The following is a 121896-nucleotide window of genomic DNA, read 5'->3' on the forward strand; positions in this document are numbered from 1 at the left end:
TCATTGCACCTGCACCAGGACCTGCATCTTGGGTGAACACTATTAATTACAACCACCAACCGGACACGGGCAAGACTAGACTTGTTACTTGTTCATAAATCTATGTTTTGTGCTCACTGCTGGTGCCACTACGCCACCACAGCCTCAACCTTAGGGCAGTGAAGCTGCAAAGTAAAAACTGAAATCGCCTCTGCGTAAAGATCACGAACTGCTCACACACACACACACACACACACACACAGTGGGAGAGAGAGTGAGCAAGAGCGGTGGCACGACAGCACACAGACAGGAAATGTCCCAGATATCACGATCTCGGATGCTTGAGGGCGAGCCGCACGCAGAAGAAGGTGCGGCCTGTAATAGTGGACGACAGAAAACAACAACGAAGTGTACCGCCCGTACGGTACTTGCGAGTGTCTTAGCCAGAGTCTTTCAGCATCAGATAACGCAGCAGCCGGCCACGGGTTTCGCTTTGCTCGAGGGTGTAGTTAATTATTTTTATGCTTCCGAAGAACCGTTAATGTTGCGCGGGAGTGCAAAAACGAAGCGAATGGCGAATGGCGGTCGTTAGTCAGGTGCTGCTTCGCTCCAGTGCCATATGATAGTCATCGGGCTGGTTTTTATTAGTTTACAAAAACCAACGGGTAGCATACAAAAAAGAAGAAGAAATACATAAAAAAGGACGTAACGAGAAACGCTGCTCCGACATGCCCAAAGGCTTTATTGCCGTGGCAGTTTGACGGTGGTAGTAAGTCCAGCTGCATCTTTTTTTTTTGTTTATTAAATTGATAAAACTCGTTTGAAAAGATTGTCTTCGCATTTCGCACAATTTTAATCATCTAAGTACTGTCAAGGTCGGTAACGTTCATACAATTGCATACTATTGCACTGAATAAAAGTGATTCTTCTCGTTTGGCATGCAATTCCCGCAACAACCATCATCGCCACTCGTAAAGTTGTGGCGATAAAAACTTTGCTGACAGCGCCTGGTAGCTGGAAGAAACATTTACAAATTGTTATTTTATTATTGCTAGCTGACTGATCCTCCAATCCGGCTTCACCGGCTGACAAAACAACTTTCACCGAATCGGCCACACGCTTGTCGCCATGCCTGCCAGCTAAAGGGCACAATGACAGGAAAACTCCATTACCTTTGCTAGGAATCGAATCGATAAAAGTCTGCGATTCATCAAACGGGAGTTTTTTGTTTTGTTTTGTTCTGCAGCTTGTTCTGCTCTGCATGGTGTGTATGTGTGCACGGGTGTATATGCTCTCCAGCCCCAAACAACCACGGCTATCGAGCCCGAATCGGTCGAGACAAATGGTTCACTAGTCCCATGTTCTATCAATCATCTGCAGAGTGCCGGCGAGCAGGGCGACTGACCGGGTCTCTCCTGCATAGTGTGCTGTATGTGTCGCTATATGTGTGTGTATGCGTGGTTGTGTCCCCGTCTAATACGGCGCAACATCTGCATCAACAACCGGGAACACCGGTGGGGGACAGAGTGCGAAAGCTTACACTCTTAAAGCCAGCCCACTCGATGAACCCCTCACACAGGCGGGTTTTCCCAGTTGGGGGCCGACGCCGAGGCAATCCGACTCAATCCACCCGGTGACGATCAATGCTCCCGGATCCCGGAGCAGTAAACATGCAGCACAGAGCAGCAGCACCGTGTGCCTTTTCGTTTGTAATTTAGTACTATTCATTCCACGATTTTCGCTCTTCATCTAAGCACCTACAGCATAAGTGTTTTGTCGTTCGACATACGAGCCGCCTGCCGGCATAGCACACTGCCGGACCGTATCAATAGCAGTGCCGGTGCACTAAAGCCACCGGACGCTAACGGACGCATACGGGTGGCACGATATTCATGAGCGTTTAGGCCTCCCCACACAGAGCACACGGCATCTGGCAATCGGGGTATGCTCGACCGAGGCAGCAAAAAAAAACACGAGCGAAAGAAAGAAACAAACATCCTCCGATCCGGACAACTGGGCCTGCGAAGCAAACGCAGCAAGGGAAGCAGCAGCAGCAGCACCGAATGACACTACTCGTTGTTGTCCGCGATCTGGTGTTTTCGCCCGGTGTGCCGTGAAAATCGCTTTCTGCCGTCCGGACGCTACGACGGCCTGATAAATTGCATATACAAACCATATTTCACATCGATCCCGTACTTTGCTTTTGCCTCCGAAACGGCCCTCTACTGATGCTGCTGGTGGTGGTGGTGGTGGTGGTACTGGTGCGTTTCCCATACGCTAACCACATCAATAAGCCGAGCGTATGTGCTTTCGGAGACATATTTCTCTAGCCGTGGGTTTTCGTGCGCATTGCTCTACTGTCCTGGTTTGGCAACATGCTTTATTGGAATGCGCACGCACAAGCATACACACAGGCTGGAGTGATGTAGTGGTTAGCGTTAGTAAGGGCGCTGAAGTACTCACTCGATCGCCGAGCGTGTGTGTGCGCGCGCAATTCAATGCAAACGATTCTTATCGGAGTGTGATTTCTTGTGCCAACAACCAGCAGGAGAGCGGTAAGAGTTGTTTATTCTTTTCCCTTCTCTTTATGTTTTGTTGTGGTTTGGTGTGCCTTTACCGTTAATACGCTACCATGATGGTGGAAACATAATTCATAGTTCTGCAGCTAATGAATATTGAACTGGGGCGTGGGGGGTAGGATTGATTCGGTCCCATCCATCATTGGCATGGAATTCGATCAGTAAGGCCACAAAAACCAACACGGGAATGGTGATGGAAACTACAGAACAATTGTTGGGGTTTATGTGCAAAATTTTACAATCCTGACATGCTTCAAACAATGGTCAATTTCAAACAAATAGCTGTTTACCACATTCTTGCTGGCGCAGCTTCGCCCCTTTGGCTCCATTTTGCCTCGTCTGTAAACGTCCTTAATCCTCAGTGTTTGCACTCAAGGTCAAATTTTTGGCATTTTTTGGTTGCCTTTATGAAAAAGCGCAACTTGAATCAAAAAAGTGTGCACAAATCAATAGATAGAAGTTGTTTTAGATAGAAACTTTAAACCTTTTGATGGAAATCAAATCCAACAGTCATTCCTAACATTCATCTTTGCAAGCCATTTCCTGCTTGCAGATATCTTATCCTGGGTATTCTCAGCAAACTTAAGATTACGAGCAGATGTTATTTTGAATTATTTGTTATTGTTTGGTTCAAATCTAAAGTTCTTGGAAGTTCTTAATAGTGGTTAGAGATTCAGATTAATTTTAAAGGAGAATCAATAGCAATCGATGTCTTGCGAGAGAATAGTGTCGATGCTGGTGTTCAGTCGGCAGGTGAAGCATTATGAACGGGTGATTGGATTAGAATTGAGCAATTCATTGACATCTTTACGAATCTCTAGTATATCTGTCGATGAAGCTGTCCTCAACGATGCAATTTATTTGCAATTCAACACCCTATTTGAAATGGGACATCTAATAGACACAAACCATCCAACCTATACTTCAATGACGATCCAACGACGCCCATTGAATCAGCTCTGCTCTTAGCTGTCAGCCAACTACTGAACATCCAACCAACTTCCAGCCTTTAATTGTTAATGTTCGATGCTAATTTTTCTCAAAAATAAACAACTACCTTTGTTGAACGACACGCAGTTCTTATAAAGAGCAGGATGTGTTTCTGTTCCTGCCCGGACCATCCCCCATTGATAAGAACGCACAGGTTAGTTTATGCGCAGAATAAGTAGCTCACGTTTGCAGCAGTAGCAAAACATGTTTTGAACCCCCCCTTTTGCACTAAAACACCTGAAACCAAAGTAACATCTAAATCATCCATCTGCATCCACCTGAAACTAACAACTTTGCGGTCAAATGATGAATTGAGCAAATTTTTCGTCCATCCCGGCTAAAACCGCAAAACGGTACGGCCAACGAATAAACACATAAGTTGGGCGGATGCTGTCTCCGCCCTACCTGTCCTTTTTTTGCTTGTACCAGTACATGGTTTCCGCTCGTCGGACCTTCTAATTCGGTCGCTTTTTCTTGTACCCCGCTACGGCCGGCTACTGTCAATCAAACGGGGGATTGAAGAAATCGGGCTGGATAATTTATTGTTTTTCCTTGCCTCGTGTGAAGACATTTCCCTTCATTGATGTAGTCAGCTCACCTTTTGCGGGTGCCGGCTGGCTGGGATGTAGGGAGGCTGGGATGGAACGGAATGGGGAACCATTGCCGTCTCGTTTCTTCGGACTTGTGGATCGTAAGGTAGGCTGCTGGTAAGGATGGGCAACGCTAACGTAACCTTTATCGAAATGATGTTAATCAATTATGTGTTTCAACATACCTTACTGTTTGGTTATACACTGTAAACAAGTGTCACCGTACAGATTGGATTGTCAAACTGATGCTTTCTTTTCTGCATTAAGATTAGTGTTATTAGTTTAGCATTTTTACCTTACAAATCAATGTAACAATATGCAAATTATGATAAAGTTTCTTATAAATTAAAAACTCCGCTGCTTGCATTCAATCTTGAACTTTGTCCGTCTATTCTTTCACATAATCATATTTTTGCCTCCGCACGATTAGGCAACCCAAGCGTACTTTGAAGCAAGCAGCTTCAAGTTCCACGCTTCCATACAATCCTGTCCTCTTTCGAGCTCGTCGTAACGTCTTGTCGATACAGTGGAGGACAAAGTGTTAACTCCCGAATGCTTCAGAATAGGACGCCTTAGACCACCCGATATTTGAGCGTATAAATCTTACCCTTTCGACGCCCCTAAATGGTGGGATTTGCAGCAAAAAGCTACCATAAACGTAAATCAATATAAAACACTGTCGCACCCTCGGTCGGTCGGTCGGGGTCGGTCTAGGGGTGCAACGCTCTCGGTACGGTGACCGCACTTGCTAGGAACAATGTTTGGATAGCTTAAAATGTGTTTTTACTTGCACGATGTACCAAACTGTCGGAGTACAGCAGAAACTACGCCAGGACAGGGAAGTTTGAACAGGGAAGTTGCGAGGCGGTCGGTTTACAAAGTATGGTTTCCGGTGTGTGTGTGTGTGTGTGTGTGTGTGTGTGTGTGTGTGTGTGTGTGTGTGTGTGTGTGTGTGTGTGTGTGTGTGTGTGTGTGTGTGTGTGTGTGTGTGTGTGTGTGTGTGTGTGTGTGTGTGTGTGTGTATAAGTTGCCTCTGGAAGGCGTGGAACAAATTGATGAGATTTTTTGTCGCTGCAATTTTGCTTTCCTCAAGTGTGCACGTAACGTACGGCCAAGTACCATCGTAATCGGACACCAAAATATTGAGCCAAATATGGTAGGAAGGGGTAGTGGAGAGGTGATAGTTGTAGGGGTAGGGGAAGAATTCAAACAACAACAACAACAACAACAGAAATGGCACAAACAGAAACACATACATTCTTACGGCAATGGGTTTGAAGTTGCCGGTTAAGGTGTGATGTACAGTGTAGGGTACAGCACGTTCAAAGAATTCACTAAGAGTTTGTATAGTTTCCGGAACGACTGTTTCGGTGCGACAGTCGGCTTCGTTGGGTAGTGTTGGTTACGAAGGAAAAGGAAATGTGTGTGTTTCAGTGCATTCAATTTGGAAAACAGACCAAATCAATAGTGAAATCCATGTTTGAAAGTTTAGAACATTTATAGCTTTAATTTTTAACAAAAATAAACATATCCAAGAAAGTCTCTTAGGACATTCAATAATAATGTTATTTTATGTATTATTCAGTAAGAATTTGGAGTTGGAATACATATTGGAAACGGAAATTTTTTACCTAAAAATGGTACTTTTTACACTTCATTGTGAAGTGTTCATTCCATTAGTACTCTTAAGTACAATTTCCCATAAACATATTGATGAACCGCATTAGCCATTGCCATATAACACTCAAATCACAACATAGGGAAGCGTGGTAGAGGAAACAAAGAGCTTTCACTACGCTGAGAAAACATTGATTCCGCTACAACAGCTAATCCGTACTGAGAAATGTAGAGAACATGTTTACCATGTAGGGTCGCCAACCCTGCTTGTTTACTCCACAACAGCTTTTCACACCCAACACCCTATGGTTTCCATCATCCCCTTCTCCAGCGGACATGTGATGGTGCCTTTCAGTTCACGTAAATCGAACAAAAGCTCGCTTTCTGGAAATCGAACTATAGCAGAGCAGATTATGGGTATCGTTGGTTCAATAATTTTGGCTACATTTTGTTGTTTGCCAACCGATACCCGAACGCCCGGTACCACATACGTCAACCGTTTTGTTTAGCTTGGATTTACTCACCAAAGCGCTACAATGAATTATAATAGATGATCAAAATTAAGCAGTAAACACTTAAAGGATGCTCTGAACAATAGTGTGCACAGGAGCATCAAAGTATTAAAATAAACGCTTGGTTTGGTAGTTTTAGCTTGGGAGAAACTTTACCTCTGTCATGCCGGGGCGCTACACATTCTGCCTGACGCCAATGACACGCTTTAAGCACGATAGTTTCGATAGAAGAACGCAGCATAAGGATGTGGTTTTCTTCGCACGTTTGAGTGCACTACACAATCTGGCAGAACACCGGAACTATGCCATGCTGCAAGTTTGCGATTTTGTTTCACGTCTATTGCGTACGTGTTGAAGGGTCGAAAACTTTTCCTTCCCTCATTGCCCACCCCAAGTGTCTGGTTTATCGTGTTGTCCTTGTAGCATAGAGGGCTTCAAACTTTCTATCAAAAATCTTAATAGTTTCGTTGCTACTTAGTACTACATCAAATGCTCGAGTTTTAGAGTTTGTTTTACCATTTTGCTAAATACTTCCTGCATTCTGAGTTGATGTAAGATAACTTTTATAACGTTAAGCTGAAATATCCCTAAAAGGCTAAGGAAGGAAAAATAAAACAACACATACTGAAACACGACACTGTTACCTCACTGCCATCAATTCGGCATTAAATTTTAATACTCAAGGTAAATCGACATTTGTATGATTTCGAATTGAAGCGTGTGTAATGCCAATGCTAAAGTCAACTTCTCTTGGAATATCTATTTTTTTCCAACAGCAATCAGCCTGCAGAGACTATCATTAACGTAACGTAATAGAATGTAAAGAAATTGTCTGGCACAAAAGCGTCCGCATGAAAATGCATTCAACCGTGTCAGTGCTTCGTTCCTTTTTAGGGTAGACTCTCGTAAATAACTTCGTCCACATTGAAAGTATACGGTGCATTCAGGCGGCTAACAAACTACCGGTAAACTAAGTAAGAACTTTACGGCCGTTCCCTGACGAGCAGAGAGCTTCAATCAATTTTAATGATGCGCTCCTAGCGTGCAGCTTTATCTCGTACATTGCAGTTTGAAGCCCCGACGCCGAACCAATGAAAAGGCGGGCAACTTGACCTGTTTGCTCCTATGCGAAATGCACACGTCAGCAAAGTATGCCCCACTATAAATGTCAGTTTATTCAAAGTAAGATGATTCTCGAGTGTTGTACTGTAGCGATTTGAATGGAAAATTTAACAAAAACGTATACCTTCAGTTTGAAGAAGTACTTCTTTAATACTCCTTAATGTACGAATCACACAGCTTAGGAGTAGCATACCTTTTCAAGTAAAGAAATGACCGGATTGAATGCTGTAAGCTTGTGGTCCGAGAGAAAAACATTAGTTTTTTTACAGTAGTTTATGCAATTGTTGAGAAATACGTCATACGTTGAGGAATGTATGAGCATAAAAAAACCAGACCACATCTCTAACCAATTACTATTAAAATGCGAATGTGCTGATGACGGCACAAATACAAAAGCGGCCAATAGGACGAATGTTTATTTAATTTTCCAATATATGCCCAGCTGTGTGAAAACCTGCTTTGACAATGACAACATATCTATGAAAAAGTTTGCAAAAATTATAACGACGCAAGAGCAAAAAGACTAGTCAATCATGCTGTTCACTTGCATTGTATTTGTTTTTGAAATAAAACAACCAATTCGTTATGAAACGTGGCGAACGTTCGTTTGGTTTATCTTCTCTCGTATCTCTTTCGATAATCTCTCGTCCTATTAATTCGTCAGAGACATTACTATATTATTGAGGCTTGCTACAATAAAAAATATTCTTTTGTTTGTTTTGATCCAAATACATCCCGACCTAATGTTCTTCCGGGATGGATAGGATTAGCTCGCGGACCAGATTTCGCCGACACCGGGCACAACTGTATACTCCTCTGCTGCGCTATTCACCGCACAATAGTCTAAATAAAACAGCTTCTTCGCCTGCAACGTTATTCTCTTCAGTATATTTTGACACTTATTTTTAGGTGAGAAAAAAAAACACAATTTGACAATACAAATCGTGTTAGTATGTAACTCTTACTTCAATTACAGCGCCCCGTACAATGCCACCGCAACGTACAACCATACCAAATCCCAAACAACTCAATTGCGGTAACACGTGTGCTGAAGAGCGGATGGAGGGAGAGGGGTGAAAAGGACACACACTCTCCCACCCGTTTTGTCAAACACAAAATAGCAAACCCAATAAGATTATCGACAAATAAACGGGCACGATTTCCCCTGCCTGGGCCACCGTTTTATCAGGCCGTACTGGGCGCGGGGATTGTTTCAATTTGTTTGATAATCTTTTCACATTTCCCATCTGCATATAGATAACGTGTCGAGGACAAGCGCCCCAATCCCCAAAACAACAACACTCGCCCCTCAAAGGTCGCCCGGTCGCCAGAAATCAGGAGTTTGATTGGCGTGAAAATCAATTTTCACACCGTTCGAGGGGTGCTGGAGGATTTCCAATTCATGTCCCGTTCGCGGAACAAGCGCCGTTATGAGCTTTGCTGCACAGGGTGCTGTTGTGCCGTATGTCGTACCATGTTTAGATTGTTGCTTTGTAAGTGGAGGTTGCAAAATTTTGCACAAAAAAAAGAAGTAAACCCATTTGTTGCTAGAATGTATTGTCACTCAATGTGTGACAGATAGGACCGAAACTAGGTGCCGCCCGGTGTTGCTTCATCCAATGGCTTTTGTGGACCTTCACATAAATGTCGTCGACACCGAATCTTACCGTAACATACATGCTAACTGCAGCATCAGTGGTCTTTAAAGTGGTGAGTGCTTTCCGCGAGTTGGTTTGTTTGTAACTCTTTAATCGCACCTACCAGAGCACCCATCCCAGACGTCGCGTGAGCATTAGAGATAACAACGTACCCTGCAATAGCTCTCTGCTGACTCTCAGCAGACTCCATGCCGTTCCGTGCGCTCAAAGTAAAGCTGCACTCGTGGGCCAGTTTTATCGCACTTGCAACTAGTTTCCCCGTCAAATTGGTAGCGTTGCGTCGGCGCATGCCTGACTCGGAACTTTTGGGTAACAGGAAACCCAACATTTCCGATGCTCCCCGCCCGAGCCCGAAGGCTCACGAGCGACGCCGCCAGACGAGCTCCGCTAACGAACGCAAGCCTCGACCGTTCCGATCCGATGATGCTGTGTCTCGCCCGTCAGTCTTCGGGCGTTCGTGCTTCCTGCATGGTAGCTCCAGTCTGTGAGTGTGTTTCTCTGACTACCGTTAGACTACCAGCGCCAAATTTCACTCCTTGCTCCGGCCATTCTTCCCTGCCCACTCACCGCCAGGATCTGCAAGAGGTGGGGCAGAGAAGAGGGAGCAAGAAAGCGCAGGGCTTCCATCTTGTTGTGATTTTTCCCTGTGCTTCCTGTGAGTTTCAAGGTTTGGTAGTGGTGCTGCGGGCGTTTTCTGGATTCTGGACATCTGTGCAACTGTCACCCTTCACAGTTGCAATTGCTCGGTAGAACTCGGTGTATAGGTTTGTGTGTCTGTGTGTGTGGTTTTGGAATTCAGCTGCAAGTAAACTCCATTTGTCAAAACTGCAAGCTCAGTGTGGAAACGTCAGATGGAAATGACAACATGCGTGCGTGAGAGTGTCAGCGCTTTGACACACCTTCAGAGCATGCTGCGTGTGTGCGTGCAGACTGAATGGAAAGCGAACGTATTGGATTAGAAGGAAATAGTTAAAAAATGAGTGGAAAATTGTGATACGCTTTGCGGGAGAACAACACAGCAAGGGTTTGGCAAAGCATTCAAATTGTATTGATTTGTGCAAACCTTAAAACGAAACATCGGTGAATTACTGCGAGAGAAGTGTTTTCCATGTGTGAGCGAAGGTGTGTGTGTGTGTGAGAGAATTGCGAGTGAAAATGGCAATGGTTTCGTGAGAAAAGGAAAAAATGTTATCTTTGTTATAGAGAGTGAGAGAGAGAGAGAGAGAGAGAAAGAGAGCCATAGGGAAGCGAGCGACAGAGAGTAGACTTTCCTTGTGGAGCAGCGACTGGGTGTCTCTCTCCCGCTAGTGCTACTAACCTATTTCTCTTTCACTTCCCCATCTGCTCACCGGGCCCAGACCCGTACCTAACCCAACACGAGAGGGCGCTTTACGTACGCTGCCTTCACACACACAGCACAGCAGGATAAAGTGTGACATTTCATGACGGCACGACACACAGAAACGGAATACGTGCGGGATGCTGGATGGATTTTTCTTCCCCCGAGGAGTTTATCATTCCGGTCGAAAGGCATAGCAGAAGCAACCCGTTTGCATGCCTCTGCGCCCGCTGGGAGAGTGTGGTGCGGTAGTGAAAACATCGGGCTCGGGAAGGGAAAATGTGAAAAGGGAAAAGGGAGTTAAAAAAAAAATTGCTCCACCGCCCAACCCTCTGACCAGCTCTCAGTGTTGTATATGTAGACAAAGCTGTTTACAATGTTTTCAATGAGATCATCCCGATTGGATGGATGGCAAATGAAGTGGAAAAGCTGACAACAAATGGTTGCAATAGAAAGCAAAAACATGATAATTGTGCACGGGTTAAATGATGCAATGTGTTCGTACTGCCTGTTTTAATCGCTGCTTGGCAAGTGACATGACGTGTGTTGTCTTTGGATGTGTGTTGGATGTGATGAGTATTGTTTGGGAGGAGTATATAGCGTATATGGTTCAAGAAATGTTGTGCAGTGTGATTTAAAGCGTATGATGCTCTTGGATGATGGAGCTTTCGGTGAATGAGTTCGCATAAAACACTGTGCCAGATTGTGCCAGATGATTCTTCCCATCGTCTGATTCCTAATCTTTTCCCCTCTTTCCAACCGGATATGGATAAGAGAGTTTTAATGTGATTGTACTATATTTTCATCAGCTTTGTAGTGTAGTGTTTACCATGATGGGTCACATTTTTTATCTAATCCTAATTTTAAGTGCAGATGTAACGTTGATGTGGTACTGAAAAGTAGTCCAGTGACAGTGATGTGTGACACGATTACGATTGAAGCTCAATGTTGAATGCTCAAAGCAGTGTGTAGTAAAACAAAAAGAAACGCAAATAAGTGTAGTTATGTTTTATGATAATTACTTCCGGTTGCATTGATGCATCAGCTCAGAAGTAAGTTGAAGTAATGTGGTTTTGCATGTTCATGTTAAAGTATAATTTGAATGACTGTTTTATTCGATTTTACTCAACCACATTCATTAGATCTATATCTATGATCACAATTGAACAAAAAACCTAAACAAAATACCTGAAAGCATGGAGAAAGATTGCACTCGTATGTTTTTGAAAGCTCAAGTAACGCGACGTAGCTGCCCAAAGTTAAACAGATTATTAAGACACTCGAGATGATTCGAGCAAACTCATAACCATTCTGTATCGTACCATACGCAACTGGAAATGTGTTCCCACTTCCTTCCACTCACTTGCTAATCGATCAATGTTGAAACCCATCGGAAAAATGACACCCGATTTGTATCACCGTACCCCGCGCCTCGACGCAACCGCCTCCCACCTGCCCGAAAATGGCTTAATCTCTGTGCCGTGTTGCCTTCACCGTTAACAGTAACACCGTCACAACCTACGCACCCGACCATGAAACGTTTCCTCGCCCAGCTCCCTTCCCCCAACCACAAAACCATTACATCAAACCATTCCTAATCTCCCTAGATCGTTCGGGGAAGGTGAGGAGAACCAATAGCGAGGGAACCGAAAGGCGAGGATGAGGAACCGAGGGCACGCAAACGCACCATCAAGCGCACACCTTCCAGTTCGATACCTGAGCATAATGAGCGTGCCAGACTGGGCGAACGCAGGTGAGCGTGTAGCGGGACGGAAAAACCATGAAATGTTAATTCCATCAATTCGTGGAAAGCCCACACCGGCTGCTCATTATGCTTCATTTACAACCGCGATCGATGGGGCACGGGGAGAGTGTTTTGATGACGGTAAGACCCGCGGTCGTGACGATTTTCCGATGCTCAGTTTTGTGACTTTTGAAAACGTTTGACAGCGAGCGATCTGTGAAAAGCCGGGGAGGGTTGGGGGGAGGGGGTAATGTTTGGGGTTTTAGGAGGGGTGGAGTCAGAGGGGATGGACGCTGTTTTCGAAGCTGATACTAAGGCGATTGAAGGTTTATCGGTAGATCAAGGGCACTCGATGTGTGGTTGAATGTTCGGTTGTGTGAAAAAAGAAAAATGGCAATTTGAATTACACCGCAAGTGTGTGTGTGTGTGTGTGTGTGTGTGTGTGTGTGTGTGTGTGTGTGGGGATATCTTTTGCATTACAAATTTATCATCAATCTACTCTATAAATCCCAACAACTTGCATATGGGGATTTGCTAAACTGGTACAATTACTCAAATTTCCCGTCGTAATGCGATATTTACCAACAACCATATGTCGCCAACCACTCCAAATACGATATACGCCACCCTCCCGTTTGCCTACACACATGGCAGAGATTACGCGAAATAAATTCTACTTATCTTCCTAAAGCGACAGATTTATGCGCACGGATGTACCATAAGTTGCCTCCGACGGGGGGACCATTTTTAACTTTTAATCTGCTTAGCTGGCTAACCGTCTTGCATTATATGGCCCCATAATGCCACCTTACGACTTTCGAGGATGTTTACTTCCTTATAATGTTCCTTTTTTTCTCTAATCCAAAGCAGTTTAAATAAACTAAAAAAACATGCAAAATACGCTCTGCGCTCAGTAGTATCATTGTAGCCTTTGTCTACCGTTCATGTTTAGCGCGTGCTTTTAGCCAGTGTTACACAAATGAAAACCACAAGAGAAATTGGGTGTGGGTTGAGAAATGAATTCAAATACCACGCTCCCCTGATGCTTGGCAACGTGACCCGCCGTGTGCGTACCGAAACCACATTTACACCCACAAAACTCAATTTACCTGCTCCGATGAAGATAGAAATGGCTGATAGATGTTATTTTGTATTTTGTTTTTCCTTTCCCTCGGCATTCCCTGTTAAATTTAACGATAATATGGATGTCTTTCTCACTGCTTAATGCACGACGCAAAGCTCACGCTATCGCACACACACACTTATTTGGTGTGCAAATCGATGTTAGGTGTATTTATGCTTTAGAATGGACGCTATCTTCTTATCATAACGCAGGAATCGTTCGTTGTCTGTCGTTCGTTGGTGGGAAAATCGTTGTTGATTGGGAGTTAAATTACACTTTCCAAAGCGTGGGATGTTGGGTGGGATTACTTTTAACTGATATTACGCCATTTCGCAGCACGGTGTGGATTTGTTTTACGTTTTTCTAAGATTCTCCGCAGTTGAAATGGATGAAATGGTTGGAAGTGTGCCTTCAGGCAGTGTTTTACAACGTTTTACATTAAAAAAAATTGTTTTTGCTCTTACTTTATACTAGCTTGGGTCCTTTTTTGTTATTCTATCCAAGCATAAAACGATTAGAATTTTTTAATCAAATTCCAAATGTCACACATTCCTAGCTAGCGAGCCGACTGTCGTATTATTTTCCATTGCATATCCACCGCGTTCAGCTACTTCAGCTTCTGCGAACCGATTTGAGAACGACAAAATTAATCCCTTTGTCGAAATTCTTCAAAGCTTAACGAATCAGCGTGATAATCCTGTTTTTTTTTGTAGGGACAATGAGTACACCAAAACAAAACAAAAAGGGTCAAAATCCATCACAATCCCTTTTGCAAGGGTGCACTGTGTTTGCGTCCGTTCGGTCCAGTCGAGAAGACTTCAAAGTCGGTCCGTGGACTGTCGCCTGTTTGTCCTGCTAGCTTCAATATGGCGCCTAACGCAACAGCACCGTAACCCATTTGACAGGCCTGTTTGCGGGCAACGCTTTTGGAAGGGAATCCGTCGTGTATTTGGTGTAAATATTGTACCAAAACCGAGTGCACTGAAACAGTGAAACGCACTTGGTACTTAAAGGACCTTGTTCTCAATGTTTAAAGGGGCCATTATGTGCGTTGTGAACTATTTCCGTTCGGGCTACCTTCCTGCGCGGGATAAACGATACGCTCATTTCAAAACCAAACACGAACCAATCCTTTCCTTTTCGAGTTCCGGTTCGTAGACACAGCCCATGCAGCAACTAGACATAGCCAGGTCGTTTGTGTGTGTGTTTGTGTGTTTGTGTGGACCCGGGACAAATTGATTCCCTCATTTGTTGCCACACATTCGGTCAGCATGATGATGCTCGTGATGATGTTCATGCATGGGCAAAGGGACAATACTTTAAATCCCGCTCTAAGGTTGTACATTCCGCATAAGGACAGGATCTCTCTCACACACACACACACACTTCCTTTCTCCCATTACCCTCAAGCAACGTACAAGTGGACCTGATCCTGTGACAACAAAATCCAAGACCCTTTCCAGTTGATGGAAAACCCTCGAGAGACAGCGAACAAGCGGATGGAACTGCTGACGTGGGGGGAAACGGGTCCACTGTCGGAAAACAGTCACTACCCTGGATCAGTGAAATACCCTCGGGGAGGGGTGCGAAACATTGCACACACACACACCGAGTTACAACGGTTGCCCGGAAAGCAGAGAGAGGGAGAGGATTTTTTGTTATTTGAAATTTTTGCATACTACATACCCGGCGTACACGGGACCCGGGAATCCCGGACAGCAGCACACGCGGGGCGTGATCTGAGTGTCGAGGGATTTCCTTACGAGGGAGCGTTTTCTTCTTCCGCGAGCGAATGGGGGGGGGGGAAAGGAAGAGAACAACTGAAACCGGCCAAGTGGAGTGCTTCATTCTAGTCACCGTCCCAAGTGAATGGAGGATCACTTCACATTTCTGTGCAAAAGTCCCGGGGGAAGGATTAAACTGACGTTCGCGCGTGTCCCTCCCCTGCGGCTATCAGTGCTCGTGTGCGGGAAAAGGGAATCTGCACATCCACAAACACGCTTAGAAAAGCAGCTATAAAAAGCGCTTAGGAAATCAGCGTCCTTCTCCTTCTTCTTTATCGGCCCAGAACCTTATGGTGCCGTCGGGATCATGCTCCGTCCGGGATGAGTTGCCAACTTCGTGCCGGGCAGTGGCGGTGGGCAAAAAGCATAATCACGTGAACCCTATTATGGCCATCATTCAATTTCGCTCGGCAAAAGTACCCTAACACACTCGGCTCGCGTCCATCGCCACGCTTAGTTCGTCCGTTAGAATGGGTTGAATGTTTTGCCACTTTTTCCACGTTCGAATAAAGCTGCAGCCATCGTTCAGCTCGGTTCAGTGTTGTTTTGCTTCTTTTTTTTTCGTGGCGGCCCAGAGCCCAGAATGCCCAGACCGAATTTAATACTTTCGTTGTATTATTAGCTAGCTCGGAGTGGGTCTTTTTTTCTAAAGATAATTTATTTGCTTGTTGGCCAAATCCAATTTAATGAAGAAAAATTCGTTTCAAAATAAATTAGTTAATCCTGCAAAAGCAAATCCAGTTCAAATCCAGGTAGCATTTGTTTGTTCATCGTTAAACCTCTCGTCCATACAAAGGGTTGAAGCGGACCAAACTGATTAATATAGGTTGAAAATTTGCACAATGGTGCATATTAAGACATTAATTAGAAGTGTTTTGACCTTTTTACCCTAATTATCGTTATCGAAGCAATATTGCTTTTACATCCAAAGACTGTTTATATTTTTGTTTCCATACTGTTTATTACATTAGTTCGCTTGAAATCATTCGTTGTTTGTTCCTTTATTGAAGCAAACACCCAATCCATACTCAGAATAGTACTACATAGCTATAAAGTATCCTCGTTAGATGAGCAAACTCGGTTCGTAAATTCCTTACCAGTAGATCGTCACAATAACGCACTGCCCATAAGTCGTACGTTCTACTAGTTCTTCTCCTACGCCAAAGACACCAAAGGCAACAATCGATGGTAAATGTAGCCAGTAGTGTGCACTGCATTTATCCCTGACCGACCATTTCCACAATCGGCAGCCATCGACAAGAGCCAAGAGCCCGGTGCCGTTATGTGTCTCTTTGAGTAATTGGATTATCCTGTTTATGATGCGATTCTTATCCGAAATCAGAGCAATTGCTGTTGTTTCTGCAAATGAGCTGGAGGGTGCGGGCCAGTTCGAGCCTACGGTCCGGTACACGGTCCAGGCAGCACACTGCAATGGCAGTGTCAGGGAAGCCAAACTTCTTCACTACGATTGACTGATGTACTGATAGTGGTGGCGAATGTCATTTATGTTGCCGTTCAGGGTCGGCGATGGTACCGCACTTGGTTGGTAGTAGAAGTATTAGCTTAGCTCCCGGACACTGGATTTCTTCTGCGAGTGTAGTCACTTCGAGCGACTGGCTAAAGTGATGAGAAAGCAGCATTTGTTGTGATACGTCTTATTGGTGGGCTCTGTCTGGAGGGCAAATTTATCGTCCCTACCCAAAGATCGATGCTTCGATGTAAAAGGAAATTTGTTTAGAGCGTGACACGTCAGGCAATCAGGCTTATATGCTCTGGTAGGCTTGTACAGTAATATGCTCATGATATGGTTAGATTTGGTAAAGATAGCTGTCTAGCCGACTAAATGACTTATAAGATAATGTTGAAGTAGGAATTAATTAATATTTGAGAAACCATTCACTCCAAACCATTCATTCCCTTCTCTATTCCCATTCAAGAAAGCTTGTTTTTCTGTTTTGCTGTTGTCTTTAAAATCGTTTCGTCCTGTTGATAAATTGTGTTTCTACAAACAAAACCAATCTTAACAACGTACAAAATGGAACTTGTTTTGTGCATCGCTATATGTATGTTATATGGATTTTGGCACGAGCCCACAGTATCCCAGTCAGATACAACATTGTATCTGTAATGGTTCCGCCTCCATTAACAGGTAATCTTCTACCTGCCAGCGGGTGGGTCGTGTAGGTAGCTGTCACTTTTCCTTTTATCCTTCTTTGTCCTCGGTACACAGCAGCGACGGTGATGATGAAAACCCTCGAAGCTGTGCAATTGCTTGCCCTTTTCTGGTCCATCAGAATCGTGTGCCCCTCCTTGCAATGGTCTCGTCTCGTCGGCTTCCCACACGGAACCTTTTGTAACGTTATCGATAATGTCTTCCTTACAGCTGCTTTTATACGCAACCCCTAACACGGTTAGCAACTGGCACCGGATTCAGCTGCTGCTCACGGATAGATGATGGATGTTTTTTACCGACTTGTGCCGCTTCCCCTTCACACACCTAACAACGCAAACCTCGTGTCGTGCAACGAACAAAGCAGCACAGACGGTACACCGCTCCCGAGCGTAGCGTGCCATGTGTTCGGAAGCCTTTCGGATGGTCGCCTTTTCTGCTTGACAACATGGAAATGATCAGTAGTCCTGACAGCGAACTATGGATAATACTTCCGTACGTCAGCTTTTGCTCGCTCGCTGCAGGGTTTGCTGTACATCGACGCTACGCTGCTTCGCACTTTCAGCATGCCCGAAGTGCCGGCACTTTTCACGGTGGAAGTGCCAAACACTTGCAATCAATTATGCATCATGCGATCGCTCGCTGGCTTCGGGGTATGGTGTGGCGATGTTTGAAAGCAGAGAGGAATGTTTAGGCAAGCATGTTTGGACAGCGACACTGCTGTGCCCTTTTGCACATGTAGCCCATGCCACACAGGCCAGACTGAGCGTCCGGGCGCCTTTGCGTCATTTACTCTCGGGAAATGGTGAAGGCGTTGCTGCTTGATTGAATCAGAATATGTACACGATGGCTATGTCTCCAATGTAAGTCGCTTGGGACAAGGGAAAGTTTCGTCTTTAAACTCACAGTTTCATTCAAAGATTATTGGTCATAGTTCAAACAATTCTTGGAAAAAGATCTTAGCACTGTTTTGGAATTAAAATTACATCAATTTTATTCATTTACGAACGAAACGTTTGTTTTGTTACATTTTCTTGTAAATTAATTATCTCACCGTTTATGCTGCGTGTTTCCTCGGTTCCAAAATCTCAGAAGCAATCTAATCCTTTTAGAAACCCCACACTCACCTCATTCGAAGAAGGAATCGAAGCAATGCTTTTATCTTCAAAATAAATTAAAGGTCCCAGCTCTCAGCGCCACTCTCAGCTACTTCAAAAGCAATAAGAAACGTATCGAACGCTTCACCGCGTTTCACAATCGGTGCCCGTCCCGCATTCAACCGCCAGCGTTAAATCAATCGCTTGCCGCTTTCCCAAAAGAATGTTCACTAATCCCATCTGCGGATGACACAGACGATCGAAATATGGTCGCCGTACAATGCATTGGGTATGTGTGTTATTAAACAGTTGGCACGAACGAAGAAACGAGAAGCGCAAAGAAGGAGAGGAAAAAACCATAACAAAAAAAAAAGGTTCTACCAACATAAAAAGGATACTTATCCGCTTGTTTTCCTCCGTTGGTTTTTTTCTTCTAGTGAAATATTTTAGCCCCACATATGTGCGTACACGGATGCCCTGGGGCCGTACAAAGGCCGCACATGTACAGGGGATGCTTTTGAAAATCAATGAAAAATGTTCATCTTCGATTTATACGGTCGTTCTAATTCCTTTCCCGAATCCCGCACATTTCCTATCGTATGGATGAGAGAGTTTTTTTTCTTTCTTTTCTGTAATGTAATTGTATTTTCGCTTGCCTGATGTGGTACACGTGTGCTGCCTCAGGAAAAGTCCATCTTACGCAGCAAACGTAGAGAACGACCTGTCGTTTAGCAATGCTGCAGAAAATATGAACATTTTGAACCGTTAAAATTACTGCTAGCAAATCCCATCGCTTTCCTGGTTGGGCACTCAACCTCGAAGGGCAAATAAAAGCTTGTTTCTTTAGATAATATTGATCTTCAAAAAAAACCTCGTTTATTCGCTATTCACCTGCGCAAAATTCTACGCACCTTTCGCAACAAGATTAACAGCGCAAACATAATTGTAACTTCGGCAATAGGCGCTACGCCTGAAGACGACAAGTGTAAACATGGCCAGACGTCGGGTTTGCGCAATGGTTCCGAAAATAAAGAAGGATTAGTAACTGAATTTGCTCAGGTAAAAGCTTTTCCACGTTAATCTCAGCCAGCTAGCGGGCGAAGGTTCGGCGGTGGAACAAAACAGGCCGAAACAGATTGTACTAAATTAATTTTGCATCCGTAGAAACCGTAAACAACACAGGCGCGATAAATAAACACACGGTCAATGGAATTTGGGAGGGGGCTTCGATCAGTAAACCAGGAGGGGGGAGGCTTTGCGTTTCGCGCACTAACCATAACGTGTTCGGAATGGTTGAACACTTTTAAATTCATTTCAAACACATTTCCATTCCTGGTATTTGGAGGCAATGGAGGCATTTGCAATGAGGATTTACATTTACCAGTAATACACACACAAAAAAAACCCTCAATAAAGCTTAGTGCGGCGTTGATGGTTTCGTTCTAAAGCAAAGCGTTAGGCGTAGCGTGTCTTTTTTTTGACGTTTTAAGGTGACGGTAACCTCACAGCGCCAACGTAACTTCAAAGAGTTTTGCGTTCGGTGGCTTCCGATTTCGTAGAATGAAAAATTCGGCTCCACTCGCAAGCCATTAACTCTTCCTCCGTTGGGCGAGCGAAGAGTTTGTAAGTGGATTTTCGATCGTTTCGGAGAAGTTGGTATACCAACTGTATGTACTTTGCATAACGTACCGTACTTTAGCTTTGTTTAAATATGTTTACTACCTCCATCACTTTAATTCAAGTCGCGAAGGGAATGGGGTTTCGGCTGCATTCCATTAAGCATTTTATTGCAATCATCAATTCCACTGGAGTGAAAGTATCGCATATCAAAATCTCAGTATTACATCATTCTGCATGAGAACGCTTTTTATGTTATTTTTTGCGTCGGGCGCATTCAGTTTGCTGGCACATTTTTCCACACAGCACCCGTGTGCCAATTATTCATTGCCATCGGGATCCTGGTGGGTGGCGAGTAATTCCTGCCAACCCTTAATGATTATTATTCATTTCACTTAACCCGGACAGCATCATGGCACTGTAATACCAATCAATTCATTACATCGTTGTTCGCCTTTATTTGGAACAGAAATTTGCACAGTACGGTGCAATTGCATTACGGTGAGAAGGTATCGTACAAATACAGGTAAAAGGAATTGTTCTGCCTTGGGTCGTGGGGTTCAACTGCATCACCACCAACTGTGAGCATGAAAGCACGTGAGAATGCGTAGCGGGCCACCATGGTACATCATGCATCAAACATTCCCAGATCCATCGAGCAAAACAAAAAATTTACGGAACGCCATGGAAGCGATGCCATCGCTCGGAAAGCTTCCAGATAATTGATAAATAACGAATCAGAAATCATACCCAGCAAAATGGATTGCTTTTTTTCGTACTTGTACCACACGAAATTTTAAATTCCATTAATTCCAATCAATTCCATACCTTTCCTGTAAATGGAACAAAACTTCCTCGCGATTCCTGGGGCGGGGCTGCACGGTTCATGCAAAAGGCATACCTCATAAACCCTATTTTTGACTCGGTTCCAAAACACTCAATTCCAACGGCCGCTGGAAGCGCATGGTGCTGTCAGGACCACCAACCAGCCCAACCGCTCTAGGTCACCGAAACGACCGAAAACTAAACCCACTGACGAGTCACACAGCCAGCTGCATACGAGCGACTCGTACGTTCGTCGTTCGTCGGTGGTTTGGCCGGTCCTGGGAGTTGCCTGCGGTTGCCCGAACCACCGTCCGTTCCGTTCTTGCAGAGCCTTCTGTTTGCAGTTTGTGTGTTGTGGCACACACTAACCAATACCACTGACCTCCTGCAAATGAGCTGCCTGAGCGTGCTGAGGTGGCCCAACAGCGGAGATTTATGAATAGTAAAAACGCACTCGTTATTTCGTTGTAATTAATATCGTACCCCCTTCCTGTGCGGGCTCGTTGCGAACGTCTGTAGCGTGCATGCTAATGGAGGCTAAAGGCGGCACATGTTGTAGAGGTTTGCTGAAGTGATTTTTCTAGTTTAATTTGTTTACCCTGGCTGGAATGGAATCCAGTGACATGGTTGTGCTAATAGGTTGAAGCATGTGTGCTTTTGGTTTGCTGTTTGTTGATTAGTTGTATAAATTAGCCGTTTTTTGCTTTTTTTTTACCAAGCACGTTGAATGGGAAATTAATTTTGGAAAAAGGAAAAATGGCTTACAGACAGTAAAGAATGAAGAGCGCTACCAGTAGTAACTATGAGCAATTGAACATTTTTGCAAGGTTGACTGTTAGCTAAACCATGTTTCTCTTATTTTATTTTGTATTATAACGATTACTTCCTTCCTTTTAAATAAAGGGAATATGTTACACTCCTAATTAAAATTTACGTTTCTACCTCCGGTTGTAAAAAAAACTTTATTTCAAACAAAATTATCACAAAAGGTAGTGATTTTTTCAATTGAAAAATAAAAATAAATAAGAGCAAGTATTCATATAAAAAAAATCTTGTTGCCGTTTGGAACATAATTTCCTATTTTTATCCTAATTATGAATGAATCTTTTGCTATGGCGATGTAATCCGTGAAAATCAAGTTAAAATGAATAAAAGAAAAACAAATTTAATAGATTCCCATAGGCCTTTTGGGCTGATATTCAGCATTTTAATAGAAAGCTAAAACACATCCAAAAATAAACCATTTATTAACTTTCTCCTTTTCATATTCTTTTTAACAGTGTAAGTCGGGAAAATTGTTATTATTTTCATCCTTCCTATTTCCTTTGCTTTGGTACCAATATGGGAATTTAGCAAGAAAATGCTACAATGTAACGCTTGTTTTGTTTTATCTCTTGCTCCATTTCATTTCAGGATCGCCGGACCACGGTCGAAACGTCAACCGTGAATGTTTCTACCAGCTACGGCGAACGCACGAACAACAGTAGACGGCAATCAAATCCCAATTATGTACAAAATGAAGCAGCACCACGCTACGGTACAGCAGGCACAAAAAACCAGCAAGCACCACCAGCCCGGAAGCGAAAGTTCAACGAAAGTCATCGATGCCCAGATAGCGATCGTGGCGACAGTGGTACAGTAGAGGCGCAACCTTGGCCGATGTAGTAAACCCTCCTCCCAAAGGGGATGCCGTGGTTGGCAGTGTGTCGTCGTCCACCATGGACGCAGCACCATTAAGTATGGCTGTTTATGACGGTCGGGACTGATAAATGATACACACGGTGGTGGACACGGCGTAGTGTGTTGTGCAGTGTTCCGTTTCTCGACCGCCCGTGCGCTTACCAATCGGAGGACGTTTGCACATCGGAACCAGTTCGGCCTCGCGGGACCTGTTTGGAAAGTGTTGCCCCGGGTGTGCTGGTGTATTGTTGTCCGTTGCGAGACAAAGAGCGGTCGGGCGCATCTTATCGGTCGTTTGCTGTTGACAAAATGTTTCCCACTGTGAGCGAAGAAAAACGACCGAGGAAGATTATTGCCTGGCGATTTGTAGCAATTTCTTTCGCTGCGCTGCCGTGTGCCGAGATGTTGTGGCGGAAATAAAAGGCGAGCAAGTGTGGATGTGTGGTTATGTTTATGCCGGATAAGCTCACAGTGCAGCCAGCATTGTGTAGCGTGTGTGTGTGTGTGTGTAGGGTGAGATCATCCGATTCGTTTCTTCCGCTGCAAACGGTCGAACGGCGTGAACATTCATAACTCTCACAGTGCTAATGAGACAGTGTGTGATGGTATCGCTTGTGACAATCGTTTTCCACCAATGGCAACGGGAAAACGGGAATGGAGCTCCGCAGCTAATGAAGCACCGGGAAGCGAACCAGACACCAACACTATTCCGGTGGCTAACAAACAAACAAGCAAACACGTTGCACCCGTCATCTAATGAACCAGAACCCGGTTTTGCGACAGTGTTCACTTCGGGGCGATCGGAATGCGCCTAGGGTCGAATGAAATCATCAAAGGTTCGACGTGTCCGGGCAGTCGACCAATGGCCGGGCCAGTGGTTGGCCCTATTTCGTTTGCAATTAGTTCTAGTGCACCAATAACGACGAGTCAATAAATTGCAGCGGAATTGCTTCGGATTGACGGTGTGGGGCCACATTAAAAGCAGAAAAATGCTCTCAACCAGGAAGCGTACGGCTGCTTCACCACCGTCCGCAGCAGCATCATCATCATCATCATTACCGAGTCTGGCTAGGTGTGTAGCGATAGTGCGCGCGAGGAAAAAGTGTTTTTCGATGAGCAAACAGTGAATAGAAACGATCAAGGAATCTCGGCCGTGGTGCAGGAAACGATTCAAGTGCGCACAGCATCGTCATAAAATGTTGTTTTTAATAGTGCGCGCATTTGATGGTGCTTAGTGTAGATAGGGAGCGAGTGAGTGATAGAGAGAGAGAGAGAGTGAAGAAAAAAAACGATAAAAAGTGAAAAAAACGACCATCGCTGCTAGTTTTCTCAAGAAACTTCCTCCAAGTACAGCGACCAAGCTGCTTTCTTCCTAAGTGATGCCATTAGCGATCGCGTAGAAAAATCGTTTTAGCGGCACAGTGTGTGTGTGTGTTTGTGTGTCCAGAAGTACTGCACCATTTAAGCTAGTGTTTTGAAGTGTGCAGCAAACGCGCAAAAACCGACCACCACCCTTCCAGGCGAATACGGTTCGCTCTCGCAATGTGCATCCGCTTCGAGCACGAGTCACGTAGATCGAGTAATTCTAAAGCATTAGCTGAAGTGCAAACGCTTCCCCGGCTGCAAGTGCGGCGAATAATTTACCCCACAAACAAACATCTCATGTTAATGGGCAGTTGAATGAATGGTTTAACAGCTGGCGTTGGAGTAACATAAAGCGTGAAAGTAGCAAAACAAAACAAAAACACACTCATACGTAAGCAAGAAGCTCGCCAATCCATTAACCGTACGCGGAAACACACGCCCAAAGCATACACGCCCCGCTCGAAGAGTTGACCGTCCGATTGTAAATAGTGGAGAGGGTAGATACAGCACGTAGAAAACAAACGCGTTTCGTCAATAGTCTAGCCGGACTAGTAGCCTAACTGCAGCTGGTCGTAACTTGCAACTGTGTCTGGGCTGGGTGTCGTTTTCAAAGCCCGAAGCGGATAGCGAGCGGAAACATGATGTTCGTGAAATTCCAGTACTTTTGCATCGTTTATTTTTTGCTGGTGCGCTTCCTGAACGGTGCCACGATGGATCTGTACAAAAATTCGCGCCTCGGCAACCGGATCGTGCAGACGCGGTACGGCCGTCTGCAAGGGCTGGTGCTGCCGCTGGACGGATACAAATTTCTCAAACCCATCGAAGCGTTCCTCGGCGTCCCGTACGCCACACCGCCAACTAAAATGAACAGGTAGGTGGGGGGTGCGTTTCTCCGCTCGAGTTATTGTCATACTGTTTTACTTACTTTATTGCAATTACCAGGCGCCTCCATTAGCGCGTTTATCCTTCGTTTGGACACTTTGTTGTGGGGAATGTTTTGTTTTCAATATTGTGATCAATATCATAGAAAAAAGATACACTCTTCTTTATTACATCATTCAAGGTGATAGTTAAGGAAGTGAATCAATTTTATAGATGAATATTAAGCGATTTTCAAAAAATACTGGGCGTCTCCATTTCTTATCCCTTTTGCTATGGCCTATTTGAACCATGTCATTTTCAATGCCTAGACATTAAAATATATTTACGAAAATAATAAAAAATTACTCACACCAAATGATATATCAAACGTGCATACTTAATGTACTAAAAAATGGGACAAAACAAACACCCAAAAAGATGCAAAATCGTTCACCATACAGGGTTTCCCACGATTTATTGGTTGGTTCCCACGATTTATTGGTGCGTTCCCACGATTTTTTGGTCATTTCCCATAATTTTTTGGTAGCAACCCACGATTTATTGGTCGGTTCCCAAATATTATTGGTCGGTTCCCAAATATTATTGGTCGTTTCCCAAATATTATTGGTCGGTATTATATTATATTATATTTGGGAACCGACCAATAATATTTGGGAAACGACCAATAATATTTGGGAACCGACCAATAATATTTGGGAACCGACCAATAAATCGTGGGTTGCTACCAAAAAATTATGGGAAATGACCAAAAAATCGTGGGAACGCACCAATAAATCGTGGGAACCAACCAATAAATCGTGGGAAACCCTGTAAAACGTCACGCTGATAGGTGAATCCTTTTATTGTTAATCAAAAACTTTTCGGTCACTGCTGTACGCTTACTCTCCCATCGTTCCATGCTTAATAGGAGCAATCTTTCATGGCACTGTCACTTTTATTTTCGAAACTGTTATTAAATTTTACTAAGCCTCTTTTTTGGTCGTGCTGCACAGGAACTGCTTGGCATAAACCAGAAACGAATGTTTTCATTTTGACATAGATTGAAAAGGGTTTCGCTACTGCAGGGTGGGAAGTTGCTATTTTGCTGTTTTTGTTGTTGTTGTTGTTGTTGGATTTTCTATCCACTCGCATCCCTCCGGGCAGCAGGGAGTCTTTTTTTGTTAGCTGTTTTGCATTTATGCTGCTGAAGGTTCTTGAACAAAAAGTGATAAATGATGTAATTTATCAATTAACACCATTCACGGTCCGTTTTTTTTTTGACACTGTCGTACGAAAACTTGGTAGCAAGTAACATAGACCAGCAGAAGCAAAATTGAAAGGGAAAAAGAAAGTTTGAACCGCTTCTTTTTTTCTCATCACTCTCAAATTTTAATGTCAATGTAGCACTCACTACCGAGAGACGATTTAATGTTGCACCAAACAGAGAATTTTTTAAATCAAATTTCATCCCACTGGACCGTGGCTACTAAACTATAAAATTGAGAGTCATTTAATGCAACTTCTACTCCAGCATAAGTTTTTACTCCACTTCAGTGTTGGTGCATTTACATTGGAGTATCCTCGTATTATTTAGATTAACATTAATTACGACACCGACCGTAGTTTTGTCAAATTTTGTTCCTCTAATGCCGTCAATCAAAAAGCATCGTAAATTAAAACTTGCTCTGCTTTCTATTTCTGATTTGTAAGTAATACGGATTCATCATAAAGTTGATTTTGGGCGAAATAACAGTCTCTTTTACACGAATACACAGTATTGTTCTGATAATTTGTCCCAGAGTGTTATACGGTGTGCTTTGTTCATTACATGAAATCAATTGTCAATAGCCTGGCTGAAATAAATCAATCATCTCGCCAAATAATGTAATACTGAATTATACATCGATTGTATATATGACACTGAATAAAGTGTACCGTAAACAAGAATCAGAAATACTTGAACATTTGTATCGAAAATTTGTGTCGTACTCGCAGACAAACCCTGCAAACAACCAGGTTGACATAATTCAGCAAAGGAATGACGTTAAAGTACTTGTAACACTGGAAGAAATCCTACACGAACTTTTACTCCCCAAAGTTCCAATGCTGCAGCTGTCAAGCTTGTTACAACAGTGATATTGTGCAAAAGTTTAATTCAATCAATGCACCACTCGGCAAACGTTATCCCGAGCAAAACTATAATCATATACCACCGTGCAGTGGCATCCTTGCGGTGCGGTTTGTTTGCAGCATGTCTTTTGCGGTAAAAGCTCGAACGCACAACTTTGTTACTGAGAAGCGTTTGTAGAGCGTACAACAAAAAAACATATATATACCGGTAGCTTGATGTTCTGCGAAACATATCGCCCGAAGCAAGACATCGGTTTGATACGTGAAAAGCCATGACATTACACACGCCAAAAAACCCCCGGGAGAAAATCTATTTATAAACTTCTCCTCTCAAAGGGCACAATGGAATGGGTACGATCGTGTAGTGAGGGAAGGCAAGCAAAATGTATCTAACACCGTTCATATTGTGTTCAGGGGATGGAAACGCACTGGATTTTTTGTTTCGAGCAAGTTCCTAGAACTTTTACCAACAGATGGTTACAATTCGATTGGACCTAGGATTCACATCCGCCGGTGCGAGTGAATCGAAAAGTTGTTGATACGTTTTAAATTATGACTTGGAAAAAGTTTAAAAGTATGCCTGACTGAACACAAGCGAGAAAAAAACACACACACACAAACTACCACATACCTGTGGTTGTGGAAGGATCTTCGGAATTAATCTAGTAGTAAGGGACTTTTACGATATTAGCCAGTTGTTTTATATGGAGTTTGATACTTGCCGGCTGAAATCATGCCAATACTACATACAAAACAATACACAAAACTAACCTCAAATTAGCTTTTAGATTTTAGGCTGAAAATGTGTAAACAAAAGCCGATTCGTCGCAGACTCGATCAGGTTAGCTAATGAAGGATTGATTTGTTACTGAACTATACATATTGTAGGCCCGATTATTAAACACAAACGGAAAAGACACAAGACAAGTGCGTCAAGACAAACGGAAAATAGGTATGCATTTTGAAACCGTTCTTGAGACAGACTAGTTTCGTTAAATTTTTTATTTCGTTAAAGCTGTGTCAAAGCCTTGGTCAATGTGTCAAAATGTTAAAAATCAAAATAAAAAACGTAACCAAGTTTGTTTAAGACACGATCGTTTATCAAACTAACAATTCTTGTTTAAAACATCGAAATGAGTTTCTCCCACTTCGTAAGTGACGATAGCAGAAATTTTCTTTGACATTCTGGTGGAAATCGAACCCTCCTCGTCTTTGTTATTCCTAAAAGTGTATGCAGTATTAGATGTGATAATTACATGTGCCTATGCTGTTGGTTGTTGAAGCAGTCACTCACTGAAGAAGTTGCTGGAATCCTTTGCTGTTGAACGCAAACCGGGTGCATGAGCCCTTCATCTTTTGACTACCATCGAAGAACAACAGAGGAAGGAAATAACAGCAGCTTCTTAACCCAAAACAGCAGCACGCTGCCAGTATCTCCAGCTTATCGCCATTTGTATGGATATGGCAGTACACATATGTTTGTTTAAAATGGTAAAATTTGATTATCCTCTGAAATAAAATACTTATATTTTGTCGTGAAAGCAACAGCAACAACTCTGCTGTTGTGTTGTGTTGGTCAAACAATCTGAGATTGGCGCCTTTCCGTGACAAAAAGCTGGCGGAAAGCAGTTTGACAGTTTTGGATTTCCGTTTGTGTTTCATAATACATATCTTGGCAGTGTGCTTGTGAGTTTGTGTTTCGTCAAATATTATGTTTCGAGCACACAATACAAACGGCTGTCATATTACAAATCTTCCGATTTTGACATCTTGTCTTTACAATTTGTGTTTAATAATCGGGTCTTGTGTCAAGAAAGGTTACAAATTATTTTAATCGATATTTTAAGTTTAAAAATAGCTCTATAACTCATTTTAAACGGAAAAATGAAAAACAATATTTTTAATCGCATCTTTGTTTGTTCATATTTGCTGAAATCTAGTATGGCAGAGCGTGACAGTCAAATGGATACAACCCGGATGCTGAATACTGTTCCATTGACAGGCTGGAATGTTCAGCCTACTGGCTTAAAATATAGCATAGGCCAGTATTATAAAAACAATAAAGGCAAAAACATCTGTATCTTAAAAAGTGAAACGTAAAATAACATTTGCCAAACCTTTATATAACCTAAAAATATTGGACTGATGAAATAAGACTGTTAACAGGACTAGTCGAACAGTCGAGTATCCTCAAAGCGTTCGTTTTTATCCTCATCATTACATTCCGTGGCACTTTGCCATACCGTAATTTATTGTCAATCACGAATGGCCTTGCAACAGTCAAATACACTCTTGCGACCTGATTCGGCGTACGAACAAAAAACCACTAGAAAACCAAAACCATAACCCGGAGAAATCGATGAAATAGCACATAAACTAGTTTGATTGACGATTCCATAGCCGCTTTTCCTATTTGTTCCAAATAGTACAACAAAAAAACCCAAAAAAGAAAAGGCGTACAGCGCTTGGCAAACGTTTGACTCGGTGGTGCGGCGAGGCACATGAAATAAAAATGTGCCATGTAAAGCAGCTGGCCTAGAGTTGCAGAACGGTGGCACCGAGCACGGCTACACCGTTGCCGATTTGCATACGCGTTTTTCACTCACCTTTTTACATTTTCCACGCCTAGGCTAAGCCACTACTTCTTCTTCTCGTACCCCTTTTTGCTGGTGCTACTAATGCGAATCAATCGTAGCAACGTTCGTAGCATTGATAAAGCTAATGGAGCACGTTTCGGTTTTATTTGTCACACGCACGAACATTGGCAGCGTGGCACATTGCGCCGTACCGTTAGGCCGCGTGAGTGTGTGTTTGAGTGTGTTTTTGAGTGTGTATGTTGATTTTCCTATGAATTTCGAACGCTTCCCTTATCGGTCACGTTTCTCTCACCTGGTCTTTTCTCTCATTTTGCAAACATGGTAATAGCGCAGTGTGGTAAATCTGTGCCATGGATGACACTTTCAATTTGTTTATTTCTCTTTTTTTGCAAGCGAACAGGCAGTATAATGCTGCGCTGTCAACGTTTTTCTCGTGCATAGCATTACCGTGGAGCAAATGTGCCGATTGGCACTTACTGGCGGTGGTTGCGTTTTGTTCCATTGGACTAATTTGGGTTTGTGTGATGGTTTTATGCCAACCAGGTCCACATATTGCTTACTGCAAAAAGTCATGTAGCATATCTGGTTGAAACTATGGTTGAAATAATACTAAACATACAAGATTTGAAGTCTTATTGTAGAAACAGTTTTTATCGGATTTTGGTAGAAAAAACAGACTTAAAACACATATTAGATTTATATTATTCGTCCAATAGTTTTCATTTTGCTTCTAAAATCTTTATTAAAAAGACAGCCAAGATTTAATTCAGTTTTTGGTGTGGCAAACAGTTTTAATTTATTAAAATCAAGCAAACACCATTGTTTACTAAATCACGGGCGAAATTTAAAGATTTTTCCAACCCCAATAAACTTGTGAGTATACGCTCATTCGTTGTTGCTCGTGTATTGTTTTTTTTTTTTTATTAAATTATGCTGTTTTGCAAAAAAGATAAAACCAGATTTCAAAAAAATGTAATAATACAGCTTTTAGATGTTTTATTTAATTGCGTCAGACATGCCGCTGTTATCAACATTTCATCTCTTATTGCACCATATCCCGTATTGCACACAAGAAGAGACAATCGGGATGAGTTTGAAAACAGTGTTTAAACACTGTTATGGGCTAATTCAAGTGAGCCTATAAGTTCATCGAGCATTTCCTGAACAAAATGAAATTGCGCAGCCATAATGTTGACGTGTAAAACGATTTCTTGCGCACACTCTCGTATCGTATTTTTGGTCGAATCAGACGAAAGTATCTGAAACTTAAGAAATGCTCGTTTGACCATAAACAGCGTGTTGTTATTGTTGGTTTGCCAAAGAAAACAAAACCAAAGAAAAAAAAACCACTACAACAGCACACACGCTTACAGACACACATTTACGTCATGCATGGTGGGGCATAGCACGTCGTAAGAACGGGCCTTGTAACAATTTTCCAGTACGAGCATATTTTCCACTCGACCGACTCTCGCTGCTGCTGCTGCTGCTGCTGGCCTCCAATAATGATTTCCCCAAACTGTTCCGCCACCGGGCGGATCGCTACGCGTGACCTCGCTCACAGTTGCGAGACACCATTGGCGGTATTGCTGTTTCGTGGAAAAATCAGACGCCTTACTTTCGCCAGCAATGCCTCTTGTGCTTTGTGCTTTTTTGTTGTTTTTTTTTTTGTTTTGCTCTTTTGCTTTCATCGGGCATCATTCTTCTTGTTATTCAATTTGGCACGGTTCGTTTCGTTTTCGGGGTGTTGTTTTTTTTTTAGCTTTTTTGTGCGTCCAAAAGAGAGGCCACCCGACGGCCACACTAAAATCGTTTTGCTCTTGCTGGGCTGTAAGCGTGTAGCAAAAATAGCTAACATACCATCACACTATTACCATGCAGCTATAAACCGTGGCCGACAATTGCAAAACGGGTGGGCCGTTTGGAAATGTTTTTGTTTTTTTTTCACACGCTCGCCGAGCACGTGAACCTTAGGCAATAAAAGTTTGCGAGCCTTACTGCAGCGTTTGTTGTTGTTAAAAGTTTGTTTCGCCTGACTTGTGCTGCATTCGTGTGTGTGTGTGTGTGAGATGTAATTTTTATCAATTTTCCATGTAATTGGAGAAAAAATTGTACAGTAACGATGTGTTTGGCTTTGCTGTAGTGATGCCATTTTTGGTAGAATCAGTTGATCAGATAATTTGATGTCAGTTTTATTTGTATCTGCCGGGAATTCGTTTTGTTTTTACGGCGAACAAAAACAATTGAGGAGATAAACAGCTATTTTCCCCAGAATTTCCAGAACATCCTGCTCTAAGAACATCAACATCGATGATTGCCAGCGTTATGCTTGTTTGGTACTATTATCCTATTACTCACCGGCTAATACAGCTACGTGCCAAGCTGCCTCATCCAAAAGCTTACACAAAAAGCTTACCGTGTTGTACTATTTTTGCTTTTCGTTAGAAAACTCAATCCAAGCAACACGAACAATCTCACGTTTGGACAGAATTACCATTGACAAGGGCAATTCACTGTGTGCAGTACGTACAAAATGTACAAAAATATTGATTATACACAGCAAACTCGGTCGAATGAAAGCTAAAACGAAAGCGATGGAACTTGAAGAAATAGCGTCGATACCGTTCTTCACTCCGCTGGATTGTACGGTTCGTTCTTAGTCGCGGTCAACGCGGTTCTGCAGAGTCGCCCTACTGAAACGCCCGTCTATTCCATCGACCGTGGAGCTCCCTTAATAGCGCTGGCGCCAATGGCTATCGGCAATCGCACGAACGAAAGTGGCCCACAGTAAGCCCTAAGTTTCTCTAAATATATACACAAACACATACATGCACAAACGCCAGCGTCTAAATGGACAATCGTCGAGACCCAAACAAAGGGAGGCGGAAAGCACGAGAAAGCTAAAGGCTTTTAGTCCGCAAAGCTTACTGCTCAGTCTTACCCGCGTTGGTTGGTATGTACTGGAACCAAAAAAAAAAGAAATGGTAGGGTAAATGTGGCAGGCATAATGGACAGACACGGAGTGGCATTTTGACGCGACGAAAAGGCATTTAGCAAAGTAATGGTGCGGGCCCTACAGCCAGCAGGCATCGTGTTCCACTTCGGCACAAATTGTATCGCATGGTGTCAGTTTGGCTGACGGTCGTTTGGCTTTTGTCGGGCTCATCGAAGTAATTTTTCATTCCGGGTTTACGTCCGTGCAATTTGGCCCCATCAATAGAGCTGCACACAAAACCGGACTACCGCGCGTGAGGATGAGCATGATTTCACACCCCAAGGTCAGCTCGAGCAGCATGTTGGGCGTTGATGCTGAGCTGTGCGTACGAGTGGTATTATTGGGCCATTAATTTTGTGCAGGCGAAAACGTGGCTGGGGTGAAATGCACACTTACTGTGTGTTACAAATAATTTATCAGCAATCATTAATATTTCATAACCATAAAAATAGAAAGCTGCCGATGGAGGCGCCTGGTGTTTTTGGAGTGTTTGTGTTCGCTTCATAATTTCAGGGGCCAGACTTTTACTTCTTGTTGGAGCTGTTCCCCCAAACCAATCGCAACCGCTTATAGACTCTTTGGTATTGCATTGTTTTTAGTCTCGTCGCTGTGCTATTTTAAAGGCGAGAAATTTTGTGAATTTTTCATGAAGCTTTCACTCAACGTGTACATCTTGCGTACAAAGCGTGAATCATTGTGAGTGCCGCTGAATGCAAACGGCACTAATAAAGTCAACAAAACGCCAACAGCTTGACATCGGCGGTGTCTGTTTTAACAATTCTAAATCAATGTTTGTTTGACTTTCATGTATTTTTAACGTTTCGCAAACTGAGGGTGCTGTGCGCCGCTCAAAGCTAATTGGACGTGATAGACAGACGCATCGCGTCTTATTTACATTCAAATCAATCACAACACGTTGTGCCAATTACACCTGCGTATTGGGTGGTATTTTTATTGTTTCCCTAAAAACAATAGTAGTAAAAAAGGAACATTTGAATAAAAAAAAACCGTACTTTGTACATCCAAGAATACAACGCCTTTTGATGACTCTAGCCTGTGTAACGTGCAATATTCCTTGGAAGTTTATGAATTCAAAATCATTGCAATACCTTATCTACTACCATCAAATATTCCTGCGTGAAAGCAAACAATTTGCATTCGCAAGAAGAAAAAAAAATTGTACCACTTATTTGTTTGTATTTGGTATTTGTTCGTAGTCTGTCTCAATAGTTCATGAAAGCATTCCGGAAAAATTGATCGCCAGTTATTGGTACGGATTTTTTTCTCCTGAGTTCTCAGCCCGCATTTAACAACACTTTTGCACGCCACCGTACGGTAGCCTAGTGCTGTACTAAATCCCATACAATGCCCTTGCATTATTGCAAACATTTCACGATCAAACAACACGCTCAAGATAAAGTTTGCTAACTCAATTTGCTTATTCCCTTTTCGCTACTTGCTCTCACACTTGATCTCGCACAGGTATGTGTCGAACTCAACAACAACAATAACGGCAACGCGATTGAAAAGCCAAAAAGTGCAGCGAAAGGCAAACGGTGGAAAACAGTATGCGCCCTCTGTGTGGCCTTCCTCCGGCATCAACCTCATCCTACGGTCACCTTCGCCATCTGGCGTTGGCAAACTTTCCGCCAATCTGCAGCGAAGCTACGTGACGCGTTCGCCGGCGGTAATCGAAAACTTGACGCATCGAAAGTTTTTTTTTCTCCTCCGTTTCTCGTCAGTTGCTCCCTGATGCGTCAATCCTATTCACCGTTCCGCTTTGCAATCGATTCGAGCTGGGCTTTTCAGTGCAGGCAGGCAGGCTAGGGCTAGGGCTAGGATGAGCGTTGCGAATTTTTCCAATGAAGTTACTCCACTCGGCTGATGTCTGCCGGCTGACAGTCTTCCTTTTTTTTTGTTGTCCTTGGTACATTGAACAAAACTTTGCGCTTAGGAACAGTTTATGAAAGTTGTGTTCTGTATGGATGGGTTTTGTTCGTGCTGTGAGCTGGCAGACAAAATTTAGTTTTTTCTTCGCATTCTCCATCGCAGGGAATTCTTTTTTTTTCCTTTTTTTACCAAAAGTGTGTAAGCTAATTACCGTTTGGTATCAGTTTTGTCCACAGTGATAGCATTACCTTAACCGAACGACGCCACTATTGACTAGAAGTAGAATATAGCTTTTTTCTAAAAAAAAGTCTTTTCAAAGTCTATCAAACTTTTTCCCGGCTGCCATGGCTGCCAGCAGCAATGGCCTTTGCGGGTGGCTATTGTTTGATTTGATTTTAATGATAATGGAATCGAAACATAAACAATAAAGCAACAGCGCAGCCAAGGCAGAAGTTAAATAGCTGTTGGTGCTGCTAAGTTTTCAACGCGAGGAAGATACATTTCATTGTTCGGAAGGTCTACATAATTGATGTTTTAGCATCATTCACTAGAACAGAAATGAATTGGATCAAACAAGTACGTACGGAGTCATTGTTTTTTTTAAGTTTTGTTTATCTTTTGGTGCGTATTGCAGGAAAGTATAAATCAAGCATTAATTGCCAATTAAATCAGCAAACTTCTCTTGTTAATCAAAGAAAACAAACGGCTCGATTGAAGTCCAAGATCACTTTTTCATCATCCAAGAGTTGTATTTAGTTTGGCTTCGTTATTACGTTTTACAACTATTTATTAACGAAATAAAGTGCTGATAGAGATGCTATTGCTTAGAGCATCACTTCCAATTTCTGCTTATTATAATTACACTCAAGATCCGTGCGTATCCACTCGAGTGGAGGATATAGATATCGTATTAAAAAAAAAAACAGTGTTTCCTATGTCTTCATTTACATCGACATCAAGGAATTGTCCCATTGGAGGGTAAAACCCAACCAACATGCTAATCACTCTCCCAATAGAGAGATATATTGATCCATTTTGCCAACGTTCGAACCTTATCTATCTGTGGCTGTGCCTTACCTTACCTTAGCAGCACACTTCAGCAAAACGAACAACTATTTCAACGATCTCGGTTGACGTCCTCTCCTCGCAAGTGGACTACCCTACGGCTGCTCCAAACGTAGCGAGAGGAACTGGCTACTTCAACACTTTCGGCTGCCGGTACCGAAAGCTGCAACTGTCTCGCAGTGTGGCTCGAAACATAATTAACGTCATGTTTGCACATAAATTAGGACTACTGTGAGCGTGTTTGTAAACATGGCACATAGCTCTGCCACACTCACAGTGTGGCAACGGGCGACCGTGTCTTCCCGCCCTTCCCAATTCCAATTGGGGACCCCCATCCCTTTCTCGCTTTTATGATGAGGTTTTGGGCCTGTTTGTGTGTGTGGCAGTGGGACTGTGGACTGTGTAAAATAAATTACCATCGGAATCGAACTTCTCAGCATTGTCGATAAATCTCAAAGCGCTGTACCGGCGTTGTTGTAGTGCTGCTTGCGAGAAAGCACAGCAATCGTTCCCGTGTTTTGAGCCACACGCCGCCATGGCAGGGCACTCTCACACCCCCCGTACACCGGCCCGAAAAAGCATAACTAATGTGGAACGGGCGGGAAGTGGCCCCCCAGCGCAGCCCAGGAATGTAAGCACGAGAGTCGTAACGAGCGTACGCCCAAATGATTTCATTCGGAGATACTGTAGAATTAGCAATTATACAGTCAATCCCAGGTTCGGTCGGTTCTGCCGAGAGCACGGCTGGGTGCTTGAGAGCTTGAATCCAGCACTGAAATGCCACACACATATACGGACCGAAACTATAACGATTGCACGAACCGCAAACAGAACCGTTGCCAACTTCTAATGTCTACTACCTCAATATAATGGAATCGGTATGTAAATGCCCTTTCGCGCTTTTGCTACTATCGCTTCGAACGGTCGGGTGCCGTTCCGACGCACCAGCTCTTTCGTCCCCGCCGGGCTTCAAGTGAGAGCGGGTGGGCCTGCAACCGGAGGGAAGAGGAGAATGTCGAAAATTATCGCCCCTGTTAAGCTGTGTGACACGCAATCCGCTCGCCGTGAACCGGCACACCGAGTACGAGAAAAGGTCGTGGTCGTTTTCGATTTATCGGGGTAGACGCCGCCAACCACCGCGCCGTCACAAATGTACGATTGCGACGTGATACCATCTTTGCCAGCCTACACATACGCGGCCCCCGTATGGTACGTCTGAGCTGGTGCACGCGCGCGCGCGGGTTTTGGGCGAGCCCATTCTCACGTATTAAGCTTAATACGGTCTTCGGCATTACTGCCAGCGGGTGATACGGCCGATACGTGATACGAGCGGCCCCGTTGGGCGATGTGCGTTCCCTTTCGGTGATATAAATTAAAGTTTAATAATCGCATCAGAAAACGGGGATGGTCGGCATCTCTGGTCGCTGTAATGTAGTTGAGTACCAGCGAGCGTTGTTTTACACTGTGTCTGTGTCGCTGCGTTGTATGTTTCAGGGAAAAGCAATGCGACCACACTTCCAACAGGATCAACGCTCTGTGGGGGATTTCAATTTCCTCGCATGAATTGTTAACTATTTTAATCAATGGTATACTATTTCAGCTTGTAATGTAAAGTTCTTTCTGGTAGGTTTGCATCACTTGGCTACAACTTTCTCTGTAAAGAGCGTACAGAGTAAGAGTACAGAGTAAGAGTGTACAGAGCGGTAACTCTTTTCAAATAACTCTCAAACTCTATTCAGGGACCCGTGGTACAGTCATCAACTCGAACGACTCAATAACATGCCCAGTCATGGGTTCAAGCCTAGAATGGACCGTGCCCCCATAGCAAGGATTGACTATCCGGCTGCGTGGTAATGAATTTGGTCTCGAAAGCCTGTATAGGCCGGCATGTCCGCGTAGGACGTTTACGCCAAATAGAAGAAGAACTCTATTCAAACTGTTCAAAGTCTGAACGCATTTTGTGTGATGGCTTGCGTGTGCCGTGTCACAGAATTCTTTGCAAACGCAATTACTGTGCGTACAAACATACTGTCAAATTGTGACGCAACCGTGAAGCCGAGAATCGAGGCAATGTGATGCGATTTGACGCAAAAGCTCAATGTACCATTAGTGATGCAATTTGTAGATTTACAGTTATTTGAAGTATGTCAAGATAAACAAATGTTTTCATAACAGCAACACTCTGTTATCTTCCCTGTAACTGTAATTTTCCCAAAGAAAATTATACTTTTTCTACAAAAAACTATTTGTTTTACCATTATACACAGGAGCACGACGAAAATAAAGACTAATCTGCTTGGTGTGGATATGACTTCTAGAGTTGTGCTATTGTATATCTGTAGTGCTGCATGCGGTGGTGGTGGTTAAAACAAAAAAATGCTGAATTTAAACCGAATTTTGAAGCTATTTCGATATGAATAGCGATGAACACTTTCACAATATCGAATATCGGCATAATATATTAGTTTGAAATGTATCATTTACAGATTTTGACAGCGTTTGTTTTGCCGTTGTTGGTATGTTAAAAAACGTTGCAGGTGATCAAAAACATCCTAAAACTATATCCATCATGATATTTGCAGCAAAAATACTTTCAACAACTGTTCTATATAAATTAAAAAAGAATAACTCTGTGTCTTCTAATACATCGTAAGGATAGTAATTCAGCAGATTTCAACCAATGTTGGTACTATCATCACAATTTTTGTACTAAAAGTGCTGTAAATAAAGCTGAAAACTCTTCAACATGACCTTAATGGATACGGTGCTTCCCTATTCGAGATCCAGCTCATGCCATACACCAATCCGGCACAGTATTGATCTTCCATAAGCGCCGCTTAAAACCATTTGCTCAGTTTTTCCCCGCACTAAGCAAACGAGACCCGTTTTAGAAAGGTTTGGCAGAAAATTTGTACACCACACACACACACACTATCACAAAAAAGAGCTCCCGGATTAGGCACCACTCGAGAAGAAGTTTGCGTTACTACCCCGTTTCCGATTGGCACGATGAAGTCAATCCGGCCGTTGTTCGGTTGCATGGTGACTTAATCCTTGGTCTTATCGATTTTGAACATCCGCTCAGATTGGCCAACCTGCAGCTCACTGCTGGAATGAAAGGTAGAAACATGCACAGCACAAAACTCTTTACCTTTTACCATATAAAAGCATAGCATACACGCGAAAAAAAAACCAACTACGAACTCATTTCAATTAGCACGTGTACGTAACACACAGAAGAAGAAAAAACAAACACCATCTGGAACACCGTGCAGCATTGCAAGAAGGGCATTTACGTTTGCCCATTCACATCGCTACCTGACCGAGAGTTTCAAGAGAAAGATTCAACCCGTCAGCAACTTTTCATGGCAAACGAAGGGGGAAAACCCCAAACCAGAACACACAGACAAACACACACACATACTCCGGGAGAAAAGTGGTTTTTGTAGGTTTCTGTAAATATCATATCTTTAGGATTAGCTGTCCCCAGGAATATGGCTTGAGTTTGCTAGTGTGTGTGTGTGTTTGTCCGTCAGCACATTATCTCCTTCTTTCTTTCTATTTAGCTTCAGTGGTGTAGGTAGTTTTCTGTAGCGATTAATAACACACGTCAGCGACAAACGTGTGTGCGAGATGCGGCCGGGCGGCCATATTACCTGCCCCGGAACCGGTGAGCAGCTGAGATTAAACATAATTTGTGAGTGCTAGTGCCTAGTCCAGGAAGCGAAAGGATGCCATATTTTCATCCCAAAACGCACCGCTCCTACCCAACCTACTCGTCCCCCTCCCCCCTATAAAGTCAGATTGTCCCCCTGGTAGGAAAGTGTTGGTAGAAAAACGTTCACTGCCGAACGATGCTCCTGTCGCACTCGATGTTTCCTCTCCACAATTTGGTTGCCGCTCCATAATCGGTGCCACTTTTCGGTGGTTTTGGGGGGGGGGGGTTGCCTAGGTTCGTTCGCCGTGTCCCGGAACTCATCTAAAAATATTGTACCCAGGTGCAACATTTACCATGATGTACGAGCTTCCTACGAACGGGCGGGGGACTCTGTGTGACATTTGTTTTCAGCACCATAATCCAACGTAAAGGATCAAATGTATTTGCCAGGCGTCGCCAGGCGCACACCTTTTTCACGTACCGCCGAGCCGAGCGGGGCCGAGCACATTCATTTGTCACTTCTTGCAAAACTCGCTTTCCCGTGTTTACCGCCCTATGCCACCTTAGGCCTAGTTGTACGGGAAACCCCTTAACAGTCCTCTCTCTCTCTCTCTCTCTCTCTCTCTCTCTCTCTCTCTCTCTCTCTCTCTCTCTCGCACACATACACGCACACGTACACGGGTAGAGCATTTTGTTTAAACTTTAACATAACAAGCGCTTGTAATGCTTATCCAGCCAGCTGCGTATTTCATTAGCATCAGTTATCCGGGCCAGGCGGGCACGAGAAAGGTTGTGAATAGCTAACAAGCCATCCACCGTGCAAACGATGGTGCCTAGTTTCTAGACTAGTTAACTCTTTCCTGTTCGGCTGCTCGGTGGGAGGTGGCGCTGAACGAAGCGGTGAGGTGCAAATGGGATAACAAACAGCCAGCCTTCCACTACAGCGGAGCACTATAATGATTAGCTTCATCATCAGCGGCAGCAGCAGGTGTGCGTGGTGTGAAATTGTTTGAAAATTCATACAAACGCTACAAATTGTGCTTCATGCGAGATTGAATTTCCACTCCTCTAGCCCAAAAGACGTACCTTTCTGCACCGTTTGCAGCTCTTTAGCGGTTGAAAGATGGCTCTTCTACTGACCCTATCGATCATGTGCTTTAGCGGAAAGACGTGCAACAACAGCAAAAAAACGCTTTTACCACATACGCTACACGTACAAAACCCAGGAAACCATTAATGTAACATAAACGACAAAAAAACACGCTCCCCCAATGTTAAACAGCACAGTCATCAATGAGTACACAGCCCGATCAGCACCACGGTGGCGGACCTTCATTAGCGCACCATGACGTGCTCAAGCCGGTTGCGGTGTACCGTCACTGCTCGAGCTCATTACGGTGCTGCTCCCTGTGCCTGTTTCGGTGGGCTCCCAGCACGGTCGGTCGGGCTTATCAAAGATTCATCGACCCACACACACACACACACACACACACACACACACCACGCTTCATCAAACCGCGCGATGTGGTGAAGCGCTCGCACCAAACCATCATTAAGCTAACATGCTCGCTGCACCGACAGCGCCTGGCACAGCGCCCGTGACGGTTACAGCACTAGACACACGGGCAAGACACGCCAGCTGAATGGCGTGAAAGATCAAACCCGCTGGGGTCAGATGGTGGTACCAAAATCCGAACCCCTACCAAAGCACCAGTCACCAGTCGCACTCGAAGGTGTATCGTTTGCGCGTGTAATCTGCGCTCAAATAATAGGTGCCAATAGTGATAGTGACGGTAGGAATTCCCCGCACCTCCCTGCGCTAATCATACACATCAGTGAAGACCGTGGGACACGCTGGCATTTCACCTGCGCTATTATAGCAATGCTGCCTACGGTATCGGTAAATGTATGCACCCTACCGATAGGGCGACAGAAAGCTCAGCTAGCGGGCAGAATAAAATAGGGAGTAAAAAGCATCCCGTTGGCTCCTATTGCCCTGTTTGTTAGTGCATTGTGTTGTTTAACGAATGCCAGGGAGGTTCATGAAATGCCATCAGCACGGTTCCCGGTAGCACATGTCACAGGATACGCGCCGTGAAGGGGCCGTTCTGTTTGTGTGTGTGTGCGTTGACGAACGGGAGTCTTTGCGCGCTTTGTGCTTACACATAATGGTTGAGTAGCAGCAGGCCCCCGGTATCTAATCCTGATGTGGAATAAATTACGGGGAGCTTCTGAAAAGTGATGCCAATGGCTGCCAAAGGGACTGAGCAGCCGGTTACGATTGCGAGCAAAAAAGCACTCTAAAGGAGACTTCATTCAACAAACTAAAATAGTCTAAAAATGGCAACACAAAAGCTAACATTATCGTACGAACAATGAAAGCGCAGGTGTAAGAAGTTTTTTTTAATAAATGGAATGGTATATATTGTGTGTTTTGAAAGATTTAAACTGTTAAACGAGTACTTTTCAAAAAAAAAAACAACTCAAAAGCATCCATTTGTTGCACAGCATAAAACTTTTAAAATATATTACTTTATATCAAATCGAAAAAGTAATAAAAATTGAATTAAATTACTAATCATTTCAATAAAGAAAAGTTCAAATATCAAAGAAACAAAACAAACAAACAAAAGCAAATTAGAAAAATGAGATCGTTTTATAAGATAAGTAACAATATGTAACAAATTATGAAAAGTCCCATTCTCTTATTGCATCGTTAAAATAAAACACACGTTTCGTTTGCTAGCAAGAATGTTCAGTCCTATTCCTACAAATACACCAAGCACGCTTGCACCACCGTGGGGAAAAGCTCCAAAGCGTATCGGAATGAATTTACCATATCCCAAACAGTTATCATTGAACGCTTTCCATCCGCCCGGCCGCAAACGCTGCCCGGCACTACCCGCGCCATTTTTTTCCTTGCATGCGATGAAATGTACCGATAGCATTTAGCCCAATTGAATTGAGAATCCTGTGCGCGATTTCGTGTTCCCGGCGTTGCACACGCACACGCCCGGGCCGTTCAATAACGCCGTGATCTGTGAATGGAATGCAAAATCAGGCCCATGATACCCTGTGCCGGGACCGAGTATCGTCCACCGCACGATCAATTTCACCACGCGCCGTGTAGCGCAGTGGCACGAAATTCCAGCCGGCATTCGCACGGGTTCACCATTTTGCGCACACACAAAACCGGACATAGACACGCAGCCACACAGCGCCTGCAGGCCTGATTCGCCACAGCCCACGACAGTCGAACCATCTTCGCTTGAATGGTATTTGGCGCGGCAATACCACCGAACCGAATGGCTGACCGATACGTTGCGGGCAGGACACATTCGTTTTGGTTCGCGAGTCACCAGAGAGCCATCAAACGCGGTGGCTTCCATAATTGATCCCTCCTGCCACTCTGTCTTCCCCGCCCGAACCCCTCGAAACGATCGAAAGCCTGGATGCAGGGGCTTCAACAGGGTGTGTGTTTACGTGATTCGACCGACTCACCGAATGGGGATCGGGATGGTGGACGCGGTGGAAGCACCAAACCTTTTCTGTTTCCTCTTTGCTCCGCGTTATTCCTATTCGGTGGCTTGCTTTTTTTTTGCTTTTGCCCATTCACACCGGGACTGGGACCACCCGAAGTGCCCTAAGAGGTCAGTGACGATTTATTTACGCTCGGACACTTGGGGTACATACCGGGACGGTCCCAAGCTCCCAGATCTAATCGACCAGAATACTAAGCACACTGGAAGGACTCCAGAATGGGCAAATAGAGGAGAGGGGGAGAGAGAGAGAGATAGAAAAAAAACACACACATTCCACCTTGCCCGCCATAGAAAGAGCGGTGCGGAAATCTGGCGAAATTCGTCGTGCACGTGCCGGACGAAAATCACGTCCAAGCGCGCGCCGCGTCTTGACGAAATGACGCAGCCTCAAAAGCATTGGCCAATGGCTCAAGCGAAACAAACAAACAAAAAACACTCCAGGTTTACCGGTACCGCTCGGTGGTTCACACGTTATGAAAACGTAAATAGGTTTGCCTAGTTTTTCAGCACCGTACGCAGCCGAAAAGGAACACTTTGCGCGCACGCCGTTGCCGGGAGGGGCGTGTTTCTTTTCCTTTTGGTCATTAAAATTTCTTCACGTTTGGAATAAATTTTCATTAGACAGACACTTACAGTGGCGTTGACGAAGTCACGTCCTGGTTGAAGGTAGGTAGTTCGGTGAGTGGAGCGGTAGTAGTGGTTGCTGCACTAAAGGGAAATGCTAACGTATGCATCGTACAGCGTGAGCTGTCGTTACGTTTGGTGCTACAAAAGTCACTTGGATGGCTTACGGTAGAGGAGTGCATATTTGCTTTGAAAATAAATCACTCCCTTTGTTTTTGTGGAAAATAGCATACGTCGATTATTATACGTGTGTATATTTCTTTTCTCACTTTGTTTTGCGTGTTTTAAGGGGACGTCACACTTTCAACATAATCTTTCCCTTATCGATGATCAAAACGATATGACAATGACAAATTAAATGTTGTAATTACGTAACGCTTTGCTCAGTTCAACAATTTGCATATGAATCGACTGGTGGCGAATTATTTCGCTCGTCGATTATGCTATTTCTCTGAGGATTTCATTAATGTTATTACTAAGTTTTATTCAAAGTAGGGTAAATGTACCAACATTGGTGCAATTTGTGCTGGTACAGATGTATTTTAACGGATTTAAAGTGTCAGGAAGGACAATTTCAGAATATTTCAACACGTAACAGTTGAAATATGTTTTATCTTCGCAATCACAACCATTTTTACCATGAAACACATCAAATTTACGAAAAATTACATATTTTTGTGATTGCTTCGTTGTACCTATAATGATGGTATGGTTCCTATAGTCGTCGTATTGTATTCCTATAGTGGTGGTAAACAAGGATGCCTCAAAATAGTGTATAATATCAATATAACTTAGTTTTGAACCTGTTTTCGTGTGAATAGCTAGGATTACTGCCATAATAATGATTTTTGTCGTAATTTGATCGTAAAAAATGTATGAATTTGGTTGATGAAAATATTGACTAAAGTACTGAATAACACCTGTCGTCAACCCATACCCAGAAGAGTTTGCTTGATTTGAAGTCGATTTTTCACTCAGCCAAATAAGCGAGTTTTGGCCTTTGTTTGGTAAATTACTTACAGAAAACTCATTTTTGTTGCTTATTTTAATGAAAACAGTACGACATGTTAAAAATGTCGTCGAAAAAAATCTAAAATTACCAGTTTTTATTGATTTTAGAACTATGACCACTATAGGAACATGCCTGTTTGGTGTACCTATAATGGCACTATCGTAAAAAAACACCTAAAAATACGTAAATATGGTCGAAAGCCAATGATTTTGAATAAAACAACATCATTTGATAACAATTATGTTGAAAAACTAATAATTGCGTTGTTATGTGGTCATTTAGAACGTTAACAAAAATATGAGTATCGTTATGCAATCCTAAGGATTTTGTAAAAATGTTGATACCTTTTACAAAATAAAGGATTTTACGGTCACTAAGAACCGGAATGGCCCCATTTAACTTTTAAACCCTTTGTAAAAGGCTAAAGAACATTTCACACTAACTTAAATAACTTAACTACTGTTAATTTATCTTATGAGACGCATTTTAGTGCAATATCACCACTATTGGTACTAGCACCACTATAGGTACGTTTACCCTATAAAGTGTTTGGAATGGACTATCCAAAATCTACTACTCGAAAGTCTTTCAAATGCCAATTTTACCTTACCAGTGTCAACCTTCCGATCCTTTCTTAGTACAGTAAACTACCTTAAATCTGCTAGTCGATGAGAATTTAAGATTAGCGGAGTTTGCACATCGTAGAAGTTGCTCTTACGTGCTAGAAGGAGTTAGAGGTGACAGTGTAAACACATTAATAACACTTAAAGACTTTAATCTTGGGTCGATTGGTCGTCATAACAAATGGTCAAAAAATCTGTTAGTCGCGGAGTGCGTGAAGTTGAAAATCATTTTTAAATTCAGTAAACGAATTAGAGGGTTGCCCATTTGAGAGGTTTTGGTCATCTTTATGAGCAATTATGTGCACAGGTTTTTTTTTTAAATAATAATTAGAAAAATATGAATGTGTTTTCTTTGAAAACATGTCGCTACATTCAACATTCTGAAACACTCGGGCCTCAAACACGAATGATTTAAAAAATAGCGAATATGCTCGTACATATAGAAAACAAACTCGAAAATAGTTTACAATGTGATACTAAAAGTACTTAAAACTGTTTTCCAAACATGCCCATACAGCTTTCCAGCATCGTCATCACTCAGATTGGGCCGCGCTCCAGCACGTTCAAGGTTAGCCCCGTTCTTTTGACCTCATTTCCCGTGGTCACGCTCCACCTTCATTCCCTCTGCAACCATCCGTTGTGCCATAGTTTCTCAAAAATGTAAGCATACACATAGCATCGCTTTCAAGGCAGGGGCCGGGGAAAGGGGCAGGACTGAATTTTGCACTGAATGCACCCCCTCTTCCCTTCCCGGCCCCTGCCCCATCAAAGCCGATTGCTTTCGGGGTCCAGCTTTGCAGGCATCTATGCGCACCGCAAAACTATTCATTCAATGGACGAAAGCTTTTGTTTGTTTCCATTTTCGTCTCTTCACTCGGTGCACATCCAACGGTATGTGTGTGTGTGTGTGCTTTGTGAAGAACGAAAAACGGGTGCATCTTTTGTCGTGCGCATCGCCGTGGTTTGAACGTGCACGCGGGACATACGCGCGCTGGTGCAGTGTGCTCTTTTCTCGCAATGCGGTGCTTCTTTTTTCCCGGTGAATAGCACAAACTACCAAGGCCAACACCTTTGCCGAGCCGAGATGATGCGGAACATTGTATGTGTGTGTGTGTGTGTACATATAGGCTGAATAGTGTACGCAAACATCTTTCGTACCCCTTCCGCTTTGTGCTGTGCGGTGGATTAACTAATGAAAAATGCTGTGTGGCTCGGTAGTTATGAAAAAAAAACATACACACACACGTACAGACCTGTCGAAGCATTATGGAACAGCGACAGGCAGCGAGAAAGTTGGCATTTCTCATTACTGCAAGCCTGTTACACATCCATCTCCGGTGCGGTACAATAGAGCGTAACCTCATGCATGCATGAAGGGAAACCCGTTTCTATGGCCAATCTAATGAAGTGGAATGTTCCAACGCCTGTAAAGGATGCGCTGCAGCTGCCCTGCACTGCCTGTTTGATTTGTTCTTTTTTAATAGCTTCTGCCTCCATACGTCTTATTCGTGCCTTTTGTTGGTTTGGGTTCTTTATTACATTTTCGCTCTAATTATCTGCTCAAACATGAAGCTCCTTTCGTAATAGTTTGTATAAAAGGTCCACAGTTTCATGATGAGAGGGTAAGGAAGTCTGATACGTTTGCCAGTTTTTGCTCAAAAGTAAGAATATGAACTGAATATTGTGGATCCCTCCAGCAGTCAAGTGTTTGTGTCATTAATTAATGTAACAGCTGTTACATGTACAGTATATTATGTTTTATATTTGTGTTTTATGATTTTATTCAGTAATAACAGTTTTTTTTATTTACAATTAGTATGATTTGATAAAAAGTGTTACTTATTGACCGTGTTTAGTTGTGATTTAGAAATAATAACTTGTTTATAGCTTATAACTAAGAACTCTAAACTGTGATTTAAAAAAAAAATAATACTTTACAGCACAAACGAGCCACAAAAAGTTACCATAAGTGTAATCAATATCAAGATCAGTGTAATCCATCAAGAATAAGCAATTTTATGAAAGAGTATCTGGTAAATTTTTGTTCCCAGTTTTTCTTCTTTTTTTAAAATTATCGTATGTTATATTAATTGATCGACATTATCGTAATTAATTCTTGTCGACCGTTCAACCTTCGAATTACTCCCAAACTGATCGATTGGCGGCTATTACATATTAAAATAAATTTCCCCTCACTCTAAAGTTCGCTCTAAAACACGTGGCTGCTGTAATTAAACGATACCTGCAACCGGGCACAAGGCACTAACTGTGTCCCACTGCAGTGGCGGTACATTCATTTCCCCGATTACCGCCATAAATAAAAGGCGAACGACTCTCGCTCGCCCTCTCCCCTCCCCAGCCGCAATGATGGGCACATTGATGGAATGAAGGTTATGAAGGAGCGCTCAAAAGGCCCCCAAAAACCACCAACAAGCGTTGCATTCTCTTGCGGCGCAACAAAACGTTCACTTTATGAGCTGTCGGTGCCCTATACCAGCACAAAACCGCCGTTGCGCAACCCACCACAAACACACACACGTGTTGGGAGCTTTCATTCCCCGGTGGGAAGGTGATAATAAAATGCGCTCTTTTGCGGCACCCCAGCCCGACCAGCTTGGGCCTGCCAAACGTTTGCCGTGTAATTGATGAATAAATTTACTTAATCGTTTCAACTTTTTAATTTCATTGCCTTCGGGCTGCCTTGGGTTTGTGCGCGGTGGGGTGAACCGGCGGGGGGGGCAAAAACACCTCCCCCGGCCAAGGCGCAACATCATCATCCCTGCTGGCCGCCGGAATGAAACATTAGTGAAAGTGGAAAAAACAAAAACTTACCACCAAACCAAAACTCTGCTGGATGCTGGAGGCGAATGCTGGAGTTTTGTCTTATTTTTTGTTGTTGTTGCTTGTCCTCCCCCTTCTCCCCTTTCTGCACCAACGGCAGGGCCAGAGTGCACAGGGAAAGAAACCCCAGGAACCTTCAAGGTATTTAATAACATATGACTCGGTTCGTGCGCGAGTTGGCCGGTAGGAACGCGGAAAGGGTACAGCCGCTCGCTCCGGTGCTCCATCGCCGTGGACGAATGTTACTCGGCTGTATTTTAAGTGCCAAATAAACATTACGGCTATAACTGTTTCCTCTCGTTTACTTTTACCGCCCATTTCAAACGGGCACGGCCCTGCGGCGGTGTGGGCCAGTGTACCAAGTGTGAAGGGGCGGAAACCGAAAAGAGGAAACTAAACTGAATAAAACAATAACTCGCTACGGTTGAGTGAACGTTATCTTTCGCACTGCCTTGGCCATTTCAGCCGATGCTGCGCCGTTCCCGGCTCAATCAGGGAGCGGTGACGCATTCCTGTGGCCACAGTTTTATGCACGGCCGGCCCGGCACAGTTCAACCCTTTGTCGTCCTGCCTGCCTTCAAGGACAAAGGCAAGGGAAAGGGCAAAAAGAAAGGAGCAAAAAAAAAGCGAAAAGCATCACCCCGACTGTAACGGGAGTGTGTCTTTCTCGTTGATCCTGTTTTTATTCGTTTGCCATTTCTCTCTCTCGAGTTTGCGATGGAAATGCTACGACAGTGGTGCAGGATTTTATGGCATGGAAAACGGCCATAATACGGGCATCCTCCCTGCGCGTCACCCACTGCTTTTCGAGTCCATTCTTTCGCCGAAGTCTGGGCTGGGTCAGGGCCATTTTCTTCCCATCTGGCGTTCCGGGGGGGGGGGGGGGGGGGGGAAAAAGGAGAGAACGTTGGTGATCCATGCCGTTTTTCGTTTTGTACCCAAAGAGGTAGTTCCACATACACACGCAGCACGCACACACACACACAATCAAGCTTTCCGGTGTCGTTCTAGCGGTCAATAAAAATCGGAACCGAAAGGCGAGTGCCTTTGCGTAGTATCGCAAAGAGATAAGAAAAGGATCGAGAGAAGGGAAATAAAATAAAACAAATATAACAAAAAAAAACCTCTGGCAGCGTACGTAATAAAATGCTCGTCAGAGAAAATTGTTTGATGGATGTTGAAGTTTCATTCGTCACCATAAAACGATAAGAAAGCCCTCCGAGGTAGCCTCGACGGTTGATGGTTGTGCAACAATGGCGGCAGTATCGTTGGTCAGGATGGATACCGCCAGTGTGCATTTGAAATTTGCTTTTTATAGCTTTAATGAGAGGTCAATGGCAGGTGGTGGAACCAGGTGTTCAACGGCCCCAGGCGGCAGCGGGGGAAATGATCGTAAAAATTTATGCTCCAAAGTACCAATTCGTTGGCGGAAAACAGGATTGGGAGTGTTTGTGCGTGTGCCGTGATTTAAGTACAGCTCGCTACAGCGGACACAGCAAATGCATTGTTTTGTGGCAAGCGCTTTTTTTGTACAAAACTTTACTAAAAATCATTCCTGACAGTCGTACCCAAAGGTGTAATAGTTTCTTACACCACGCTCCAACGTAAATCAAATATAACAGCCACACACACACACACAGTAACTGCCTTCGTAAGCGAAGGAAAAATCAATTTCATAGGATTAATATTTCCGTAAATTAATTACTAAACCTCCCCCGGGCCGACTGAACCACATGCAATGTGAGTTCCCTGCTGGATTTCACTCTACCGGCGGAGTCAATTCCAGGGCATCTTTCTCTCTTTCCTTCTCTCTCTCTCTCTCTCTCTCTCTCTCTCTCTCTCTCTCTTTCGCCTTTTCTCAACCAATCGCACAAAATGGCTCGCTGCGCTTGATTTGCATTTCATATTTCACGTCCCAGTTTCCCCCTTCCCGGAGACCGGTACCACCTTACCTGCACCTTCACCGGCAGCTGCTTTAATATTGCTTCATCAAGCTTCCAGCGTCGCTCGGACCACACCTGCCAACCGGGGAAACCCGGTGCCGGCGAAAGAGCAACTCGGAAAACTTCAACCCTCAACCACCCCCCAAACCAACCAAGCTGGCAGATGGCGTCCAACGATCCTCGCCACAGCCACAGAGAGCTTTTGGCGTGGTAACACCTGACGAAGAATGTGTTCCCGCCTGCCCGGCCCACCCTCTGCCGACCTTCCGGTGCCGTCCGACCGACCGGGTGATACGGGTGGCATGAAGCGTTTGTGGAATAAAATTCCAGCACGCTCGGTTTGAACGTAAAATATAACCACAACACACACATACACACACACACACACACCGACGGACAGAGGGAATTGGAAGGTGGCGGGCATCAAGTCTTTGGGCGTCTCGGGCCCAATGCAAGTTGTATCTTCGTTGAAGGTGCAGCATGGAGGTGGCGGCTCCGACGCGTTCGCTCCATTTTCCAAACCCCCCCCCCCTGCAAACAGTCACCCTCCCCGGGTGGGCCGCAAAGCGCAGGGGCAAGGTGGCTGCAGTAAAATTTTATTAGTTACCCACCAAAGCTTCGCGTGGAAATTCATTTGCCACCCACTGAGGAGAAGGAGCAGCAGCCAGCAAGGCAGCTCCTAACGGTAACGGGCGCAGTTAAAGGAATGGATAGCGCATCGTGAAGAAAGCATCGTTTGACCGGAGACCCAGCAAATGGAGCATTCTAGCTCGCTGCTGTGCTGCTTTACCTCTGTTCGGATGTGTTGAAAAAATTTGCTAAATATTTCTTACACTAAACAGAAGCAGCAGCAGCAACCAGGTGCACAACTACAGCAATGATGTATGATAATTTATGCAACAGTGTAATTAAACACTAACTCCGTAGGTAGATAAAACTTTACCCCAAAAGCGTCCAGCAAAGCTCTGCCGGGCAATTAAATAGCCTGCAAAATAATTGCCCCACGACTGCGACAGTTTCACTTTGTTTTCGTTGTGCAGTTTTGCTATGCATACCGTCCCGGCACGAATGGAAAACGCATATTTTCCAACCCGTTGAGTGGAGCTTGCTTTGGTCCTTAGTATGGTCCAAAACCATTCCATTTAAGCGCAACGTAGCAGACGCGCTCAACTTGGAGCCAACTTCATTCACTGATGAGTGAGCTTCAATGCAGCTTGTTTCTACAGCAGATTAGATAGATGAACGATTTCAATGAGCAGGGGAGGCAACCCCCTATCCCTGACTAGCTGCTTCACTGTATTTTACACAGTTTTCCACGTAATGTTACATGCAAGGGTAGCTTGCGTTAGATACTGTTCGGCTGTGTTCTGTGTAAACACTTGTACTCTGCCTAGTTCTGAAAAACGGGTATTTCTAGGTAAAGTACTCCACTCGGTACTATCAACCACAAACCACCGGCTTAAAGATACGATCATCCGTTTTTATCACTTCGCATAAAACTACCGGACTGCATATTACTTCTGCCTTGTCAGGATGCGGCACAGGATAAACACTCTGCACCGCTGCAACTATTCCGCCTCGGTACACAGAAAACGGGACGCAATTTTTAGAATTAGTTCAGTCCTTTTAGCTGCAACCTACCTTTACCCACTCGCTAACAACTGGAGAGACACTGGTTGACGTTAGGCATTTTCCTCCTGATCCAACAACCGCAAAACTCAAGCTCAAGCGTTTTATAAACTCACACGCGCAACTACGGGCACAATCTGATCCTGACAGAAGCAACGTTTGGTGGGCTGAAAGGTTGCAAAATATGAAACAACCAAGGTCGGCCCAATAAACAACATGGACGCGTCTTAAAAAAAACGTTTCTTTTATCATAAAGTGTCCTCATGAAGGGCACGGCAAGAGAAATAAAAACAACAAACGCCCGCTCCGCCACCAGGGGCTGAACTAGACCAAGGCATTATGCTGAACGATGGTAGCTACGGCTCCTACGGCCTGTCTCCTCCAGTGGAATCATAAACGACGCACCGAACCATTGCTGCAGCATATAAGCCAACCGAATCCATTCCACCCAACAAGCATCACTTGAAGCAGTGTAATGATTCACAATCAGTATAGATAATGATAACCATAAACTTGTTTTATGGGGACCTCGGTATCCGTTCTTTTGTCCCTTTTTTCCCTACAACAAGATCCGCCCGATGTCTCATCATGCTGACTAAGTTGGGCCTCCTGGCTAACACTCGGCTCGGTAGTGGCCGAATACTAATAACTCATCCAGCAGGTTCCTCACAGCACAAAGACAAGCCGCTCTACAGAGTTTCCAAATTATAAAGCATAACGACCAGAGCCGTCATTACGATAACCCCTCACCGAGTTGTGGAACTTTCAATAACATGCCATCATCCTTTTTTGCATTCTGGTACATGCGCACACACACACACACACACACGCGCGCACAGTGTCATTGCATAAGGCACAGGTTTCAAACATAAACCACCATCATCACCACCACCACCAACCATGGTCATGGTGCAAAATAATGTCAGGCTCAGCAGCGGGGGTACGTCTTACCATTTCCGTCAGTTACAATTTCGCTACAACTACACGTAACTAGTTCCGGCGAAGTACTCAGCCACCGGCATGCTGCCACCATTGCAACCGAACCCCCGCACATCACAAAAGCGGGTCTGTAAAATTGTGTCCACATTTTTCGCCTTTTCATCCGGGCGAGCCGACGGAGCCACTCTCTCTCTCTCACACTTTACTTCCCGATTTGGGCCTTGTTGCTTCTGTTGGGCCCGGAAAGTTCTAGCTCTGCATTTTTCGGTACAGAAGGAAGTTTGGCGGAAGGGTGGGAGAGTTTTCCCCCGTTGTCTAACAGCCGTGTGTGCATGCGAATTACTTTTCAAAGCTAAAGCTTCACAGCTACGGCCGGCCCGTAAGCTGGCAAGGTACGGCCGGCTACAGTCCAGTGAATATTACGCTACCCTGCCGCCCTAACGAGTACAGTTACCGGGAAATTTTGGGGAAAACGAGCTCTGTCTGTGTGTGTGTGTACTGCTGCTGCTTCTGTGTGGTTATGCATGGTTTTGACACAGCCCCGGCACGCAGGCAGCTGCTGACCGAACCGTAATTAGGACGAGGCTCTGAGTGAGCTCGAGTGTGTGCTGCACGGGCAAAATTAATTTCCTCATTTTTCTTGGTCAGATACCGGAACCATATGGTACCGACACCTTTGCCCCGCCCGGCTGTCGGATCGATACAGCGCTTGCTCTATGCCTCCCCTCCGTGGGTCTCTGCTATAGAAAGCTTAACCCCGAGGTGATGCTTGCATTCTTCTTCCGCGCAAGGTGTGCCTAACACAGCAGCTTTGAGACAGGCTTCCGATGCGATGGTTTGCAGTGTTACAATACCACAAAACAAGCTTCAAGTGGTATACTTTTCTGCAAACGCCTTGTGATTTGTTCAGCAACGTACGAGGGCACGGAATAACTGGCCGGTTGTGCATCGTACGGAGGTTTAATTTAAACGTCAACTTCGCTGGAACCTTTCAGAATGAAGAACCTGCTAGCTGCGCTGTACCGCCCAAGGCTTATTGTATTATGCAGCTGCAAGACGGATCGGCATGTGCGTATGCAGTTTACCCATGTACCGTACCGTGTTTAATTTGCTGAGATAGGCTCGAAAACATTCCCTGCAAACATCAATCAAACATAACGCAAGAGTCCGCTCCTGATAAGCTTTCTCCAGTTGGCAGAGCACGGGCTGCTTGGCCCACTGTGTGTAGCCTGCTCCGACCGGCAGCCAGGGATAATTACATCCATCCAGTGAACATTCCGATCCATTTGAAAGATTCCTCCCAGCGCTCGGACGCTCGCAATTCGATGCTACTAATCGGAGGCCTGACGGCCCGGGTCGGTTTACAGCATCTGCAGCAATGCTTTCTTCAGCAAATGGATCCATCCGAAAGGTACACACCTTCACCGTTTGACTGTACCGATGCAGATAATCCTTTCGTAGCCGCAATCCTTTCGGCACATCCAAACGTCTCTGTGTAATGTGTGTGTGTTTGTGACCAAAAAAGTGCACCCTTTGCACCCCGGGTGCTGCTGCACCAATCCCCGAATGAAGCACCCAAAATGCAGCGTGACAGTTACCACAGCCAACGACACAAAGAGTTGCTGCGTGAAGGGTCCTACACGCATCCCAGAGCAGCATCGCCAGCTGACTGACGGATGGGCTGTACTTACCTCTGGGCCTTCGGGAAGGGGGAAGAGGCAATGGCTTCCGTAGGCGTCCTGGAGTCGTTTTCCATTGCGGTTTCGTATTGTGTCAGTCGTAAATCATTATTTATTCGACCATTTGCGTACCCACACATGCGCTCTCTGTCATGGAGCTGTTGCGATGCTGCAATGCTTCGGTGGGATGTGGTCTGTTGGCCCGGCATTACTTGGTACTGTCAGGCCGACTCAGCCCAACACAACTCAGCTAAAAGCATGCCAACTGTGTGTGTCCATGTGGGGGTGGGAAAATGGGAAAGTTTTGGGTGACGTTTTTACTCACAAAGCATTGTACTTTTATAGCTATTCATTCTTAAAAAGAAAGATATTTAATAGAATTATTTGATGCGCATAAAGTTCTAGAACAACAGTACACACAATTTCCATTCCGGTTTTCATCGAAATGATGTAGCATTTGCTTCCAATACCTCAACCATCCGGGTACGCGATCGGTGCGTGCTTCACTCGCGCCCTACTTCATCCATATGGGCGCGTAGGCTTGAATAACGAATCACGCCAAGTGCGCCAGCGCGGTGATACGAAAATTCGTAGAACGGAATGGCATTTTACAGGCCCGGTTCGTGAAAACAGCAGCCCAAACCACGCTCCCGTATCATAGCATAGCAAACTTCGCGTACCGCTCCTAAACTGCCTGTTTTCGGGGGGCGGGGTGGGAAACTTCACAAAACAATATCATATTACTGAACGCGAACGCGCGCCACGGCGCAAGCTTTTGGGGCGCAAAAACATTCGCCGAATATTCGCGAAACAAAGCACGCTACGAGAATCCACGAAATGTGTCCCCTTGGCGTGGGCTGTGGCATCAACACATTAGTGATCGTGATCGGAATATGTTCGCCACGCAAAGATTCGGTTTCCTCCTCGCCACTAATACCACCGAGTGTGCCATTTAGCGAGTAGTGCCAGTGTGAGCAACTAGCAATCAGAAGCTAAAGCGTTGTGCAATATTGGATTATTCAATTAAAAAACGTACACTGGATTGGTTATAATTGTACCAATACCTCTCTGCCTGTTGTTGCTTCTTCGATTGGCTTCCGACAATGTTTAGACAATCGACCATACGCCACCGTGCTCGAGCAGGAATGTAATGAAATGCATCAAGTTGCCAAGCAACGCACAAATTCCACACGTGTTACGGCACAAATCATACAATCAAATCCCCTTCCTGCAACGCTCTCAACGCGCAATCCCCGAAATGGGCCAGTGACTTTCATCCAAAAAACTTTTCAATATTAAATGCATCCAACGAAAAAGATCGATTCCGGAACGAGAAGTTTCGCCAATCTTATCATTTTCCTTCCCACCCCACTTACCCTCATTCGGCCCAGAACTTTGCTCTCTCATTTAATCGTACGCATGAACGAACGAGCTGAGCTGCGTAGCAACAAAGGTCCGGCCCGAGCAAAACTTTTCCACTGTATCGTCTGCCCCGAGAAACAAAAAATCAACCACTTTCGGGGAAGGCTCGAGAAAACTTTCCCCGCGGCGCAAGCCCTTCGCGTAAGCCTTTTGATGAATATATCATGAAACTTATGATTCTCGGGCCATGATCGACGTGTTTCCGCAGGCCGACGACGCTTCGTGGAAGATGGCAGACGGCGAGGGATGAAGGCGATGTTTCTGGTTCGAGTTTTGTGCGCTATGTGCTTCGGTGCTGTGCAAACGTCATGCTTTATTAATGGTGCAAGCAGTGTCCTGTATGCAGCTGGTAAAGCTTGATGTAAGTGGGAATGTTCCAGGAATGCATAAGTTTTAAAACTTTCTTCTTTTTTTTTAAATAATGTCGTGCGGTCGGGAAACTAGTTTTCGGTGTGATCTTCTTTTTTTCAATTTGCAGTATTTTTCATTCATCGAACAAAGTATTTTCTTGAGATGTACATGTTATAGAATGTTGCTTTATAAAATGACCGTTTTCTTTAGACAATACAAAGCACATCATATAACTCAAGACATAAATTTTGCCATTGGCAATCGAAGAAAAGAAAAGCAAAGTACAGTTTTAAAAACATCGGGCCCCCGACAATGCGCTCGAATAAATATTTATCCTTCCATCCAGCCCGCAGAACAACCGCGCATTTCACCGTCCACCATTATTTTCCGCTTGTACTCGAACGAGCATTTTCGTTCCGTTTGGTTGGTGTACCGCTCTTCTCCCACCCTTTCCTACGCAATCGACAAAGAACAATTTCCACTCTAATGCTATTATGCTGGCGGGGGCTTTTGGGGTTGAGGTTAGGACAGGGGTCGAGTTCTTGCAACCCTCCGGTCAGAAAGTTCACGCAGATACCTTCTTTAGCCCGCCGGCTCGAATCGATTTCTTGCTTTACACACACACACACACACACACACACACACACACACACACACACACACACACACACACACACACACACACACACATACTCGACAGAGGGAATTATATTTTGCTTTCAGCTTCGGTTCTTGGGTAGCTGGAACACACACCCACACACTCACATAGACGCAGACACAAAAGCTTCCCTTTCCACTGCAACAACCCAAACATCCAAACGAATGTGGCCACTGGGCATCGTCTCAATAGAACCATTAAACCGCAATCCGATAGAGCAATTTTAAATCGATCAACCCCAGTCCCGAAGAAAACCTCACCTCTGCGGGCGAGGTGAATGATTTGTTGCAAAAGCTGCTTCCCAGAAACGGGCTGCTTGTGCGAAAGCTTTCGCAGACGCTGTGGTAAGCTTTCGATGGGGGGGAGAGGATTTTTGTGTACACAAGCCGTCACAAGGAGTAGGCTACTCTTTTTTATGCTTCATAAATTTACGGTCCCACTTGATTGATTAGGGAAAGACGGTGGGGGGGGGGGGGGGGGAGAGGGGGAAGATAGCAACGCCCAACCGTAGCTAAGACGCTGTTGCTATGTGAGTCGGTTATTGAAAAGCGATTAAATTCGGGTCCAATCTATGAAACGAACCAAATGGAGGAGATAGCTTTGCGGTAGCAGTGCAAACAATAGAACGTTCACGATACACGATACCACAGCGTAAAACGCAAGAAAGTAGAGTAGTAAATCCCAACCAGCAACGCCCGAGAATGTGTTATTAAGATTTTATTGCAGCTTCTGGGAAGTAGTGGATCGTTTGTCACTGTAAATTGGAACCATTGGTGCACACACACACACACACACGCACACCACGAGCGATTGGTTCAATCTGTGCTCCGAGCTGTAAAACTCCATTAATTATAGCACTAGCCTAGTGCGTGTATTGAGAATCTGGGGAAAACGCACCCAGATTGTGGTGCCGTAAAGTGTCAGCATACCTTCGCCCCATTTCTGGCATGTTCAGCCTTTTTTTTATTGCACTCTGTTACGAAAGCATTTGGGGCACCGATGGAGCAACATGATAAGAGCCCCCTCTCCATAGACCTTTCGGAGTAATTGTGTGTTGCTTAACTGGGCTGAATGAATTACACAAAATGGCACGTCGGTGCCATATAAGGCTGCTACTCGTACCGGCACAACATATGGAGATTTGTGATCGAAACTAAAAGTTGTTCGGTGTGTCCCCCAAAGTAGCACACTGGCTGAGTGTCGGTCAGCAACCAGAAAAAAAACTTCTTCCACCCTAATTTAACTAGTAATTGCACTTGTTTTTTTAGTGTAACCATTTCGCACAGTATGCTTTTTTAAACGAATCCAGGAATCCGGGAGTTCAACAAAACCAAATATCGAGGGAAGCAATTTTCGAGCTTCAAATTAAACCTTCCGAAAATTGCCCAAAAAGCCTAAATCGACCATCCGGGAAGCCCTCCCTGCCACGGGGCAAACCGGCAACCCACAATCTGATCCTGTTACAATGGCAAAACAGTCGGCGTATTGGCAATTTCTGATTTTCCCCGTCCCGACAGCATCGGACGCACTTTCCTGGGGGGGGGGGGGGGGGGGGAAGGCGTTTTCTTTTTGTGCTGTTCCCGTTTTCCCGAAAACCCCGAAACCCCGGAATGATTGTTATCGATGGGGAAATTTAATCATTCCGAGAAGCAGAAATCTCGAACGAAAAAGCCTTATGCCACTTGGCCAAACTGCTGACCAGCAGGCTGTGTATTGTAGCTCGGGGTTTTGGCATCGGAGCTCCATCCCGACTGTGCGGGATGGTGCGAACTGGACGGGGTCGGTGGGGTGGCGATCGTGCGGTGCAAAGTGCTGTCGAACTAATTTGAATGCGGGATACTGCTTAGGGCTGGGTCGATTTTCGGTTGAACTGTGGCTGCTAGAGCGAGCGCCATTTGGTTGACCTTCTGCCCTTTGCCTGGTCTCCCCATCCAAACCAACGCCCCCGATGGCTTAGGCTAATGAAACGTTTCTTTATTTATGCAACACACATTTTTGCAATGCAAAGTATCCAGCGCTCGCCCCAGTGCTGGTGCCGGTGAGTATTTTCACATCGCTTCGACTTAGAAGTTCTGCCTTCATCCACTCTGATCTCACCGTGTGTCTCGTGTTTGCTCACCCTGGAAAGAAATGGTCAAATGGCGCCGTGTTCGCTTATTAACTTCTAGCCGCGAACGCGCCGATCAGAACGACAGCATGATTTGCCGAAGATTTCATCAGCATCGGCGCAAGGTTGTGATTTACATTTATTAAGTACACCATTAGCTGTTTGTTTTGTGCTTTCGAGGGGTTTTTTTGTTGGTTTTATCGGGTGGCGAAGGCGGAATGCTTGCGATGGTATCTTTAAGGCGGTGCCTTTTTGGTGACAATGTAATCAAAACAGACCAAATAGAACAGCGTTATCGTTCATGCTTTAATGTTTTGAATGAGTTTACAGCGAAATAACCTCCTAGAGTAAGAAAGTCTGTATCGTGGCAGACCCACTACAGCGTTTCTGAAACGGATGAGTGGTTATTAAACGAAAAATGACACTAAATATTAGTAACTTTTTAATGTTCGCTGTGACAAGCGAACAGTTTAAATCATATCCTGTGTGCTTCCAGCTGCTGAAACAACTGCAGCTAAGCCTTTGTGAACTTCACAAATAAGCTAAAGAGCAGTGATGTCAAACTCGTTTCAAACTCGCGGGCTGGATTACGGTTGAAAATATTCTCGCGGGCCACAGTTAAGCCGGGAGGGGGGGGGGGGGGAGGGGAGTTGCGCTTTCGATCTGCGAAAAAAAGAAATTAATTACTTATTCTTGGACATTGATTCTTATCTTATCTACATTTATTCGTAGCCTCCAAAAAAGCTATTCCTGACAAGATGCCTACCATACATCTTTCATTGCGTAGAAATAATGGAGCATGGAAATAACATTACAATAATAAAAGCAGTTTATGAAATTTACACATGCTTTACTTCTCTGGTAGGCACCCTTAGTCGGAAATTTTATCGGACCTGGACAGTTCATTAAACCTTGTATATCGCCTTCACACACGACGACACACGAAGTACCCATGCAGTATTTGCACAACGCTAATGACTGATAACAATAACTCAACATTTTAGGACTACATCGGCTATATGGCAGAGCTATATGGAAAAATAGACTTTTATCTTTCAATCGACCTCATACAATTCACGCCACTTTAAAGTGCTCAGTTTCTTGAGATTTCTGCAGAACCATGGCTAAAAAGTACCCACATCAATGAAGTGAAGAAATTGGTATTCCAATACATGATTTCCAAACTTCCCAGAAAGCCTCAAAGTCAGAAAATGGGTAAAAATGTGGGGAGACCGATTTTAGGATAAAGTCAGGAAACAACTACTAAACACACATGCTGCATGACATCTTCGCGAATACCTTCCCAAACAAGCAACAATGTGGAACTTACTTCACACTTCGTTAATCGAACTATAAGGATCTAAATGTTGAAACCTTCTTCATCAGTGTATAAACATTAATACACTCGTTTTTCTTATCTTACAATCTACAACCTATTTCTGCTACATTAAAATAACTGCCAAAGTTCTTCTTGATGTTTGGCATGTCTGCTATAGAGAGAGATCTTTCCTTTCAACTGTAAAACGTCAGTGACGTAAAACAATATTCAAAATGACAAGAACCAAACTAATAAATGAATTATGATGATGGTCCAACCTGTCTAAACGACTTCCTTTCACTAGAATACGCTCGTTCATTGGACAAATCTCGTCTAAAACTGGCGAGCGTCTTCATAGTCACGTGATGAACGACTGTCACTAGCTTTTGCACAGCATCAAAGGTTCTAATATGATGTAAGCCTGGCACATTCATGTCACCTGCTGCTGAAGTGTATGTATGTGTATGTGTGTGTATGTGTGTGTATGTGTGTATGTTAAATGGCATCAACGAACGAACTATCACCCGCTCGATCAAAGCAACGAAAGAAAGCGCACCGTTCCAGCGCTTCACAGCGGTTTGGGCGTGTGCGCCTATCTGTGTGTATGTTCATCATCAGTTTTTGATGTATGAACTAGGCATGCTTCCACCACCAGCGCCCATCGCTCATCGCGCTGATGAGCCCCCGAGGGTGTGAAAAGCTAATAAATACCTGTCGTCGTGCGGGGGATTCCCGCTTCCGGGCGGGCAACCATAAATGGGCTTTCTTCGTGGAAAGCACAAACACACATGGTGGGGCTTAGCATGGTTCCTTCGCATCAATTTTCTCACTCCACGACGGCCCCGTGTACAGTGTGCAGGCAGGGGGCAGATGATGGGAGGAGGGATGAAAATCAAACAGAAGGATTCATTAATAGATCTTCTTTGTGTTCAGCCCGTAAGACGTGAGCTGTGTGCGGAAGCCTTGTTTGCTGTTGGCTCCGGGTGTATAGAATACTTTACCCTTTTGTAAACCAAAGCTATGAAACATGTTTGATGCTCAGTTTCCGGCCCAGCGCTGCAATTGCAATTAAGTTTGTATGCCGTGCATTTTTACGCCCCAAAACAGTTGCGCCAGGGAATGGCGATGAAGACATGCAAACTAACATTGCAGCATACAGTACGGCTCATAACTGCGCAAACACTGTTGGCATTAATCAAGTTCTGTAGCGTATGTGTCAGCCCCCAAAGCCGCTGCTCAGAAATGGCAGACACATTGTTGCTTTTCATCAACATGCAATAAAATCAGATTAGCTCGCCCAGCACGACGCGACGAGACGGGACCGTGCGCGATGATTTCCTCCAATGTGTCGCTACAAACAATCAACCAAGCTGGCCAAGCTTGCCGACTCGCGCCGCATCGTCATGTTTATGCTGATTCTGGCCGCGCACGGCTGCTGCTATCTTTGCTCTGCTAGGTGAAGAGTTTTCAATTTAGATCCTTTCCTTCGAGCGATCGGGCTGGCGCAAGAGCGATGGTTGGCGGCGTATCACATCACATTCTCAAGACGGCAATACCATCCAACGCGCGTGTGTGCGTTTGAGTGGGGGGTGGCACTGTTTGCGAGCTGACAGGAATGTGGTGCGCGAATGGCATACGCTACGCCAAACCCGAATTCCACTTCCCCGTCCCGTGTTTCTGATCTGCGAAATGATGAGAATGTAAGCGTGCGGATAGTGTTTCACCACGCGAAACGCAACTACCGCAAGGTTCTCACACATTTTACGACACATGAGTTAAATTACATCTTTTCGCTGTTACGCGTGCTCCGACCGAAAATGGCCTTTTCTGGCCCTTTGCCTCGCTTGCCGACTGCTGCGCTTCTGCTGTAGGCCAGCTTCCTGTTTGTTGCTTTGTGTGCGCTAGCGAACACGTGCTGCCGTTGCTGCTGCTGCTGTGGGCTGTTCTTTCCCGTCGCCCGACCCCGTGTGCGCAAGATGCCATCATTAACGGGTAACCAGGGTGAAACGCGAAACGCGGACGGTGGCTGAAACGTGGCGCTAGCAACATGAAACTATTTCCCAGCCAGCATAAAGTGTTTCGTGCGTTTCGTGCATTGTTTGCGCAGGGGTTTTCTAGCCCCACCCGGGCCATATTGTGTTTGCACGTGCACACAAACTCACCCACACACACACACACACACACACACACACACACACACACACACACCATCCCTCCATTTCGAGGGAAAGTGTATCTTCCGAACTTGAGGAAAACTGTACGCTGTGTGGCCCTGTGTTTAGGGATGCTGCTCACAAAACTAAGACAATGCGCTGCGGGGGGACGATTCAATACAAACTGTACGGTTTGTTAGCTTAGGAAATTATATTCTGATTATTGCACCACAGCTGCGCTGTAATAAATATGGATGACAAAATGTTGCCGCAAATGAAACTTTCTCATTGCGTGGGATGGGATTTGCTATCGGGGGTCCTCTTTTGTTGTCGGCGTCTATATGTCACCTCGTTTCGGGGCTGAACAGTCAGTCAACAAGGTGCTATAAAAATAGTGTAATTTGTATTGAGTACAACCGAACCCGAGATGACCCAAACAGCCCTAAACTGGCTAAACTGGGTCATCTCACATCTCATCCGGAACATTTATCGATGCGCTTGGCCAACTTTCCTGCAAACGATTGGCCTATAATGAAGGCAATCGTAGCGTTATTTAAGAATCAATTGGGTCAGATTATTTTGTTTGTATTCGCATTAAGATTATTTTGTGTTAAACACTTATTGTCCTACTTGAAGTGTTATGGTTAAAACAAAATACTCAATGGCAAGTTTTCTTTCTATTGGGGATTAGTATACGATATGTGTATAAATTACACCGGTTGTGAAAGAGACCGGAAGCCTTATCCGGCGCTACAACCGCTTTAGAGTCTTGGCCTGCCTCAGGACTGTCCGAAACCGCTCACGGTCTCGCGCCTTCATCTGCCAGTCCGCTATATAATTCATTCTAATTCATTTCAAATGTTCAACTACTACCTTGCTTATTGTTGTGGGCAGCCGTGCCGACCCCTGGACTTGCCGTGGTAGTTGTGCTACCACTGGTCAATGTCCAGGGGACGACAGTGTGTCACGCACACTGTCGTACGCACACTAAGCGCGGGCCGCTTAGTGTGTGTTGTGCGCTCGGACAAGCAAGTGTTGCGAGCAGCCGGTCGAGCAAGGCTCCCGGCAGGGCACGGTACGGCTGGCGCGCGGCCGAGTATTTTAGTGTGTATTGTGCTTGTTATTATTTACGATGTGTACTGTTATATTTGTGTTTGAATAAAGTACCTGATGCAAGCCAAAGACTTTAACACTTATTATATGTGTAACCTTCAAGTGGTTTCTAAACTTTATATATCCTTTAACTCAATTCTTTTCTTAATTAATGCTTTTTTGTTTATATTTTTAATTCATGCCATAATTGAAATATATCATTCAAATAATAATGAAACTAAAACAATATGATTCCAACTATTTTTGTTGCGAAAGCCACTTAAAAAAAGGAGAAAATGTGGATATTTATGCTGGGGAAAAATAACAAAATTAGTTTGATTCCTTCCCTTTGACTTGGTGTGGTTGTAAAGAGGCCGAAGGCGCATCCTTCGGCTCTATTTATACCGTCTCTACCCACCGCCATCGTAAACCCCGGTTACTAATGGAGGGCACCTTAGCCCTATGCCCTATCCTGGCAAGCCATCAGGAAAACCCTACAACAGTCACGAACGTAGATGATTTGTCAGGCTTTCTATGTGTAAACAAACGCTGTTCACAACAATTTTTGTATAATTTGTTTAACGTTTAGCGGTTAAAACTTTTTTCAGATGTTTAGTGGCACAAAATAGGCAAAATAGCATTTTAAGCAACGCTCACAGGATGGAATTTTTTCAACTTTCTAGCTCAAACCATCAAAGGGAACTTTTTTGTTTATTTAATATCACGTTCTTTCTCAAGTTCGTAGAATTATTTACTACGAAGCTCTTCGATCGTTCCCAATCAAATAGCTTCGACTATACTGCTTTACCATAATCACATCAGAGCCTCATCGGAACCACTAAGAGCATCTTCCAGTCCGCCAAATCAAATTCCACAAAGTTTAAAACACTATCAACCCTTACAGTATTCCATAAAAGCAGCATTCCAGAAATTCCAATTTGCAGCATTGCACATTGTAGCTCCTCGTCCCTCGTCCCATAGCCTGTACACTGCAGCTAAGGAAATCAAATATTACTGTAATATTTCCCTCCCGCTTTTATTTCGTTTTTCGTTTTCTCCACACCAAGAGCTTTAGTTGAGAGTGGACTTGAATCGAATAACGCTAAACCCCCGCGTTTGGTGTGAACCCCTTTTCCACCCATCCACCTAAATGGTAACGTTTTACTTCTCTATTTGTTTCCTTTCTATCGTTTACATACATTATGACCACTTTATGTAAAACGGTTCGAACGAGATCCGTGTGTATCGCACCACACCACCGCACGACGCAAGTAAGAGCGGGCAAGAGCAAACGGGAACGGAGAAAGGCGCTTCGTGCTAGATTGAGCAAAAATCGAAAATGCACAATTCAAACGATCCTAGCCCAGCGGTTCGCGTCTCTTAACCAGTGCGCTGGTGGGGTTGTTTGTGGGGCAGCCCCACCACCCGCAGCTCGGCTCGGCTACCCACGAGTGAACGAGTGTGGTGGGTGCTGAAGTACCGGCACAGGCAAATCGCCCAAATCCGATCCGTAGCCTTTGAAGCCGCCCCAGCCCGCACCGGCAGAAAACATATGGTACAGGGTAAAGCATATAAAACGCCTCCCAATATGTTTTACAAACAAGATCAATCTCCCTATGGCCTCGAGCCACACGACAAGCCGAAGCGCTTTGGCGATGAAGATAGTACGGTCTGGCAAGAGCGAAACTCTCAAACAGAGGTTTGAGCGGTTGGGCGAGGCCATAAGCTTGAGGAACGAAGAACACACACACACAAGAACGTCAGCGCAAACATGGTTGCGCGCAAAACGGACGAGCGCAACGAAAAAGTTTACTCCAATTTCGGGTTGATTTTGATAGCGCGCCACATAACACTGTAGCCCGGGCCGTATCCACTTAGCCGCTGGCCCGGCCTTGACTTTTCGCCCTTTCGCCATTCTTCAGTTTTATGTTAAATATTTCCAACTCCACACCCACTGCGCGGTACTGGGGCTGCCGGTTTGCTTTTTCAACTGCAGCACCACGATTATCTCGCACACAGCAAGCCACTTTGAGTTTTGGAGCCTTTTTTTTGTTCCGTTAAGCTTCTAAGCATGGTGAAATTTTGCCCTGCCTTCAACCTATCTTGCTCGTTTCGGGGTTTCGAGGAAAAAAAGGAATAAATACACTTCACCCTGCTGCAAAATAGAAAGCATTTAGCTCCAGAATTTACCAACTCCAATCAAAGCCGGATATAATCTTTCCACAAAATACCATCTTTCAAGAAACCGACGCAACAAGGAAAAAATATACAGCGCTGAATGTACGAAACACACTTCACAGCGCTTCACTAGTTCACAGTAAAACAACAAAGAAACCCCCTCGTGGAACCTACGTCAAAATATCATTCGAAACCGACCAGACCGAACCATTTTTATCCGACGAAAGTTTTTCTCCTTTCGCTCTCTCTCTCTCTCGCTCTCTCTCTCTCTCTCTCCCTCTCTTTTCCCCCTTTTTGGGTTAAAGAAGTACCAAAACCCCAAGCCCCGGCTCACGCTTTTGGGTCGACAACCGTTACAAGCTCGCCGCTGATGCCCGAAAATGATCACGATACGAAAAGAAGGAGAAAGCTTTTTCGTCCGTTTTCCAAATGCATGGAGGAGATGGCTAAGGGGAGAAGAACACTGACAGCGCACCACGGCACCATCACCATCTTCAGCGCACGAAAACTCCCTTGAGAAAAATAAGGCTCAAGCTTGGCGGGTTTTTATTCTTTCCCTTTTATCTCCTCCCGAAACATCTACCATCCGGGCGGAGTGCAATTATTGCGTTCTCTTTATACCGAGTTTTGTGCACCATTTTTGTGAAATATTTTTTGCTTAGCTCGCACCCCCACTCCCCTCTTCTAGCATTGGGCACACGCTAGGAGCACTACATCGCGCCGGAATTCGCACAGCTGGGGCTCAAAATTATTTACTTCCTGCTCGGCGAATCGGCAGCCGCGCTCGGTGTGTACGAATTTTGCATTTATTTACGAGCGGAGCGCTTGCGTGCGACGCTTTCTTTTTCCATTCGTCCACACTTTCTTTTCTGCAACCCGGTGTCGTTATTGTCTTTCTTTAATCCTTTCGACAAACGGCTCGGCAACGGCCACCCCGTTCGGGCGTCACCTTGCCCAGGGTATAACCCGGCGGGTAAGGTTTCAACGCCCAAAGGTGTGTGTGTGTGTGTGTGTGTGTGTGTGTGTGTGTGTGTGTGTGCTGCGCTGCACAGATTCACTCTTTTGATGTTGACGACAAATTTGACTCGAAAAAGGACGCACCCGATATCGATGCCCGAAATAAGGAGCCCCAAAGCCCGGGGTTGGCTGGTCGTAAACTATCCGGGCTGCCTGGCTCGGTGTAATATCGAACAACTTTTCCCGAGGGGAGGGAAACGGAGCAGAGACAAACATGGCACATTTTCAGATAGCATTTCATTTCTCTTGCTCACTCTCTTTCTCTTTTTCCTTTTTCTTTCTCTATCTAACTTGGGTGTGAATCATCAATTTGGGAGTAGCAACTGTGGCCGAAATTAGAGATTTGGTTTTGTAGTTTATTGCCGGCACTTGCTCTCTGTGCTGCTGCCGAATTGGAAAGATGCCAGCCCTACCGGTAGTTTGCACATTTTAAGAAAGCGGACACTAACAAGCACACGTTTTCGTTGGGAATAGCTTTTTTTTAATTGTCACCTACCATGCACCTCTGAGGCTTTGCACAAATGGCTTATCAAGTCGTTTGTATTCGGGTTTGTTAAATAAATTAATATTAAAAATAACATACAGACACTAATAATACTTTTATAACAATTTACAACAAATTTACATTTAAACAATGTTTTAAGCTTCATCTGCTTTCAATAGCTTGAGTTATATTTTTTTATGAGAGTTGTTCAGATTACTTCATCACGTCCTTCCATCATTCTATTTGTATCCATTGCGTTTTACTTACTTTTCCTGCGCTAGAACCACTGGCCTGTTGCAAGAGTATCTGAAACCACACCATCGTCTTACACCTTCGTCTGAAAATCCATTATCCTGGTCTTAAACATTAACGCCTGCACACCATCTTGCCACCTCAAGCTGTGCCTACCACGTGTACGGTCTAAAAGAGCTTTTCGGGCTGGGTTGTTACTCAGCTTTCATGCTGTTATCGATACTGACCGTTGATCAATGCTGAAATAGAGGTAATCTTGACAGTTTTTAGTTTTTGCAATCAAAGAAGACATTGCTCTTCTTATCAGAAATTGTTCGTTAAATCCCTTTAAAGGCACAAAAAATTGCTTAAAATTTAGAAGCAAACGTATTTCACAAGCCTAACTACAAACCACTTAACAATAAAAATAATGAAAAAATAATTCAAGTATATTGTTATTCCAGTTCAAATGCTCGAAAAACTAATAAAACATCAATTGGCTCATAATTCATGACTAGAATGAAAAGCTTAGGCAGTTACATTTGGCATTTGTCGGTGATTGAAGCGATTTTAAATAAACAAGATTTAAGCAATATGTTTAAATTTAATATTGTTCAAGCAAAGATTGAAACTTTAACAATGATTTAAAAGCACAAGGAAAATTTGTCTTTTTTAGGGTCTTTCTCGTTTTCATGTCTTCAAGTACCATCCGTTGCTAACCGCTTCCTCGGAGCTTCAAAAATGTGCCAAAAGACCACTTGTAACAGTTTACTCCTTGAAAGTTTTCTGCATCATGTTCTAACCTCTCCCGTCTCCCTGCCGTGCTCTCGTTTGCTCATCAAATGAAATATATCTTACTAACTAAAAACAAAAAAAAAACAAATATCTTCAACAAGCTTTTACACAAGCCGCGCAAGTTTTCCTTTCTTCACTGCGTTCGTAGAAAGCAACGAGTTTGCAATGCAAACCTTTATGTTTGGCCGAACAGTCCTTAAAACATATCGTATCCACGTAATTGTTCCACGAATCATCTGAAAGTATCGATTCCGTGAAACAGACGTTCGATGAAACGAAACACAACCAAGCGAAGACAAAGAAAAAGGAGATGGGAACGAATAAATTTACCCCAAAACGCCTCAAGCAGTTTAATCGGAAACGGAGCCCCTGCTATGTTCGGCCTTGGGTGTATTCTTGTACGCGAAAGTGTAATATTAATACGAAAATTTCATCCAATTGCCCAACCGGTGGACGGAATTTCAGTACATCCAGCTTCCAGGTTTCGTATTTACAATCGACACACCGATCCCAGAGGAAGCGTGCAACACTGCTGTGTTCGCTTTTGCTGTGTTTTGTGTCATCTTTACGTGGCCAAAATCGTTTGTTTGGCGTCGAGCACACAAACCGCCTCCCGAAATGTGATTATTTGAACACAGCACATCACACATTTCGACAAATTTGCTTTCACCTGCAAGCCATTCGAATCGTCAGTCCCGTGCCGCTTTGCTAGTACTGGCGCTGGCAAAGTGCTGATAGCGCCAACGCCAAAAAAAAAGAAAGGAAAAAACGTTTTCCCGCGCTATGACGCGTGCAGTAAATGGGAAATAAAACGAGAAGTCGAACGTAAAAAAAAACTTCTATCCGGGCTAGTAGTAATCACATTTCTTTTCAATCTCCAACCTTGTAAAAACCAAATGTGGCCCCTCGAAAAAGGACAAAAAATAGCGCAGCTTTACATTCTAAGCCGATAGACTCCCGGGTGCTTAAGCGAAAGAACGCACCGAGGCATCGACGACGAGGACGACGGATGGTGTGGCAGCGCGGGTGTAATGGTAGAACAACATAAAGCTTGCACTAAAGCAAAACCGAACCAACAACCTAGGATGCCTAAAGGAATGGGGGAAAACCGGGGGAGAGCGGGGAGAAGGAATAAAAATCCACACCCAACTGTGTGCGCATTCGCCCCGGCCGCCCCACGGCTTCTTGGGGTGGTGTTTTCTAACATGTTTTTATCTATCAATTCGACACTCCCAGAAGGTGCGTTAAGTCGGTCGGCTGACGGTTCCCTTAACGCGCAAACAACGCACCGACTGGCTGTAAGGTTTCCGTTTTCTTCCTCTTCCTGTTCACCAGGCTCGCTTCCTCCTCTTGGGCCAAAAGCCTCACACATAATCATAACCATAACACGGATGATGCTCCAACATCTCTCGCCACACTCGGCACACTCGGTGCAGGCTCACCTTTCTCGCCGGGTCCGCGAAGGAAAGCCCTCCGGTAGGGATGGCTGATGCGACCTCGCGCGCCCACGTGTTGTTGCGCTAATTTTTGCTCTTTGATGCGCCATCGGGTGGTGGGGTGGATGCTGGTGCTGGTTGCTGTTTGCTTTTCCCTTTCTTCTTGCTTGTTTTCTACGTCGCCGCTGTGTTGCCGCCAGTCGGTGTCGTTCTATCACAAAACACTTACCGCACCGCCGGATCTTTCCATTGAAGTGCCCGTGGACACATCTAAATTACATCAAGCCGCAGCGGGGGAGCAGGTGCGGGAGAGGGGATGGGATTGGTTTTTGATGATGGATATAAAAAGTGACTTTACCGGTCGACATCGACACTTTTTGTGTGGTGGTGGGTAGGGCCAGGGAGCTAAAATGGGAAAACCTTGGCCACAACAACATCGTCATTTCGCAAATAACATCCACTCAGTTGACATACACACACACACACACATAGCCAGAGACACGACACGGTTGCCACGGTTCAGATTTGCTCCGGTCAGCAGATGCTCTGATGATCTTCTGCTCACACGGCTTTCCTGGCCTTTCCTCCCACACTGTGTCTAGTGGCCGAGAGCACACACTAATGATGTGTCCCGTGTTCCGGTCGTACACGGCAATGCAGCTAAATCCAGCGCCACCCTGCTCGAAACTGCCTAACCACAGACACCGGTGCGCGCGCGCTCGCGCTTCCCGGCGGGACATGGGAAAAACATGGACACAGTGGCCAACCTCTCCCCGTACACAGGCGCACGCGACGTTCGATGCTTGCACGAGGGGTATTATCATAATGGTAATAACCGTATAAAAATAATTATTTGCCACCCAAGAGCTTTAGCTGCGGCCTACGCTGATCTAAAACCACTCCGCTGGAATGGTCATTGCGGTCAAACGTCAAACCGACCGAAAAACAACACATTGGGGACGCATACACACACGCGCTGGAGTGTTGTTTCGTTAGTGACGGGTCTAGGATGATTAGTGGCTATTTCTTTTGCTTAATTTGCTTTATTTTATTTTTATATTCAGATGAACACAGCTCATTCAGCTAATTTTTCAATCGAATTGCAAATGTTTTTGTGATAAAAAAAACTACATGCAGTGGCTAAATGCATTGATGGTTGTTGTAGCATTGAAGCTTTGCCTAGTCTTTATTGAGAACGGTATATTCGAGCCGCTATTGTCGTTAATTATTTTATTTATTTATTTATTTATTTATTTACTTATTTATTTATTTATTCATTTATTTATTTATTATTGTATTTATTTATTTATATATTTATTTATTTATTATTCTTTAATTGATTTTTTCATTTATTTATTTATTTATTTATTTTTAGTTCTTTACATAGACATAAACTAATATCATAAATATTAATATTTTAACATATGCATTTTAGCTTTGGAATGAATGAAAAACAAATTAAAAATGTTTATCGGAACTATAAAGGAGACGGAGGAGATAAAAAATAGATAAAAGATATTATCATCACTTACATTAAGATAATCAAAACGCAAGCTAGAGAAGGTTGTAGTAATTTCTAAGGTTTAAGGTCTAATTCCAAAGTCATATTTAGGTCAATTCATTTGCTTAAATCGCTTTAAAGAGAGGTCATTTGTATAATCATAAGATCATAAGTACCAAATGGTATACTTTTAAATTATGATCCTAAAAAATGTCATGGTCTAAGTATCCTACCGGATGCTATAATTTATAATATACGATTTTGTAAATTGAAATGTAAAAAGTGTACAAATAACCTTCATTTATTCAGTAATTATACAGTACAAATTAATTTAAAAAAAAATGTTTTGTCCTTCATCGTTTGCTTGTCCAAAAGAAGCTCAAGTGCCCGGGTTTACAGAATTTACCTACAACTCTGTTTGATTCTTATTCGATTGAATTTCATGGAACTTGAAGCGCCCAAAACATTTATTACATTTTTATTTACTTACCTGCAATTTGTCATGTTCAATGGTGCTCGTAGCTTTTAAGTGATATGAAAGTTTTTCAGTAATATGTAAGTATGGTACATTAATCTTAATAAATAAAAAAATAAACATTTTAGGATGCCTCAAAATTTGCCGGACAAAAATGTATCAAATGACTGCAAAGCATATCGAATCGTGTACAAATTGAACGAGCACATCGCATGCAAAGTCATCCAATGCAGCTGTACCATCAATCCCGTGCGTCACTGTGTCTGTTATGCATTTTGCTTAAATTAATACCGGCATAACATATACATACGGTGGAGCAAAAAACATCCCCCATCAACCGTCCTGCATAGCTTTGGTAATATGCTTGGTGGAGGAGCATCTTTTTCTTTTTTTTGCTTTATTTTACACCCCAGCCCTCCTCCTCCTCCTCCTCCTCCTCCTTCGCGCTAAAGCCAAAAAACCATAAAGCCAGTGACAAAGCTTCATAAACCTCCATAACACTCCATCAATTTGACTGCAGTTGTATCCGCAAACCAGCAACAACCAGCATCAGCATGATGCAGCAGATGGTTGATTGCTTGACAATGCTCATTCTGCTGTGCGTAAAAATATTCGTTTCATAATCACACCCGGTAACGTTGTCATTGTTGCCAGACATCGTACACAAATCAATCTGACCGAGCATCGGTTTGGTTTTTGTGTGTATGTGTCTGTGTGTGTCTGTGTGCTAGTGTGCGTTTGCACGAGGGCAATGTTGCAACAATCGCACAATCGCCAAAAATGAAATTAAAAAAATACCTACAATTCGCGTTGCTATGGTTGCTTTCATCTCGCGCTCGTGCGCTTGATTGTGCGCAACAAAATAAAAACGCATTGAAATGTATGTCAATTGAAATTCCATTCATTTTGTGCTCTGTTTTGGAACTATCCACTTCACTACTGGCCGAGACTGTCACATACAGAGAAAGAGAGAGAGCGATATGATATCTTAGTTGATTGAAATGGGGTAGAGGATGCACCAAAAAATAAAACGAACTTGCCAAACCAAATTACTCACCATTATGTCGGCGCTAATAATACGCGAACCACCGCGTGATGCAAGCGATGCAAGAAGGATGGGAAGAAATGGTGGGAAAACAGATCTGCGACATGCTGGGGCTGTATTGATTTGTTTCTATGCAAAGCGACCAAGTTGAATTTATTTGTATTGCTTCTCTGTAGTTCCTCTGCCAATTATCCGACATGGTCGCTAGTTGGCAAGTGTGATGAAACATAAATTTAATAGGTACCAGTGGTAATATTTGTGTTCCCTGTATTGCAGATCGATATTTTGCTATTTTAGCTCACTTAGCTGGCAAAATCATTCATGGTAGGATAATTAAATTAAAAATACTTCAATTATGTTGTACCGATTGATATCAACACAAAGCATCTCACGTTCACATTAGCGATTGCACTATTGAATCGATGTTTATCGTTCTACGTTAATGCAAAGCGAAAACATCAAAGAACAATTAATTTATGACACATTGGGAAAAAAAGGATTTATCGTTCCCTGAAATAACAGTGGTGGTATGAATAGAAATTAAGTTGCATCAGCAATACATGAAAGGGTTCTGTTGATTGCATCATATTAATTTTCGCAGAATCACGGCATAAGTATGTTAATGTGATTTATGTATTTGAAGCGTGCATGCACGCTATCAGTATTGTATCTGAAGCATTTTTTTCTATTATTTTATTGTACGAACACCTGTTCGGAACTCGAGAGGAAAATATTGATACACATTGTCAAAGATGTGTTAGAGGTAACGACTGTATCGAACACAAACTACGTCCTCTCTTTCATTTGTATGATTATTTAATTTGTTTTATTTTCTTTTCCATCCAACAAACTGTTTCTGGTACCTTTACAATTTGCATTCAGTTTAGTTTGCATCTCCATTTTCACTTTATATCCATTTGTTCCTTTGCCCTTCCTCTATTGCCATTCAAATGATAATCAAATACTAAAAGATAGCATTTGCTTCATTGCCCAAATCACATCATTAAAGACGCTCTTTACTCCTCTCGCTCATACTAAAACCCTATAAACTGTTTACGACATACTTACTTTCACCAAAAAACACCCTTCAAACACCGCAACGTGGTCATCATAGAGATTATAATGTTATCAACCCAAAATCGATTCCCAATTTTCACCACCAACTTCACACAATAGCCCCGTGTCGTTCGCCAGCGCAGGAAAACACTGGTGGTAGTAGTAGTTTTTAATGTCCCACATCATCCCTACCCTTCCAAAAACAGACAAACCTCTTGACTGCACCACCGCAAAGCCTCCGATAATGCTACTCGTCTGCGGTTCGACAGTTTTTCCCAGACCACACATCCCCATTGTGACAGCTTCGAAAAAACATTCCCATTCTCGTTACGAACTCGTTCGAAAACAAATTTCAAACCAATCAAAACTACTATTTCGGGGGTTTTCGTTTTGGGGTTCGAATGTGATTTCAGTATATGTATACATGCGGTGCCGGTGATAACCGGGAGCATCTCGAACGACCATTCATTCCCCGAAGGGTATTTCGATTATAATGGACCTCAAAAAAACGGGCAAAAGCATTGAGGCAGAGGGAGAGGTTAAATAGAGTAAAGGAAACTTCCGTCAGAGTGGCGAACAACGTCTTGCTTGTTTCAAATCACCATCCAAATATCCATTCGTACGATCGAGTCTGAACCGTTTTCAACTTCTTTCTTTCATGTTCTCTTTTTGCAGATTTAGTCCAACGCGTACGCCGTCGCCCTGGGACGGCATACGGATAGCGGATAAGTTTAGTCCGGTCTGTCCCCAGCGACTGCCGAATGTAAATAACGAAACAGCAGCTTTAGATAAGATGCCAAAAGGACGACTGGAGTACTTGAAACGTTTGCTACCTTTTTTACAGAACCAATCGGAGGACTGTTTATATTTGAATGTATTCGCTCCAGTTCATGGTGAGTAACGGAGTAACGCAAGGCTCAGCACCCTACCACCCATTTGTCCTTTCAAATATCAACCCAAATGACACGGTTCTTCGTCTTCATTCATTCATTCTCTCTCTCTCTCTCTCTCTCTCTCTCTCTCTCTCTCTCTCTCTCTCTCTCTCTCTCTCTCTCTCTCTCCAATGCAGCCACTCAAAGTGACAAGAAACTGCCTGTTATAGTATTTTTACACGGAGAATCGTTCGAGTGGAACAGCGGCAACCCGTACGATGGCACCGTGCTAGCCAGTTACAGTGATTTAGTCGTAGTTACGTTAAACTATCGGTTAGGTATATTGGGTAAGTTCTCCCCATCCGCTTTCCAGGTATTTAAAAATAGCAACACAAGGCCGACTTTCTTAAGGCTGGAGCGAAGCAAACTCGAACCACTAACATTTGCCCATGCAAACCTTAAAAGCCCGACCAGCCAGACAAAGAAGCAATGTTGCCGCCATTCGTTCATCAATCATGCATAGGATGATGAATATCCTCGGGCAAAGTTTTGTACCTCTCAGCCACTCAGGCTAAAAGATTTATTCTCCCTCCCCCCTGGTGATCCACCGGATGCTAAAGATGAAGAAGATGATGATGATGATGATGACGATGCGTTCACAGTCAGCCTACATTAAATGATACACTACAATCCATTTTTCGATCATCGGAATGACGTTACGAGCATCCTTCTATTGATAGACATCAAACGGAATAGATCCGGCTGTGCCCTTCGGCCATTCGGGTGTATGCACAGTGTGTTGAAACCCATCGCCGGTCGAGGCTTTCATTAGGTTAATCGATTATTCATTTATTATTCATCTCGACTTTGGCTTCGAATTCGAGGGTTGACTTTCGGCGCCCGTTTTTTTCCTCCCTTTTCCGATCCTTATCAACGAATCAGCCACTGGCATGAATTTATTAATGAATTGCTTTGGCACATCCGCCCGCCCAGTGCAAAGTGCTGAAAGCCCGATGAAATGGCCCGAAGATTTTGGGTGGTTCAAAGTTGTGACCGCTTTCGCGGCCCGCAGAAGACTAACCCCCGTCACTAACGCACTCTGCTTTCCATTCGTCCACCCCTCTTTGCGGCAGGTTTTCTAAATGCCAATCCCAGCCCACAGCTGCGGGCCCGCGTCGCCAACTACGGCCTGATGGACCAGATGGCCGCCCTGCACTGGGTGCAGCAGAACATCGCCAAGTTCGGGGGCGACCCGGCCACGGTGACGCTGGCCGGGCACGGGAGCGGTGCCGCCTGCATCAACTTCCTGATGACGTCGCCCACCATGGTGCCGGGGCTGTTCCATCGGGCGATCCTGCTGTCCGGGTCGGCCTACTCGTCCTGGGCCCTGGTCGAGGATCCGGTCGTGTACGCGCTCAAGCTCGCGAAGGAGGTGAACTGCTCCATCCCGGAGGATCTGATCAAAAACCACGAGCAGATCGTCGACTGTCTGCGGGACGTGCCGCTGGAGGAGCTGTTCGGGGCCGACATTCAGCCGCCCAGCTTTCTGAGCGCGTTCGGCCCGTCGGTGGACGGGGTCGTGATACGGCCGGGCCGCTCCAACCAGGACATCGACGAGCTGCCGGTGCGCGGCACGTCCAAACGGTCGCAGGGTGCGGCCGGCCGGTACGATCTGCTGTTCGGCGTGGTGACGGGCGAGGCGCTGTGGCGCTTCAGTGCGGCCGACATCCAGAGCGGGTTCGAGGGCGAACGGCGCGACAAGATCCTGCGCACGTACGTGCGGAACGCGTACACGTACCATCTGAGCGAGATCTTCTACACGGTGGTGAACGAGTACACGGACTGGGAGCGGACGGTGCAGCATCCGATCAATATGCGCGACGCCGCGGTTTCCGCCCTGTCCGACGCCCAGTTCGTGGCACCGCTCGTGCACACCGGGGATATGTTGGCGCCGCCACCGCCACTGCCCGGACAGGAACCGTCCGGGCCGAAGTGTTTCTTCTACGTGTTCGACTACCAGACGAAGGACGGGGACTACCCGCAGCGCATGGGGACGGTGCACGGCGAGGACCTGCCGTACGTGTTCGGGGCGCCGCTGGTCGACGGGTTTAACCACTTCCCGCGCAACTACACCAAGTCGGAGGTGGCCCTGTCCGAGGCGCTCATGGTGTACTGGGCTAACTTTGCCCGAACTGGGTAAGTACGGGGATGCATTAAGTCTCCAGGGATGTCTGAAAAACTCCAAGTCTTCTTTTTTGCCTAATTCTATGACTGACCTGAAAAGCCTACTATCATGTTTATTTACTATAGCTCATTACAGGGTTTTCCAGGGGTTCTCGTAGTTGTGGGACACTTCCTTGACTCTTTTCTATTGGAAATGAACTTTATATATTGGAATTTGGACTATATGCCACCTTTTTTGAACAGGCACCTTAAAATTCTTGTTGGATGCGTTAAACAAGGGTGCTATAGAATCCAATTCCCATTACATTAAATTCATTTCTCGTAAAGAAAATCGAATACAATGTCCCACAGCTATGGGAACTCCTGAAAACCCCTATAACATGAACCATAAAATGAGCCATGAAATGAATTATGAGCAGTTGAAAATTTACTCAAAAATGATTAGTTTATATTTTTGATTGGTTTTAATTTGACAGTTATCCCAAGTGTAACGATTATGTGCAGTATGTATCGTAGCTATCCAATATTCTTGAATGTTTTACGGATAATGTGGCTTAAACGATCAACAGAGTCATTAGTGTAATCTATTTCAACGACCTGAAGATTTGCAACGAAAATTTAATTTTCTCAATTTCATTTCACCAATTAAAATCCCACCTTAGCAGAACGTAAAGTGGAAAGCATTGATATCCTAGCTGCTTGATCTACGTATTTGTTCACCACTTCTTAGTTTCGCCTAAAAGAAAGAGCGAGTTCATAGAAATTCTGCAAACACTCCAATGCAAACGTTTCTTCCACCAAGCGCTTCCATCTTCCACACACGTCCACCGTTTATTACAGTCTGCACACAATCACATCCACGGTTTTATTTCAACCCAAAATGCTCCTCCACCTCATTCACTTCCGGCAGAAATTAGCTCAATTAACATGATTAAATCTATTTTTCCTCTCCATTTCCAAACCCAAACCCCAACCAGCAACCCGAACGAGCATCACCGGCAGGACTCAATTCTGGCCGCATCCCGCGAACGGAATCGCTTCCGCAGCATCAACTGGGAGGAGTACGATCCGGTGCATCAGAAATATCTGGAAATTGGTAATGCGCACCGCACCTATTTCTATTCGCATTCCCTTTATCTACCGACCTGCGTCTGTGTGTGTGTATGTTTTAATCTTCAACCATCATCTCTGTTCCCGTTCCTGGCACCGCTTGCAGGTATGAAACCGCGGATGAAGAACCACTTCCGAGCGCATCAGCTCTCGATCTGGCTGCGGCTAATACCGGAGCTACACAAAGCCGGCATGGAGGACGTGATAGCGAGGCACAATCTCTTCAAAAACCACGACGACATGGACCTGTACGAGGGGCTCGTCAAGCCGGACTCGTTCGCCGGCCGGCTCAACTACCTGGAGGACAATCTCAAGCGGCGAGGTATGCTGACGGGCGGCGAGCTGGGCCACGCACTGCACGCCAACGGTAGGTGTTTTAGCACCAACTTTCGCACGCTTTCGACTGTTACCGCATTGTTGCTGGGAAGCTCAGAAACTGGCCCCGGTAACCACATTCCGGTGGCTGGTGCAATGAAATTGTGCATGAGCCATAAGCCAGTACAGCACGGCACAGTACAGCGTCGAACGCAATTAATTCGACCCAGTAGTAGAGTGCTCAACAATGTTTAGTGTTATTTCTAGGTACAGATTTGCTGGTACCATGGAGAAGTTTAGCTTTGTTACAGTAGCATTCGTACTAACAAAGGAAATAGAAACTAACCAATGGGAGAGCAATTAAGCATTGTACATTGCACCGATAGCTATTGGAAATAGTTTTTGGTTGTTTGAGTGTAACATGTTGAATGTTATTTCATCCGAGTTTTACAAGGGGCTCATGTTATTAAATGTTTTATTGTTTTTTTCTTCTGCTACTATTACACGAAAACCATGCCCTACCAGACAGCATTTTATACTAAAGCTGTAGTCAGCAGAGTCTGTGGCGGCTCTTTAGTCGTTTGAAATATTTTGAGCAGTGACAGTGTTGTGGCGATAAGGAAAATTTAGTTGCATGCGTTTAAAAACATCTAAAATCCCTTTAAAAGTATTTTGAAATATTTTGAGCTATATATTATATTATTATATACAAATATTAATACGAAAAGGTATTTGTATTCCAAATTGGATTATTATAATTTCCCATCAAATAAATCTTCCTCAGTATGTTTTATTGCACAGCAGTTTCACGCAAAAGATTGTTGTAATAATGGGAAATAGTAATAATTCATATTACAGGGTTTTCCAGGGGTATTTTCTGATAGTTGTGAGACACTTCCTTAACTCTTTCTTATCGGAATTGGACTTGATATCGTGGAAATTGGACTCTACGGCACCCTGTTTGGACAGCTCCTATTGGAAATTCTTGTTGGATTTGTCAACAAAGGTGCTATAGAGTTCAATTCCCATTACATTAAGTTCATTTCACGTCCCACAGCTATGATAACTTCTGGAAAATCCTGTATAAGAGTTACATTTGATTGACAATCATGATTATCGTTCAAGTGTTTATGTAGTCGGGAATTAACCAAAATCCTTGGAAAACCCTATCATTCATATTTTTATTTAAAAAAAACCATTTTATAGCCTAAGTATAAGCTTGGGATTAGTTTGACAAAATTTGACAACCACTGTCCGATTGTTGGGTCGCACAATTTGCATACTTTTGGGCTGATTTGCTCGGACACTTGAACTAACGAATGAACACTTGACATAATTCAAAGTGTTTGGTATATTAGTATACTAAACATATCAGTCTGCAGGTTCGCATAAGGCAAATGTATTATGATTTAATGCTTAATACTATCCTATCCCCATTGAGCCTTCACTCTACCTTATTTCGTCACAACTTTTCACTTTCTGTCTTTTTTTTTGCAGTCGTCATGACAACGGCGGAACCGGTCCTGCTAACGACCTGCATGCCAGTGGGCAACTACAGTGCGCTCGTGCCGACGGCGACCATCCTGAACGCCACGACCGACACGCTGGCCGGGCTGGAGGCGGCCGGGTACGCCGCCTACTCAACCGCCCTGAGCGTCACCATCGCCATCGGGTGCAGCCTGCTCATCCTGAACGTGCTCATCTTTGCCGGCGTCTACTACCAGCGCGATAAGACGCGGCTCGAGGTGAAGAGCCTGCAGAAGCAGTACCAGCAGCGGGGCGGCGGCCTGCACCAGCAGGGCCCGTTCGATCCGATCAAGCACGCCCACTACCATCTCGGGCACTCGCAGTCGGCGAACGTGATCGTGGACGTGGAGAACCACGATACCGGTGCGCTGATCCTGACCGGCGACGTCAAGTCGCCGCACATCTGCACGAACGCGATGCAGATCAGCGTGATGAAGAGTGGTTCGCCGGGCGGTGGCGTCGGCCACGGCGGTGTCGATGGTCGCGGGAACGGTGGTGGTAATGTGGTTGGTGTTGGTGGTAATGGTGTTGGTGGTGGTGGTGGTGGTGGTGGTGGTGACGCGACCAGCTGTAACGTGCCGGCCCCGAACGTGACGAAGATGCCGCTGCAAGCGAACAACAACGCGTACGGTACGGCCAAGCTGCCGCCCCGCAGTGAACACATCGCCATCCCGATCAAAAACTCGACCTTCATCGGGAGCGGCACCGGTACGGGCGGGGGGACGTTTGTCAGCGGCATGATGACACTGCCAAAGCCCAGCTCCCAGCAACAGCAGCAGCAGCAGCAGCAGCAGCAAGTACACATCCCGATGAGCTACAACCGAAACGAGTGCATGACGCTGCCACGGAACATTGGCGGAACTGGACTGAGTGCGTCCTCCGCCGGACCCAATGCAGGTAAACCGAGACTAGATTTCATGACCACACCGATCTGAAAACGGACCACCACTACTAATACTACTACTACTAGTACTACTACTACTACTACGAGCACCACCACTACTACTAACACCATGACGAGCACCACCATCTCACCTTTACACAAAACCCATTGGCTCAAACTCACCATCACACCACAAACCCAGTACTTGTCCGCGTTGAGTTCCGTTCCGTTCTGTATGCAGTACTCAGGCTCACCTTAATGTTCTGCACCGTTAGACAGGGCAGGCAGGTTCCAGTCGTTCCGTTTCCTCAACCTCCGTTGTTTGTCCCACTATCTCATCCTCATCATTCATTTCTTCCACGAGAAAGACACGGAAAGCCTGGAGAAGGACCCCCTGCCTTCCAATTAAGGGGGGCCCGACGCTTTCCCTTCAACAAAAGCAAAACAGCAGGCAGAAGAAGACATTAGGGCCGATTATGATTCTGCCGGGAGGCAGTGGCAGCCCACGATCAAGCGTCATTCTCGTTCACTCACTCTCTCTCTCTCTCTTTCTCTGTCTTTCCCGGAAACAGTGACCGGAATACGGCACTGCGACCCACCATACTAAACCGGCTCATCCTTTTGTCCGACTGTGCTGGTCCGCGTCCGGCCGTGTCCGTGTTCATTCTTCCTCATTATCCGTTATCTGATTGATTGCTAAGGATTGTTAGGATGGCGCTACGGTCGTCCACTCACGGGATTACTTCCCACACCATTAGAGCTGAGAACAGAAGCAGTGGGAAAAGGGGGAAGAGAAAGAGAGCTGAACACGTGTATTTCGATTGTTATTTGAGGTTCGTTATGTTGTGCAACGCCACACCATTCTTCTCGTTCACTGTTACGTTTTGCGTTTTTTTTTCATAATGTTGTGTTGTGTGGAGGGATAGTTTTAGCAAAGCATATTGTTTGTGTTAGTGTGTAAGAAACGTAGTATGAGGAGTAAGCGCGCAGACATAGGGCCGAAATAGAAGATAGGGGTGGGAACATCCGGGGGAGCGTGTTACATGATGAATCAGAAGCCATACGTGGGAGGGGAAAGAATAAACCTGTACCTAAGACCGGGTGAGGGTGAAAAACTATATCAGTAAATAAAGACGAAGAGAAAACACATACACACATACACGTTTCAATCAAAACCAGTTTGGCGGGATACTTAGTTGCTCCGAAAGTGATGCGGCGAGCTTTGGTTGGATGGTGGTTTTGTGCTTTGGCTTCGGATTTGTTTTGTTATCCGTTTTGCGGCGTTTACCAAACTGCCCCTTAATTATAGTGTCAGCTTTAAGTCGAAGGATAAAATGCTCCACCTTATTTATCATCACGCAAAATAGTAATCTAAAAAGCTTTAGGCAAAGATCTGCCCATAAAGGTATTTTAAAGGATCCTCCAAGTCAACATTTTTTGTCTCGTCAGGTATCTTTTAAAGGTCTTTTTGTCATATTTATAAGGCATTTTTGTTCCAAAACTATTTCAAATAGTCCTATGTTGGGGTAAGAGGTGGAATTTTTCATCATCATCATCACCATCATTATAAATAGTAACAAAGACAGATAAGAAAAACCTTAGAAAATGAATGCAATCTATGTTTGAGGTATAACTGTTCAGACATGAACTACAAACTGAACGCTTCCTTCGGTTTAGTTTCTCCTTTTTAGATTCTTGATTTTTTTACATTTCTTCAATACAAACTGAATTCTGTTTGTTCAGAGCTTGGTAGTGGACATGCTTTTTCGTTGAATGACCGATAGTTAACAACCAATGCACTATGCGGCCGGCCTCGAACAAACCGCTGTCATAAGTCAATTTTAGTACTAATTACGATATATAATACAGTGAAATCTCCCTAAGATGTAGTCTCTTCACGATGAATTGTTTCTTTGAGATGAATATTTTGACGGTCCCTTCATATTCCATATATTTTATGTCTCTCCAAGATGCATATCTCCCTAAGACGAATATCCTTCAAGCTGCATATGCGATTTGCCAGCCGGAATTCTCTAAGATGAATTCTTGAATGATGGTTCATAAAAACATTGATCAAAGGATGCCATGTCTTTCATGTGGTTTCTTGGATACCTCATAGCAACACCTTTACTAGTTTCCCACAACATGAATATCTCTCTAAGCAGACGGTCCCTTGAAGATTCACCTTAGAGAGATTTCACTGTATATCGAATCTTTTTTTAAATGATCACTTTAGTTATAAGGCAAAATATTTGAAGTAATTGACATTACCCAAAATTGGCTATTGACTGACATTTTCAACTCCGATTAGCGCCGATTCTAAGCCGGTCAGTTCATTTGGTTATTTTCACAAAATACCACGTACATACAAATTACTGCGCTTTTTTCAAAAGGTACTAAAAATCCGAACGTACCCCAAGTTGTCCAGTGCTGGGCGTTCTGTTGTTTGTGCGGTAGTGCACGTGAACGATTTATGTATGGCGCACCCTGCAGAGGCGCGCGCTCCAAACATGTTTGAATGCATTTTTGTCGCATTTGAGGTTAAATTCTGATTTTTTTACCGCTTTTTGTACACAAGTAAAATGAGGTTTGGAGAAAACAAATGGAAAACATACAAAAGTATATATTTTTGTAATTCTTCACCAAAGTTGAAAAATGTTGCGGTTAGTTCAAATTTTTGCAGTGTGCAAAGAAAAGTTGTTCTAGAATAGCAGAGATTTTTTCCCTTTATTTTTCATAAAAATATTTATGCCAATATTATTCCCTGACCTCATTTTGCAACAATAGAACAAAACACAAAGAAGAAACAAGTTTGGAAAGATTTTTCATCTGTGACCAGCAATAACTTGTGAAGTTCAAATGATAAAGTTATAATGTAACATACTTTTCTTAACTAACTATTTAACTTTTCTCCCGTCCTTGCCCCGTGTGCACTGGCACTAAACAGTACGCGATACTATGGTAAACCCAGATTACGCAAAGATCGTTTAATTTTCATTGGTTCTTCGTTAGATGGGCCCTCATAAATTGCATTGCCTGCCAAACTAAGATTTAGATTTGACAGAAAGATGCATCGGCACTAGTGAGCTTGTACTGAGTTACATCTAAAGGGAAAACATCCCTGCATTAGGATAGCGAACGAAATGCTCGTAGCGCAAAAGCTCTACAAATAAACCTTAGTCACGGATCAAGAGCATTGCAATCAAGAGCAATAATAGGATTTTTTGGTCGAAAAAACGGTCTTTCTTCTTCTTCTTTAGGCTCAACAACCGTTGTCGGACAAGACCTGCCTTATACCATTTGTAGTGGGGGCTGGCTTTCAGTGACCTATAGATTATTCCCCATAGCAGGATAGTCAGTCCTACGTGTATGGCGGCACGGTCTATTTGGGGCTTGAACCCATTGTGGGCATGTTATTAAGTCTTACGAGTTGACGATTTTACCACGAGACCGGCTGCCCAAAAAACGGTTACAATACATCAAATCTCATTCAAGGTTTCTCGTGGAGTGTCACATTTAAGGGAGCATATTGAATATTGAAACCCCCAACATTTCGGGAATTAAGACCACCAGCGTCCATTTTTTATTATTATCATTTCAGTAATTAATTCAGGATCACCTTACCTTCTTTCATGTTTTATTTTTGTATTGTTGCCGTTGGTCAGCATGCGTCCCCAACCCACCCAGACGGCGACAATGGCTGTCAACCCATTTTAAACTCCCGCCAAAAGCAGTGTCGCTCTTTAATCTTGATTGATGGCGGGCATCCGCAGGAAAAGCCACCGCGCATTAACGCTCGCCACACACCCGCTGTTCATCGTTTACCCATTCATCGCATTGTATTGCAATAAACATACGTCCATCATGATGTTCATCCGCTGCCGGTCAATAAGTCCCACGACGGCGGGTCGGTTTCGCCTCGGTAATCCCAACGTGCACAACGGGTGCAACGATGGCCACCCGGAGGGTGGAACCAGAACAAAACCACTTAACAGGCATTCATTCAGTTTCACCTCATTTCACCCCTCCCTCCCCTAGTGTTGCAACTATTTATTTACAACAATACTCCATCGTCAAACAACGACCGATCAGCACACCGGACGCGGACGGGTTGGCGAGAAGCGCTGCAGGACCTCTTCCCCTTTTACATACACATCTTTTCAAGCCAACCAACCACCCCCTGCCGGGCGGGCACCAAAAGGCATTCCGTGGCACCGCCCAGGTTGTTACTGAATCGCTGAACGCTTTTAGCGCGCGTTAAACAATCTACCCGACCAGGGGGGATGGGAATCAAATTAAACCTCGCTTACAACACGCATACACGCGGTGTGCTCCACTTTTCAAACGCATCCAACCATCAAAAAGGGGTGGCAAAACTACAAAAAGAAACACTCCTCCCCATGTTCTCCTCCCCGCACCCGGAGTTTCCGCTTTCCAAGCGGGCGCGCGCTCGCACACACAAAACAGAGTGCCGCACAAATGATGGAACGCCATTTGTTAAGACGATTATTTTCAATCAATTATTCGCAATAATACACATCTCGGGGTCTTTCGCGGGGGGGGGGGGACGTAAGCAAGATGGTGTCACTGTCGTCACGCAAGAGCGTCAGAAAACACACACACACACATTGACCCGTTTTACAGAACCACCCTACCACCACCACCACCCAAAGGCTTTATCAAATAACTATTTCCGTATAATTAAAGCTTCACAGTTGCACACCGTCGCAGGGCCACACATACACGCGCGCGCCCTCTTGCAAGCAGAAGAAGCAACATGGGCACGAACGTAAGGGGAAGGGAAGCAATGGCAGGAAATCCTTAAACGATGCCGCTTCCGCTTCCGGCCGCTTTTCCGGCGACCGCGAAAGATAAAGTGATTAGCGAATGGTTGCGCCGCACCGTTACCGGAAGCGCACGGGGAAGCTCGCGCAAAAGGCAAATTAAATACATCCTCTACGTTTTCCACGTTCCTCTCCTCCCTCCCATTCCCCCCTTTCCATGGAGCCCTCTACTCCTTCATCCCTTCATTCCTTTGCCCCGTTCCCCGGGGCCGATTGCCGGTTGAAGAGCATTAGCGAAAGAGTGGCCCCGTTTTGTACCACACGGCAGGCGTACTGCTGCTGCTGCTGGTGCTGCCACGCGACATGACAGCAATTTTTAGAAGTGGGTTTTGCCAACCCAGCCAACCCGCCCACCCACCCACCCACCTTCACATTCCGATTTTCTCTTTTTCTCTCTGCCCCCTTTCACCCTCAGGGCGGAGTTGGAAAAACAAAAATAAAACACTTGCTCGACATCGGCGTGCCCTGAGTGTGTATGTGTGTGTGTGGGGGGGGGAGAGGGGGGTGAAGGCCAGGGGTGTGGAGGGAGTTGAGGTTAGCGTTGGCAGTACCAGCACTTGGCGGCTAGCTCGTAGCAATTTTAAGCACACATAATTTCCTTTTCCCCAAAGCAAAGCGCTTCGACTAAGCGATGGAAGGAGATTCGAAAAAACATCCACACACACACGCACACAAAACACAACAACCACAAACATACACACACACACATACAAACAAGTCATACGCGAACGCTGGTAAGCCATGGGAAATACAACACCCCTCCCCTCCTGCTCACCTAGCACCTTCTTTCTCTACACCCTTTTGACTGAGCTTTGGGGATTAAGCTCGCGCAAAAGTCTCGAGGGCTTTCTGGTGGTTCCATTGGGTGTGTGGCGCAACAGAATGGTTCAATGTGTGTGTGTGATATCCCGACAAATGTCACACTGCGCTCCTCTTCCACCTTTTTTTCTTCTTTGCTGTTGTTGTTGTGCGAATTATGATTCTCCTTACCACCCAGCCACACACAAACTCACACAGTAACGCGTAGTAGCTCTAGAAGCGCAATGGTAGGGAATGAAGAGAGGGAGACAGAGAGAGAGAGAAAGAGAGGAAGAGAGGGAAAGAGAGGGAGACAGAGAGAGGTTTGGTTTTGTTTTAAATACTTCTCGAGCGATAAAATCGAGACACTCTAGGCAATTCGTACGCTTCCGATGGAATTCGCGTGAATAAGACATACACACATACATACATACACACACACACATACACACACACACATGAAAGGAGCAAATGTAGAGGCTGCAAACTTGTTAGCTTTAAGTGCATGCGAGGACCTGCGTGGATTTACGTGGGTGACAAACTCTCCATTCCACTACTTAGAGCTACTACTTGGAAAGAAAAGTTCATTGAGAAAGGCATTTGTTTCGGCAGTGTTGCACACATTACACGTGAAACATTATACCCTTAAACATTTCCCATTTTCACAGCTGTTTCCACAAAACGAGTGATATTTGTTGAACAGAAGCGTAACAAAAAAACCCAATAAGAGAATGCTTCATCACAAGCAATCGGATTTTTTTTTTATTTTTATTTTCAAATCGGCTTTGCCCTTTATTCCAAATAAAACATTCCAAAGTCGCTATTACGTGTGTGGCCGGCAAATGTATATGAATTCCCACCAAAGAGAACGGTTGGTTGGATTACTGCTAATGGGATTTCAATGGGTGCGCCGTACCAGATGCACTGAGTATGGGTTGTACAATAACTTAGTGGCTGATTGAGCTAAAAACACCAAACAGTGAATCCACTTTGTTTATGACCAGACCATCTGCAACTGATCATGTTAGCACACATTTGTATGATTTGCTAAAACATTGCTGTTTCTCAAATCATACCTACTATTGCCAAAGCAGTTGTGACAGCCGAACTAGACCACCACGATCAGCCAGGTTTAAGCCGCTCCCGAATATTGAGCGAATGAGAGCGAGTGGCACTGCAAGAAGAAGTGGCCAGTTGCGATCAATAATCGGGAGAAAGAGCACGGGATTTTTTTAACGCGCGTGTGCGCTAGAGTAAAATAAATACTTTTGCCGGATTAAGGCAAGGAGCGAGATTAACGCGAGACTTTTATTTATCACTAGTGCGTTGTTAAAGAAACCGTCAATATTAGGTCGCAAATTTCTACACCTACTGTTACGAGCCGAGCTTCTCCGGCAGGCCACGCGAAGAGTTGGCCCTCAACAAGGGTCGTAGCAAGGGTAGAAACAAACAGCGGACTTTTGGACAGAGTCTTTGACACTTTGCCCACTAACCAGTCCTTCCCGATAGCTGCTTCTGATTCAAAGGTTGGAAAGTCTATGCAGTCGGAATGGGGTGTTTAGCTAGGAAATCCAGAGGCTCTGTCCTATTTTGGATGTTGGAATTGATGGTGTTAACTTCAAGAACTTCTGCGATTGAATATCTTTTTATTGAAAACATGGTCTATTTTTATTTTTAATTTTACCCTTGCACGTTTACTCGATTATCCGTTCGGACTGTTTTTTTTTCGTGTTTGCATAATATTCTTATTGTGACGTGGAAGGATTTGGAAGGATAAGCCAATGGTTACTTGGATTAGACGAAGCAAATTGGTGAAGGAAGAAATTTATACAGTGAACCCTCTCTTATTTGACACCTCTCCGATTTGAAAAACCTCTCTTATTTGAATATTTTCCACAGTCCCTTCATTTCCAGAACATTTTTGTTCCTCTAATTTGGAAAACCTCTGAAATCTGTGTCCCTCTTATTTGAGTATGGTGTTGCCATGGTTATTGAATGATGTATGCTCAAATTGGCAATCGTGTTCGCAGTTTCCTATAGCAACAGTTAAGGCTGCATACTAAATGTTATGCCAGGACTCCACACAGCATAACACGGAGCGCAACATAACAACTGACAGCTGCTAAACGCTTCATAAAACGCTTTATTGCCGGTACCATGTTTTGAATATCCTTAGTAGGCCGCTCATTTTTCGTTGAAAAGCTACCAACCTACTGCGATGACCGATAGTTAATGAAACGCTTAACCTCCTTTCCCAAGCGTTTTCTCAAGCGTTTGGCAGCTGTCAGTTGTTATGTTGCGCTCCGTGTTATGCTCTGTGGAGTCCTGGTGTTATGTCTCTTTCTTGGTTGTATGGACCTTTCATTCACTTTCACAGGTACAGTTAAAGGGTTGGGGGAGATACAACAATCGCTTTCGAAATTCACTTAAAAAGAATATCTTCTTAAGCAGAACATTGCCTATTATTGGAACAAATGATGAATTGTTGACGGAAAATTAACGAAATATTTGATATTGAAGTTATGCGTATTTGTTTACATTACACACTAGCTGGCTGCTGTGATGCGTTATCTGACGCCAGGACTCCACAGAGCATAACACGGAGCGCAACATAACAACTGACAGCTGCTAAACGCTTCATAAAACGCTTTATTGCCGGTACCATGTTTTGAATATCCTTAGTAGGCCGCTCATTTTTCGTTGAAAAGCTACCAACCTACTGCGATGACCGATAGTTAATGAAACGCTTAACCTCCTTTCCCAAGCGTTTTCTCAAGCGTTTGGCAGCTGTCAGTTGTTATGTTGCGCTCCGTGTTATGCTCTGTGGAGTCCTGGCTTGACAGATATTTCATCTGTCAAATAGTTCATTTCGTTGTATATTGCCCCTCGTGTGGCTGCGCGGTAACACCTATCATCATATAGTAGATAGTCAACCGAGTGATTCGGGTAACACATGTTACACAGTCGTCAACTCGTACGACTTAACAACATGCCCGTCATGAGTTCAAGCCCCGAATGGACCGTACTCCCATACGTAGGACTGACTATCTTGGTATGTAGTATATTCAATATCAATATCAATGTTCAAAATCAATAAGTCGCTGAAAGCCAAACTTATTAGTGGTACAAGCAGACCTTGACCGTCAACGTTTGTTGTGCCAAAGAAGAAGAAGAAGAAGAAGTGTCTATATCATACCATAAGATCTTTTCTACACCCTACTGTACATGTGTAGTATGTTTGCAATCAAATGCATCAAATGGAAATGATTCCAAAGCCTTTCACATTGAAAGGAATACGCCGTAAGGATAAGGACCAAAAAAGTGCATTTGTACCAATAAATGGGATGGATAAATAATTACATTACTGAAACCTGTCATTGCTGACGAAGTTTTTTTCGAATTGAATTAATCAAATAAATGGTTTTAATTAACTGCTTCCTCGATCGTTACGTTCCATTAAAAATGATGCTTTTTTAAGCAATGTAAACCTCTACTGCAAACATAGTGAAAAATGGCTACAACAAGATGGCAAACATGCGATGAAATGTAATTTGGGTAGTCATATAAAGGAGTAAAATCAATTAATGATCACATTTAATACATCGTTGCATCGCATACAAACAAACAATCGCTAACATTGAAAAATCAATCGCGCCAACTAACTACCTTCGAATCAGTTATTACTTACACGATCGAACACACACTCACACTGCCATCCAAAGCGCATCCATCGACGGAGTAAAGATAGGAACAGCTCAGAGTAAATAAAAAAAACATAAAAAAAGCAAACAACAACAAAATACCCACACTGATAGACTAATTAATTACTTTATCGCAAATTTTGTAACACTCCTCGCGCAAACACCAACCACCACCCACGGTCACAGCTTCATCATTCCCCACCGGCCGTGCAAACACCGGAGCGAGATCAATTAATTGATTCAGTTTAATTTGATATGATTTTCCGTCCGACCAAACACATACACACACATACGGAAAGATGGATTATGTGCGTGTGTGTGTGGGCTCCGAACCTCAAAATACTTCATTATTTTGATTGATTTATTGATAAGCGCTCGCGCTGCCCAATTAGTCGTCGGTTGGTGGACCAGGTGCAACCGATTCCCACGGCCCCCTCGTTTGGCCTGCTACAATTCGACCGGTCATTTTGGTAGTGCATGGCACACACACACACACACACATGGTACGAGTGGCCGACAAACATTAGCCGACAAACCATGCCCGGGAAAACATTCCGGCCAATAGAGTAATCGAATTTGATAATTACCAATTAAAGATTATTAAGTTTTCCCAAACACACACACACATGCACACACTCGCACGGTTCGATGCCTGCCCGGGGAGGTGTGTTAATTTTTACTGTTAACCCAATTTACATCCGTCCGGATTAGTTGTAGAGCTTGTTTGTTGTAAACACGGCGGTAACACGGGTTACAAAATTTTCCTATCATGGGTGCTTCCGAGTTCCCCCCCCCCTCCCCCCCCCCCCCCCCTTTGATTTGACGCTCTTCTTTCCGCCCTAACGCGGGTGATAGGAGCGGGCTTAATTCGCTGCGTAAACAACTGGTAAAAGCGGTCACCATCGCTAACACGAAACTAATCCCATTCGAATCCAACAGTACCAAAGTACGGCTTGCTGTGTTTTTCCCCCTTTATCAGTCAGCACACACACACACAGCACACCTAGCACCTAACACCCGGACCTGACCGAGACCTGACCCGGAACCCGGATTCCGATTCGGCACTCCCCCCCCCAAAACCACGTGACTACTAAAACTGTTCTTTCTCCATTGCTCCCTTCCCTCGCACTGTTCTTCTCTTCCCCTCCCGTTGTGTCATTATGTTCGATTGCTTTTCTAGATGTGCAACAAATTAAATTACCACCAAACGGGACCGCCATCGGCATCCACATGCGGGCGGCCCAGACCTGCTCGAGCGGCTCGCCGGAAAACCGTCCCCCGCTGCATACGGCACACTCCCACCATCACTCCCACCACGGTCAGCACGGGCAGCAGCAGCTTCAGCAGCAGCAGCAGCAGCATCAGCAGCAGCAGCAACAACAACAACATCAAGATAGTTTAACACAATTAAAATCCCAAAATCTCAAGAACAGCGGCTGCCCCCCGCAGCTGCCCCATGCCGCGATGAGCGAAATGCGGGTCTGATTGCATACCGATTGCGGTGATTTGGTTTGAGACGGTGACGGTGATGGGGGGGGATAGGGGCAGTGTGGCCAACTAAAAGCAGCCCCTGTTCCCTTCCCTCTTCTTCTCATTCCTTCCTCCACCTCCACCCGGTAAAGTGGACTGAATCGATCAAAATGGATCGTCTTCGTTCTTCCAACTGGCACATGTTAATGTTGTGTGCTCTAAAGCTCGCTCGCCACCGCGCCAAACATGTCACGGGCAAAGGGATTAACATAATTCAGTGCTTTTGGGGGGGGGGTGCGGAGGGGTGTGCAGATGGCATACTGATATCGGCGCGTCAATCAATCAGCGTTAGGCGCTTAGCGAGAGCGAGCGTTTCTTTGGACTCTATTCAATCAACCGACGGGATAATCGATTTCCCAGAAAAACCTCCCATGATTACTTACTCTAATTGAGTTTTGTTTCGGTAGCGGTTGGTGTGCACGTTGGTGTATGTGTGTGTGTGCGTGTTAAACTCTTTTCTTAAGTGTGTTGATACATCGCGCACGTTTGCAAATACGCCGAACCGGTTTGCTGGGAATGGGAAAACTACTTCTCAACAAACGTTTCACCGCGCAAACAAGCATAACACAACCTCGCCAATCAAAACAACCTTTTGCAAACGTCTTTCCCCGTTTTGGTAAACTTTGTATTAACTTTGCCCATTTTCCAACGCGCTCGATCGAATCGAATTGGAATCGAGTTTTGGTGAGCTCAATTAAACTTGTTTCGCACTTCGTTCCGGTAGAGGTAGATAAGAAGCAGTTTAAGCATAACAAACACACACATGAACGGTTTTTTTTGGGTTAACAAGTGCCAATGGAATGGTTCACCATATTAGTTATTGCTTTATTGAGAGTTGCGGCAAAGAGTTTCATGTTTTTATGTTCAAATGATGCTTAAAAACGATTCGTTACAGCAAACCACACTGCGGGAAGTGAGCAGCAAAAACATCTTTAAAAAAAACAACAATTAACGCGCATTTACAAACATCAATGCGCAAAACCGAACCAATGTAGCAATAGCATCAAAACACCGAACATATCTGATCGAGGGTATCAAATAGCATCACACGTCCAATTGAGCACCTTGTAAAGTGGCTGCCGTAAACACTGATAAAAAGTTCCCGTTTTAGTTACACTTTGTTTTGCCTTCCAGCACACACACACACACAGCAAACTGTTGTTATGTTTCCATGCTGTGTTTAAAATGCATCCAACGATCTAACTTCCGCTCTAACTTCCATCTGCTGTTGTCCATTGACAATGTTTGAAAGTGCCGTAACAAAACACGTGCAAAATCACATGCAATCAGAATCGAACCGCGCAACTCGTGGTTGTACGCAGAAGGGAACAGCGCTTTTGAAAGTTGAGACAGAGAGAGAGAGAGAGAGAGAGAGAGAGAGAGAGAGAGAGAGAGAGAGAGAGAGAGAGAGTGGAAAAAAGCGCTGCAAGCACTGCACGGCTCTATATGGGTTTTGCAACATTGTAAAGCTGGGTGTAAAATGTTGTAACGAACAAAACAAACAAACAAAAAACCAACTGTACATTGTAACGCTTTAGGGTAGCAGTTCAATTACCATTCATCCACAAAACCGCCCGGCACAACAGATGGGGCAGCACACAGAGAAGAGGAAACTAAGTGGACAACCTCCGCTCAGCACTGAACCGCATTCAATAAGCGCGTTGATAATTGATTGATTGCTAGGATTAGGATAATAATATTAATAACAACAAAAAAAACAGAATTATACGTTCCAATCATTAAGCAAACACTTGCAAGGGATGAATGTTTAGCTTCACTGTTCCTCGTTTATGTAGCGGTGCGTGCGAGTGCGAGTGTTTTCGTGAACCTGCGTCAGCATTGGTTGTTGATCATCTGTAAAAATAAGAAACCACTGTAATGACCCCGTTCAGCACGCACCAGTGACAATGTTCAGTGTTACTTCCAGTGACGTTTTACACATAAACACACACACATAATTATCGCGGGGGGGGGGGATTAGGGACATTGCATTAATCGCGCACGAACGAACTCGTACACTGTAAGCTACCGTCTAGACATGGGAGTATAAGACTTTTAAGGAAACACACACACAAACACACACTAATAGATATCGACCGATGAGCCCGATGACAGATAGGATATTTAAAAAAAACACACACTAAGGTAAGACCGTGCACCCACAACCATTTAGAAACAAAAATCGTTTAACATAAAGGCACGAATGCAGCCCGTTTGCGTTTTGCGCAGCATTTACGCATCGTGTGCTAGAGTGGATGAACCCGAGGAGAAGGGGGTCGAGTGAATGGTGATTTTGTAAAATACGATTGTAATTAGGTATGTAATACACGAGAGACGATACCAGAAAGATTCAAGATTCGAATAAACAATATAAAGAGAACATTCTTCGTTGAAGAGGCTTACCGATGATGTGCACATCCGAAGGGAAAAGGTCTTTTTTTGTTCTTTTTGGGAAGTGTTCAACGGTACCACGCGACGTAACGAATTGAGCTTGGTTCCAATTCAAATTGCATCATAGTGTGCAACGCTTTCAACAGCGTGTCGGGTGCGTTTGCCGAAGCATCACCCACTGTTTGGTAGGTTCAGTTGGGTTTTTTTCAATCACAGCACACATTGCCAACACAATACTGGCGGCCTTGCCGGAGCACACGCTCATTACGAAGGAAGCTGTTAGCTGGTACGGATCGCTTTACTTTGTCTCCGTTCGTGCACTTCACAGTGCAACTACTCCTTCCCGGAACCTGGCGAGCAACGAAGAGGAGCACCGTCAGTCTTCTGCCCTGTCCGAGCATTTGGTGCACCATTTTTTGCACACTTTCGAAACGAGCATGGATCCGGTAATTGAAGACTTGGATGTAAGTATTGCCATTGCCCGCCCCGAATGGGTGTCCCCCATAATTGACCGCCTCGATTTTCGCTCCACCCCGATTCCGCCAGGCCCATCTGCCCGATCAGCACGAAGCGTCGGGCATGTTTTCGTTTCCGAGCGACGCGCTTGCCAGCATGACGACGGCGGCGGCAAGCGCACCCTACCGGCAGACGGCGAAAGCACCGCACGATGCGGGCGGCGCACCGATGCGGCGGGGTCGCTCCCGGGGCGGCCGCTCCCAGTCGCGCGGCCGTCGCATGACAATGAAGCCAGCCCAGGAGCAGCAGCAGCACGAACAGCCGTCGAGCCCGTCGCCGGCGCGCCGAGGACGCAGGAGCCGCTCCCGGTCGGCCGCGGCGTCGCACAAGCCCGCCCGCAGCCAGTCGAGGCGCCGGAGCCGCAGCCGGGCCCGCTCTCGGTCCCGGTCCCGCCCCGCCCGCAAGCGGTCGCAGAGCGGTGGCCGTCGTACCAGCCGCTCCCGCCGTCGCTAGGTGTCGCTGGATGGAAGAATTCGCAACAACGACAACAGCGGGTGTTTCGGTACGCTCTTCATTTCGGTCGTCTCGTTTGTGTGTGAGTGCTTGGATCGGGGAGATTTTTTTACGTTTTTGGTTGTTGCTAGCATCCACAACAAGCTTCGAAGGTAGGCTAAATTGAAACCACTGTGCTTTACGCGCTGCAAACTGTTTCGGTAAATTTTCAAACACTGTGCAAATACATTGAATATATTTTGGATAAAAGTTTAAAAAGGCATTGCCGTGTCCTTCAATCATTTCCTCCCAACGTCTCGCGCTCTTTCTCACTCATCATGCAGCACATGCAAAACGTTAGTAAACATGGGAACCTTTGCCTCTTGGTGGCCTCTTGTGCGGTGGAGCAGCCAAAAAGTGCAGAAGCAAAAAGAAAAAAGAACCGAGCGAAGCGTGTTTCACATTGTTCACATTTTAATACCTCGAATAATGCTCGGCATCTCTGACCGGAAGCGCTGGTGGTGGCGGTGTGGGTGAGCGTCGTCGCGCTCTGGTCGGTCGCGTGAGCGTTTGCATGCCTGCGTGTTCGGGCCGGGAACGTTCGCGCTTTTGGGGTGCAGATTTGCATAACGAGAAACGAACACGAGCGGAAGGAAGAAAGCGAGAGCAAAAAGCAACCTCTCCTGTCCAGCCCGAGGGAAACCCCAAACTTCCCGCAGCCTACGTCGATTGGGTGCACTTTTCTCTTACGCTCTTGCGTTTTCTCTCTCTCTCTCTCACACACACGCTCTTTTTTTGCTGCCCTCCTGCCCTCGAACTCCTGCCGGCAAATGTTCCTGCATCGCGCTACGGTAGTAGTTGTAGTAGTAATCCATGAATAAAACATTCGCCCGTTTGAAGCTTGCCAGCCGTCTGCCCCACCACCACCGATGCATCGTTTTGAGTGAGAGTGATATGATAAAATCATGTACAACTACTGGTACTACCGTGTGCGATGACTCGGTCGGTTGGAGTGGAGGAGGGGTGGGCGAACGCGAAACAGGAAGGTTAAGACGGGGGATACGATTCCGTTTCGGGCTGATGCTCATTCGCTTCGAAAATGGTGTGGACCGCACGACCAACGCCGTTGATGATGATAATCTTCAGGGAGGTGGGGAGGGGGCAGTGAAATGGAGCACAAGTGAGGGAGGGAGAGGAAGGCCCGATTGCAAAACAAAAAACCCAGTGGAAGCCAACATCATCGTCCCGGGGATCGCTTTCTGCCTTTAAGTATTCCGTTTTCGTTTCGCATGCAAGTGTTGCTAGCGTTCGGAGGAGGGGTGGGGGAAGTGTTTGAGTGGAAGGGAGGCAGCCACATCCATCCAGCTTCTTGGGGCGTTTGTGTGTGTGTGTGTGTGCTACTTCACTTTGAAGGATCCGGGGGCCTAATCCCGAACGAAAGAAGGGACAGCAGTGGGCGAAGATCATTGCACAAGTGGCGCTGTCTGTGTGTGTGTGTGTGTGGTGGAGGGAATGAGCTTAAATTATCATGAACCTAGGCCTCACCTCGCAAGCGCCCCAATACTCCTTAATCCACCTCCAGCCCTCCATCGCCGCCACCTTCCAGCGATGCAAAATAATGAGTTCCGGCTCCCGGATAACGGATCGAAAACGAGTGCAAGGGGGGGCGGTGGTAGAGGCTGGGCGCGTGGGGCATGATGCAATATAGCAGCCATTCGGAGCGGCTGGTCAAAGGAATTATTTTCCCGAAACCTCCTCTCGCCTGCCGGCAAAGAAAGAAGCAGCGCCGCACATTCATGGCTTGCTTGATGTATTCTGCTGCTCCGCGCACGCTTTGCTCTCCATTAGCCCCTGGAGGGGGATGATTGCACGCGACCTTCCGGTGATGCTGGCGAAGGACCTGGAGGAGAGTAACATTCCACCGCACATTCGTATTGTGCTGGCATTTTTTTTTGCCCCCCCTCGCGTTACTCAAAGAGGCGGAAAAGCAAAACAGAAGAAGCAGGCCGCCCGGTTTGAACATTTCCTTTGCGTTGCGCTTGCTTCCGTTCTGTTTTCCGTTTTTCCAACGCGCTGGATCGGTCGTGTAGCTGTGAATGCGTGCTGTGCTTTAATATTTGTGCACGAACGGAGAGCTTCTCTTTGCTTCGGGTCGTGCAGGCAAAAGGGGGACAACCCCGATCTTACTGTCTGTTTGCAGGAACGGTCAATGGCCGGGGTTTTTTGGAACGAAAGTAGAAGGGAGCAGAAACAGGAGCAGGCCTCGGGATGCAGCTGCGCCTGTATGCTGGTGGGGTTGACCGACTTGTTCACCGCACGTATAATTAGCAGCAAACAAAACGGAAGGGAAGGAAGGACAAAAACTGGCATACACACGCATTACACGAGGGCTGAAGTAGCGGAAGCAAAAGAAAAAGGGTTATATCTACCGACCGGGAGGATGCACAACGCTGGATCCCAGAGTTGAACTGCGTTTTCCTCGTTGTCTATTGCATTAAAGGAGCACTTTTTTATTTAAAATTTATTCCGTGAGTATAGTAAAGCAAATCGATAACTTTACACCAGCAAATTTAATGGCGCTGCGCACGAATATTCACCGGTTGAGTTTATGGCCCTTCTGCGACCTAGAACGATCCAACCTTTGCACGCTTTTAATTTTGTCCCTCGGTCCACTTCGACGAATGGGAAAGTTTGCCAACAGTACCGACACGGAAGTGAACCGAGTACCGCTTCCCCCCGCCGTCCTTACTACCCCGGGAAACCCCGGGAAACCTTCCTGATGCGGAACCATTGCGCGTGAATGGTACCGGCGTTACCGTCCGCGAACCCGTTGTGTTGAATAATTGAACGGGTTTAAAATTTCCAGCGCACATTAACCATGCATACTTTCCAGGCGATGGCCACCGTCCGTCCCGCTCTCCCCGAACCGGTTCACTCTTTACCCACGGTCGTGCATTAACACATTCTTAACTTGATTGGAACGCTCGGCGGGGGTACTTCTTTTTGTTTTAGCCTTCTCACTCACGCACTTGACGCACTTCTTTTAAGCTTACTTTGATTGTGCAGTGGCAGCGGAATTGATTTTGCAGCGGCACCCACCATTCGGCGAACCGGCGCGCCTTCTTCGATCAAGGATGTGCTAAGGCGTGTGCGTCCTCGAGCACACCCAATCGTTGATTGCTCCACAGGAATGCTCTCATGGGACGGGTCGGGCCGCATTTAGAGCGATTAAATTAAACTTTTATCACCCCCGGTCCCAGTTGCCAAGGACACCCACCGCTAATAGCTAATAGGACAGAGAGAACAAAAGGTAAATAAAAGAGAAATAGAACGAAAAAAAAAATCAATCCATCGAGCAATAGAAATCAATTTAGCCGTTGGTGCAGGATTTTACTGCCCTTGCGCCACGTGACTCCCAGCAAACGGGAGCAGGAGGGTCATTTTAATTAATTTAAATACATGCCGCACCAATTCCCAGGCGGGATAAAATGGGGCGCCCTTCACGATGGGACCAACATCTCGTCGCATTTACCATTACTGCTCCATTATCGGTCAGCTTGAAAAAAATAAAAACTAAAAACTAAAAATATGTAAATGGCAAAATACTGCACTATGTTCACCATTACAATTGTTACAGAAGAGTTATTGGCTCAGGTTTGCCGTATTTTACTGTATTCGAAACAAGCATTTGCTCTTATGAGCTAAACCAGAACCAGCAAACAAAAAAATAAAAACACCAACGCCAACACCACCAACGCTTGCGCATGCAAGCGGAACCTTGCAAATGCTCACGCATACTCCCCCACAGAGAAATTATTCAGCGCAGTAAAAGAAAAGGCATATTTAGATACGCTTTTTGAACGATGGGATGGTTCTTTTTTTTTGTTTGTTTTGTTTCTCGTAGCATAAGTAGCAAAGCCCAAACCATGGAAAGAAACAGAAGCCATGAAACGGGGAACGAACACACAAAGGCTACGGGTGGAGAAAGCCGCTCCAATCCCACGTTTGCGTGCAGTTTGCTGGTGCGCCAGGCTCTACACCAAACACACACACACACACACACGCCCTAGCACATCGTTGCAGGCGCAACCGGAAAGCGCCAAGTAACGCGGTCCAACCGCTCGCGCAACATATTATTTCATTATATTTGCTGTTTGATTTTGCCGCTTCTTCGCGCTACTTTCACACGCGCTGCGTTCATTTCGTTGGGGAGCTTCCTTTTTTGTGAGCGTTATGTGTTTTGTGCTCTTCCTTTTTCTCCCACCAAAGCAGGACCCTGTTTCTCTACGTTAGTGTTTTGATCCCACAGGACGGGACGGGGGGTTTTTTGTTTTGCCTTGCGCTCACCAGGAATAGTAGCGATATTGCGTACACATTATTATTACTACAACAGCCTGCGATGGGGCCTGCGATGGCTTTGGCCCGCGTTCGGGCCCGTTCTGCGTTTCTGCGCTTCTGTCGTCGGCTGTTGGCTCTGCTCTGCACGCGCAATGCTCATAAATATTTAATGATTTATCGTGGCTAATGTTTTTATGTACATGATTTTCTTTTTGCTTTTTTACTTTATCTTTTGCCTCATGGTGTTTTTTTCCTTCCCTCTTTGCATGTTTTCATTTCACTGTTCTTCTTTTTGTACTATTTTCCTTCTTTTTTCGTATGCTTCTGATCCCCTTTCCCCTTTTTGCGTCGTTCGGGCTGCTTTCGTTGAGCCCATTGATCAAATTGTTTTGTTTTACTCGCAAATGTACACACACACACACACTTGCTAGCTGTGCTGCTCGACAACACCCCGAAAACGCTCTATGCCATGCGTATGCGTTGCTTTTGGGTGGAAAAGGATTTTGTTTTTCGCTTCGTCAACTGCGTGAGTCCTTCATTTTGGGATGCACACACACACACACAGTTCGATAGACGTAAAAGGACCCTACCTACCTTCGCTCACTCTGTAGCACATTATACATCAAGTAGATTTAAATCAATTTGAGTTGCAAATTTGTCACTTGTTACCATATTTTATACTGCGCGTCTCTGTGTGCCACGCAAATACACACGCCCTTGGCTCGCGGCAGGGCTCTGGGCCCCTTGGGCAGGCTTGGTTAGCTTGTTGTGTTTTATGCAAAAAAAAGTTCCATAAATTGGATCACCTTTTGCTTTCACCACCCGCTATCGACAGCGCACTTATGATGAAAGCACTCTCGCTGTAAACAGAACACTTGCGGAGGGAAAACTTGCTGCACAGCACAACAACACAACAAGCGAGCAAGCAAAAACGGTTCTCATTCATTAAAATGGTATTATTTCTGCTGAAACGTTTTTTTTTTTTGTTTTATTTTCGCCCTCCTGGTGCTGGAGCTGGCCTCATGCAGAGATTCCCCATTGCGGTTACACTCCCTCAACAACCACCTTCTGTGCTGTGGTACAACAATCGAGCTGCGCCGGCCTCGCTGATCGTTTTTGCCAGTGTGAGTGTTGGCTGGTTTGTTCCCCCATTTTTGTTTTTTTTTTTCGTTTATGTCGACCGTTTGAAGATGGGCAAAAACTTTTGGGCCCGAGATTTTGGTTTGCAAATAATTAACCACACACACACACACACACGCACAGACAGTCATACAAAAAAGTATTATTTCAGCCTTACAAAAATACTTACACGTTGGTAGGTTAAAGCTCGAATTCTTGCTGAAGAAACTGATATGAAGTACTTTTGAGGATGCAACTTGGGTCTTTTTTCAAGCACAACTTGAAGAAAATTTACGTACGGTTTTTTGTGTGTTGTTTTGATAGCAAAACATATTTCTAGAGAGATTACACTTGAGATGGATTTTGCTACGTGTAGGTTCGCTGTTCCAGCCACATCCTGTCGAGCCAAAGATTATTAACACGGTTTAACTTACCGCATGGTATAATATGCTGATAATACATTTTTTTATTATTTCCTGGAACAATCGTATTTTAAGCAATTAGTTTCTAATTATTTTTTTAAATTTTACTATGTATTTATATCGCCGATCAGCTTCATCATAAGGCCTAGCATTGTCGTAGTGCTTTTAACAATATGTGCCCAATGAAATGATTATTGAACGCTATTCTGCCACGTCTAATTATAATAAAATCAGATAACAGTCGACCACATGAGATAGAGGTATCAACTTTCATACCTTCAACTGGACGGCTGGACATGGTTCGAATCCATTCTAAATCATCATCTTCCGCACTAAGTACCGTAAGTACCACTAAGTATGCATAACCAAGTTTCTATAAGCTTCAATGAGACGTAGCTAAGGCATGAGTAACCCGAGAACGATCAAATCTTTTGAACACGATCATACAATAGTCAATCATACAGAGTATATCGAGATTTTATGTCACATGACATTGATAGATTGCCACTCTTCGAGGTTTAAATGCAATAGAAAAAAACAGTTACAATGAGCAGTAAAGCATTTGAACTGCGGTTTAAAAGGTTTAAGAGGCATTTGAAACGCCTTCAAAAAAAACGAATCAATGTAAAGGGTAGAACATTTACGATACAGCAATGATATGTTCTTACAAAAAAGCTTTAGCATTAGCCTGTTAGCACGTTTTTGTGTTGACTGTGTAGGCAGCAAGGTGGATTAAACATATCAGGTGATGGAATCTAGAGCATTTTGACAACCCGCCATGCAATTGACAGCGATTTGCGAGGGCGCGCGAGGGCTCGCACGCCATACAAGTTCACCGCCCCAGAGCCCTCGCATTAAAGAGCTTGCGAGCCTTGGTAGTTTTTTTACCCCTAGTTTTAGCAGTTATAATTATAGCACCCCAAGAGAAGGTGTACCAGTGCAAATTGTAGCATACTAAACTCCTGAATTTTGTCATTTTATTTTAAAAAAATCCACAAAAATTGAAATAGTGACCTTTTCGACAAATACTACCGAAAAAAATAATAATCCATGAATAAAAATCAAAGATTATTTAAAATACCATAAGATTTCGAGCAGATGATATCATTCGCAACCCTCGCAATGTTTGACGGGAATTCTTCACTTACGGTCCCCAGACGTACGTGTTTACATTTATTTAATTTGTTCATATAATTTAACTGCCACATTTTTGCTAACATATTAATTAAAAATATATTTTGAGCGTGGGGAGTTCTTATTTAACATTAAAACATAGATTGAGGTGTGTTATTTCGGGAATTTATTCTATAACTCAATGTGTATTCGACATGTGGATGTTTCGATGTTTGAGGATAAAAACTAAGAAATCATCTATTTTTTTCCTATTTTTACATTTATTCATCATTATCTGCGAGCCACATCAAGAATTTAAGTGAGATTGGAACTCTTACTCGCATGATTTTAAATTTCCTGACTAAACCAACCATCAAATCTTTTGTATCTCATTTTTTTCGATAAAATAAAAATAGACATACAAAAATGTACCTAGTAACAAAGAAATCTGTGCTCTTTGCTATGCTTTGTGTGCGGAAACCAATGGTGAACGGGTTTAAAATGACGTAAAGTCTCTAAACTATGGCGACCCCCCCCCCCCCCCCCCTAAAGACTCTTTTCAACAACCTGATATTTTAATCCGCCTTGGTAGTATAAACCAGTATGAAAGTATAAACAACAGGAAACGAAAGAGATGAGAAGACAAGGCCCAGCCTCCGGCCACACACCCCGTTAAGGACGAGCATAAGGGCATGGACAGGAAACGGCGCGAAATTATTGCCACTAGCAAAAGCGAGTTGAGTCGGTCTCATGGTACAGTCTAGGCATGGGCAAAACGATTCTTTTCACCGCACGCGAACGAACTAGTTCGCTCACCAAAAAGACCCGAACGTGAACGACGATTCTTTAGTTCTTTTTTTCATGGGGTTTTTATTCACAACGAACGCCTACCATAGATGCATGCTGTAGCCAAAGAAGTAGTCATTCTGCGGTTGAAACCAATAATTTAAACATATTAAACACTCGGCTCATCTGCTGTCTGGTCAACACAATCTATCGCAAAACCGACCAAAAACAAGCATGTAAAAAACTAATACGCGCAAAAATGTCTTCAGCATTTATTGTACTCTATGCCTTGTACACACTCAAGGATTCTATAAAAAAAAAACTACTTAAATATGGATCAACATGATGAGCGCAATCAATTCCGTTCAGTTCATTCGCGAACAATGACGAATCCGTTTGAACGGGCTTGATCTGTTGAATTGTATATGTATAATTTCCACACCAACAGAACACAGATCGAACACAAATGAGCCAGTTCGAACGCGTTCGACGAATTCAGTCGTATAGATACGATTTCCACACCAACAGCACACGTATCGAGCACTGCTGGACAAATTCGACGGCGTTCGAGGAATTGAGTTGTATGGGCGCGATTTCAACACCAACAGAATACATTTTGATCTCTGACGACCCGTTCGCACCTTTATGTGTGCCGTCGAACACTGAACGGAACGTTCGAACGCGTTCGGTGTAGTCAGTTTCTTCCAAAATTCCTGGTCGTTCCTTTTTATAAGAATTTCGTTCGTTCGTGCACTTTACCGAACTGTTCGAACGGTGCGATTCTCGTTCATTTTACACATGCCTATACTACAGTGGTCAACTCGTACGACTTAACAACATGCCCGTCATGGGTTCAAACCCTAAATAGACCGTGCCGCCATACGTAGGACTGACAATCCTACAATCCAATCAATCCACTCTCTCTATGTGCAGAGGAGGGGGGGGGGGGGTGGGGGATGGGTAATCCAAAAGTCATTGAAAGCCAACTGCCACAAGCGGTACAGAGGCAGACCTCGACCGACAACGGTTGTTGAGCCAAAAAGAAGAAGAAGAAGCAAAAGCGAGTTTGACCGGACAAGTTTTAAATATGAAATTTGCATCACCGTTAAAGTTCACTTTCTTATTACAAAACACCCGGAAACAAATTGCTACCAAAGTAACAATTCCTGTTTTATTAATATAAAAGCTTTGGAATGGTTCAAATTATAAATAAAAAGACGTACATATTTTTGAAAACTTTAGGTTAAATTTGGATTTCCATTTTCAATGAACAAGCATTCGAGTATAAAGTATCTACGAGCTTTGCAAACATAACGTATTTAAGTAATTTAAATTACAATTAAAATTACACCCAATCCACCAAACATTAGCAAATAATTTTCTTTCGTTTGCAGCTACCTGTTCATCCACTCCACCAGGCTTTACTAAACCTTGGGTAACTTTACCTTTTCACTCATATTTTAAACTTCATTTCTAAGGTTTTAATTTTAGCCTCCCTTTCCAGAAAACGGTAAACCGTTCCCCCGTGAGCTTTTCATAATCCTATTTTCCCTTGGACCATTTCCCGACAGCTTCATTAACTATCGGTCGACTGCACGCATTTCCTGTGGTTCGGGAAAACAGTACCGTCCAGCAACCACACACACACACACGCACACGGTTGCCAGGCTGCCATGACCCTGTCGCTCGCCGCCGTACACCAACAAGGGTACGTAATTAATTAATTATTTATCATTTATTTTGACGCAAGTTTCACTGCGCAACGGGAAGATTCACTCAAACGGGGCGTGGGCGCATCCTCCCTTCCGCGCTCAACCGCTCAACGTCCTCGCCCGCTTGAAACGAAACCACTTTGCCTAGATTATCATCTAGCCCAACCGGTTATGATCGCAATTTTAGAGAAATTACCACCATCCCACCACCCAGCAAACTTCACCTGGCACACCGTTATCAACGCTCGAAGCGATTGGATAGCCGTAGTGGTTGGCTTTATTTTTCGTGGAAAATGGCTGAATTTATAACATGGAAGCTTAATGCCCGGCACAGGCCCGACAGACCGACACAACGCGAGCCAGCCCATCCCACCGCGGGCGCAGCTGGGCGAAGAGTTTCCACCGAACAACCATGGCGATTGGTGACGATCGGCCGGGGTGATGAGCAGAGGAAACACAGCACCTTTCTGCAACGGTGACCGTGTGGCACAAGCGTCCGCCCGGTGTCCGGTTATTAATATTCAAACGTTCATGCACCAACCGTCGCGTGAGCCAATTGTTTGGAGATAACGGGCTGGAAAATGATAAACTACTTAAATGCGCCGCCTAATCCAGCAACAACATGACATACACACACACACGCGCGCGCGCCCGTGCCCTCCCACGTGACTGATGCGGTATTGTATATGCAACGCGCTACAGATTACACGCGACCAGCTTCATGCGCTTTTGCAAAGGAACATTTTGGTTCTTTAGTGCCAATCGAAAGGGAATGTTTGACGGATGGACACACAATGGAAGGAAATCTACTAAAGTACAGGCTGACCAAACGATTCGTATTTAACGGAACACATCTCTTTTTTTACCAAAAGTTGATTTCCATTTTAATGGATGAGAATTAATAATTTGTACCACTTTTTGATGCGCCAGTTAATAAACAATGATTGTACCATTTATTTATGGAGATTAGGAAACTTTGGTCGTAAAACTTATTGTTCAAAAAATGTCTGTTCACCAAATTATTGGTCGAGAAATCCATGGTCGCTAAAATGATGATCGCAAAGTCCTCGGCTGCAAAATGCTTGGTCACAAAAATCCTGACCGCAAAATCCTTTATCTTAGAGTCTTTTTATTCCTGGTTCCAAAATCTTTGGTAAATTCTATCTGATCTATAAAATGTAAAACTCACAGAAAAAAGATATACAGTGAACCCTCTCTTATTTGAGAGGCGATGGGACTGTCGAATAAGAGGGGTTTTCAAATTACAGAGGTGGAAAGTGAATGAAAGGTCCATCCAAACAAGAAAGAGACAGAACATTTAGCATGCAGCCTTAACTGTTGCTATAGGAAACTGCGAACAGGATTGCCAATTTGAGCATACATCATTCAATAACCATGGCAACACCATACACAAATAAGAGGGACACAGATTTCAGAGGATTTCCAAATTAGAGGAACAAAAATGTACAGGAAATCGAGGGACTGTGCAAAATGTTCAAATAAGAGAGGTTTTTCAAATTGGAGAGGTGTCAAATAAGAGAGGGTTCACTGTAATTACGTTATGCACGTCAAGCCTGACGTATAAACGTGTCACGACGATACGGGATCAACAGACGTCAGCATCTAAGACGGTTAACAAGACGTTAGAAGGTTACGTGCGACATTGCAACTCTGATATCTGGTGCTCGATAAATAAAGTCCTTAAATTTCAACATGTAATTATATGTTTAATTAGTGTGCTGCAAATTAATTGCTACAAATTTTGTCGACAGCTACCTAGCTGGGTTTGTTGAAGGTAAATCCACCACTGACCAAATTGTTACTCTTCAGGAGATCCTCCAAATGACGCAGATCCAGAAGACTCCAGAGACGCATTGTGCAGGGCAATCATGCATACTATGAGCTTCACCGACTGCTGAGATCCAGAAAACTTCGAGCCCGCATGAAATGTGAGATATATTGCACATTGATTCGCCCGATGGTCCTCTATGGACACGAGTCCTGGGCCATCCGAGCGGAGGATACAAACGCTCTAGGCGTGTTTGAGCGACGCATTCTCAAAGATTGTCCTTTGGCAGTGTGTTCGAGCATGGAGCGTGGAGGAGAAGGATCAACCACGAGCTTGCTGAGATGTACGGCGAACTGCGGCGAAAGCATCCTAACCGTGGCGAAGACTGGCATGATACGATTGCTGGGGCATGTTATGAGGATGCCGGACTCATGCCCCACCAAGAAGGTGTTCGACAGCGAGAACTGTCAAAGATCTGGTGTCTACATGGATGAGAGACTGCAGAGAGAGAGAGAGAGAGAGAGAGAGAGCGAAAGAGAGAGAGAGAGAGAGAGAGAGAGAGAGAGAGAGTTTAACACTTTGCGCAAAAAGTATTGCTGCAGGAAGAAAGAGAGAGCGCATATTGTAGAAGCGGCATTGTCTCTGAGAATCAAAAAGAGAGTCAACGATCGTAAGCCAACGAAACGCTTTATCCACTCTCTTATCTTGTACTGTGCTCTCCGCAGAAAGCTAGTGCAGAATGCCAGTGCTCAAAGTGTTAGTTAGTCCTTGTAATATGAAACATCTGACAACCACCATGCGCCTCCACCGCACGATTGTTGTAAATATTTATAATTTCACACTTGTCGTCAGACCGTCTGAAGAGCTGGAAATGTCTGGCATGTCTATACATCTGTATTTCGACGTCAAATTTAATTAGCTTACTATAACATACCAATGGAACAGTACATATCAATCATGCTGTTGGCACCACTGCCATCGTTCCAAAAATGTTTGACGGGCTCGGGAGTGATGGCACCACTGCTCTCATATAGGATGGCGGGGACTGGGGCATGATGGCATCACTGCCGAGACATTGAACAGAAAAAACGTGCGCGGCGGCTGAAAGCGATGATTACCATCAGGTAACCCGAAAGAAGAGGGGAAAGCGCCAAAAAACTAACGCGTCATCGGGGAGTTGAATCAAAAAAGGGGGATAGGAAGCACGCCTTTTTTGAGCGCTTCGTTTTGGTGCGATATATTTGGTCTTGGACAATAAAATAAGTGAATTACCAATAAAGCAGCTGCAAAAACGTGCTTGTGTGAAAACCTTTTTTTTTTCTGTGATTCTACTCGAACATTTCTCAAAAAAGGCGTGAAAATTTCGTTTTTCACCAAACAGTGTTGAGTGCGAGAATTTCATTTCTCGATAAAAGCGTGAAAATTTAGTTTCACGAAAGCGGTGCGAACTTCATTTTGTATCGATGGATGCTAGTGGAAAAAGTGTTCGTGCTCGGAGCTCGCGTAGTTCCCGGTCGCAGTCATGGGAAATTGCAAGAGTGCAAAATAACCAGGAGCTAGAGCGACGCCTTCTAGATTTGGAGGAGAGACGGCTGAGGATGAAAATGCGGCATACCGAAGAATTGCTACGCTTGGAGGAATCTTTTGACAGCGATTCATCCTTGTCAGACAATGGAGAACGAACCTCGCAATGGGCGGAACAACAGTTGAACGCAGCACCTGATGAATGCGAAGAGGAGCCGCAGCGTAGCCGGTCGGCCGATATGGTGCAACGAGTGCCTACCAACAACCCGGCCACAGCGTCAGGACAGCAGAGTGAGTATCTGGCTCAGCCACAACGCGATGCGCAGGTCCGCGCCAGGGAACAGCAGCAACGCCTCCAGCAGGTTCCAGTCTCGGAGCGGCAGCTGTGCGAGCAGTTTATCGGCATGGATATGCAGCAGCGGGCTGTGTTGCAGCAGCAGCGGTGTGGTGCGTTCCCCGTCCAGGCGCAAGGCCCCGCGCAGGTTCCCGATACGCAGCAGCAGCGGAGTGGTGTGTACCCCGTCCAGGTGCAAGGCCCCGTGCAGGTTCCCGATTCGCAGCAGCAGCGGTGTGGCGTGTACCCCGTCCAGGTGCAAGGCCCCGTGCAGGTTCCCGATTACCAGCAGCAGCGGTGTGATGTGTACCCCGTCCAGGTGCAAGGCCCCGCGCAGGTTTCCGATACGCAGCAGCAGCGGAGTGGTGTGTACCCCGTCCAGGTGCAAGGCCCCGTGCAGGTTCCCGATTACCAGCAGCAGCGGTGTGATGTGTACCCCGTCCAGGTGCAAGGCCCCGTGCAGGTTCCCGATTCCCAGCAGCAGCGTTGTGGTGTGTACCCCGTCCAGGTGCAAGACCCCGTGCAGGTTCGCGATACGCAGCAGCAGCGGAGTGGCATGTACCCCGTCCAGGTGCAAGGCCCCGTGCAGGTTCCCGATTACCAGCAGCAGCGGTGTGATGTGTACCCCGAACAGGTGCAAGGCCCCGTGCAGGTTCGCGATACGCAGCAGCAGCGGAGTGGCATGTACCCCGTCCAGGTGCAAGGCCCCGTGCAGGTTCCCGATTCGCAGCAGCGGTGTGGCGTGTACCCCGTCCAGGTACACACCCAGGAGAATGTTTCTACGTTGGAAGAGCATAAATGTAGCCCGTACCCCGTCCAGGTACGATGCAACGCGCAGTCGTGCGACACGTATAGGAAGGAGTCCAGTGCGTACCCTGCCCAGGTACAATTACGTACTCAAGTCCCCGGTCCAGAGCAGCAAATGTATGGTGCCTACTCCAGCCAGGTACAACAGCAACCACATTTTAGAGTTGCGGATCCGGCATACCCCGTCATGCGTCCCGAACAGATGCAACCGTCTTACTTAGAAGGTATTGCCCCGCAACAGGTGAGTACCGTTTGTTCTATTGTCCCTAACGCTGCACAAAATGCAGCAAGGCATGTTTGGCCGAAGAAGCTTCCAACATTTTCAGGCGATCCAGAAGAATGGCCCGTATTTATAAGAGCATACGAAGATTCCACCATAGCCTGTGGATTTACGGCAGTTGAGAATGCTATAAGACTAGAGGAGTGTTTAAGAGGTCCAGCGCGTGAGTTAATTCGCCCGAAGCTACGATTTCCTAACGCAACGGCAGCAGCAATCGAAACAATGCGCGAATTGTACGGCAAACCGCAACTATTATTGAAGAGCCTTTTGACTAAGGTGCGTAGAGCAGAAGTACCGAGAGCAGATCGGCTTGATTCGTTAATACGATTTGGCCTAGTTGTGCAGGAACTATGTGACCATATTGTAGCCGCTAATATGATTTCGCACTTAAACAATCCGACATTGCTTGATGAACTCGTTGAAAAGTTGCCAGCTACTTACAAAATGGAGTGGTCAGATTTTAGTGAAAAGTATGAGGAACCAACTTTAAAGGAGTTTGGAATGTATATGAAAAAAGTGGTAACAAAAGCAAGCAGAGTAGCTACTTTATCGACCTCAAAAGAGCCTGGTCAAGTCGAAGCAAGAGTTGGTCGAAATGTGAAGGGACATGTAAACGTTCATGATTCGTCGAAGGGTACTACCACTACTAAACTGGCACCTAGAAAATGTTTTGTTTGTTCTAGTACTGAACACGTAGTACGTGGATGCCGCGAATTCATTGAGTCGTCTCCCATACAACGCCTTCAAACTGTCGAACGTTTGAAACTTTGTCGTAAATGTTTAAACAATCACTCGATAGAGCAATGCAAGACGCGGTACCGATGTTATATTAATGGTTGCCACAAAGATGATCACCACACTTTACTTCATCAAGTTGATGTGCCACAAGCCATAATACAGTTTCACGAAAAGAACAAACCCGCTAAGTCCACACTGTTTAAAGTTGTACCCGTAACCTTGTACAATGGCGATAAGCAGTTGGAAACATTAGCATTCATTGATGAAGGTTCGTCACTGACGTTAGTCGAGTCCTCTGTAGCACGAAAGCTTGGAGCTGAAGGAATTACGGAACCACTCCAATTAGCATGGACTTCAGATGTGACCCGAACTGAACCGACATCTCAGCGCGTAAATCTGAAAATATCTGCTCAAGGCGTTGACACTAATTTTCCGCTTGTAGGAGCGCGAACAGTACAAAGTTTAAAGCTACCCGTACAGGGTCTAGATCGTTGCTCGATAAGCAAGTATGAACATCTTCGAGGTATTCCGGTACTGAATTATGGCCCTGCTGAACCTAAAGTGCTCATTGGTCTACAGAACATCAACCTAATAGCCCCTATTGAGAGTCGAATAGGCGCGCCGGGGGAACCCATAGCGGTGCGAAGTGCACTAGGATGGTCAGTGTATGGTCCATGTGACGACTATCTTAGAACAGGACAACTCCTAGCACACCATGATAGTGTGGCTGATCGAGACCAAAGGCTTAACGAATTAATAAGAAAGTATTTTGTTCTAGAAGAGTCAGGGGCTCAGTCCGCTTTCATAGCCGAGCCCACGGAACTGGTAAGGGCAAAAGAAATATTGCAACAAACCACTACTCGCGAAGGAAAGAGGTTTGTTACGGGTCTGTTATGGAAGTCTGATATCATAGACTTACCCGACAGTTTGCCGATGGCTAAGAAAAGATTGATTAATCTGGAATCAAAGCTTAACAAAGACCCTAACTTACGGAGCATTGTACATGCCCAAGTACGAGAATATCTTGAACGAGGCTACGCGCACAAAGCTACCCCAGAAGAACTTGAGGCAAACGCCTTTACCAGAATATGGTATTTGCCCATCAACGTGGTTGCACACCCGCGTAAGCCTGAGAAAAAGAGGTTGGTTTGGGATGCGGCTGCTCGTGTTGATGGAATTTCACTCAACTCTCAATTGCTTAAGGGACCAGATTTATTGGCCCTCTTGCCCGGAGTGCTTTGCAAATTCCGTCAGGGATGCATCGCATTCGGTGGAGACATTGAAAAAATGTTCCACCAAATAAGAATAAGAGAAAATGACAAACATGCACAGAGATTCTTGTTCCGTTTTGATGCCAATTCTGAACCTGACGTTTATATCATGGACGTTGCCACCTTTGGGGCGGCTTGCTCGCCATGTTCCGCGCAATTTATTATGCAACGCAATGCGGAAGAGCATCGAAGCGCATGGCCTGCAGCAGCTGCTGCCATAATGAAGAGTACATATATGGACGACTATTTAGACAGCTCTGATACAGTAGCAGAAGCATCAAGTCTAGCACTACAAGTACGCCATATTCATGCTAATGCAGGGTTCAACATGCGGAATTGGATGAGTAATCATCAAGAAGTACTGGAAGCGCTTGGTGAGAGTCACGACCGCCGCGAAATGAATATTGAGTGTGACACCGAGCCAGAACACCGTGTCCTGGGTGTAAAATGGAAACCGAACGAAGATGTGTTTCTGTATTCCACTGAATGGAGAGAGGACTTGAAGCCATATGTGGAAAAAGGCCAAATACCAACTAAGCGAATCGCTTTAAGCATTATTATGAGTTTATTTGACCCATTGGGCTTGCTAGCTCCATATCTGGTGCACGGAAGAATCGTGGTGCAAGATTTGTGGAGAGCTGGAATAAACTGGGACGACCCAATGGGCGATGCCGAATTTACCAAGTGGAAGCGTTGGATTGAACTAATTAGTAAAATTGGTAAACTCAAAATTCCGCGCCACTACTTTGCTGGAGCTTCAATACCAATTGAGCAAAAACTACAGTTACACATATTCTGCGATGCGAGTGAGTCAGGATATGGTTGTGTGGCTTACTTTCGAGCGGAATTGGAAGACGGAATACATTGCACGTTAATAATGGCCAAAAGTAAAGTGGCCCCTTTGAAATGCCAATCCATTCCACGTTTGGAACTGCAGGCAGCGCTGCTAGGAGCACGAATGATGAACTCCATTTGCGAAAACCATACGATCACATTTTCTAGAAAGTTCATACATACCGATTCAGAGGTAGTCTTATCCTGGATCCGATCACAACATCGTAATTATAAACAATACGTTGCTTGCCGGGTCGGAGAGATACTGACGCTCACCGAACCAAAAGAATGGCGTCACGTACCAACAAAAGAAAATGTCGCTGATTGTTTAACAAAGTGGAATAAGGACACTGAACCTGATAACAACGGCAGATGGTTCAAAGGTAGTGATTTTCTCTACCTTCCTGAAGATCAATGGCCAAAACAAAAAAATATTTATGAAACGAAGGAGGAGCTTAGAGCATACCTTTTGTTGCATCACATCGAGGTTCCTAGAAATGTAATAGATGTTTCCCGGTTTTCCAAATGGAGAGTGTTGCTGCGAACGGTTGCCATAGTATCTCGTTTCATTAACAATTGCCGTCGACGATTGAAACAACTTGCAATAGAAACTATCAGAGCAGGCCGGAATGTAACAAACAAAATAATTCGAAATGTAACAACAGAATTCGTGCCTTTACGACAAGCTGAGTATGAAGTTGCAGAAAGGAACATTATACGATGGACTCAGAGCGAATGTTTTCCTGATGAAATTCGAACTTTACTTCACAATCGTGATGAACCAGCTTCCGAAAACTGGCAGTACATAGAGAGATGTAGCCCTCTTTACAAGTTAACTCCATTTGCCGACAAACATGGAGTGATTCGTGTCGAAGGGAGAACAGCAAACGCCTCATTTGCTACATTTGATGCAAGGTTTCCTATCATACTGCCGAAAAGTCATGACCTTACCAGACTTATCCTGCAAGAATACCATTGCAAATACGGACATTCAAACAGCGAGACGGTAGTCAATGAGGTCCGACAGCGATTTTACATCCCGAATCTTAGAACGATGGTGTCTAAAGCTGCTAGAGATTGCCAACGATGTAAAATCGCAAAATGTCAACCACAGGCCCCAAGAATGGCACCTTTACCAGAACAACGATTGACTCCGCATGTTCGACCCTTCAGTCGAGTTGGAATAGACTACCTGGGACCAATTGAGGTTAGCGTAGGGCGAACAAAAGTAAAGCGATATGTGGCAGTGTTCACATGTCTGGTCGTTCGAGCTATCCATCTGGAACTAGTATACGACTTAAGTGCGAACGCCTGCATTATGGCTATACGCCGATTTGTCTGCCGCCGAGGCCCGCCTTTGGAAATATTTAGCGACAATGGGACAAATTTTGTTGGTGCTAGCAATGAACTGAAGAAACAACTTCGTGAAATCAATAATGACTGCGCGGAAACTTTTACAAACACGCGCACAGCTTGGCAGTTTAACCCACCCGCAGCGCCACATATGGGGGGCGTATGGGAAAGGCTAGTTAGAAGCGTTAAAGAAGCACTAACTGTCCTGCAAGACGGACGCAAACTTACAGATGAAATCCTCACCACGGTACTGGCGGAATCAGAAAATTTGATTAACTCACGACCGCTGACATATGTACCTCAAAGCACCTCTGACAATGAAGCTCTCACGCCAAATCACTTCCTCTTAGGAAGCTCTTCTGGAAGCCAAGATCAAGCGAAGACACCTACAGAGTTAGGAGACGCCTTAAGAAACAGCTATCACCGAACACAGTTTCTGACGGACGAGTTTTGGAAGCGTTGGCAACAGGAATATTTTCCTACCCTGAATAGAAGAACAAAATGGTTCAACGAAAGTAAACCTGCGGCCGAGGGAGACTTGGTGTATGTTGCGGATGGTGAGCGCAGAACTTGGATAAGAGGACGAATCCAGGAGGTCTTCAAAGGAAAAGACGGGAGGATTCGTAGTGCTACTGTGCAGACAGCAAAGGGCAGCACACTCAAAAGACCAGTGCATAAGTTGGCAGTGATGGAGGTGTAGTGAAGCCTGCTGACCGCATAGGATTGGAACAGCAGGTTGCACGGGCTGGGGTATGTTGGCACCACTGCCATCGTTCCAAAAATGTTTGACGGGCTCGGGAGTGATGGCACCACTGCTCTCATATAGGATGGCGGGGACTGGGGCATGATGGCATCACTGCCGAGACATTGAACAGAAGAAACGTGCGCGGCGGCTGAAAGCGATGATTACCATCAGGTAACCCGAAAGAAGAGGGGAAAGCGCCAAAAAACTAACGCGTCATCGGGGAGTTGAATCAAAAAAGGGGGATAGGAAGCACGCCTTTTTTGAGCGCTTCGTTTTGGTGCGATATATTTGGTCTTGGACAATAAAATAAGTGAATTACCAATAAAGCAGCTGCAAAAACGTGCTTGTGTGAAAACCTTTTTTTTTTTTCTGTGATTCTACTCGAACACATGCTATACAGTTACAGGTTACAGCAAGTTCAGTTATTACCGTTTCCGTTCTGAAGCCAATGCTTTTCTGTTATTTATATTAAAGGTTTACACCAGATTTAAAGAATGGTTTGCGTATCCTGTTGGTTGAAAAGTCGTCGAAATGATTAATTACAATTTATTTCACCCATGGTAACGTGTACATTTTACCAGCAACCATGCGCCTCCACCATGATTGTTCTTTTTCACTACAATATTGAATTTCTCTCGGTACAACAAACAATTTATGCATCTTTATGACAGTTGTTGGTTTTAATCTTACTTTATCTGACTTTTTATCAATTGTTAATAACAAACAGGAAATTTCTGACACTGATGATCTGTAGAGAGTATTCTAACCGTTCAATTATTAATGCGTTGGCTTCATGAACATGTCTTCTCATCTTCTATCTACCATATTTTCAGTTCAACTCTTTTTACTGTTTAAAAACACTGCACAAATAGCACCATGTCCCTCACCATCAATGAAAGACGTTTGGCGGGGCCGGTGAATTCCGTCTGAAACCGGGACAATTTGGTCCCATTAATATCTGATCGAAATTAATACCTATTGCATAAAACATACGATCATGCTTGTAGAGAACAAAAAAAAACCCGAACACAAATATACACAGACACACGAAATCGGTAAGCAAAAAGCTTTGGTCCATTATTACACGTGTTGTGCCGCGATGACGGTGGGAATGATGTTTGTGGTCAATTTATGCATTAAAATGGCCATCGGCCATTGGAAATGCATATCGATAAGTTGGTGGTTGGGGGGGTAGAATAATCAAGCCCGATTAATTAATATCTACTCCCTGAACAATATGACCCTCTTATTGATATGATATGCACGATAGTGGAGCCTAGCACGATAGTACAGCCGTTATTGGCGTGCGATGCGCAACACTGCAGCAGCGAATGATGGATCGTTTGCGATGTAAACTACCGATGAATCGCGTAAATTAGAGGGCTCACAAGCTGCCGAGCAAATGATTATGCCGATCTGAATGATATGGAAGTATTGTAGTATACTAGTGCGATTATCATTGATACAGTTGAACTAAAAGAGCATAACGTTGAATCGATTTAAAGCGGCGAAAAATTTATTCAATTATTGTACAACTCGTTAACGAACAATACGCTTTCATTTGAATTATGGATTTAGATATTGTTTCTTAAATCACAATCTAGTTCAGTTCAGACTGTACTTGCACATTTATTGTGAAATTGATATAAAAATGTATGATCGACAACACAAATGCATACGATCAAATAATTGATCTGGGACTTTTTTCGTTAAAAATAGTGCGAACAGTTACAAAACAATTAAATACCAAGGCATTATAGTATTTTTGTTATTGAAATTGATTGTCAGTTTTGTGCTTTCGCTGTTGCTGGTTACGGAAATGTAATTAAAGCTTTAAAAATGTAACAAACGCTCTCATTTATTTTAACAGCATTTTCATTTATCTTTATCACTATCACCCATCACCACAATTGACAGCACAATTTAATACATTTAGCAGGGGTAAAGTACAGCCGAACCAACAGTTAAAAAACGAGTTTGAAACACAATCCATTTTGGATGAAAGCTTAAACACTCCACCGCATAACATTATCCTCTTAAGCTCCGCTTAAACGTGAAAGCTTTTGTGTCTACCATTTGCTTGTAGTAGAAATTTAACCCCAGCCAATAATAAAGGCAAAAAACAGTTTTAAAAAACACCTACCAAGCGCGATTGGTGTTCTTTATCCATCGCTCGATATGATTGGATAATTTTTTCCCTCGCCCTTTTTGTTACAACCTTACCAACATACGATTGATGTTGAATCATATGATTTAATTTATTTTCACATTTGATTCTCTCAAAATGTTCCATTATTCCCCTTTGCTCGTGTGTGCTCACACCGCTCTGCATCGCTGCTAGTTGCGTTTGATTGTGGAGTAAAATAAATTTAACCATTCAATAAATTGAATTATCCTTTCGTACAGTATTACACACTCATACACAGAAAAACGCCCCGTGAAAAATGTAAAAAAAAAACAAAAAAAAACGACCGAGCTAAAGCTTGTTTGATCAATTCCATTCCAATTTCCATCGGCACAAAGTAACGCACAACTGTTCGTGCACCGTGTAGTTTTGTTGTGTGGTAATAAAAGAGGCAAAAGGTAGCATACACATCACAAAAACGGCTTTAACACACATAGTTGAAGCATACGCAATCCGATAGTACACTTAACATATTAAAAGCATACGCAAATCCAATGTAACAAAAAGGCCCCCCTATCGGAGGAAAGGTAATGAGTACATGAGGATTACCTGCTCTACCCGCGCACGGCGGATCTTTCGAGATCCTCATCGCTGTACGTATTTGCTTTCGTTTTATGTTCCGCCCTTTGGACGGGTTCGGCGTGTACCACGACGTATGCGTACGTACAAGGAACAAGGGCCCAGACATTCATTGATTCAATCACACGCGACAACAAACGGGTGTGCTCGTCGTTTCGTTCGTTCGTTCAATCGGCTCGACAAACGAACGAACGAATGAACGACGACGAATCCCTTAATCAAATTTCCGCCTTCATTAGCACGGAACCACGGCAAGCCACGACAAACAACTTTATTAAAGCGAATATGCGAACACGAACGCCCAAACATTACCGCCCTGCTGGTGAGGCGGTTCCACCCTCCCCCCCCCCCTTTTCTGCTGTGCCATTTTCTTGGAAGCTCAAACATAGGCCGGCTAGTTCCGCTTACCGGGGGGAGAGGTGTACCGGCGCACAGTGGCTTCATACTTCACTCACGGCTTCTGGCAGTCGTCGTAACAAGAAAGGGAAATTGCTCTTCGCACCCTCTGGATTGGTTCGTCGACTACTCCTTTTTTTTTTTTTGGTTGTTGTTAGTTGCGCAGGCTCTCCCACCCACCAAAGGATGCAAACGAACCACGAACAAACCTACCTGAACCCGTGAACCCGTGAACCCGTGAACGGTGAATGAGCACCTCACTTTTCTGCACATTTTTTTTTCTCCACTCCACTTGCTTGCTCTACTCTTTCCAGAAACACCGGATTCCAGAAACTGGAAAGGAAATGATTGCGTTACAAGCCTATACACACACACACACAAGCACACACGCACAGCAGTATCCCGCGAGACGTCGGATCCGGACGGTGAAAAGGCAAGTATCGTGCGCTACTCCTTCCGACTCCTTAGCATTCCTTCCTATTTTGGGGATGAGGCAGGAAGATGCACTGAGAGATGGAGGGGGGGGGGGGGGTTACGGCATCCCGACCGAAGCAATGATGGAATACCGTCCGGCATTATGGGACGGACGCTTTAGTGGACACAGCACCCGCACACGGCACGGCAAAGGTCGGTCGGAAAGGAGTCAGGGCGGGTGTCGGAAGGTCATGCAAACCCCCCGTACCCGCGCGGAGTGCGTAGTAAACATGAGGCGTTTATTTATGCTGTGCCATAAACATAATAACGCTGCGTTCGGCATGCGTTTGGTTGATTTTGTGCCTTCCATTTCTTCTGTGTTCCGCTCCACGCTTTCTGTTTTCTATTTCTATGTTGCTATTTCCATCATCACGGCGTACACGTGTATGGTGGTTTTATTTTCTTCGTGTTCAAATAACCCTACTATGGACGTTTTGATTTCTGTGTGTGTAAGCGTGTGTATGTGTGTGTGTGTGTGTGTGTGTGTGTGTGTGTGTGTGTGTGTAGAGTTGGTCATTTGCGTCCCGTTTGCTGCACGACGGCTTCCCTTCCAAACCTTCGCTTACTGAGATGTGTTTCTGTTGCTAACTCGCCGTAGCTCTTTCTCTCTCTTTCACGCTCTCTGTATTCGCTTTCTCTTTTCAAATGATGTGCGTTCATGTTTTCTGCACACTTTCCCGTGATTGAGCAAGAGAAGTATAAATGCAGTTGTTGTTTTTTTATGCTGCACTTTCTACCCACGCACTGAAAATGGCGTAACTTCTCCCTCCTTCGCTTTCTGTTCTATTTTTTTGCATGAATGAATGAAACCAAAGGTTGCAGATGTGGAGAAGCAGCTGTAGAAGCTCAAAGAATGAGCCGTACAGCAAGCAAAGTTACGCCAACACACGTACAACCTGATCGAATGGGATTTTTGGAATAATCACAGGTGTTTTCTTTCACTTCTTCTTTCACTCTCTGTTTTTTTGCGGCTGCGGTACCAGCGTCACAATAATCTCAACACAAGCTAGCTACGCCTCAAGGCTTAACTTAAGTGATTTCGATGATTTACCTGTTTACATGAATTACACCGATCGGTATAGGGAGTTACATTGATGAAAAATGATACAACAACATCCACGCAAATCGGGTGTACAGTGGCGGGCACCTAAAGTCGGACACCTCATATTTTCACCTTTTATATGACTTTGCGGTACCCTGGCCAGTTCCCTAGACCACTTATCGGCGAACTTTTTCCACCCATCGTTGAGGACACTCTTCAGCTTTGTCCCTGCAAAAAATCAGATCGATGTCCTTTAAAAACTCTTAACACCATGCATAAAGGTGATATAAGGTATAAAAAGTATGTGGTCCACTGAAAGTCGGACAGTCTTCATTTCATAGCGAAATGACCACGCAGCATGCCAATATTGTCCAATATGGTTCTTAAATCATTTGATATCAATTATTAAAGGTCCATCGACTAGTTCAGGTGGTCATCTACGTATTACATAACCAAGACCAGGCGCTCTATGCTATTATTGTTATTCATAGTTTTAAAGTTACAACATTTTTTAGATGTATCAGGAATAAAGCTTTAAAGACCGTTTTGTCAGCTTTTCTACATAATACCTTAATTGATACAAGCAAAAGACGAGGCGCAAATGAATATTAAGAAAATATTTGGAAAAAAAACCCATAAGGAGAAATCTTCAAAAGCATCCGTTTCTGCTGATAGGCTCCAAATGCGTCATTCAAATAATCCATCTGCACACGTTCAAATTTTATAATTTATCCCAAGAAAGCATCAATTCATTATTTAACCCAGTTAATGCATGTAAATATGTCAATTGAATAGTACATAAAAGAAGACTTGCGACAAGATGAACCTCACTTGCATTAATATCTCGTCGAAAACTCCTCCTCGCAAACTTAGAGCACACCAAAGCGACCAAAGCACAGATTCCGTCCGGCGAAACCCATTCAGCGCCGACTTCAAAATGAGCGCTAATGAGTGCAGATGGTGGTGTGCCCTGGCGAGCGGAATCAGCATATCGAGTTATGTAGCTTGTTCGTAGCATGATCAAACTTAACGTTGAACAGCATTCCAACAAATACAGAACGATCAAAGCGAATGCGTTTCAATGGAAGTATCGAACAGTTCCAATGAGAAGCTCAAACATAACCCCGTCCACAATGGCATTCTGTGCCATGATGCACTGCAATGTGCAATATGATCCATAACCTCGTAATATCCCAGCGCACAAGATATGTATCTCCCCGGGGGGATGATAATTTAATAGCTATTGCAGCACAACTAAAAGCATGAAAACTTCGGACTTCCTTTTTCCGAAATCTACTGGGATTGATTTTTTCGTCTGTGCTCCCCCGAAACCAACGTTCAACCCACATCACCTTCAAGGTTGAAGCTTTAAGATGCGGACGCTTTTTCTTCCGAACATACATAGGGCGAGTGCCCGCCCACCACTGCACACCGGCGCTCGCCCGTATCCATGCTCGCGTCCCGCCTTCTGTCAGCCACCTGGAACACGGCGATGGTGGTGATCGTAAATCAAATTATCGAGCACTAAATAACCCGTTTGCTGGTGGGCGCTGAAAACGAACGACTCTCGTCCACGAGACACTCCGTGGCAATCGAGGCAATGGGTGTGGGTGTGTGTGTTTGTGCCAAAGGAATACCGGACCGAGGGCGACCGTACTTTCTAAATTGAATGTTCATACTGTTCCAGCTGTTTCCAGCAGCTTGGCTTCTTTACTGCTGCTGCTGCTACTGCTTCGTTCCTCGTGTCTGTCCACCCGTTGCGTTGTGCGATTCATTTCACCCGGGTCCCGTAATCAGGGGATTACATTTTCACTATCGCCGAGCACACCAAAAACCCCATCCCAGCCGCGTCAGACACGGCGGCGGCGGTGGCAACGGACGGCAGCACGGTGGCATAAACATCGCCAACGAACCTTCAGCCACCACCGTGAACGGGAGCGTTTTGTGGTGCTTGGACGTGGTGCGCCCGCCGGCCCGCTTCGATGAGTTCATCTTTCGACACCAGGTTGCTATGACACGCATCCACCCGGCTACCAAGACACGGGTGAGGGGGCATAACTGTGGCGGTGGAACACACACAGATCAGAAAAAAAGCGAAAGAGCAAGCAAAATTAAGCCATAAGCGAAGCCGAACTGGCAACTCCTTAAAACCCCGTGCACGAATGAGGAGGAAAGAGATGGGAGAGAAGAGAAGAAGATCACATTTTCCAGCGGAAGCAATAAATTAAATATCCCAACCCACGTCGTCGCTTTTTGGGGCGAAATTCAAACACATCGGTTGCGCTTTTGCTCTCTCTCTCTCTCTTTCGTTGCGTCTTTTCGACTCGCAATGATTCGCCTACTATGCGCCGAGCCGAGGCAAGGGGGTTTGGTCTTTCCACTTTCCACTCCCTTCCGTGCTGCACCTTCCATTACTGGCCGTTTCGATTATCTTCCCATACATTTATCTATTGCCGTTCCCTTTTCCTTTCCATCGTACAGTAATGGTGAGCTTTTCGCTTAAAAGACACGGCGAACCTTTTCTCTGCTCTTCTTCACATTCGCTTTGCCAATGTCACTAATCATCCTTGCGGAGCTTAATGCTCCCCTCTCTCCCCGCGGCTGCAGTCTACCCAAGCCACCCGGGCAGTTACCATCGATACGGTGGCTGGTAATCTTTAAATTAAAGCCAACTTTCTCACAAACTCATCTCTCCACAGGCCGCCGTCCGTACCACGGAGCGGCTGCGAAGGTTACGGCTGCGGCTAGGTACAAGCCCAGCACCACCACCACCAGCCTATCTGAGCTGAGAGATTCTGTGCGCCTTACGAACGAGAACGAATGAACGCAATGAAAAAAGCTTTTTTTCTGTCGCTTATTTTGTCTTATTTTTAGCATTTTTCCTAGTTTCCACCCCCCTTACCTCTCCGGTACGGATAATTTATCGATATTGGCAGCGGGACGGTGCTGAGAAGAAGGCCCACCCTCCAGGTGCGCTCTTTTTAGAGAAATTTCAATTAAATCGACTCCAACACGCGGCAGGACAAATTAAATTTACTTATCGAAAAAATATGATGACCATGTATAATGATATAGGCGAACATTTAATTGCAACTATAGATCAGAGAAGTCAGCTTGCAATGCTACGGTGCCAATGGTCACTAACCACTGGCTTTGGCATCACACCGAATGACCGAAGCTAGTGGCGAAATATTACCGTAATGAACGGTTAATTAAAACCTGTGAACCTTGTGAACCTGTCGGTTATTCTTGAATTTTACCGAATGGATATTATTATTTATTGAATGTCAAGCTATGATTAAACGAACATTTTATTGTTCCCGAGAAAAATATTCAAATTATGGAAAAACACCATATAGCGAGTCATCCATGTTAACATAATATATATATATGCATGTATTAAATATCCTTTTCTCTTATTAAAATCCTCTTTATTAAATATCCTTAACACACGGTCACAATTAAATAAATCATATTTGAAAACGAAATGTTCCCGTTTTCCGTTCGTTTTTCCTCATTTCCTCAAGGTCAAGCAGGAAAGCAAAGGAAAAAACTCATACTCAAAACCACAACACGCTCTACCGTGAAGCAGCGACAGAGAAGCAAAACGTAAAGCCACGAGCTTAAAACTAATTATTGCTTCATGCGCGATGGCACAACCGGTTTCCATTATCCGGTCGATGGAAAAGAAATTAAGACACATTTAATCCCAAACATTGTTCCCCTGTAGGGGCGAGGGATAGGTGGCAGAATGCTGGAATGGCCAAAATCAAAGGCCATTCCACCCTCACACCCATAAAGCGAGCGTAGAAGC

The 121896-nt window shown here is 44.7% G+C and overlaps 3 protein-coding genes across 3 annotated transcripts; all 3 read left to right on the top strand.

Moving 5' to 3' along the window:
- The first annotated feature begins 9347 nt into the window (after positions 1-9347).
- Positions 9348-93025, top strand: LOC120949406 (neuroligin-3). The gene is made up of 10 exons (XM_049605168.1): positions 9348-9531; positions 11255-11438; positions 22160-24662; positions 73814-74031; positions 74208-74357; positions 75144-76206; positions 77172-77290; positions 77411-77671; positions 79117-80043; positions 90553-93025. The coding sequence occupies exons 3-10, from the start codon at positions 24430-24432 to the stop codon at positions 90855-90857; spliced, it is 3276 nt and encodes a 1091-aa protein (XP_049461125.1). The 5' UTR covers positions 9348-9531; positions 11255-11438; positions 22160-24429; the 3' UTR covers positions 90858-93025.
- A 471-nt stretch (positions 93026-93496) lies between these two features.
- Positions 93497-94524, top strand: LOC120949407 (serine/arginine-rich splicing factor 2-like). The gene is made up of 2 exons (XM_040366664.2): positions 93497-93757; positions 93840-94524. Exons 1-2 carry the CDS (start codon positions 93731-93733, stop codon positions 94260-94262), a joined length of 450 nt encoding a protein of 149 aa, XP_040222598.2. The 5' UTR covers positions 93497-93730; the 3' UTR covers positions 94263-94524.
- A 12600-nt stretch (positions 94525-107124) lies between these two features.
- LOC125906824 (mediator of RNA polymerase II transcription subunit 15-like) lies at positions 107125-120871 on the top strand. The gene is made up of 2 exons (XM_049607393.1): positions 107125-108426; positions 120782-120871. Exons 1-2 carry the CDS (start codon positions 107125-107127, stop codon positions 120869-120871), a joined length of 1392 nt encoding a protein of 463 aa, XP_049463350.1.
- Positions 120872-121896: the final 1025 nt, after the last annotated feature.

The sequence above is a fragment of the Anopheles coluzzii genome, chromosome 2 (assembly GCF_943734685.1).
Source record: "Anopheles coluzzii chromosome 2, AcolN3, whole genome shotgun sequence".
NCBI classification, from domain to species: Eukaryota; Metazoa; Arthropoda; class Insecta; order Diptera; family Culicidae; genus Anopheles; species Anopheles coluzzii.

Bases quoted from the DNA above. Each gene is read 5' to 3' on its own strand.
- LOC120949406 (XM_049605168.1), top strand. From the start codon at position 24,430: ATGATGTTCGTGAAATTCCAGTACTTTTGCATCGTTTATTTTTTGCTG. The intron at 74,358-75,143 runs GTAAGTTCTCCC...TCTTTGCGGCAG, and splicing joins CTATCGGTTAGGTATATTGG to GTTTTCTAAATGCCAATCCC. The intron at 77,291-77,410 runs GTAATGCGCACC...CACCGCTTGCAG, and splicing joins TCAGAAATATCTGGAAATTG to GTATGAAACCGCGGATGAAG.
- LOC120949407 (XM_040366664.2), top strand. From the start codon at position 93,731: ATGGATCCGGTAATTGAAGACTTGGAT. The intron at 93,758-93,839 runs GTAAGTATTGCC...CGATTCCGCCAG, and splicing joins CGGTAATTGAAGACTTGGAT to GCCCATCTGCCCGATCAGCA.
- LOC125906824 (XM_049607393.1), top strand. From the start codon at position 107,125: ATGCGGCATACCGAAGAATTGCTACGCTTGGAGGAATCTTTTGACAGC. The intron at 108,427-120,781 runs GTGAGTACCGTT...ATCTCTCCACAG, and splicing joins AAGGTATTGCCCCGCAACAG to GCCGCCGTCCGTACCACGGA.